The sequence below is a fragment of the Nuphar pumila genome, chromosome 17 (assembly GCF_984573655.1).
Source record: "Nuphar pumila chromosome 17, dmNupPumi1.hap1.1, whole genome shotgun sequence".
NCBI lineage: Eukaryota > Viridiplantae > Streptophyta > Magnoliopsida > Nymphaeales > Nymphaeaceae > Nuphar > Nuphar pumila.
The window spans coordinates 10,364,309-10,508,487 of NC_143265.1; the positions used below are offsets into that span (position 1 = coordinate 10,364,309).

General features: G+C 36.3%; 2 protein-coding genes across 2 annotated transcripts; both read right to left on the minus strand.

The window, feature by feature from the left end:
• Positions 1–11,548: 11,548 nt before the first annotated feature.
• On the minus strand, positions 11,549–69,845 carry LOC149811607 (importin beta-like SAD2). Its single transcript, XM_089992882.1, has 9 exons — positions 69,782–69,845; positions 49,658–49,789; positions 47,674–47,777; positions 47,311–47,490; positions 27,279–27,418; positions 27,052–27,191; positions 26,751–26,902; positions 14,001–14,130; positions 11,549–12,441 (listed from the first exon to the last, which is right to left on the minus strand). Exons 1-9 carry the CDS (start codon positions 69,843–69,845, stop codon positions 12,302–12,304), a joined length of 1,182 nt encoding a protein of 393 aa, XP_089849008.1. The 3' UTR covers positions 11,549–12,301.
• Positions 69,846–84,585: 14,740 nt separating this feature from the next.
• On the minus strand, positions 84,586–88,766 carry LOC149811608 (importin beta-like SAD2 homolog). Its single transcript, XM_089992884.1, has 7 exons — positions 88,433–88,766; positions 87,545–87,680; positions 87,371–87,458; positions 85,634–85,783; positions 85,145–85,307; positions 84,854–85,038; positions 84,586–84,769 (listed from the first exon to the last, which is right to left on the minus strand). The coding sequence occupies exons 1-7, from the start codon at positions 88,520–88,522 to the stop codon at positions 84,586–84,588; spliced, it is 996 nt and encodes a 331-aa protein (XP_089849010.1). The 5' UTR covers positions 88,523–88,766.
• Between the last annotated feature and the right edge of the window lie 55,413 nt (positions 88,767–144,179).

Here is a 144,179-nt window from a genome sequence, read left to right on the forward strand (position 1 = left end):
TTGTAGGGCCTTTTTGGTTGGTATTGCATAGTATTGAGAAGAGAACAAATGGGGGTGATGCCGTGTGGGACCACCCACCGTGATCAACGGGTTGGTAGGGGCCTGGAAAGCTAAATCCGGATCCAGATCCAGATCCAGATCCGACTCACTTAAACAACTAATTGGATGTAACATTTGCACGTATTTGAACTTGGATATACGTTGGATTCAGACTCGGTTCATATTCAAAATACGTGTAATCAAAACACCAAATATGATACAGATCCAAGTATTAATCAAAATACCAAATATGATACCGAATCTGACTGAACGTATTCAGATTCCATTGGATATCCGACCTGAACCTAAACTGTTTACATTTGGACTTGGGTGATGAGAGCCTATACTGGATCCTGATTTGTTTAGGGCATATGCCTTAATTTTATATGTTACTAGCAAATGGCCTGTCCTTCCGAATGGGTCACGTACACGTGAATACCCACATAGAGATCAACTAGGGATGTCAACGGGTCGGGTCGGGTCGGGTCAGCGTCAACCCAGACCCTCCCATATAATTAATGATCGGGTTTGGGTTCTGCCGGGTCATGAAAATGGAATCCCAAACCTGAACCCACATAATATTATATTTTTTATTAAAATACATATAAAATACTCCGGTCCGGTCCCAGCAAAAAAGTCAGGTCTGGTCGGTTACCCGGCAAAAATCATGACCCAAATCCAGCCCGCATATTGCTTGGGTTGGGTTTGGGTCAACCCATATTATTCGGGTCTGCATTTTGCATGCCTATATCCAGAAATTCAGGTTCGGGTTGGGTCGGGTGCCAGATACAAACCCAACCCGTTGCGTTGACAGCGCTAAGATCAACCATGATGATTAAAAACACACATAGGGATGGCAGTGGGGCGGGGCGGGGGACAAGGTCTCCACCCCCGCCCCGCCTCAAGATTTTATCCTCCACCCCCGCCTCCATCCCCGGCGGGGAATGCATTTTATCCCCCATCCCCGTTTCATGTCCTCCATCCCCGGTTCAAACGGGGATGAGGTGGGGCAGGCGGGGATATTGCGGGGAAAAGTGGTCGGGGCGGGGAAAAGTGCACGTCCATCCCCGCTTCCACCCCCGGACGGGGATGGATTTTAACCTTCGTCCCCGCCTCCATCACCGTTTCATACCCTTCATCCCCGGTCCAAACGGGGCGAGGCGGGGCGGGGCCCCGCTTTCCCCCGGTCCACTGCCATCCCTACACACACATCTAACATGACAAGTAAAACTTAATCTCTCTCTCTCTCTCTCTCTCTCTCTCTCTCTCTCTCATTGGTAGCATTCTTAGTCTCTCCCATAAGATCCCATGTAAATAGCCCTCTCTCTCTCATCCCCGTAGAATCCCATGTAAGCAGATTTTTCAATTTCTCTCTCTATTGAAATACATTTTTACTATATAACCAATTTAATAAATGACAATAAAAAATACAACACTCACCTTCTCGTTTTACAAAATGTTCTGTGGCACTGGTACTAATATAAAAACAAAAAATAATAATTTAGTAAATTACATTCAACCCAAATCACGCTCTTTTATAAGTGGCTCTAATATTACCGGACTTTGAGTTGGGATCCGTTTCAGATGTAAAATACTGACAACCAAATCTGAGTCTAATTAATATTATTAATTGCATATTTTTTTCTTCACCAAATTTGACTAAAACAGATTAAGATTCTTCTGGATATCTGGTCCAAAAGTCAACTGTTTGTATCCCTGCAAACCTTCTACTTACTTAAGGGCTTCTCATGCGGTTATTAATTATTTTGACTGGATCCATACCCAGTATAAGTTGGATCTGGACCCAAACAAGCATGATCGTAGTTTATAGGATTTGGTTGGTGGATCTTATTTGGGATCTACCATAGGTCTGACTTCTTGTGTAAATTCAAGGAGAAATGGAAAACGAAAAGAAATATTAACTATTTTGTACCTAGATGCTCCAGAGCTAGACCAGAACCAGATCCGGCATCACAAAGCAATCACATTATCATGCCTAAACTCCCTTGAGGTTGATTGTGGATTGTATTCTGATTGAAACCAGATCAATGAACTGGCCATGAGTAGAACTGATCACATATACCAACAGGGATCCGCTTGTCTGGTAGGAGCAGCTAGTGCACGTAGCCTTGTGTTGAGACGTTGCAAGTTCAAATCCCAATGGTATCGTATAACTGGTAGGGGTCTGCCTAACCCCAGCTTGCCTTTCAAAAAAAAAAAGAACTTACCACATATGGGTTGGATAAGCAATATGTAATTGTATCACTGCAAAAACCACATCTTATCCTGAGTAGAATCTGGACAGATCCTGCATATTAGTGCCCCACACAGCATAAAATAATGTTGTTTTTAGCTGATCGCGTTCCTACCCAGTTTGAATCCATATGCATGTGATCAGGTCAGAACATGATTTGGTCATATCCCTATGACTTCTGCCAGATAAGAAACTAATATATTAGAGCACTTGTATCTCAGTATGGCCAAAAAATTAATGCCACTAAAAAGGTATCCGGGTCAGGCAGCTAGACTGATTTCTATCAGGATCTGGATCTAAATTTCAGGTCCAATGAGCCAACCTAACCACAAGTTTGCAGGCAGGTATACCAAACAGGTTAGGCCTAACCTGCCAAACAAGGTTCTTGTCCACATTCATGCTCGTTTTGGCTTTTGGCCTAGAACCATTCAAAGGACTACATCTGAACTTTGCAAGATCATTCGGACCTAAAAATAGGTTTTACCAACTAGAGGTCCGGAAAGAAGCAGTCAGTGAATGGGTTTTGTAGCCTAATCAAAAGAAAAAAAGCACCTCTTTTTTTTTCTCACTCAACATGCACATTTCTTAATGTGGAATTCCTGATCTTTTGTTCAGAGTACTATGACAGCCAACAAAACCTGCCTAGGAATTCCTGAATTTTTCACAATTTGTATTAGAGGGATTGATAATTTTGAACTTTCTGTAATTGTCCATTAGTTCATCCAAAATCTACAGAATTTCATGTATTTTCAGCATCAAATTGTAGATTTCTCAGTAGCCTCTCTACATAAAGTTATATGAGCCCAAGGTGTGAAGAAAAACCCGCAAATCAGGATAAAATTGGATAAGTTGAAAAAGTTCCCTAGCAGGCGAGGGGGCGGCCGCAGGGTTTTATACCGCGAGGCTGACAACCATAGCTCAGCAGGACTTTCCAGCACAGCAAGTCTCCCATCCCAGAAGTGTTTTCTTGGAGTAGGAATGCCAACAGGTCGGATGTAACCCGAATCTGAATCCGATTAGTTGGATTCAGTAGCAAAATCCAGATCCGATTAGATCGGATTCAGGATTGGTATTGAGTTTTTCATTGAAATCTGACCCGAATCTGATTAAAACTCAAACCCCACTAAGTGTAAATATCGGGTTTTAAGCTAGATGACCTTTTCCGTCCAACTAGGGACCAGTTTGGTTTTATCTTTTTTCATCCGACCCGTTGACATCCCTATCCCGGAGTAATAAATGGAAGAAAAGTTGCCATGGGGTGGTGAGATTTTTCATTGTCCTGTGTTTGACTACAGTCAGAAGAATCCAGTTTATTGAACATAATCTCTGAAGTAAATACACGCTAACAAAATGAAAAGACACAAATATGCATCAAAGTCCATTTCTGTTATCATTTCCATTTTCACAAATTAAGGGTACTATTAGTACCTTAGAAATAGCAAATGCCTAAATTACAGGTTCAGTACATTAAACTAAAATTAAGTATTCTTCCCCTAATCGAGTCGAATCATGTGTTGCATGTGTAGTACAGTCTTTTTATCATCTTGCATTTGACAGCTGCAAGGAGGAATCTATGGTGTTTAATTTCCAACCTAAACAAGAGCTACCAAGAAGAAAATTGACAAAATATGCTTCAAAGTACAACTAGCCCTTGCTTCATCGTCTAGAAAAGCTAGACTAGATCGTTCTGCCAGTCTTTCCTCGGAAAATGTGTCTTTGTCAGATGTGATCTATTTAATAGGATAGCCATTGATGCTGAAGTTCAGAAGCTGGGTATGCTTCTGCCATAAGCATGTATTTGGCGTGAACAGATGCACCCACAGGAGTGCCACATAAGTGCTCGGCTCCAGCACGATCAATCAATGTTAGAAAAATCTATTAGAATCAGATTGAATAGGCTGATTCAGATCATATTTTCCCCTTAACAAAATGGTTCGGGTAGTTTAAAAAATCAGCCAACTTTTGGTCGTCGAGAGCCGATTCTATCCTGAATCCATTCATTTACATGTTAATAATATACTTGGCAAATGAGATCAACACTATAGCCCAACGGCTCATAGTAATGCATGTACAGTAAACCAGCTAGCCAGGTTGGCCTCATCCCATGACTTGATAGCCTGTCTGAAATGCATGTGAAAGCAATTAACAGGCAGATGAATCAGAAGTCTGTCAAGGCAAGGTAGATACATTTGATGATGATTTTGCTAGCATGTGTATTCTATGCAGCCTGTCTGATTTCATTCTTTAGATATTGCTTTACCTTTGCTTGGGAGGATTTTAATCTGTGTTAGAACCCATTCAACTTCCCGAATGTAGTTGTTGCTCCAATGGAAGTATGTTTGGAGGGTGTGGGTCTACTACGCTTGGTACCTCATTTGGAATGAAAGAAATCATCGCAGATTCTGTCAGGTTCCTACGGATCCTAGCATAATTCATGATCAACTGAATTGGAAAATATCTTCTAGAGCTAGACAGAAATGGCTGGAAGAAGCTCGACTGGATTGAAAGGAAGAGAGCGCTGTTTTAGACCTGACGGTTTCTGGGTTGCTCTTGATCTTCTCAGATCCGTTCTTTTTTTTGTTTTGTACTTTCCTTGCTTGCGCTTATTGCTGTAATGTTTCTCGAAGCAGGTTATATGCCCTCCCCCTCCCCCCCGAACAGGGCAGTTAGCTACATCTCATGTTCGGGGGGTCCCAAAGAGCACCACGTATGTAAGCATGTGTGTCTCGTATCCCCATGTTTGTCAGCATTAATTAGTGTTGGAGTTTGATGCGATTGCAAAGACTTAAGTACCCTCTCTTCCATTGATGCCAAAAAAAATGACGATTCTAGAAAATGAGTGGTTGTAAAGACTTAAGTGCCCCGAAGATGATTATTTAAGACCCAGTCTCTGCACTGCAGGATTATCCGAGAAAGAAATCTCTCCTGGAGGAAGTCATGAACATCAACCCTCTCACGCTCTCTCTCCCTTCTCTTTCTGCTTCTGTGCACATCCAACAGAAGATCCTACATTGCTCCATCAAGCACTGACTGACCTGCACATTGATTGTTGTGGAGTCTGATTCAGAGTTTTTACTCTTACAGGAGGAGGGTTGGGGGGCTCCTCCCAACGTGGGTAGCATCATTCAACTAAATGAGTTATAGATCCTGATTCAGAGTTTTTACCCTTACAGGAGAGGGGTCTGGGGGCTCCTCTCAGCGTGGGTAGCATCATTCAACTTGAAGAGTTATGGAGTCTGATTCAGAGTTTTTACCTTTACAGAATGGGGGTATGAGGGTTCCTCCCAGCGTGGGTAGCATCATTCAACTTGATGAGTTGTGGAGCTTGATTTAGAGTTTTTGCCCTTATAGGAGGAGGGTTTGGGGGCTCCTCCCAGCGTGGATAGAATTGTTCAACTTATTCGTTGTGGAGCCTGATTCAGAGTTTTTGCCCTTACAGGAGGGGGGTTTGAGGGCTCCTCCCAGCGTGGGTAGCATTGTTCAACTTGATTCGTTGTGGAGCCTGATTTAGAGTTTTTGCCTTTACAGGAGGGGGGTCCGGGGGCTCCCCCCCCGGCACGGGTCCCAGGTGTCGTGGTGAGAAAGACATATGTTTGTTCCAAGCAAGGTTAGAAGAAATCAATGGAAAATCCAACAAGGAGCATGCCAGAATCAAGATGTGGATGTCAAGCGAGAATGGTATTGTGTAAGTCAAATAACAAAAAATAATAAGGGTCTGGTTTTTAGTTAAAATGGGGAATGAAATGACAATAGAAATTGCTAAAAATTTACAGAAATAAACTAGACTCAATAACAAAGACACCACTTTTTATGGATTTGGAATATGACCTCCGGTTAGGGAGACATAGCTCTGACAAGTTGGTCCTAATTCGGGTAGCGATTTACAGCGATTTGCTTACTGAATAACACTACAAATCGCTATAGTGATTTACAGAAGACACTACAAATCGCTATAGTGAGATCCAACAACACTATAAATCGCTGTGAGGCTCGTTGGAGACCCAAAAACACTATAAATCGCTATAGTGATTTGCGGAAGACACTACAAATCGTTGTTGAAAAGCCGGATAACACTATAAATCGTTGTTAGGCTCGTTGGAGACCCGAAAATACTATAAATCGTTGTAGAAAAGCCCGATAATACTACAAATCGCATCGGGGGAGCCCTCGGGATCCGCACCGGGGGGATCCCCCGGACCCCCCTCCTGTAAGGGCAAAAACTATGAATCAGGCTCCATAACTCATCAAGTTGAACGCTGCTACAGTCAGTGTGCAGGTTAGTCGGTGTTTGATGGAGCAATGTAGGATCGTCTGTTGGATGTGCACAGAAGTAGAGAGAGAAGGTTTTACAGTGTTTTACGGAGAAGGAAGAAGAAGAAGATGACGATGAAAAGTTCAAACAGACATTTTTGATGGCTCAGGTTTGTTTCGTTGGATGACCATCGGATCGTCGGCTCACCATCGTTTCACCGGATCACCATCGGTGAAATAATTAAGATTTGTTTCGTTGTTTAGACTTTGAAGAGTCAACATCATCCTCAACTTTTTGGATGGAGGACATGTTTGTCTTTTTTTTGAATTGTTTGTTTTTTCTTTTTTGAATGAAGGGCATTTTTGTTATTTTCTCAAACCATCGCTTTATGAAAAGAATAGCAAGAAAGGGTACTTAAGTCTTTGCAATCACACCAGACTCCAATGCTAAGTGATGTCAACATACATGGGAATACGAGCCCCATGTGCTTGTATACGTGGTGCTCATTCAGACCCTCGAACACAGATGTGGGATTCAGTGAATCATCGAGGGAGAACACACACCACCCTCCCAATGTTTCTCACTTGTGAGTGATTTCTTATCTCTCTCTCTCTCTGCTACCTTTTGACGTTATTAAAATAATTTTTTTCCAAAAAAAAAAAAACTTTCATCACAAATATCATGCTTTTGTTTTGAAGATCACAAAGACAAAAACCTCATTCCACAGTGCCATGACAAAGCTTCCATTGGTTGCCTTAACCGGATACAATTGTTAAGACGTATAGGTATATGCTTATGAATATATATACACATATATGTGTACATATATGTATATAATATGTATGGTTGTTTTGTAAATGTAATAGGTTACTCTCATTAGAGGCGTTTTTGTCTTTGTAATAATATGTAATAGGTAGTGCCCATTAGAAAAACTTTTTGGTTTCTTTTAATTTTTAATTTTTTATTGTTTTTCTGTTCTAGCTATTTGGCTAGCCCTCTATGGCGGTTGTTTCCTCTATTTAAAGGGATTCTCTCCCTTGTTAATGTTATGCTTCTCCTAAACATATTTGGTGAATAAAAACATTATTTTTTATATTGTTGTGCTTTCTTGTTCTTGCCCATTAGTGGCTACTGTGTATTTTTTGAACCTTTGTGTTTGTCATTAACTGACTTGTGCATTGTCCCTTGGTGGACTAGTACTTATGCACATTTCTTTGACTCTTGTATGTGATTAGGGATGGCAGTGGACCCGGGGACAATGGGCCTCCGCCCCACCTTGCCCCGTTTGGACCAGGGATGAAGGGCATGAAACGGGGATGGAGGCAGGGATGAAGGTTAAAATCTATCCCCGTGCGGGGATGGACGTAAGCTTTTTCCCCATCCCCAATCCTTTAAGGGATGACTATAGACTAAGGGGAAATGGGACCCCGCCTCGCCCCCGTTTGGACCGGGGATGGAGGACATGAAACATGGATGGAGGCGGGGGTGGAGGTTGAAATCCATCCCCGTGCGGGGATGAAGGTTCAAATTTTGAAACGGGGCGGCGGTGGAGACCTTGTCCCCCGCCCCAGTCCACTGCCATCCCTATATGTGCTTGGTGGTCTTATCATTGTATTTATCCTTGTAGAGCCTATAGCCATAGGCTCTTGGAATCGTGTGTTGCTTCTACAAAGATTGTGATTCCGATAAAGAAGGAAATTGCTTCAAGAATTAGTCTTATCCTCCAAAGATGGCTGAAAATGAACTCACGACAATGGTCACCTTCAAACTTAATGATTTAAATTATCTTATATGGGCGGCTGTTATGGAAAACCATCTCAGGGGCAAAAAACTTTGGGGGTACGCGATTGACACTACCTATACAACTAATACTCACAAAAAAAACATGAAAATCAAATTAGAGATCTTAATGACAAGGAAAGAGAGAAAGAATATCACATCAAAGTAGAAGATTGAGAAGCCAAGAATGTTCAAATTCTATTTTGATTCCTAAATAGCATGGAACTAAAGATAGCGGCCAACATTGTAAAGTTCAAAAAAGCTTGTGATCTTTCTCAAAAATATGTTTGTACAAATAGACCTAGCACAATAATATTTTATCCAAGAAAAGATCTGAACCACAACACAAGGAGATAAGAGTGGGACTCTCTCTCCTCTATAAGATGAGTTGGCCTTGCTTGAACCAAAATAGAAAGGTCGAAATGAAACAAAAACAATTGAAGAATGAACAACTTTTCATATTTTCTTTGGGTTAAGACCCCAACTTGAGCAAGTTAAGTCCATTGCCACCTCTATTAATGATGCACTTGCAAAGAGGAGAAAAAGTTCTTGTTGTATCAAGACCCAACACTTTTTAGATGAAAAATAGACCTCATACCCACAATCTAAAAATTGAGATACGAATAATAAGTTTAAAATAAGTTTGGGAACGACCTTAACTTTAGAAACTTGAAAATCATTTGAAATATTTTTAAAAGTTTCAATGCTTTTGATTTCAAAATTGGTTTCACATAGAAATGTAAGAACTATAAAAAGGTTTAGTGAATTAGGATAGAAGAGATTCCAAAGGTGTCATATAAAATGAGACACCAAAATAAAGTATCTAAGAAAATGAACATGTGCATTCAGATGTATAGGGACTGACTCATGTCAGGACTTTCTAATTATGTTGAGTTTATTAACGATTATATTAGATATACTTTGATTTGTTTTCTTAAGTTAAAATCCGAAGTGTTTTCATGTTTTAAAGAATGTCATGAGCTTGTGAAAAATCAATTTCAAACTAATATTGTCACTTTTCAATCCAACTCAAGAGAAGAGTATTTATTCAACAACTTCAAAAATTATTTAAACAAAAACAATATTTTACACCAAAGATTTTATCCCAACACTTCACAACAAAATGGCTTGACAGAAAGAAAATATGATTTTGAGCCAAAGCTACGCTAATCGCAATATCTTTTAAACCAAATGTCTTCATCATCTTTGCAAAATATCTCTCTAATTGAAAAACTTTACCAAACCACTCTTTATTCAAGTAGATCAAGAGGTTTTTTATGTAAATGTTTTGTACTTCATAAAAAGAAGAATAAACTCTCTTAAATCCATCACATGTATGTTCTTTGGTTATGCAGAAAACAAAAAAAGATATGGATGTTACGATTTGCAAAATAACAAATTGTATATTTCAAGAAAAATAAATTTTCTTGAAAAAAATGGTTTTAATATGAACAAGCCTAAGGATGACTCAAAGTACTCTTTTTTATTTGAATTGTTACCAAAGAAAGATAAATGTAATGATGAATTAGAAAATGAGCATGATGAAATTATGCATACTGATGATTCTAGTGACTCTTTAAATGGTGATATGCTGAATCATGATATCCAAACTTATTATATAATAGTTTTTGAGAGTCTTTCGTGCTTGATAAGTATTCACAAAATCAATCATTTGAAGAACCTAGTGTTAAAAAACCCAATCGAACATCTAAGCCTCTTGATAGGTTTGTGTCCTATGAATCTTTTTCATCCAGGTATAGAGTTTGTCTTATGTTCATTCCTTTTATCAACCTTCAACCTACAATGAGGCCAAAGTTATTCCCAAATGAGTAAATGTCATGAACCTAGAGTTGAATAACCTTTAAAAAGTGAAAACTATATTCAATCTTTACCTATAAAAAAAGAGCTTATAAGATGTAAGTGAATTTATAAGGTTAAAATTAAGGAGGATAGATCCTTAGAAAGATCTAATGTTAGGCTAATCACCAAAAGTTACTCACAAGAGTATAAGATTGACTACGAGAAAATCTTTGCACCTATAGCTCACATAACTAGTGTAAAGACTCTAATCGCCTTAGCATCCATTAAAAAATGGCATATCTACCAACTAGATGTTAGGAATGCATTGAGAAAAGTTTTATATAGGCTTTAAGTAAGCTGTTAAAGCTTGTTTATGTTAAATTTGGATTATATTTATTGTTATACTAGCACTGTACTTTTGTCAAAGATACAAGTTCTAACATTGTTATTCTTTTATTATACATACATAAACGATATTATTATCACAAAAAATGACAAAAAAGATGAAATTAAATTAATTTTTAAAAAAATATTTTTAGTCTTATCTCAGGTTTTTGTCAAAGATTAAAATTTTTTTATTGTTTTTCTGTTATGTTTCTCTTAAGCATATTTAGATATTTAGTGAATGAAAACATTATTTTTTGTATTATTGTGCTATCTTGTGCTAACCCATTAGTGGCTATTGTGTGTATTTTTTGAACCTTTGTATTTGTCATTAATAGGCTTGTGTATTGTCCCTTGATGGATTAGTGTTTGGGAACATTTCTTTGATTCTTGTATACCCTTAGCGGTCTTATGACTGTATTCATCCTTGTTTCATTACACCATTGACAGCATTAAAATCAGAATCAGTTCCAACAGCACCACAATCATGTTCCACATATTGAAAATGGAGAGAGGACTGCATCATCACCACAATCAAGTTTTCTTAAACATGTTCGAACAATTTCACATGCACAAACCATCACCAATAGCAGATAGAAAGAGATCAAATTATTGCAACGGTGGTGATGGCACATGATCATCTGATACGGGTATATAAATGAACATGATCAACGGCACTGAGAAGATACTTCAGACCAACACTCTTACTGAATTAATGGCAATCCAAGAGCATGACTAATTCACCATGCACTCACCATGAACAAGCCTACCTAGCAAAATCTCGTCTAACAACAACTCAATTCCAGGCATACTCTTCGAACCAAATCTTGAGCCATCCAAATTCCAGCAGACAACTCTGATGTTTCACTAGAATAAAGATCTCCATAGATGGTGAAAAGAAAAATACAGCTGACTAAAGATTACTGAGAACACCCATATGTGCATGTGATCTCACTTTTTCTTCTATATCACCCCCCCCCCAACACACACACAAAGACAGAGTGAGGTAGGCAAGATGATCTTTTATTAAATCAAATAAGTTCAAATATTATTAGAAGCAATTCTACAAGACCAGCAACAAAAGGAAAAATGAAATGAAAACCCCATTCTTTATGAACCTGAAAAAAAATATAAAAATATAATAGTTACAAAAAGAACTAGCCTCAAATCCTTCGCTCTCATTGCCATGACAAAAGATGATGTAACCCAAACTTCCCTCTTTAGAGAAAAAAAATATAGAATACACTCAGAACGGCTATTTCCAGCCCAATATCATGAACATCTCTTACAACTTAAACCCCCTGATTCTGCAATAATTGAAAGTCAACCAATGGAGAGATTCCACTGGATTAAACCACAATGAATTGGCCTGCTAATAGGTAGAGACAATTTCAGAATGGAACAAAAGGGCTAAAAAAGAGGAAAGAAATGTTAGACCATGTCGACTACATAGAGAATCTGCTCTCCTGCAGCAGAACAGACACTAAATACTGACTGCTCCGCCTGAAAGGGTTTTAAGCCTGTGACAATCACTCCACTGCAATACCGCAACCACCACATGATAGGTCATTGTTTACTCTGCGCCTTTTTTTTTCTTTGACGGTTTAGGGACTAAAAGACTGATATATGATCTATCTGGGTCCTACATCTTCAACCCACTATGATTCGGTGACCACCCTAGCAGTCAAACCAACAGACCTTTGTGAGGTATCCAACTCAACTCTATTTCTCCACCAGAAACAATCCGACTAGCAAGAAGGCAAACAATACAAAAGTTTACAGTTGCAAGCACATCATGACCTGTTTTCTTTCTCCAGTTTCTCCTCTATCTCAGATTTTCTCTGCTCAGCATGCCGAGCAATCCCACTTGCACGTGCCTGGTACTGAAAGTCTAGGGACTGCATCAAACTCTGAAACCTTACTGGATCAGAACCTGACATCACTGATGATATTTAACAGAAGTTACACTACTTTCTGAGCCAGTCACAAAATATCATTAACAAAATGTCAGTGATTGTGTGTGGACGTATGCGCAGGATTGCGTATGTGTGATTGCATGATGCATAGTGCAAAAGACTCCTCCATGTGTTTGCATTTTGTGAGGCCTGAATCCCTAATAGGTGGAGAAAAAATTATATGAAAATTATTATTTTTAACACAAACAAATGACATCACCAGACAACTTTTGACTCAGTCTAGTCCCAACACCAGTCAAAGTGGCTTGACAAGACCAGAAAACAATATTAGGTCGACAATAGTCATTGATTTCCTTATTATATAAAAATTATTATTTTTAACACAAACAAATGACATCACCAGACTACTTTTGACTCAGTCTAGTCCCAACACCAGTCAAAGTGGCTTGACAAGACCAGAAAACAGTATTAGGTCAAGACAATAGACATTGATTTCCCTAACAGCTTTCCTTACCCCCTTTTTTTTAATTTATAACCCAAAGAAACCACATCCGACACGAAGACCTGGTCGTGCTGGCTCAGCCTGCCATACCCATGGTCGTCATGCCAGCAGCGTAAAATTCTGAGGCTAGGACCCCTGCCCCTGGGGCCTATGCTACACATTGGCTTGCGCAGAGGAGCGATGCCCATGAGAATCGAACCTTGACTGCCCGTCTAGCAGCTAAGGCCTCACCCCTTGATATGGCAATTGTGCAACCAGCAAGCCATAACCCCAGTGACTTGGTCAACGAACATCCTTGTGACTTTATTAAAGACCATCATGCAATCAAAAGCACAGCCTCAACAGCAAGAAAATTTTCATTTCCATACAGCATGAATCATAGACTTGGGAGAACATGATTAAGTATTTAAGTTTCCAACGGCATGAATGAAATCAATCATCAAGCACATCAAATTTTATTAAACTCTTAATAACGGTCTACCAAATCACATCAATTCTCCATTCTAGTATGTCTCCAATGACATGAATGAAATCAACCATCAAGCACATCAAGTCTTATTCAACTCTTAATCACGGTTGACCAAATCTTGTGAATTCTCCATTCTAAAATATGTACTTGCAACAACAAAATGCAAAGGTTATTTCCCACCCAAATCAAGTCTTATTCACCTATATCGTTCAAGGTTTATATCGGCAAGGGTACTTCTCGGAGAGATTTTCAAAAGTTGAAAAATCTCGGGAATTTAAAAAAAAAAAGATAAGAAAAAAGTAAGTTTTGCATTATTTTTCTTCCAAAAATACAAAGAAACAAGTTTTAAAGGTTTTAAAAATATAAAAGAAACAAAAAACTAGAAAATGCAAACTTCATATATAAAGAATGAGTTTTTCCCAAAAATATGGTTCGTCTTCTGGAAAATATTGCGAGATATTCTCTTTAATATCGGCTACCTTAAAATATTGGTATTTCTCGCAATATCTTCAAAATATCACCGATATTGGTGACGGTGAATCAAATAGAATGCCACTGAATTTCTAGATAATTGAGATAGCATTTAGGCTTAAGGTGGATTTTACCTTTGACAGTGTCTGAAAAGAAGACAAAGGGGTCAATGTCATCTATTGGCGATTGGAACTCTTCATCATCACTAAAATTATCATCAGAGTCTTCAGCATCTTCATCATCACGTGGGCGTGCACCCTTTGCCTGAAGTTCACAGATAGCAGTAAGAATGATCTAAGTGCAAAATAAAGCACCCATGTAACACAGAGAATACAAAGCACCAAAGGTGCATTCCTACTCTTCAATAAAATAGATGAATACAAGCAAAATAAGGCAAAAGGCAAAATGTTTACATGAGATGCAATTCAGGGAAAGCTAAATTTCTGAATTTACAACATAGCCAAGTTTTTTTTTCAAAAGTCCAGAATCCCTGCACACAAATGGACAAGCTCCTGTCAGATTGTCGATGGCAGCTCCTTGTTGACATGAACCAGCTAATCTCAGCCATGTTTACAACATTTAAGACTTGTATCTTTTGACTGGCAAAAACTCATCTACATCCCAAAGAATAGCACTACACAAGTAAAGACCGGACCGAATAAAATCTGGCCACCTCATAATGCAAATTGCTTACAATCTAAAGAAGATCTATGGAAAAAGAAAACTAGTCATAACCTGGGTTGCAATTGGATTGACATATTGGTGCCATTCCAATAAACAATTTATTTTTTATGATGGCAGAGACTAGAGCAATTTCAACAGATGCCAACAAAATACCTACATGTAAGAAAAGCTAATGCAGTAAAAGTTTTGACCAACAACTTGAGTTTGACACAATAAATTAACTTCCAAAGGAAATGAAATGCTAACTACATTTCCATATAAACCCTCAAGAAATCTAATATAGGCAATGTTCTCCAAGTGCGCTCAACTTCAGCCAAGAAAGATTGTATGCTATTATAAATGTAAGGTAGTATTTGAATTCCTTGGATCTGATTGGATCCGACACAGGGCCAAGCCAAATCCAAGCATTTTGTCACTGAGGCTCTGTTTGGGAGCCGGTGTTGAAGCGGAGATGAGAGGGGTGATGGAAGTGGAGACGAGAATAGGTAATGGGAGTGGAGTTGTCAACTATATCGTCGTGAGGATGTAGTTGAAATGGGAAGATGGGAGGCCATTGTTTATATATATATATATATATATATATATATATATATATATATATATATATATATATATATATATATATATATATATATATATATATATATATATATATATATAATGTTATGTACAGTATTGTAATAGGTAATGTCTTCAAGGGGCATTTTTGTCTTTTTCCTTTTTTGTAATAGGTTTTTCCCACTAGGTACAGTTTTATACTTTTCTTTACTTATTTCTTTTTCTCTTTTTTGTAATAGTGAAGGAGCTCTATGGTCTTTTGGACCATAGAGTCATTGGGAGCTCCAATGGTCATAAATATGATAGTTGGGGAGCTCCGGACGACTCTATTGGAAGCTCCCTTCTCTTTTGTGTAGCCTATTTAAAGGGACTTCTAGTCCCTATTCTTTTATGTTTTTCTTAAGCATTGCTTCTCAATAAACTTAATATTTTTTATATTGTGTTTAGTTTTTTCCACTTTGAAGTCTTTTGTATGCACTTTGTGTTTGTGTAGTGCCTTTGTATTGTCTCTTGGTGGACTTGTAATTGTACTTGTGCACTTTGTATTTTCGCATACTTCATTACATGGTATCAGAGCCATAGTGCTTTTGGATTTGCGGAGAGTGGTCATCAAGTGTTCGCGTATTCGTGGTGCTTGCGGTGACTAGTGGATTCTTGGGAGACCAAGTTAAAGCTCTTGAAGGAGACGATCGTGCCAAAGCCATATGTAACTATCAATCCAAAGTAGAACGTGAGAGTAATCATGCAAAAATTCTTGCATGGTTTATGAACAATGTTAACATCAAAACATGTAACATTGCTAAGTTTAGAAAAGCCAATGGAGCTTGGTCATTTATGAAAGGCATGTACACTCAAAAGAATCTTGTAAGATAATATTTCTTGCAAAAAAAAAATAGAACTACCAAGCAATGGGACATGAGTGTCTGAGACTACTTTAGTGCCTTATCCCCTCTATGGGATGTGTTGACACTTCTTGAACCCAAATGAGTTGCTATCGAAGATGTTGAACTAAGACGAGAGCAAATGGAGAAAGAACATTTTTTTCAACATGAAGACCTACAAGCCTCTAAGGAAAAAAATAACTTTAGTGGTCATAATAATTAGAGTTGAGGTAATTGATGTGATTTTGAAAATAATAATTTTAAACCAAGAACCACGCACCAAATAATAATTTTCAAACCAATTCTTGCACTCGTGTAGAGTGGCAAGTCAGATCGTCACCTCAAGGATCGAGATTAAGGCACACAATTTCACTTAAAAACTCACTTTATTAATACCTCCAAAAGAAAGAAAATTACATTATCTCTGGATTACAATGCAAATAAGAAAATACAAAAGCAAAAGTAAATCCTAATCTAAACTCGAGACCGCGCTTGTGCACAGCCAAGAAACCTCAATTGATATCCACCTTAGCCTGCCCTCCTCCTTGTCCAGTAGCACGCATTAGAAGAACTACCCGTCAAAGCAAAACTATACTACATCTATACTACCAATTAACATTATAACTAAATAACAAAATAAGAGTTAATCAACTAAATTGTTCTAATCTAAACTAGAAATAACATGAAACACAACAATTAACTAAAATAATAAATTATCTAAGTTACCACTAAAATAACTAAGCAAGACAAAAAAAACACTTAGAGAAACTACACTATAATTAATCTAATCTAACTTGATCAACTAAACCCCTCTAGTTTTCTAACAAAAACCAGAGCATAAACTATGCTAAAAACACTTAAATAAACTAGACAAAAATTCAGCAATATCAAGGCATAAACAAGAATGAATGAAAATTACTTAACTACCCTAAACTATGCAAACTAGATAAAAACGGCTAAGACATGGACTCTTCGGGTTGGACAGAGACAGACTATGGACAAGGTCAAAACAAATTAACAAGATGCCAAATTCGGCTGAGACCTAGCTTAAACCTTAAACTTACATGCCCAACTTACCCCTGGACTAAACTAAGTCAAACAACAACAGAAATGACGAAACTACCTCTACCATTATGAAATAAACACTGCATTTTGACAAAAAAACAGTTTTTGAAAAAAAGATGAAGGCACAGCCAAATCGACTCCGAATGAGATGGAACTTTCCAGAATTTAAGTCAACACCTTGACAAAACTAACGAAACTTACTTCAGGTCAAGACTCCATAGAAAACCACATAAAATGACAACTCGAAGTCTGATAAAATTTTGTAGATTTTCTGCAATTCCACTATTATTAACTATACTTTAATTATAATTAACACAATTAAAAATCTAATTAAACACAACTAATTCACACTAAATTAATGCTAAAACAGAAGCTTAACGACTGCTAATCTATTCTAAAACATGAAATAAATAAGGAAAATCAATTATACCACTGAAAACAAGTAAAACTAAATTATCTATACTAACTACAATATTGACAATAACCAAATACTAACAATTAAACGTTACCAACTAAACTACTTAAAGCAACTGAAGACTAATTAATTCAACAATTGAAACAAAGAGTAATGACAATGCAAAGCAATTAAATCAAAAAAAAGTAAACCATCTAAATTAATCTATTTAACTTAAGTTAATTAATATCTAAGAACCCCATGACTAGACTACTTAACTAACTTGAATTATTCAATTAAAGCAATTAACAAGAAAAAAAAAGAGAAAGTAACTATCTAAACCAAATCACGAGGCAAATTAGATTCCGAAAATACATTAGGACCAGGGAATACAGACAAAGGAATGAAGGAGTCCCAAGTGTATTTGGTTACATGGTATGCCCTAAATCACTGATCCGACTGCAGATCGAACTCTGGCATATGGCCCGTCGGGAAGCGCATGTTGACACGAACCTGTCGCTGCGAGAACTGTCTGAGACACCTCTCTGGCTGATAGTCGACACAAAAAAAGGGGCCAAGCAATCTGTAACGCTTGCTACGAGCATAAGTGTAGCAAGGAACTGATTCTCGTCTGCCGAAGTAATCCCAGAGGATCTCTTCCTGATGCAGACTCTCAATCAAGGTTCGATACTAAATAACAGACTTCGGCTTCTTGCTGCTGAATTTGAAGGAACTGGCCTTCGATGGAACATGTCGCAGGAACCACGACGGCAAGGCATACGTGCATCCTTCTACCAAAATAGTCTCTCCAAGGGCGAAACGAGTTAAGCCTTTGTAGAGAAAGGCTAGAGTTGCCATGGACACTGAAAGCTGACGGGTTTGCTTGCTTTCCCATCTTCGAAAGAGTTGGGCGACTCTGACATCAATGAAATTCTGGCCGTCTTGAAAGAATGCTAATCCCACTGTGCATAGGACCATAGCATGCTCGATTCTTTCTTTCGTTGTTCGGGACAAAGTGTCAACTTCCTCGTAGGCTCCATACTTGCGGTAGAGTCCAAACAGATCGATGAACTGGCTTCCGTTGATCTCAGTGAAAGGCCAAGATCTGCTCCCTGTAACCTTGGCTAATGCTTCTCGAACATCTATCCCCTTGACGTTGATCAAGAACTGTTGCTCGACCGGATCGTCTGGCTGACAAGCTGGCTCTGGCAATCCCATGATGTCACTGAACTCATCCATTAGCAGAGTCATCTCTCCCCAGGGAAACCAAAACGTGCAGGTACGTGGATTCCACCGTTCTGCCATAGCTTGAATCAAAGTGTCGTTGATGGTTCGCTTGCCTACTGCTGATGCCGTCTCCAATCCACAATCATCCAAGTGGTCTGGGAACATACACGAGAAGGTGGTGAACCAAGAATAATATCACCGAGGGAAGAAGGAATGAGATTGGATAACCCAATGATCCGCAGTTCCATCCCTTATTTGATAGAAGACGTGATCTCTGAGAAAGATAGCATCGGAGGAATTGGATGCCATTGGAATGATACTGAGGCAAAGAAGAAGAGAATTAGATAGAATGCAGGACTTACGGATAAACTCTTGATGAAAGAAGAGGATAAATCCTAGAAAATTTTGAAAGATCAAGGGAATTTAGAAAAAAGGATTTCCAGGGTTTTTTAAAGAAAAGTTTGACACCAAAGAGAAAATAACGTAGGTAAAGGAAAAATACACACATGGGGTTTTAGAAAATAAAGGAAAATTTTGAATAATACGCCCAGGGTTTTGAAAAAGGTTTGATATATATATAGGAGAATACAAGAAAATATCGTATAATCAAAGCCGCACAAACAAAGATGCGCACACAGCACTCCCTAAAAGACTGACCCTAAATGCAATATTTTGAAATGGCTTGTAGGACCTTAATCCTAACTCTATGGTTCAGATCATCTGATTCCAATCAAGGTATGCCGATATACTCAAGCCAAAGCTCGAAGTACATGCATAGAAATAATTCTTCGGTTCTAAGGTAAAGGCTTCCCAACATCTTTGAGCACCTACCGATATACCTCGGACTATGGCCCTTAGGTACGTGGCAGGGGGGCGCGAACCCAAATAAGTGACCCAGTTGTGAGGCTCTCTCCCGAACTATGGTTTAGTGAGACAGCCCAGCAACGTGAAGACCGGGACAATATAGGTAGGGATGTTTTCAAAAATATGATCAACATGCAAATAAAACTAGAGAGTTCTAATGCAAGTCCTAAAGAGATAAAATTTAAATGAATAGAATCATACACTTGCATACATTATTTGCATTCAATCCCTAAAATTGAGGAGAGTTGTATTTCAGACCTAAGTCTAATGTGAACATGGAATAATCTCCTCAATATGGTCCTACCAAACCATACTTAGATCCTATATGCAATGATGTCACCTTAGGACAGAGTTTAGGCTCCTAAGGATTGCATGGAAATGTAGCTGACATCGAAAGAATAAAAACTTAGATAATATCAAAGCAAAGAAAAAAAGGCATAGATCCGACCCAACGAAGACGGGTTGTAAACACCCCAAATTTTTCAAAATGTTGTAAATATTCCCTTTTTGCCCTTTGCCCCCATTTTCTAGGTGATTGAGTCAATTTTAAAATGCCAGTTTATTTCTCAAATTTTACCGAAATTAAATCATTTTATACATCTGACCCAATTTCAGATCCGGATCCATTGTCAAGATCTCCCCAATCAGAATTTCTTTCAAAAGCCTAACCATCAATTCTGCCCTGCAGAGAGCGTTAGTGACATTCAAGAGAGCACTTACATCCTTACATGGTTCAGACGAGGTCCAGAAAGAAGACCGCACCAGTCCCGCTTATCAGCTCTCTGTCAGCTTCAGTACGAGAAATGGCCTCTTCACAATCTGCTGGAAACGGAAGTCAGCAAGCTAATGACGACATCAACCCACAGATGTACTCGTTGTTCCGAAAAATGCTGAGCAGGGTATTGTCCGAGGAAACAGGGGCCGGTTCAGGAAAAGCCCGCAGTAAGAAAAAGGTTAAAAGCCGAACAACAAAGAATTCTATTTTGAAATTGTGGCACAAAACTTTCTAAAACTTAATTAACTAAATTAGAAAGTAAATATTAAAGAAAAATGGAAACTACCTAAGCACACACTACTTACCAATTAAAAGGCAGGATTTCTAATTTAGCACTTTCCTAAAACTAATTGCACAACCATAGCAAATTAGCAACTAATCTAAGCTACTACAGAAAGAAGTCTTAATTACCTTAATAGAATTAAACTAAGACAAGAAACAATTTTAACTATAAAAAGACAAACACGATTTTTGCAAAGGCTATTTTTAACTCAGGAAAAAAAAAAAGAATAAAAAAGTGACTGATAAAACCGACTCAATAAATAAATAAAAAACGTAAACACGACTCTCTTGAATCCTAAGAAAACACAGAAACAAAAATCACCAAAAATTCGAAGTATTCTGTCCTGGAAAAATCGAAGATCAGCGTCGGGTCGGACCTTGATTCTGCAGAAACTGATTCTACGAAATTAAGACAAAACCCTGATAAAATGTTAATATCTTTCGAACAACTGATCCAATTGATCCCAAATTTGAACTGTAAATTCTAGACATATATCAGACTACTCTCCAAATTTCAGCCCAAAATGAACTCGGGATTGGTGTGGAGAAGCAAAACAATTTACAGTTCTGTTTCAGGCATGTCGCCTGACAGGTTCTGGATAGATCTGGTTCTTGAATCCACCACCGATAATCCGACCAAAGAAACAACTCAAAATGTATTTTTCCTATAAATTAGACAAATTAAACTGCTAGAAAAAATAAAACAAAAATTAATCACAACAGAAAGAAGGCCAAAATGATTTTTGAAAACAGTGCAGAAATCGAATTATACAGAAATCTAATAATGCAGAAATCAACACTCTATTATGAAAGAAAGAAACGAATTTTCCTTTTTTTAAAAACACCTAAACCATATAAAAACGTGATAAAAGATCTAATCCTATATATCTAAACTATGATGCAACAGAATAAATAAATATGCATAACTTTAATTAGACTCAATCTTAATCTACAAGCAATGGGTGAGAAAGCGCACCTCAAGGGTTGCTCGACGAGTTTGGGAAAGAAAAGAGTGATCCAAGGCTTCAAAAATCACGCCACACGTGTTTTAGATCTCCTGCTACACGTGTTACCTTGCTGGATCTGAGGCTGGACCCGAATCAACGAGGAGGGAGATCAATGGAGAAGCATAGAGGGTCGGCGGTTACAAAGGAAGAAGATTCTCAGCCGCCGACTATGGAAGTAGATGGCCTTCGCACACCAAATCCAAACAAGAAGCTCCAGCCACTTCGATCTGCAATAAAAACACAGCAAAGCAAATAAAACTACAGAGAAAACACAAAGAAAAACAAGAAAGAAAAGAAAAGAGAAGAAGAAACGGGAAAGAGAAAGAGAATGGCAATGGAGAGGAAGAAGAAGAAGAAAGGGAGGGAGGCGTGTTTCCCTAGGCCTGGACGGATTTCCAAATGACTAAAATTAGGTTTTATATTACATATTTTATAAAAAATCTAAAACATGCTTAGGTTAGAAACTATTTCGAAAAACTACCTAAATTCTAGAAATTAGCAACTTACCTCTAGCCGTTACTTTTAGAGGGGGTTTTCTAAAAAATTTCACCTTGGATCTTTGGATTTAGGATTTGATTGACTTTAGCTCTAGTCCAAGATGGAGACTTTGGATCGGATCTGGATCCAAACCACCTCAAAAACTAATCCAATTTCTTTGAAATAGCTCTATCTAATTTTAAACCGATTTTGCATGAAATTCGAATTGTAGCTTCTTTGTACTTAAAACAACACAAACATAGTTATTTATCCTATAAAAGCACATATAAATGCATGAATTTATGATAAATATGATATGCATTTCATGCATTATCAGTAATAACTATAGCGGTGGTAAAAAAAATATTTGTCAATATAGTAATGAGTCTGGTCACATTAAACCTGTTCGCCAAAGCTAAAGAACAAGGTGCCTTTCATTGAAGAATCCACACCCAAGAGGGATCAGTCAAGCAAAAGAGGTGAAAACTCGAAAGACACATTCTCTCTTTCTCAACTATCAGAGGCACTTCAACAAATACTCAAATCTAAATCCGATGTTGCTATTGCTTTTTCTTCCTCTACAGGTATGTGTTTTTTTTTCTTGACTCGAGAACTTCTTTTCATATGACCCCTCATGAGAACTCGCTTTTCAACATATGCACCAACTCAAATTTACCCAATGTTTCAACCGTCGATGGGACTTCCTTAAAAATTAAAAGCATTAGGACTTTAAATTCAAAAACTTTTCAAAAATTCTTTGTTCCAAAAATTAGAGTTGTTCCTAAACTTAACTTAAATCTTTTCTTCGATATCTCAAATTTCCGATCATAGATGTAAAATCTCTTTCTCATTAAAAGGTTACACCGTGCAAGTCTTCGGACCGAGAAACAGATTGGGAAAGGCCATAGAAGAAGAGATTTTTACTACATGGATTTTTTGTTTCTTACTTCTAAGTTATTTTGTAATTATGTCCAAGAAAAGGATATTCAAATATGGCATAAAAGACTTGGCCATCCTAGTTTTTCCAAGATATATTTGTTTTCATTTGTGGAGACTTACTGGAATGAAAAGATATTATTTCTAAAGATTGTATCTTTGGGAAGATGAAATCTATACATTTTCCTCTTAGAACTTTTATTTTAAAAAGACCTTTTGAGTTGGTGCACTCAGATGTATGAGGACGCTCTCCGGTCAAATCAATGGGTGGTTACTCTTATTATGTTGTTTTCATTGATGACTTCACAAGATGTGCACAGGTCAACTTCCTTAATTTAAAATCAGATGTTTTTTCTTTCTTTGAAGAATTCCACATGATAGTCAAAAATCAATTTCAAGGTGATATTTCTATTCTTAGATCCGACTTGAATGGAGAATATATATCAAATGAATTTCAAAATTATTTGAAAAAAAAATAGTATTTGTCATCAAAGATCTTTTCCTAAAACTCCTGAACAAAATGGGTTGGCAGAAAGAAAACATAGACATATCATGAAAACCGTTCGAACTTTATTTGTAAAAATGTTCCTAAGAAGTTTTGGGCTGAAGCCGTTTTGACTTCAACATATTTAATAAATAGAATGCCTTCTTCGCAAAATATTTCTTCATTTGAAAATTTGTTCAAAATGTCACCAAATTTCAAAAGATTAAGTATTTTTTGTTGTAAATGCTTTGTACTTTTACACAAAAATGATAAACTACCTCTGATCAGACTACACAAACACAGTATATTGGCAGATCTGATCAGGTTTGCTAATATGCTAAAATCAGCAAAATCTGATCAGATCAAATCTAATCCAATCAATATTTTTTTTCCAGAACATAAAGAGTCATCAAATATCAAGATCGACTAGGGCAATATATATATATATATATATATATATTCTGCATGCAAGGCTACAAAAAAAAATGGTTGACAACATATATCTCACAAGAAAAAATCGATGGCATGCTCATATCAAATCAAGAAAATCAACATCAAAACATAGATATTTCAAGATTTGATACACTAGGGAAATCAAAATCTCAAGAAATACATGAAATTGTCACTTAATACATGTATATATACATATTTTGGAATCAGATTTTCCTTTTCCATCTAAACCTACACACAAAATTAATTTATACGGGATGAAAACTCGTACCTTAATCGTAGAGTAGAAAGATAGGAAAAATCGACGAATGTATGGTGAGAAAACTGGATTTTCTTCTTTTTCTTTCCTTTCTCTCTTCCTTCTCTCTTCTCTTTCCTTTTTTTCTTTTCTTTCTTTTCCCTCTTTTCTTTCTCTCTCTCCCACACGAGTTTGGGTGTCCTCTTTTTTTTCTCACTTTCTCTCTAACTCTCTCCCTCTCTCTCAAGAATCACGATTTCTAGAGAGAGGAGACCAACCGCCTTTTTATATCTTGTGTTTATATTTTATTTTATTTAATAAGTTTTTTAATTAGGACTTATCTAGAGGGTGGTGTCCCCTCTAGGTGGCTTAGCAAGAGTAGAGTTCTACTTCATGTAGAACTCTATATTATCCTCTAATTTATCCTTTTTATTAATTATTTTAAATTATTTATTTCTTATTTAATTATTAATATAATATTCTAAGAATATTTCAAAGGGTGTCGACCCCTCTAGAAGTCTCCCTAGAGTAGAGTTCTACACTAGGTAGAACTCTACCTACCCAATTTAATTTGATTTTAAATTTTTAAATTAGCCATATATAGATTTTGAATCTACATTCGAATTTAAGATCCAAAATCCATATGGATCCTACCCGGACCAGATCCTAGTTAATATGGGTCTTGGATTGGGTTTAGATCCATATTAGCTTGGATCAAACAAAGTGGATCAAGTCTAATCCAATCCATAAAAAGACAAAAATAGAGGCGGGTCATTTTTTGAAAAATGTGATTTTTGGGCCAACCATAACCCGATTTCAGAAAAACAGGACACCAACGTGCTCAGAATTACGAGGCACATCTAACGATATACATATGTGATTTTTGCCTTAGAATTTTGCCTAAATTTAACCTGAATTTCGCTTGATTTTCGCTCGAATTTAAAAGTTAAAAAAACAAACATTTTCTCAAATTATATTTAGCTCAACAAGGTCTTGTCAGTGGGCTCTGGGCCACACCAAGACCCAGCTGACATCACCTGTATTTAAATATATTTTCCATGATTTTTATCAACTTAATTTAAAAATCATAATTTTTGAATTTAAAAATACGTGATATTACACTATGGTCTTTTGGACCAATTTAAAGGGACTTCTAGTCCCTATTCTTTTATGCTATTGCTCCTCAATAAAGTTAATATTTTTATGTTCTCGTGTTAATCTTTTGACTCTTTGAAGTCTTTTGTATGCATTTTGTGTTTGTGTAGTGCCTTAGTGCCTTTGTATAGTCCCTTGGTGGACTTGTAATTGTGCTTCTGCACTTTGTATTTGTATTTCTGCATACTTCATTACAGCCATCACCTCTCCCACATCCACTCTCATCTCCTAAATCTGGGCTCCCAAACAGCTGCGGGGTAGCGGATTCAGTGAATCCCATCTACCAGCTCCCAAGTGAGGCTAAATTATCACCACTTTTTAGGGATCCAGGATTCCCTTCTAATCCTAAACTCATATATCTCTAGCCCACCTACACCCCCTCACCTTCCCCCCCCCCCCCCCAAACGTCTCACAACTCTGACGAGATACAAGAATGTGAAGTAGTCGTATCTAAAATCCAGCCCCAGGGATTTGAGCTGTGAGGCATTCAAACATCCCTTAATAAGCACATGCAAGAAGCACCCAAAAAAAAGGTGTAGCTTTCTTCAGGAAAAAAAAAGAAAAAAACACTGGCACATGTGGATGTTGCAATACCATACAGCAGTAACTCTATTGATATGAAGATATTAAAAGTTTTATTTATTCTAATATGACAATCCAATAATGTGTTTCGGAATATAGAGTAAAATGGAGAAAGAGGTAGCTTCCCATTCTCACGTAATAAAAAGACCCAACTTAGCTTGTCACGGAGAAAAAACAAATAGAGATGAGAAGATTCATAATATTAAGGGTTTCTCTACATCGTAGCCTTATATTTTAATACCTAAATATTTTCCCTTGTCCGTACCTTTTTTTATACAATTTGACCATGATTTTGGCATCCAAACATGGTGCAAAATGGGTGAATGGGATAATACTGAAATAACTCATAATATTGTTAAATAAATATTAGGGTCCACTGATGTGCTCTAAAACAAGGCCAAAGAAAGTGAAAAAGAACAAAAAAAAGAAGAAAAGAACTAATATCCCCCCCCCCCCTACAACATATAAATATGAATAAAGTAAAAAATTTTTGCTAAAATTATCCAACCTATTGGCATTTACCAACAAGGAAAATCTAAGCAACTATTTTCCATGTTATAAAGTAAGATCATGTCACCCGCCACTAAAACTCTGCATTTTTTCCAAGGAATTATTTATGTAACACATCACTGATTGACTCAAACTGTTTCATGCATGAGAGGAATACAGCCAACAAAAAAATATTTTATGTATGATGCAACAACATTTTCTTTTCTAGGAGTGGCCAAACATAACTTTTGCAATCACAACACATGAATGCAATGGCGTGGCACAAAGGGATAGTGACATTGGAGCACAACAATTGTTCTTAAAAGGCTCACAAACCTGAGCAACTAGCTTCTGAAGGTGAAGACTGTCGACAGCATCACCATCCTCAGAATCATCACCCATTTCTCTATCAGATACATCATCTTCTTCATCCTCTTCACTTTGAAAACCATCCATATCATCATCATCCTCTTCCTCTTTTGCAGCCACTGTTACCAATTTAAACAAACCAAAAGACAACATAAGAAAAAGGTAATGATAAGTGCTTTAGAATCAATAATTAAGACAATTACTTCAATAACTACAGGCATCACATGCAGACATCATGAACAGAAATGGCCACTGAACAAAGAAGTACCTGCAACTTGATCCTTGTAAGCAACAAGTAGATCAAGGGTTGCTCTGAACACGCGCCTGAAGGACTCATCAGGTAAATGATCCGGTGGAAGTGCAAGAAGGGATGTTAATCCCAAGCAACAAACCTTCTTATCATGCTCCCTATTATCAAGTAAAGACTTTGAGATTAGTAGAATTTTCTCTTTACAAAGGAAATAACGAAAAGTGAAAGAAAAATTTTAGGTGAACCTCTTAAAATTCACAGGTGTGCCACTTTTTTTAACTTCCTGCAGCATCTGGAACCAGAGACTGAAAACATCAGCGGCAACCCCAAGTTTGTGTAAGATGCTCAGTGTTAAAGCCGCATTATAGTAAAGGGAATTGGCAACCTGAAAATTTGAGCAGTGGTAGATACACCAGTAAATTATTCACCACATGGAGAACCTCACATCTACCAGGAATTAAAATAGACCCCGCTTATATATGAAGAAGATAATATAGAATTCAATCATCCAAAATCTCTAAGACAAGTGTCATGCCATTCAACAAAATCCAGGTTAGGTTCACTAATGAAGCACCATTTTCAATATAGAATTCAATCATCCAAAATCTCAAAGATAAGCATCATGCCAGTCAACAAAATCCAGGTTAGGTTCACTAATGAAGAACCAAAAACATAACATTAGCTGATAAACTGTCACATAGGTGCGGGTGCGGGTGCGGGTGCAGGTGCGGGTGGGGCACTTTAAAAAAACTTTGGTGCAGGGGTGTGGGGAGGGTATATATATAATTTTTAACAGTTTTAAGTTAACATTTCGTGTATGTGTGTACAATTTATATTTATATATATATATATATATATATATATATATATATATAATATATAGATAAAAATGGACTTGATTAGGGTTAACTGAATCTACTTTTGGATAGAAATGGACCTCAGTGTGGTTGACTTCACCTAACACAAAGGAAGTTGTGTCCAAGTGTCGCACCCACTTGAGTGCAAGTGCGACGCGGGTGCGGTGCCCCCATAGAAGAGTCCATGTTACAATGCAAAGCCATGTATTTGCTAAAGCACAATTCCTCCAAAACATACACAAACACATCATGCATAACATATTATATGGCATAATTGAGGAATGTCATATAAAAAGACACTACATCCGGCAAATGAACGTATCTTAAGCCGTTATACATGAATTACTTATTAATTTGGTCTCGTTAAATCCGTAAAAAAAATCATATATGGAGGTATTTTTTGCTTAATCTGAACTTTTACATGTGTTTATACGAGCAAGGTATATATATATATAGAGAGAGAGAGAGCTTAGTTGTCAAAGCGGCGCCTAGGCCGCTTGGGTGGGCTAGCCACAAGGCCACCACCTAGGCTTATGAGTCTAGGCGGTAGGGCCCTGTTTTTCTGCCTAGGCCGCCTACTAGGAAGCACCTAGGCTATCCCCGCCTATGCTGCAGGGACATAGTTGTCTTTTTTTTCTTTTCTTTTTCTCCTTCCTTTCTTTCTTTTACTTCTCTCCCATCCCAAACCCTTTCTTTTTTTCTTTTTTTCTCTCCATTCCTTCTTCTTTTCCTTCATCTTTCTCTTTTCTTTTTTACCTTCTTATTTTTTCCTTTTTCTTCTCCTCCTTTTGCACCTCCACCTTTTTTTCTTCATCTTCCTTTTTCTTCTTCTTTTCCTTCATTTGTCCTCTTTTCTTTTTTCCTTCTTTTTCCCGTATCTTTTTTTCTTTTATGTTCTTCTTCCTCCTCTCGCCCCTCCTCCACTCTCTTCTTCTTTTTCTTTATTCCTTTCCCCCCTTTTTTCTTTTTTCCTTCTTTTTTTATTTTTATATTTACATGTATGCCTGTGTTTTCACATATATGTGTGTGTTGTATATCTCATATATACTATGTCATATAGGTGCGGGTGTGGATGCACTATATATATATATAATTTTTAACACCACCCCTTTACCCCTTCTCGAGGTACGCCATGCTCAAGCCCCGTCCCTCTTTACCCCTTCTCGAGGTACCCATTCTTTTTTTTTTAATTGTGGGGGCGAGGGGCTCGAAGTACCCATTCTTTTTTTTAATGGGAGGGGGGGCCTCGAGGTACCTCATTCTTGAGCCCCATCCTTTTTTTTAATAGAAGTTGACCGAGTCTATTTTGGTCAAAGATAACCCTGGGTGCGGATTGACCACACCGGGTGCCGCACCCACACCGGTGTCGCATCAACGCGGGTGCGGGTGCGGCGGCCTCTTTGGCGAGTCCCTATGACATAGTATATATATAATACAATTTTATGAATTTTACGATATGTTACACTTACACACTTATACTTCATTCTTAGTTAAAATCATATGATTTTTACTAAATTTAACTATTTAAATTGAATATTTCTACTTTTCTTTATGTTTTTTGTCCTTTTAGGGGTCTTACGCCCCGACGCCGCCTAGAGCTTCTGACAACTAGGAGAGAGTTTTAAAAGAAAAAAAAAGTATATAGAGACACAAATTATGCATGGACATACAAAATATATAATTTTAGTGCATGATGCATTGTAATGGAATAGGGAAAGGAGCCCACTTACCAACAAAAATGATAAACTCTTTCCTTGTGCCATTCCTTGTGCCTTCTTAGGTTATGCAGATAATAAAAAAGACTATAGGTGTTTGTCAAATTATCTAAGATATCATATTCCTTGCACTATTTCCTTATCTAATGATATGACTTCCTTATCTATTAATTTGGCTAAGAGAACATTATCCTTTTTTGCAAATATGACTTCAAGCGCGAGCATTGCACCATCTAAGATATCATTATCCTTTTTTGCAGAAAGTATGTCATTATCTAAGATATCAAGCACTATTTCCAAATCTAAACCCAAAGGTGCACAACTAAGAGCTTCATTGCCTCCAATAATCACGCGTACAAATGAGGTTGAAGAGGATACAAATCAATTCAACAGAGCTAGTAAAACTAGTGCAGATATACAAGAGCAATCATCAGTTCCTCAATGCCGGATTGATCATTTTTTTAGCAAGAGACCTAGGCAAGGTATGTTGATCTTGATCATGTGTTTTTTGTTTTTACTTTCTTTTATATATGTATTTTTTATATTTTAAATTAAGGTTTTTTAATATTATAATTTTTTAACATATTCATTATAGAAAATGAAGGAAAAGGCAGAAGGCATGGTCATGGAGAACAAGAAGGACGTGATGATGAAGAAAGTTCTCGATCTATCGCTGACCTGAAGAGGAATAGAAAGATGATAGATTATTGATAATGAAATGAACTCTTGAATTCTTAATTATTCTTTTGATGATATAGTTAGAGTAGTCCAATTTATAAACTTTTGTGTTACTTTTTTTCATGGTCTTGTAATATTTTGTTGGTTTGATATGTACTTTTTATTTTGAAGCTTGCATGATGAAGTGAAGTAGTGAATTATATTAATTTTAAGTTTACACTTTACAGTTTCGAACTTTATAGCTTATAATTTACAGTGTAGAACTTTATAGCTTAAAAATTTAATCATATCTCTATGTAATCTTTGAGTTTATTGATTTCTCATTTTCTACGTTGCAGAGATCACAAGATTTACAACAATCAAGTTATTTGATTCTTTCGTTGAAAAAGGTACGTTTTTTAATCAAATTTATTAGTTTTCTTAATGCATTATTTACTTCTTGCATGCATTTGTTAAATGATTGCAACAGGAATGTGAATTATGATCTTCTCTTGATGTATTATTTTTTAAATGCTAGAAAGTTGCAATATGATGCATTTGTTAGATAATTGCAATTTATATTATTTATTATCATAGATACATGTTTTATTTGTCAATGATGACATAAATTTTATTTTTTGATAAAATAAAAATATATAATTACATTTTCGATTCCCACTCGAATCCTAGATCGCCTCCTTCTTCGCTTCATTGGTCGCTTCCGAGACGCTTCCTGGTTCGCTCCTAAGTTGTCTTGCGCTTCCCGCTTCCTAAAATTTTAGAAGTGTCTCGCTTCTCACTTCTGCTTCCCATATCGCTTCCCGCACCCACTTCCTCGACTGGCAACTCTGCCCACACACCTCACAAGAGGCACAAACACAAGCCACTATGGGCACAAGCACAAGAGGCACTAAGTGCCAAAGAGAGCACACACAAACACTCTTAAAAATTAATATTTTATTAATAAACAAATGCACAAAGAATGCATGCTATTACAAGGGACTTATACAAAATAGAGGAGATCTAGCTGTTAGAGCATCCTAACGGTTGGTTGGCCAATCCGATTGAATGGCAAAAATGCCCTTTGAAGGACATTAAAAATACAAAAATAAAATAAAAATATATATTTTTATCTTACTACAATCTAATATGTATATATATACCAAATACAGATATGCATACATATGCATAGTATATGTACATACATATATATATATGACGTATATATAGATACATATTAACACCCTTCTCCCTCAAACTCCAGAGAGTTTGACAAGAAGAAAGTAGAATCTAGAAGAGAAGGGCCTTGGTGAAGAAGTCATTCAATTGATACTAGGATGTCGCATATGGCAATGAAATGGTCTTCTTCAAAAACTCCTCACGATAGTAGTGACAATCCATCTCTATATGCTTGGTTCTTTAGTGAGATGTATGATTGTCTGCGATATAAATTATGCTTTTGTTATCACAACATAATCTTGAGGGTTATGTTATGTGAACTTCAAAGTCTTCCAACAGTTGCATCAACTACACAAGTTCGGAAGTAGTAGTCGTCATAACCTGATATTCTGCTTCTGTTGAAGATAGAGACACCTTTTGTTGTTTCTTGTATTTCCACGATATCAAGGAGTCACCTAGAAAGACACAAAAACTTGTGGTTGAGCGACAGTCATTTACATCCCCTCCCTAATCAAAATCTGAATAAGCAATTTCTTTTATTAGAGAAAAGGATGATAAAAATAATCCATGATTAATAGTATTCTTACTATATCTAATAATCCTCATTACAACACTCAAATGTACTGTAGTGGGGGGATGCTAGAATCGATTTATATTTTTTATTCAAAGGATTCATAGGACACAAATCTACTTAAGTGCTTTGGATATCCTTGTTGATCTTTTAATGCTAGGTTGTTCCAAGTCCTGGTTTTGGGAATATTTCTCAAAGGCACATAGTGGATGATCATCAACATGACGGGTATAAACTAGCATGTCATTATGAGATTCATCCACAATTTTCATATACATCATTATCTTGAGTATCATCATTATCATGAAAATCCTTATTGTCATTCTCATGCACATTATTATCATGATCATCATCAACATTGGCATCATGCTCATTGACTAGATCAAAAAGAAAAGAATACTCATAATTTTTCTTAGACTTAAGTTTATCAAATCCATTTTTTTTACAAGAAAGGTAATGTTTTTTTAAATATAAAGTTTATCCTTTTTAATATCATAACATTTATAGCAGTTTAGGTTTTCGGCGTATCCCAAAAACACACAAGTAATAGTTTTTGCGAAAAGTTTATTTTTTTTTTGTGAAAACAAAACATTTGCAACAAAAAACTCTTTAACATTTTGAAATCGAGAGAGATTTTAAACAATTTTTCAATGAGTGAAATATTGTTACGAGTAGATAAAGGCAATCTATTGATTAAATAAACCATCGTATGAGCGGCTTCGGACCCAAAAAAAATTAGAAACATTCTTTAAAATAAGCAAAGTCCTTGTAGTTTCAATAACATGTTGATGTTTTCTTTCGACTAAGTCATTTTGTTGTGGGGGGACAAGATTTTTGATGTATGATTCCATGATGGTCAAGGTAGTTCTTAAAATCATTAGATAAAAATTTGTCCTTGGAGTCGGATTGAAAATTTGTTATGTTGGCTTTGAATTGATTTTTAACAAGTTTGTGAAATTTTTTAAAACAAGTAAATATTTCGGATTTGAGTCTAAGAAAGTATATTCAAGTGTCTACTATAATCATCAACAAATATAACATAATATGAAATTCCTCCTTTAGATATTGCAGGTGGTGGTCCCCATACATCAAAATGTACTAATTCAAATGGTTGAAAATATCACGATATTATTAAATGCATATATATAAGGTAAGTCGATAATATCGACAAAAAATTGTGATATCATGATATCTTTCTGATATTTTTTAAAAAGATCTTATTTTCATATATTTTAAGCCCAAATTTTGTATTTTTTGTTTCTTTTGTATTTCAACTTTTCAAACTTATTCCATAAGTTTTTGCAAGAAAAAATGTTAGAAGACCTATTATTTTATTAACTTTCTTATTATTTTTTGTATTTTTTCAACTTTCAAAACTCATGAGTGATGTCCTTGAAATTTTTTCGAGAGAAACCCATTTATTGAAAAAAACCTCCAAGAAAAACGCTCGACAAGAAATTACCTTAAACAATACATGTGATTGTGGTCACAAGGTCAATCTTGTGGCCAACTTTCGCATGATTCAACACAAGAACAATCACAACTTGTACTTTCTCATGTTTCATTAACCTTAGAAAGTGTTGTAATTGTGATTCACAATCATGGGATCTTGAGAAAATCCAAAAATCATAGGCTTCATTTGTTACATTCCCATGTAAAGGAAAGGCTTCTCATGGGAATGGGCACTGATTTCTAAAAAGTACTGTCATCTTAGCCCATGCGAAATTTTTTCATGTGAAAGCTTTCATAAGGGGGAGGTATGAATGGACTTAATATTTATGTATAAAAAGTGGTTGGTGGTGGGAAAAACAAGGGCCCAATTGTGCCAACATGGCACCTTCCTGTTAAAATATGGGTAGTAGTTTTATATATATAGTTGTATGTACATATCACATTTTGGAGGTATTTTGGTCTTTTGCCTACTGTATTAGGTGTCACCCCCTTTTTTTATTTCTTTTTATTTTTTACTTTGTTGTACATTGTTGTATTGTCATGGGCATTTATGTCCTTGACAATACAACAACATTATAGCTGTTGGGAGCTCCCAACGGCTAGTTTTCTAGGCCTAGCCATCAGGGAACCCCTAATAGCTACTTTTTGGAGTATCTCACTCCCTCCTTTGTGTATAAATATGGGTCTTGAGCTCCTTGTAATGCAATGCATTTTGTGTGCATTTTGAAGTGAATAAATATTATTTTTTATATTTGTGTTCTTCTAAGCCCCTAAGGGGCTATTGTGCTTTAGTCCTCTTTCTAGGATTTGTATCGGCCTCTTGTTTGAGGTGTGTGGAGATCTCTTGGTTTCATTACATGATATTAGTGTTATTGCTATTTTGATCGTGGTAAAGCGTGCTCGTGTGGACGTGAGATCGTGGACTCGTGGTGCCCAAAAGAATTTTGCTTGCATTTTCTTCTTCCTCTCTATCTCTCTATCTTTTTCTTTCTCTTCTTGTACCTATGGAGGATGAACGAGAAGTGATAGTCACCAAACCCATGAGACTCAATGACACAAACTATGTGATGTGAGCATCTATAGTGAAACACAAAATTTGGGAAAAGGGTCTATGAGGCTTGATGGATGGATCCGAGAAAGAACTAAAGCTTGTGCCCAACAAGAATGAAAACCGCAAAGAAATTGCACTTCAAGGAGATGAGATGAATAAAACTATTGCCGACTATGAAAAGAGATGGAAGGAGTGGAAGATGGGCCATTCCAAAAGCATGAGATGGCTCATTAATAGTGTTGAAATAAAGAAATGTTCTAGCTTAGAAAAGTTTGAATTTGCTAGTGATGCTTGAAAATATCTCTGAGATATGTATTGTTTAAGAGATGCAGCTCATATATGTAATCTCCAAAAGAAAGAAAAAACCATGACCCAAGGAGATATAAGTATAAAAGAATATTATGATGCTCTTTCTCTCTCCCTTGGGATGAATTGGCTCTCTTCAAACCTAAGTGGCATTGTCCACTTGACATAGAACTCCGAGAAAAGCAAATCAACTCAAAGCATTATCATTTCATAAATGGGCTTAGGCCCGATTTTGAAGGAACAAAATCGGCCCTTCTGCATAGAGGAGGTGTTTCTTCCATAGTAGAAACTTTAGAAGAACTAACTATGGAAGAGAATAGATTGAATAAAATCTTTCCTACCAAAGAATAGGAATCAGTTTTTGCTATGTCAAGACCTAAGAATCATACAAAAGCATATAGGCCTCCTCACTTTGGAAGAGACCAAAATGACTATGGAAGGAGGTCAAGTGATTATGGGAAGAGCTCAAATGACTATGAAAGAAATTCAAGTGACTATGAATGCAAAAGAAGTGATAAGATAATGTCACTTTTACAAAGAACCGAGACACATCAAGCCATTTTGCCCAAAAAGGAGAAATAAAAAGAAAGTGGCCTCATGGGGTCATCAAGCGAAAAGAGTGGCATAGATGAAGGCTCCAAGAACGTCTCCTTTGCGCAACTCATGGAAATCCTACAACCATAAATCAAAGGTCAATCTTCCTCTCTCCACGGTGCAGTCTTCTCTCTCCGGTGCGACCGTATCAACATGCGTAGACCCCGGTAATAACTCTTGGATTCTTGATTCCGATGTCTTTTTTCATATGACTTAAAATGAGTCCATACTATCCAAATGTTTAATCAACTCAAACTATTCTTATGTTTCAACCACCGATGGAACATCTTTAAAATTAAAAGTTTGGGTACTTTGAAAACATTTTCTAAAAATAATCAAAAAATTTATGTCCAAACACTAGAGTTGTCCTGGACCGAGCCTTCGGAACGGGGCATGTGTAGTGCGGAGCTCTATTGAGTGAAAAATGCATCGTGTAGGAACATGCGATATGTGTTGGCCTGATCGATGACGTGCGGTGGTAGCATGGCATGCGATAGGCAACGGTATTTTCGTTAGTGCGACGGTATATGGCGGCAAAGACGTGGAGTGTTATTTGGTTAAGCAGTGCCAGCGGATAAGAGGATGTTGTCTTTCGGGATTTGGTTAAGGACCTCTCGACTTGGATGAGTTCCTCCGCGTAGCGTTTGGAAGCAAGGGGGTGTGTGCGGGTTAAGGCTAATTCCGCCAGGAATCACCTTAGGTAGTTTCAACTGAGTATGGTGACTCGAGGCTAGGCAAGTGAATGCCTAGGGGCCGATGAACGAGTTTGGATGGTGCTCTTCGCTATGGCATACAATCATCAAATGGTCTTCAGACTAGGGCTCGCAAGGCCTATATGTGTGTGTGTGTCAAAGAAGGACCGAAGGCAAAGGAGAAAATTAGGAAAGGAAAACCTAGGGGCTAAGGCAAACCGCAGACATCTCAACCTCCACCTGTTCTTGCTCCCCATCAAAGTGTCGAGGAAACCATTATCAGCTTGCATGTCAAAGCGGTGGAATGTCGATTTTCAAATTTATGGATTTTTAAAATCACCTTTATTTTGTTTTTTATTGATGCCAAAGAGATTGATGTTATTCTTTTTCTCCATTTTATTTACGGCTTGTTTATCTTTGGGGTAATTGTATATTTGTATTTGTATTCCCAATTTTTATAAATTTTGCAAATCTTATGGACTTATGGTTTTGCTAAACAGCCTAAACCTCTATATTGCTCTAATGCCCTCTAAATGTGTATGAGTTGTGCTTATTTGGTGCCTGATTATTTGAGTTGAGAATTGAGAATCTGAGTTCTGAGATGCCTTGTTTATATATACTTATATAGTGGTCCATATTCTAATAAAGTAAAACATAGCCTATTTGGTTTGGTATTTCAATTTTCAGGCTTCTATAGTCAGAGGCTCAGAGCACACTTGGTTTGTTGATTTGATTATTTTCTAAAGAAGCAATACTAAGTTATTCTTCCATTATTCCATAGTTCCATGTGATATTGAAATTTTCATTTATCTTTTATTCTTTTGCCTGATATTGGAGGTGGAATTGATGGCTCTGGTTCCACAACCACAAGGAAATAGAGAGCAGAAACTATACATGGTGTCATATGCATTACCAAAGTGCATATGACAATCAATCAATAAAGCATAAGCTTATTGAAATTGTCAGTTGTCACTATGGGAGTGTTGTTTTCACTTATAACTCATTTTTAGTGATTCTTTAGTTCTAATTTTTTATAGTAGAGATGTTAGAAAATTAGTATTATATTGACTTTTGAGAAGTTTTTAATTGTTTTATTATTAAATAAAATTATTGTAAAACCCGAAAATTTTATAAAATTTTGCAAATTGGGCCTAGATCCAAATTTGCAGATCCAGGACCCATAAAGGGGGGGGGGGGGTAATTAGGATTTATTCATTGAAACCTTGATTTAATGATAATAATGAATAAATAAAATTTTTAAATTTTAAAAATCTAATTTAATTCGAGGATCCACAGTGGATCCATTTGGATCCACAGTGGATCCATTTGGATCCACTTGTGGATCCATATCGATTGGGGTCGGGTTACGGGTCTCGGGTCCGGACCTGAGCCGCGCCCCTGTGTAACAGCCCTTTTAAAGAAAGGGGCAACCCGATAAGGGTTGCCCGATAGGTTTGTTACAGAAAAGGAAAGGGGGGCAGGAGGGGGGTTACGCAAGGCGTAACCAACCCCTCCCATCTCGGCATGGAGAGGGCCGATAAAAGGAGTGGAGAGGGGGGTTTTCCCTCTTCACTCGGGCACTCTCTCCTCCCCCATCTCTCCCCGTCTCTCTCACTCGCTCGGTGCGCACACGCCGGAAGAAAGAAGGTCGCCGACGAGCAACCAGCAGCCATCAGCGACTGCAGCGAGCTCCCTGTCGCGACTGCAGCAAGGTGCAACCCCCAGCCGACCCTTCTCTTGCAGCCACGATAGCCTCCGATCGCCGGAAATCTTCATTAAGGTATGGTTCTTCTTCGAACCTGGGTGAGGAATCGAACAGAGGTTCGATTCCATACGTTGATTTGGGGGTTTTTCTTGATAAACCCTAAATACCCAAATCAAATTGATTTGGGGGTTTTCTTAATATGCCCTACATCTTGAAATAGGAAAACAGTAATCGTATATGAAAACAATAATCGTATATGCTTATGAAAATAAATATATGTGTTGTTTCATATTACAGGCCTCTAGTGCATTGGTAGGAGGCGACAGGCCCAGCCAACCCAGTCGGCTGGGTGCGGTGTTAGCAGGGCCATAGCAGGCCCAGCCGACCCAGTCGGTTGGGTGCTGGCATGTAACTCGTATGATTCAAAAAAAAAATATATGTATGTTGTGTACGTTAAATCCATAGGAGCTGAGTTTATTTTTAATTTGGTTTGAAGGCTTGGATTAAGTTGCTGCATAAAAATTTGGGCATCACGAGCTCTTATGCAAGATTTTGTTAGGGGTGCATTGTGCATGTTGTTCTATGAACATGAGGGAGTTTCAACAGTAGTACATGGTTTATGCATCCTATTGATTAGATCAAAGTGTGTTTTCTGTATTTCACAAGCTTATTCTTTTTCTTATGTTGCGTAGTTTAAGTAACTGTTCCCTAGTGGTGTCCTGGAACAATTGCTTTTTGGCTATTACATTCATTTTAAAGGCTGAATCTACTATTCCAATGAAGTTTGCGTTTGACAGTATGAAGTCGATGTGTTTTAAATAGTTCTTTGTGCTTTTTAAAACTTAGCAGGATTAACTTTATTGTAATAATTTACTTATTATGGTAGACTGTCCTGAAGAAGTCCAACTTAGGTTACCTTCTTGGGTTTTGACACCAGTATATCCTGAACCAGATATCCTTTAGTATAACTGGAACTCTGACCGGGAAAAATACCTGTTAGGTACCCACCTTTCATGGGCTATTCTAGTGCTGAACAGAAAATAAAATCCCTGTTATAAAACTGTATGTGTGTGCGTGGGTTGTTTTGACGCAGAATTGGTGAGGGTAATCAGCTTGAATACGTGTTGGTATACAGGCATTAAGCTAAATATGGTGGTTAAAGTTAGCGTTATCCATAATACTGATTTCATTCATGCATAATAGCTGAAGACATTGCTTATGCTTGAGATTTTTTCTTATGTTCCTACAGCATATGTACATAGCTGGTTTGGTTAATCAGATTTATCATTTAAATTATGAGTGAGTCCCTATGAATGTACCTGTAATCATGGATTCTGAAAAATCAAATTTGCTCATGATAGTCGGTTCTTATGTGTTTTCCCACATGCTTTCCTTTTGGTATAGATCCTCAGCGGTATGCGAACAAAATTTTGATGAAAGCTTATGTTGTGTCAGCATAATCAGTGGATTTGGTTGGACGACCCACTCCAGCTGATCCAGTCGGCTGGGATGGTTGACAGGCTCAGTCGATTGGACTGAATTGACTATTTAGTTAGGAGGATAGGGGCCCGGGATTAGTAAGCCCGACCACCTTCCCTAGCATGTGCAGAAATTTACATTTTTACCCGGTGAATATGTAAAATGTTATATTAGCATCTCATTGTATTGTTTGTGCAATCATGAATGTGATCATAGATTGGTTATTGATATTTTTGTGAGCACGTATGCTTGATGAGAATGTGTAATGTATGTGCATACTGACACACTCAAAAGAGGTGTGCATTGGTGAACACCCATATGTGATGTATGTAACACACACATATTGAAATTGCATATGAATGAATTATGACATGCCTGTGTTTGGGTTTATTATTTCATATGTGCATATGCTTTTGGCACTTTGGCTTAGTGTTATAAATAAAACACTACTTTTGTTTTGTGATGTGATGCATTAATGGCCTGGTTGGACCATCATCGGCCTGGAGAGCCATGGGTTTGGTTTGCTTTCACATAAGTTTTAAATACATCACTTAAACCACATAAGATGGTTTGACACTTTACTACACTGTTCTAGTGGCTTATACGGGCTGGAGTCCCGATTGGGTCCCCGCAAGGGAGGATGCGGGTTTTCACTTTTCTTTTGCATATGGTGTTGCAAACTTAAAAGATAAACTTTAAATAAAAATATAATGAATAAGAACAGTGTAATACACCTTCTGGGATATCTCATCTGGAGTATGAGAATCTTAGTTATCCGGTCTTGGGGAGACTGTGAGGATACAAAAACTCCGTGTGCGTTGTTGCCCCTGAACCCGATATTGAGGTTCTTCTCCTGGCCACGATTTTAGGGAGAACCCGCCACTTTACCCGGGAGTGGTGTGTTAGTCACAGCTGTGAGTTTATGGTACCAAGGAAGTGGCACTTGTGGGCGTGGGGTGTCCCTTGTGTCCCCGATATTAGATGTGGAGGTCTAATGTTCCGATGGATGGTGTTGTTTCCTGATATCGGTCGAGGGCTAAGTTGGAACCCAGTAATAAAATACAAATTGTGTGTTAAGCTATCCTAGGAACCTACTTGACCTCGGGGTTTGTACCCGTTTGGTGTATCCGCGGGCCACGGTAATTAAAAAGAGGAACTTAAAAATGTGTGCATTTAATAGGGCATGCATATGGAAAGATGGAATTTAAATAAAAGATAACTGAAGAAATCATGCATTGCACATAATCATGCATTTTTCTGTTATGCATTAGACCATGCATGTTTGAATCATTCTTGATATCATTTGGTGGTAGCATATGACTCACTTTGTGAAATCATGCTGAAAGGTTTGATTATTTAGTTATTGATCTATGACACTGTTTACTGTTCTTGACTGGTAAGTATATGCAACTGTTGGTAGTAATAGATATTTAAATGTTGCAAATTTTATATCTGCACTCACTCAAATCACTGCATGAAATCTAATCCATGTTCTTTCTCTCACCTAGTTTCTTTAGAAGTAGCTGTGCTCAGAATTTCGGTTCCGACACCCTACTTTGTTGGTTTTTCGCAGGACATGGTGCACAGTGAAGTTGGAGATACATCTGGGGATTGATGAGTTACACTTGGGCTTGTCAGCTTCAGTAGAGGATAGATTGGCTTGTTCTTTTGTCATTCAGTTCTTTTATTTTCTGCAATTGTTACTTTACTTTCAGTTGAAGAAAACCTTGTCTTTGAAATTTTCTTACTCATTAATAAAAGAGTTTTAGTTGGTTTATATGGATGATAATTGCAACTTCGTTTGTGGTGGATGGGCTATCCAATGGAAAGTGGAACTGTGAGGACCCCAGATCTCTGGGAAGGTTTCCGCGACTCTTAGAAAAAAAGAAAAAAAAAATATTCCGCATTTTTAAAAGGGTCTGGATTGGGGTCGTTACAATTATAATGTGACTATATAAATTTATTTGTAGATGATGGTGTGAACACTCCAAATTTTTCAAAAAATACCAAAAAATCCCCTTTTGCCCCTAGCCTCCATTTTCTGAATAAATTTAGTCAATTTCAATCTAAATTCCAGTTATTTCTCGGATTTACTGGAATCCAAATCCATTCTCTATATCTCACTCAATTTACGATCTGGATCTAGTATCAAAATCCGAATCTGAGCCTCGTTATCCAATTTTCAAATTGAAATTACAAAAATACAAAAAATAGTTTTGAATGACTCAGACAGTCCATCTGGTACCCGTTTGGATCCACTGCTCTGTATTTCTCGATTCGAGGTCCAAAACTCGAATATTTTCTCAAAACCCGGATCCAGACTCATTTTCTGAAGAAATTTTCAAAGAATAACCCTGAATTCTCATAAAACCTCTCTTTTGTAAATATTTTCAAATTTTACAAAAAATAGTTTAAAATCCCTTATTTTCCCATAGTTTTAGAGTTTTATGTCAAAAACACAAAAAAAATATAGAAAACATGCAGATAAAAGAACAAAAAATAAATAAAAATAGAAAAGAAAATACAAATGAATAGGTTTTAGAAACCCCTTTCTGAAAGATGTTTTTTGCTAAAAAACTCTTCTGAGAAAACCCTTTGAAAAGGGTCACTCTTTTGAAAATTTTCAAAAAGTTTTTGGACCCGATTTGTAAAATCCCCAACGGTTTTCTCTTATAAAAGAAAATAGTAGGGATCGAGTTCGGGCATCCATTTTCACCCCATCATTGGCTCTTCTCGATCGCCTTTCACCCCACCATCTTCTCCTCTCCCTCGATCGCTCTCCTCCCCTCCTCTTCCCCTTTACCTTCTCCCTAGAATTTCTCCTTTGATCGACCGAAGGGTCTTCAATCCCTGCAAAACCACGGTAAAAGTTCTTTCTTCCCTCTGTAATTTTGATTTCCCCTTTGTTTTTCTTGCTTTAAGCCCCATTAACGCACCTGTTGTAGCATTGGTCTGCTTATGGCATCACCAGCCTACACATTGCAATATCAACGGAGTTTTTACTCCAACATCTCCTCCCTCTTCGCTTTATTTGAGTCTCTTTAGTTTACTTATACTCCAATTAAGCGAATATGCCTTTCATCTGGATTGTTTTTCATATATCTATGCTTTTGGTTATAGCATCTCTTTCTTTTCTTTCATCCTTGATTTTTTTTGTTTGTAATTTCCTTTGATTTCGTTTTCTCGTTTTCATTATCCTTTTTATCTTGATTTCCTGTTCATATTTTGGAATTCTTATTTTCAACCCCCCTTTCTTATTTCGATTTTCTTATTTTCTATGATTATATGTTTATGTTGGGTTCTCGATTTCATCTCGTACATGGCTTTTATATGCTGGCAACCGGTGATGCCCCGATCCCTTTTATAACATTCAGGGTGTGATCGAACTGGTTAACAGGTGAGATCCCAAGGGAGATTAGAAAGTCAAGCAATTTGTTGTCATTGAAGCATAGTAGAAACAGGTTCAGTGGCTCAGTCCCAGGAGAGATTGGACTGCCTTGTTAACCTACAGGGATTCGATCTCTCTGAAGATAACCTTAGTGGTTCTATTCTTGATCAGGTTTTCCCAGCTGAAACGTTGGATAGGACTTAATTTCAACACCAATCAGTTCATTGAAACCATTCCCATATCCATCTCCAACTCCTCAATGGGTGGCATCATTAGATCTGAGCAAAAACATGTTTAATGGCTCTCTTCCTGTAGGTTTGAAATCTCTGAACAGGTTCCCAGGATCGGACGTTTCCAGAAGTCAGCTGAGCAAGTTCATTCCCTGATTCGCTTCTGGTGGAATTAGGACTATCAATAATCCCGAATGTTGGTATCTCAAAGAATAACTTGGCACTCGGTGTCTCCAGAGTTCTCTCATAAACCGGGATTTCTCTAACTTCAGAAGGTGAGATCCCAAAATAAATCCTGTACTTCAAGTGGGTATGTTAAAAAAAAAAATTAATTACTTAGCAGGTAACCCCGGGCTCGGTAGGTTAAAGCTTCGCAACCCATGCAGCATCATCTCCACTTACCTGCCACACACTTGCATTTTCTGCAAATGATACTATTCACTTCCTGCAAATGGAACTGTTCACCCACATCACCACCTGCACTTGAGTATGCATTGCACAGCCTCTGGTCCTCCACATCCACGTCAATGCAGCACCTCCCTGCTACAGCACGCATCTCACTATCACATCACCATTGCACCTCTATACTCTGCACCCTTGCCACTAACTTAGCACCATCCATTCACTGCATTTGTAGCAATAGCTTCAAACACTTCACTTTTATTCAACCTCCAGCCACCTGTGTTACCTTCTATCATCTCTTCACTTCAACACTTTTCCCTGCCCCTTCACAGTTCCTGAAATAGCCAGATCCATTGCTTGCATCTTATCTATTCGCTATCAGCATAGCCTTCCATTTTCACCACCTCATTACTTTCCCATGTAGCTTCTCGTAAAACTTACAGCAATGCTTAGCATTGCTGTAATACTTCACCACAGCAGTGCCAAAGCACTACCGTGGTTTCCAAACACTCACAACAATGCAGGGCATTGCTACAGTTCCTTCAACCCCACTTTGCTGCTCCTGTGTACCAGCCCTCACTCTGTTATGATTTTTTTTCACAGTAGCTCATGGCTGCTGTATTTCACACTTCCACAACCACCCACTGCCTTCCATCTCCTTATTCATATCTCCACCTTGCCACACATGGCTATTTTCCCCACAACTCACACCCACCATTCAGCATATAACACCTTCTAGGCTCCCAGCTGCACCTGTTGCGTCTCAGCACTTGCTTTTTGCATAGTGCTTCACTTCACCTATCACATTTTAACCTCCAGCACATTTCCTGTCACTCCCTTCACAGCCACCACTGCTGTACTCACTCAATTCCTGCATTCACCCTCAGCACATCTATTGCAACACTTTATCCTTGCCCACATTGCTGCATCTCAGTATTTTTTTCTTTCTTTTTTTTTACATCTTTTTCTTTCTTTTCCTGCACATTGCTTGCACAATGTAAATAGATCATGCAGGTTACTCAATCATTATGCATTTAAGCACATTAAACCATCCCTATGTCATCCTTTCCACCAATTTATCAATGTAATTTCTGTAAATTTCTCAAAAGCATACATCTTTGCATTTGCATTGCACAAGCATGATTCTTTGTGCATTTTAGACTTAGAATAAATTTTTAGATATTATTTAGGCAAAGCAAAAAGGCATAAGTTTGATCCTTGCTTCGATTACCCTTGGTAAAGGCGTCAGGAACGGTCGAACCTCGTACCGACGAGCGAATCCCGTCTCTCCATTTTTCCACAAATTTTAAAAAACGGAGGCGAGTAATTTTGAAATATTTTCAAAATTAAGGTCAAGTGAGACCTTTGCAAAAGAGTTCCTCTCTTCTTCTTCTTCTTCTTCTTCTTCTTCTTCTTCTTCTTCTTCTTCTTCTTCTTCTTCTTCTTCTTCTTCTTCTTCTTCTTCTTTTTCTTCTTTTTCTTTCTCTTCTCTCTTCTTTTCTATCTTTTATTTCCCCTTTAAAAAAAGAATAGAGGCTAGAGAGGAAAAGAGAAGGAAAAGAGGAAAAAAAAGAAAAATTTTGCAATGATCACAGATGGGAAAGCCAAATATGATATTTAACTTTTTCAAAATAAAAAATACACAAGATTCAGAAGTCAATGTGGGTGATACATCATCACCAAACTCTGATATCCCAATTTGAGAAAGTCCTAAGAAATCTTGAAAAGTTGGTGTTAATGAAATTTATGTTATCTCATTGGAACATGATCCCGGATTGTGTACCCAGATATAGGATTATGATATTAATCAACAGGACGAAGTTCGATGAGCTTATTTAAACTTGGGCCATACCAACCTCTTCTCTCAAATTACCCAAGATCCGAAAATCATCATTGTTGCTTTCAACGTAAGTGGTTTGAGTTATTTCCTACATGGCACGAATATTCACATGCTAAAGATGCAGCCTTTTATCTACAATGCTTTCTCTTTAGTAAGCCATCTGCACAACATGTGCATTATGTATTCACTGTTGATGAATTCAAGAATTGGAAGAAAGTTAGGGATGGCAAAATTTGTGTTTTTCTCCATCATATAGGGCAAGACCTTAATTCACTTCACAGATTTGCCGAGAAGTCTTGTTAGGATTTAATGAATCAATCTCAACACCTACAGAACGTGTTTGACCATTTCACTTGTGAACAAATTTTAAACAATTGGCTGCAATCAAAAGCCTCAATTGATGTTGTTCGACTACTTACATTTCAAAGTGTTGCTTTTAGAGGTCGGGATGAAAGTGCAGAGTCAACAAATCGAGGAAATTTTCTTGAAATATTGGATTTGGTCGCTTCATATAATAAAAAGCTTGCCGAAGTGATCGCTAAAGCTCTAAAAATGCCTTTTACACATCCCCAAAGATGCAAAAAGAAATTTTGTTTGTGCTTCATCCAATCATTATGAACAGTTGAGAGTTGCTCAAGCTTCTTCAAATACATTTATGATTGAAACTGGAAGAGGGCTTAATCGAATTGGTACTTTACAATGGCCAGTAGATACTCATTAGAGTTCTCACTTAAGATCAGTTTCTACCTTGATTAAATTGTTCAGTCCAATTTATGAAGTTCTTCTTAGAATCATCGATGATGGCACCACTTCTTCCCAACGAGCAGAAGCAAACTTAATTTATCATACAATGATATCTTTTGAATTTGCATTCATTTTGCATCTCATGAAAGAAACTATGCATGTTATTCATCACTTATGTCAAAAATTGCAAGTCAAATCTCAGGACATTTTAAATGCCATGCATCTTGTTTCATCCACTAAAGCAGGTATCCAACAATCTAGAGATTATAAATGGAATGCATTGCTTACCATGTTGAAGTTAATTTGCAAGGAACGCAACATAGATGTCCCGGATATGAATGCTCATTATATTGATCGACGAGGTCGAGCTCACCATCAACAAGCCGATTTTACAATCGAGCATCATTATCGAGTGGATATTTTTTATGCCGTAATAGATTCTCAATTGCAAAAATTAAATTCACGGTTCAGTGAGCATACAATGAAGTTGTTTCTCAGCTCGACTCTTGATCCTTGAGCTACACACGACTCTTTTAGAACCGATGATATCTGTCAGTTGGTGAAGGAGTTTTATTTGCAAGAATTTATGGATTTTGAAAAAGAACAATTGAAATCAGAACTTCACCATTATCAGAGTAATGTAGTTCAAGATTCAGAGTTTCAGAGATTGTCAAATATTTCTTATTTGTGCCAATGGCTGGTTAACATCAACAAATCAAGAAACTATCAACTTGTGTTTCGGGTGGTTGTATTTGTGCTTACTCTTCCTGTTTCTATTGCAACTACAGAATCGGCATTTTCAGCTGTGAATATTATCAAAACTAGGTTTCAAAACAAAATTGAAAATGTGTTTCTAACAAATGCTTTGATGTTATACGTTAAAAGAGAAATTGCAGCTAAATTTAGTACAAATTCAATTATAGAAGATTTTGAGGATATTAAAGAATGTTGGGTTCCATTTAGTTAGTTGATTAAGTTGAAATGTGAAATATTAAGAAACAATTACTTTTTGCCTTTTCTTTTGTTTATATTTTGTACTTTTTATATATTAATTTAATCTTCAAATTTGTATATTTCTTATTCATGCTTTGGCTCCCCTATCTTGATACTATACATTTCTTGTTTATGTTTGGGAACCCCCCACCCGCCCAATAAAAGTTTCTAGGTCCATCCCTGTCAACACCTCAAAACCTTCATTACATGTAGAAACAATGTACATCAGATAGAAGTTAACATGTTATATAGGTTCCTTGTTCTCTACTAATCATCCAGCTGGCATTCAATAATGCAGTTGGTTTTTTTCAGAAGTGATTAGGTATGCTACGATATTCAATTTCTAGGAAGATGACAACAAGAACATTAAGAAAGAGTGCATCAGTGAGACAAGTAAATAAGAAACAAGTGCAAGACCTTACCACTTCTATCAAGAGGCATTTCAAATATGCTTTCTGTGTTCGGTGTAGCCTCTCAATGGTAATCCTAAGATATGGCTCAACCCACTGATCAACCTGACCTTTGCAGTTCTGAAAGACCGCTTCTATAAGCTTAGGAGCATGCGTGATGTGCTGGTCCTCGATATTCTTATCTGACATGATCTAAATGGAAGGTTAGCCAAAGAGTTACCACAAGGGAGAAAGCATAATAGAAAGACAAATTTGGCATGTCTGCAATAGCATATTGACCTAACAAGCATGTAGACTAAAATTAAACAAACAATTTTCTTTTCTGGAACAAATAACAGTAAAGCAGTAGCAAAACTTCCATGTGTAATTTCTTACAGATGAGATCATCTTCCAGAGGCTTTGCTGGTAGTCAGGGTCCTTGCACGTGAGAAAATGCACAGTCCCACGGGAAATGTAATTATCTAATGGAACAAGAATATCTGCATGGAACAACTTTGTGAGGAAAATCTAAATGAGCAAGACCCATACCAACAGCATAGAATCGAGTAGTCAAATACTAGCCAGATGTCCCAAAATTTTTAAGGCATTAATGTTGGTTTATGCTATAAAAGAATCAACATAATTAAGTGCTGAATATGGAAGGAAAAGCAAAAACAAACTTGCCTCACAGACTATGTAGGATGTGAATTATGTTAATCATAAGATTTGGGAATATTAAAACCAAAATAACATATTACACATTAAATCCTAAGTCTCTGAACCATAGTCACAATTATCGGTCTCGGCTATATCTCAGAAAGACAATTTCTCGTGATAAGATAGGTTTATTTGATAAATCTCAGGAAAATCTCGGGAAAAACTCGACAGTTAAAATTTTTAGAAAATATATAAAAATGACAGAAACTAGCCAGAAGATAACATCTAGATAATAAAACACATGTAGTAAAAGAAGAAATAAGTAAAATATATAAAAGAAAGAATTAAGATATAGAAAAGAAGTAAAAAAGTAAAATTAACTGATAATATCGTGATATATACATATATAAAATTATAAGTTTAATATTTTCAAAATATCATGATATTTTATCTTTAATTTTTTTATGAATTTACAGTGATATTATTGATATATTTTCAAAATATCGCCTATATCTGTGACTATGCTCTGTACTAGGCAACAGAAAACAAAATTCTGACTCATTTTTGCCAATTTTTTTACAAAATTTATTTCTGCCAACTATTTGAACCTCTCAGACAACTTGAGAACGAAAGATTTGCCAGGTGAGAAAAATCTTTTAGTTCTATAAATGAAAAGTTTGTACTTTGTATAGTAGTATAAAATACACATATCAAGACAGACCACTTATCAATGGGAGATTGAAGGTCAGTTTCTCACGTCATCTTTTTTTTAGACATTTAATTATAGTTTCTTTTCCAGAAATATTGTTGATTATGAAAAGCATAAATATGGTAGAGTTCTTGAAATTTGATACAGATCATTATCCTCAAAACCTAAGTATCAAAGAATGAGTAATCATTCATTAAATTTTATTTGAATTTTCTTCAGTGCAAAGAGAACCATTTCCTGTTTTAGTTGCTTACTCCATTCATCATGATATTGCTTTGACTGATGCATGCATATATAGCACTTGATCAATTATAGCTTCATTATTCATTGATATTTTGGTTTGCAGTTCTAATTTTTGCAGCACTTTCTATTTTTAGAAGTTTCAAAAAAACTTGAGCCTTTAAAATTTATGATTTATGATTTATGATTTATGATTTATGATTTTCACAGCTTTTCACAACCCTTCATTATAACATTAAACCAAATGGTTTATACCATTTGTGGTAAATCACTTTTATTTTTTGTTGTTAATGATAATTATAATTTATAACTTTTCACGGCACAATACAACTACTTCGTAAAAATTAAACAACATTTAGAATAAAACAAGAACCTCGAAGCACAGGTAATATATGTAGGCTTAAGAAGATGACTAAATAGTGAGGGTCATTGCAACTCAACCAAGGACTCCTAATCGATATTCATCTGTAGATGGGCCTCCTTTGACTACTATTCAAATGCTGTTATATAACCAAAAGCAGCTATGAATTACCAAAGTCACCCCTTTAAATATCTAAATCTCTCAAAATTGTTCAGTTAAAAGTAAAAAAGAAAAAAATCACACAAAAAAAGTTGCCTAACCTAATTAAGATTCAACTCCATATTTTGGAGATAACAAGTAATAAAGTGTTATATTTCAGATCTTAGTGCACATTTACACAAGCTGATCCATATGACAACCCATCATGAAGAACCACTGTCAAACATAAGAAAATAAGTTAGTAGTTTACATACTCTCAAAAAAATCAATAGCCCAATCGTCCAATGCTTCCATCATCAAAGGCCAAAGACTCCATAGCTCCATTGAAATTGTTGGGGAGAAAAATGTCATATATGACACAATCTCCAAAACTTCCTCAAAGATATCTGAAAAAGACAAATGAAGTTCAAAATGCTGAGAGCAACAAAGAAAATCAGCTGGCACATTGCTAAACAATAAGTAAACAAAAATATGCCACTGAGTCAACAAGAAGTATGTAACAATTGACAGCTTTCAAATACTGTCCAAGACTGAAAAAATGATCAGATTTGTCCTTTCCTGAAGTACTGATTTTGTTTTTCCAATTATTGCAATATAAAGCTTCTATATTTATACCCAAGCAGATAAGGAGAAGCATGAGTAGCAAACTAAAGAGAAAGATGCAAGCATCAATGTAAACAGTAGGGGTGACTTGTGTATGTCACCAAGTTGATGGGACGTCACAAGTTTGAAACCCATAAGGAGTATCCCTTGCTACAAGGTCAAAGTTGGGTGTACTCCCCGATGGGCAGGGGGGATCTCAAGGGTTTTACCAACCTAAGGGATGGCGAGGCGTAGTCGATGATGGGGGGTTTCCCTTTAGCCAAGCCCCAAAAAAACGGTGGGGAAAAATGCTTGATCATGCATTGGGATTATATCCTTCAAGTAATTTTTCTCAAGGATCTTTTTTCTCCTTAGAGCTTCCTTCAAGTAATTTTTCTCAAGGATCTTTTTTCTCCTTAGAGCTTCCTTTAAGTAATTCATATGACCCTCATGTTGAGAGGTAATATGTATTTCTCTTTTCTTGTGCTATTCGTCTTCAATTGTATATATCATTATTTATAGAGGTATTTGTGTACTCTTGCTCTAGTTAGTTGTAGAGTCAACCATTTTTTGTCCTTTTGTGTATTAGAGGGGTCAACCCCCATATATTGTTGTATTATCTCATTCTTGAAACTAATGAAGTTTCTCTTTGAATGCCTCTTCTCATCTTCTTCCTAGTGTTACTTCCTTCTTTTTTTATACCACAGAGGCTAGATGATCACCTTCATATTGAAAGGGTGTTAAATATATGTATATATAATAGTATGTATATCATGTCTATATGTATGTATATGTATATGTATATGTATATACATATACATACATGTATATGTTTGTAATAGGTTTTTTTTCTCTAGGGGCATTTTGATATTTTTATATGGTTGTAATAAGCCCTGCCCATTAAGGGCAGATTTGTTATTTTCATTTTTCATTTTATTGTCTTTTATTGTTTGTGTTTGGGCATTATGATCTTTAGACCATATAGCTGTTGGGAGTTCCCAACATCTATATTGGCCCCACTTTGAACCATGGTTGCCAGTCGAGGAAGCGGGAGCGGGAAACGATACGGGAAGCGAGGCACTTTCAAAAATTTAGGATGCGAAAAGCGTGGGACGACTTAGAAGCGAATCACGAACAGTCTCGGAAGCGACTTAAGAAGCAAACCGGAAGCGACCTAGGAAGCGAACCAGAAGCGAGGGGGAAGCGAAAAAAAATAAAAAATAAAAAATAAAATAAAATAAAAGAGGGAAGCGAGGGAGAAGCGTGATTCCCATAAAAGGGGAGCACGCTTCCCAAAAAAAAGGGGATGCTTCCACACACGTTTCAGAAGCGCAACGTTTCGCACTTCCGAAATGCATATCGGGGAAGCGCGCTTCCCCTACTGTAAGGGTGCTTCCGGTAACTCTGCTTTGAACCCTTGTATGTGGTCTATTTAAGGGACATTTTGTCCCTTTTGTGAGAATGCTTCTCTTAAGCACTTCTCAAGTAAATAAAGATTAATTTTTTGTGTGTGCTCTCTTGAGTGATATTTGTGATGTGAGCCCATTGGTGTCTAGTGTTTTGTGACTATTGTCCATTAATGGTTTGTGTTTTGCCCATAGTGGCTTTGTCCTTGTGCTTGCATTAAAGTTTCATTATATGGTATCATAGCCCCTTGGTGATTACACCATTGGGCCTTATTGATGGTGGTGCTCGTGTGATCGTGTTTGTTGGCATGCTTCCACATCTCTTCTTCTCTTATCTCCTTTCCTCGTCATGGTTGAAAGAGACTTAAAGATTAAGCTTTCCTTCAAGTTGAACGGATCAAACTATATGATGTGGGCGGCAGCAATGGAGAATCACCTCAAAAGAAGAAAACTTTGGGGTTATGTATGTGGCACGATTCTCGAGCCACAACTCAAACTCACTAAAAAGGAAGGAGATCAAGAGAAGGCCCTTAATGGAGAAGAAAGAGAAAGAGTCGTTCAAGAATATCAAATAAAAGTGGAAGATTGGAAAAATGAGCATGCCAAGATATTGGCATGGTTCATGAGCAATGTTGAGCTAAAAATTTGCGCCAACCTTGGCAAGTTCAAGAAAGTCAATGCAGCTTGAATTTTTATGAAAGGCATGTACACTCAAAAGGACCTAGTTAGACAAATACTTTTTGCAATAAAAAATAAGGTTCACTAAGCAAGGAGACATACGTGTACGTGATTATTATAGTAATTTATCCCAATTGTGGGATGAGCTTACACTACTTGAACCTCAATGGCAAGGAGTGGCCATTGAGTTGAGATAACTTCAAATCAAGGAGCATTTCTTTCAATTCTTTCACGGTTTTCACCCAAAATTTGAGCATGTTTGGGCTTCTTTACTTCATAGAACTTCTCCTCCTCCTCTAAATGAAGCACTAGCCGAGTTGTGTCAAGAAGAGACTCGTCTCTCTATGACCAAAGAGGATGAGGTACATGTCGTTTGGAGACTTGGAAACAATTAAAGGACATACAAGCCTCCTTATTTTAGGAGGCTAAACTATGGAGGGACTGTTAAGATAGTGTATACATATATACATTATTTATGTCATGTAATTTGTTTTTCGAGTCGAGGGTATTTTGGTCTTTTCCCTTGTAATAAAATAATATTTAGGGACCACATGTAACCCCTTTTCCTTTTCTTTTTTTTTCCCTTTTTTGTCCTTGACTAAAAAGGCCAAGGCGCTTTGGTCTTTTGTTGTGAGCTGTCCAACGGTCATATTTATGATCGTTGGGACCTCCCATGTGGTCTCCCCTAAAAGAGGCCTTTTGTGTATAAATAGGGGTTGACCCTCTCTTATTTTTGGTAAGCTTGTATTAAGCATTTGATCAATAAAAGATTATATTTTACATTCTTGTGTATTTCTCTTTTTGCCTTACTAATCTTTGTATTATCCCGTAGTGGACTTGTGCATGTGGACTTGTATGATTGTGATCTTGTAAGCCTTTAGTGGCTAGTGTTTTTAGTGCTTCCGCATATTTCATTACATGGTATCAGAGCCATAGTATTCTTGGACTTGTGGAAGGTTGCCTTCAAGTGATTGTGTTCGTGACAAAGTCTTTTAAGGGATCGTTCTCTCCTCTTCTCATTTTCACTTTCTTCCTGTCTTGCTTACGCAATGGAGACCAAGATTGATCTCTCCTTCAAGCTCAAAGGAAAGAAATACATGATATGGGCTTCCGCCACGAAAAACAATCTCAAAAGGAAAATGCTTTGGGGTTATATGATAGGCACTATCCCTGAACCTCAACTCAAGCTCACAAAACTAGAATGAGGTCAAGAGAAAGCCTTAGAGGGAGATGATCATGCCAAGGCAATTGAAGATCATCATAAACAAGTGGAAGATTGAAAGAGCAACCATGTGAAAATTCTTGCATGGTTCATGAACAACATCGAACTTAAGGTATGTGCAAACATTGCAAAATTTTGAATTCACTTGGCTTTTTATGAATATACGTATACCCAAAAGGATCTTGCAAGAGCATATTTTTTGTAAGAAAAGGTTAGGACTACGAAGCAAGGTGAAATGAGTATTCAAGATTATTATAATGCTTTCAATCCTCTATGGGATGAACTAGCACTTTTAATGCCTAAGTGGGTTGCTATTGAAGACGTGGAACTTAGGCAAAAACAAATGAAACAAGAGAGATTTTTTCAATTCTTATATGAGCTTTATCCTGAATTTGAACAAGTTAGATCTTCTTCCCTGCATAGATCTACTCCACTTCGTCTAGAAGATGTTATTGCCGAAATCATCCAAGAAGAAATTCATCTTGGTAAGAGTAAAAGTTGTGATGAAGTCTTTGACGATATCTAAACCCGGCAACCATGTCAAGACCTATAAGCCTCCATACTTTGGGAGGCAAAATAATTATAATAATAATAATAATTATAGTGGTGGAAGAAAATTGATTATTTTTCATTATTGTAATGAGTCGGGTCACATTAAACTTGTTTGTCCTAAGTTGAATGGAACCTTCAAGTATAAGGTTGCTTCCGTTGAAGAATCTATTCTTAAGAAGGAATAAGATGGCAAAAGTGGAGCAGATCTTAAAGACACACTTGGTCAAATATCCATGGCACTTCAACAAATTCTTAATGTAACTTCTTCTACATCAAGTGTTAACATCGCCTCCTCATCTTCACCCAGTAGATATTCTTGGATTCTAGATTCAGGAGCATCTTTCTATATGACTCCTCATGACAATGTTTTATTCAATATATGCACAGAAAGAGTATAGGAACAATAGATTCTAAAAAATTTCAAACTTTTCTTGTTCCAAAAGTTAGAGTTGTTCCCAAACTAAATTTAAATCCTTTTTCGGTTTTTCCAATTGCCGACCAAGGATGTAAAATATTTTTTTCATCTAAAGATTGCTTTGTGCAGGATGTTCGGTCCGGAAAACGGATTGGGCAAGGCCATAGAAAGGGAGATCTTCACTTTATGAACTCTTTGTCTCTTCCTTTAAAATCATTTTGTTCATATGTTCAAGATAAGGGTATTGAAACTTGGCATAAAAGACTTGGACATCCAAGTTATTCTAAAATATATTTTTTTCTTTTGGAGACAAATTTTGTAATAAAAAAGATGACTTGTAAAGATTGTATTCTTGGAAAAATGAAATAAACCCATAGAACCTTTGTCTCCACAAGACCTTTTGAATTGGTGCACTCGAATGTATGGGGTCCTTGTTAAAAATAAAATTGTATTCAAATACCCGATGAGGGTGTTTTTGTCTTTTATCATATAGTGCATTCCACTAGGGACCGAAATGTAATTTAACATTGTAATAAATAAATTGTCCAACAACCAAACTATGACTGTTAGGCACAACAGACATATTTATGATTGGTGGGCACAATAGTCAAAATATGATTGTTGGGAGGCAGTCCAACGTCAACAGTCATAATAATGACCGTTGAAAGGCAGTCCAAAGAGCTGGACGGCCTCCCATGTGCTAGAGTGAGGCTCTATTTACTACCTCCCCTTGTTATTCCTCAATGCTTTTAGAAGTATTTGAGGGTTTTCTCTAGAGTTTTTTCCCATCTTATAGGCTTGTATGCCTCTTGTGTTGTTTGATATTTTTATCTCTTTTGAGATTGTATTTGGTCCATTAGTGACCAACCTTAAGTGAGTTTATTAAAGCCCTTTGTTGTCATTGTCTTTGTTTCACTATTGTTCCATTGTACCTTGTTTCATTAGACTTCTCCGGTCATATCAAAAGGTATTTACTCGTATTATGTGACTTTCGAAAGTTTTTTTCTTTTTTAAAGAATTTCACATCAAAGTTAAAAATCAATTTCAAAGTAATATATCTATTCTTAGAACGAATTCGGGTGAGAAATATCTATCCAATGAATTTCAAAACTATCTAAAATAAAATGGGGTTTGCCATCAAAGTTCTTGCCCTAAGACACCACAACAAAATAGGCTAGCAAAAAGAAACCATATGCATATAATTGAAACCGCTAAAACTTATTTCTAAAAATATTCCCAAAAACTTTTGGGACAAAGCCATTTTAACTTTCACTTATTTGATAAATCGAATGTGATCATTCACTTTAAAAAATGTTTCCCCTTATGAAAAACTTCTAAAAATAACACCTGATTTCAATCGTTTACGAATTTTTGGTTGTAAATGTTTTGTGCCTTTGCACAAAAAAGGCAAGTTATCACCAAAATCAATTGAATGTGTTTTCATTGGATATGGTGAAAATAAAAAAAAGATATAGATCCTTTGATTTCCAAAATAACAAACTTAATATTTCCAAATATATGACATTCTTAGAAGATGAAAATGGTTTTAAAGAGTATGATAAAAGAGAGGAAATAGACTATATGTTTTTATATGATCTCTCTCCAAGAGAAGATATACATACTAAATCATTATGAAATTATAAATGATATCAACCATGAATACTCTAATATTGAGACATCACAAGTAGTGATGACATCATTAATACATCTCCTAAAAATATTCAAGTTTATACCCGACATGAACAAAATAAACCTACTAGTGCCTTAGAGAAATTTTCTCAGTATGGTGAACCTATAGAAGAAACTCCTCTTACAAGATCGGGTAGAGAATCTATTCCACCAAATAGGTTTGTCTCTTATGAGACATTATCTCCCAAGTATAGGACTTGCCTAATAGCTTTACATTCATACCATGAGCCTTCACATTATAATGAAGCTAAAAATATTTCTCATTAGATTGAAGCCATGAACATAGAACTAGATGCCCTTAGGAAAGTAAAAACTTGAGAAGTAGTTGAGTTACATTCAAACAAGAAACCTATTGGATGTGGATGGGTCTTTAAAGTTAAAACCAAGAGTGATGGAACTCTAAAGAAATATAAAGCGAGATTAGTAGCTAAAGGATACTCCCAAGAATATGGAATTGACTATGAGGAGACTTTTGCACGCATAACTAATGACTAGTGTTAGGACTCTAATAATTGTTGCATCAACTAAAAATGGCCTACATATCAATTAGATGTTAAAAATGCTTTTAGTTCATATTGATCATCCACGGGATTTGATATTGAAAAATGAAAATCTCTTAAACTCTTAAAAGCTTTGTATGGTCTTAAACAGGCCGCCAAGGCCTAGTATGATAGATTCAGTAATATTATGATTAATTTGGGTTTTCATTCATGCTATAATGACACTGCTCTCTTTGTGAAAAGTGCACCTAGCATAGTTATCATTCTACTTTACGTAGATGATATGATTATAACAGAAAATGACAAAAAGGGAGTTAGTAATGTTAAAAATATTTTAAAAGATAATTTTGATATGTCATACCTAGGATTCTTAAGATATTTTTTAAGAATTTAAGTTGCATACTCTCCCATAGGGTGTATAATTTCTCAAATAAAACTTGTTGCAGATATATGTGCTAAATCTTATATTTGAAAACTCCTAAAATGTTGAATGCTAAATTGAGACTTGAAGATGGGACTCTTCTTGAAGACCCCACACCTTACAAACAGCTAATTGGGTCTCTCACTTATCTGTCAGACCAGGTATAGCTCATGCAATTCACTCTGCTAGTCAGTTTCAACTGTTAGGAAATGACTTTGAATACAATAGGTTCAAGAATGAACCAATAAACATGCACATGAAGTGTGAATACACACACCCACTAAGGGGTAACCGAATGCACATAAAGTGCCAACACACAAACCCACGAAGGGGCAAAAGCCACAAAGGCTAAAAAATAATGATCTTCATTATTGGTGGGAGGTAAAACCCCAAAACCACACCTTGAGAAGGGGGAGGGGAGACCCCTTTATATACAAGAGGAGAAAGGGAAATTGAGGGGGCCATTGGGGCTCCCACTAGGTAGTCGTTGGGGAGCCCCAACGGTCATATTTATGACTGTTGGGCACCCCAACGACTACACAAGTGGTGCCCCTAATGGTCCCATGTGATACATTTAATAAAAGAAAATTAAAGAAATAAAAAATAAGAAAATAAGAAAAGAGAAAATAAACCTAAGAGAAAAATACATGATGAAAAGACCAAAATACCCCTATCAGGTATTTTGGGTACAACATAAAATATATATATATATATATGATACATTATTATCTTTTAACACCCCCCCCCCTCAAACTTTGCGAGGGGGAACGAAAAGTTTGAATACAATAGCAAGAAGTCTCAGTCTTCAAAAGTCTTCAATAAAAGGGTGAAGTTAGCAAATGACTTCTTCCAATTGTTCTTGCCAATGAGCTCCTTTAGAAAAATAGAATTATGATTTCATCTTGCCTTAAAGGTCATGAAACAAACAAAACAGAAAGCTCAAAGTATACAAGAAAGCATTTAAAACAAGTAAGAATCTTCAATTCATAATCATATGATTTACTGTGCATTCAATGATTCACATAAGCTTTGAAAAACAAAATATTAAATGCAAAATTGAGTCATACAATACTTGGATATAAGCAAAAAAGGAAAGAAAAAATTCCAATAAATGCTCAAGAATAATAGTCGTTACAAGCATATGCGACATCATATAATGAAATAAATCAACACTAAGGTAAGTCATTATATGACGATTTTTCAAAGACATATTAGGAAATGCTTAAAAAGAAAGCCTTATAAAGAAAAGGTATAAACCTCACACCAAAACATAGTTTTAGAAATCATATACAAGTCCACTGACAGGACAAAGATATATCTTTTAGTCACAAAAGAGCACATGCACATACGAATTGTGCAATATTATGCATATTGCCCTATGTCACAGGGATTCGGCTAGCAAAGTGTCGCACCCGCGTCGACGCGACTCGACGCGGGTGCGGGTGCGGCACCGGGTGCAGTCAACCCAATCTTGGGTGCGTTGACCGCACCCAGGATCATTTAGGTCCATTTTTTTTGGATTTTTTTTAAGAAAAATTGCCCTATGAAATGGGCTGCGGAATTTTTTTAAAAAAAAAAATCTGCTGACAGTTGTTGCTGCTCCTGCCTTTTCAATCCTGATCCTTCATTTTCGTAAAGGATTTTCTCTCTCAATAATAAATGATAATGATGGTGGTAGCCTTGCTTTTCTCTCTCCATAATAAATGATAATGATGGTGGTATCCTTGCTGATCCTTCTTTTTCGTAAAGGATTTTCTCTCTCCATAATAAATGATAATGATGGTGGTAGCCTTGCTGGCTATTAGTATTCATTGTTCTTCTGACGAGATGGGTGCGCTATCGTGCAACTGTATATAAAATGAAATTTGAAAAAACCCGCGTCGGGGGAACCCCCGGACCCCCTTATATATATATATATATATTACATTTTTTCCCCTGGCGCAGCCCCGCACCCGGGTTTTTTGGAAGTGCCGAATCCCCGCACCCGCACCCGCGCCCGCACCCATGTGACATAGATATTGCCACATGTCAGAAAATATATAATTCAATTAATATCAACATATCTTAATATCCAATTAAGTAGGATAATATCAACATTCTTAACATCCTAAGAATCGAGAATCAATACCATTTGAGTAGAGAACTTCACATATTAAGAGATGAAATTTTTGACAATAAAAACTTAATAAACAAATGCCAATAAGGCAAAAGCAAGAGATTACATAATCTAAAAACATATTCATAATCATTTTTGCCCAAAAAATTCCATTGATCATACAATTTATAAGTAAAGTCCCTTTGAAAACACACATAAATCTTTACAAAAGGTTTTCCACTATAAACAATCCCCTCTTTAGACCTCCAAAAAATCAACAAATCAAGTGTATAAGCGACTAGACAAAGAGCATAAAAACATGTCACTAAAAGGCCAAAGACACAATAAAACACCTCTTGTATACATATAATAATACTTGAAATGAGTGTATCAGCGACTACAACAAGAAAACAAATGCCAACATGGACTAAAATCACACATAAAAGTATGAATAAATGTTTCTTGTCTACATATAATGATACTCAAAATCAAGTATGTCCAGCTAATAGAATAAGAGTACAAAGCCAACCACGAGCTAAAACACACATAAAGGTGTGACAACACATCGCTTGTCTACATAAAGTTGCACTTGAAATGAGTGTATCAACAACTAGAACAAGGACACAAAAGTCAACCATGAGCTAACATCACACACAATGGTGTGAAACAACAAGCCTTGTCTACATAAAATGACACTCAAGACAAGTGTGTTCAGCTACTAGACCAAGAGAACAAAAGCCACTAACGGGCTAAACAAATTACACACAAAAGTGTAAACTGTCAACTCTTGTCTACATATGGTGACACTTAGATAAGGGGCAAGCAAAGGAGAAAACACTTGAGAAAGGAAAGCTTGAAATGAAAAATCAATTAAAGATCATCAAGTTTTCATTATACCTTGAAAGTTGAAACACTATGGTTTCAAACTTTAAACATCCATCAAGTACACATAATTAAGAGCATCTATAAAAAAAATCAATGGCCAAAAACAAAGTGACACACTCATAATTAGATATCACATAACAAGTCATTTAGAGTCAAATTACAAGTTGACGATCTAAAATGACATAACACAAGGTGCCCATAACTCACCTCACCAAACATCTCTAATATAACAATAACAAGGCCAAAAAGGATTGATGCATTATATAATCAACTTCTGATGGACAAAATAAGTGTCATAAAAGGCAAAAAATAATCTTTCAAATACACAATGACATGTAAAGAAATCATCTTGGGATAATTAAGAGAAAAACGAAGCTCTTCACAAAGGAATCACAAGAACCATAATGGTTCATAAATTCTTTGATTGTGATGAGATATGCGGAAACATACAAAGTGCTATAAGCACTTATAATGTCTTCTAGTGATCAAACAAAAGAGTCAATATCCAAAGTCCATTAAGGGATAATGCACTCATAAGCCTTGAGAAAGGCTCTAAAATATAAAAGACTAAAAAAAAACTTTCACAAAATGTGCACGAAGGCACTCACACAACACTTGAACAACTATGTACAAATGCGTAAAAATAGCAAACATGCACTAAGGCATGTGTTTCAATAAAAAGGAGAATGCTTGAGTCTCTTAAGCTTTAATTATGCAATTATATGCTTAACAAGTGCAATTCAATGTAAGACAAAGGAGACCATATTACGGCCAACGTAGGCATCCTTTAAAAGAAGAGATACAATCAAGAGATTTTGAAACCTTATGTGAAAAATACAAACAAACAAGTTTATAAAAATGCATCATTAGAAGAAAATCCAAACTAATGAAATCTTTTATACCAAAATATGCAATAGACACACTATGAAATAAGGCATATCAAGATTCTATATAGTGTGGGAAGTTCTTTTAAAAGATCTTTCTTAATGAACAAAATGGTTCATACAACATATTTATCACAAAAAATTTCAAATTTTTAAATAAACCAAAAACATTGAAAGACCCTTATAATCCTTCTTTTCACAAGAATCACGAAATTCTCACAAATAGTTATCATCAACAAGAACCACTTAGGATTCATACAAAAGTGAACAACAAAGATTTAGATGTGAAAAATTCACATACAAGAATTATATCAATTTTTCACAAAAAATGCACTAAAACCCATAAACAAGAGAGGACCTCAAAACAAATTAGGTTTCACATGAGAGTCAAGAGCATTAAGCAAAGACTAATAATTTAGCAAGAAAACATATAATTTTAGAAGTTATCTTATAAGTCAATCACAAAACACCTATGCAAAAATCATCAATCTTACATAATTGCAGACAATTTTGAAAAACATCACTCTATAGAAGATTCTTCAAAAATTACTATTATATGTGATGGGAAATCGATAGATGTGTAGAGAAGAATGTGAATTATCACAATTCTTCATAAACTAAGAGTTTCAACCCAATTTTCTTTAAGAGCTTTCTACACATGCTTTTAAACAAAATATATGTGATTGATGACTTCAACGTATGAAAGTTATTTTATAAGAATTTTAAATTCGAAAAGTGTTAAAAGATTTTATGCTTTCAAACACTCTTTAAAGAGTATTAAAAGATTTTATCACAACCACATACAAGGCTTTTAAATCATATGCAAGACATGAAATAGAACCTCCTAAAGCCATACACATGAGTAAGATCAAATTATGCTTTGAGAGATAAACGACCCATTAAAGTATGTCTAGAGCAACCATATATCTAGAAAATAACAAGTTCCCAATAAAATGTGATATACGAAAACAATAAGGGTACAAATGAAGACCCAAATCACACAATCACTCAACATGCAACATAATGATAACGGAAACATATGCATATAAATGATCAATCAAATAGCTTTATGATTCATGCTACTTTTAAGAAACAAAATAATACATACCGAATGACTTCAAAAAAAAAGAGAAGAGAAACAATGAACACTTCACCATTGTTTGAAGTTTCTTTGAGCGACACGCTTTCCGATGCACCAAAAGACAACCCGATCACGACCTTGCTCTGATACCATGTTAGGAAATGACTTTGAATACAATAGGTTCAAGAATGAACCAATAAACATGCACATGAAGTGTGAATAGACACACCCACTAAGGGGTAACCGAATGCACATAAAGTGTCAACACACAAACTCACGAAGGGGCAAAGCCACAAAGGCTAAAAAATAATGATCTTTATTATTGGTGGGAGGTAAAACCCCAAAACCACACCTTGAGAAGGGGGGGAGACCCCTTTATATACAAGAGGAGAAAGGGAAATTGAGGGGTCATTGGGGCTCCCACTAGGTAGTCGTTGGGGAGCCCCAATGGTCATATTTATGACTGTTGGGCACCCCAACGACTACACAAGTGGGGCCCCTAATGGTCCCATGTGATACATTTAATAAAAGAAAATTAAAAAAATAAAAAATAAGAATAGGAAAAGAGAAAATAAACCTAAGAGAAAAATACATGATGAAAAGACCAAAATACCCCTATCAGGTATTTTGGGTACAACATAAAAAATATACATATATATATATACACATGTATATATATATATGATACGAATTTCTTTTTTGGTTCATATCGCTGACCCCAATTGTTTTGGGATGAAGGCGTAGTTGTTGTTTGTTTGTTGTTGTATACATGATTATCTTTTAACATCAACATGCTCCCACAACGGTACACATGAGTCTTGTATTAAGGATTGTCAAATATATCAAGAATACCATAACCAAAGGGCTCTTTCAATCCTCATCCTCATCTTATATTGATTGAAGAGGAAATCCCAATAATAGAATCCCAACTACTGGGTTTTGTGTCTTTCTAGAACATTCTCTGATTGCATGGAGATGCTATGACAACTATGTGAACACCCCAAATTTTTCAAAGACTTGCAAAATCACCCTTTTTGCCCCTAACTCCATCTTCTGAGAAATCAAAGCAAATTCTTCAGACTTTCTGGATTAAAAACCATATTGATCCATTCAAAATCGTTTTCAGGTTCAAATCTGATGCTTTAAATCCATATTTCCTCAAAAACCCGGATCCTAACTTATTTCTGAAAAAAATTTCTCAAAATGGATTTAAAATTCTCAGAAAAATTCTCTTTTGTAAATATTTTTGCAAAAACACCAAAAAAAATAGTTTTAACCTTTGTTTTCTTGCAAATCTTAGGATTTTATTCTAAAAATACAAAATAATAGAAAAATAACACAAAAAACCAAAAATTTGGAAAATTTTTGAGAAAAACAAATGATTTTTTAGCCTTTTTGAAAAACAATTTTTACTAAAAACCTCGGGAACCCCCTGTTTTGTAAAAATTTGAAAATCAAAGGGAGGGGGTCTTTTGCAAAAAACTTTTTAGGGTTTCTTCATAAGGAAAAGAGAAAAGGGAGCCGCCGGGATCACCTTCACTCTCGCCTCTCTATTTCTCTCTCCTTCATCGCCCATCACACCTCCATCCTTCCATCACCGAGCTCCCCTTTTCATTTCCACCCTCCATCACCAACAAACCTCCATTCTCGACCCTTCTTCTCATCACTACATAAACAACCGCAAATCCCCTTTCCATTTCACCCGTTTTCACCCTACCACGGCACCTTCTCCTCTCAATCGATCGTCTTCACCTCTCTCCTTCCCTGTACGTAGTTTCTTCCTTCACTACCCGTTTTCGCCCCAGCATCCTTCTATTCTTCATGCATTGGAATCCATTTTCTACCCCTCCATTTCTCTTCTTTGCAATCCATTCTTCCCTGGGCCTTCTTCATCAATAGAAGGAAGTCGACCTCATCACAAAAGTGCATCAAGATAAAGGATCGATTCCAACTGCAATATCAGAATACATCTCCATTGAAGGTCGACTTCCTCCTCCTAGACCCCTGCAGCTTCTCGGTGAGCACCCATTTCTTTCCCTTTATTTGTTTATTTTTTTTATTTTATTTCCATTAAAGCACCAGAGTGGCGTCGATTTGCCTACAGCAAAGTCGATTCACCATTGTGCAATATTAAAGGGAACAACTCTGTCCCGACAATTTTTTTTTTTTTTGCTCATTCGTCTGTTTGGGCCATACCCTTTGGCTTGCATTCTTTTTATCTTAACCTTATAATTGTGTGGTGATTTTCCTTTTGTTTTTATGTCACTGATAATTTTCAATTCTATTTGGCTAACCTACATATATTTTGATTACTTCCTTCACTATTCTGCATTTTGCTTCATATCGATGCTAGCATGACAGTCCTGACAATTTTGTATAACCCATGGTCTTTCAAGTTGTCTTCTGCGAATTTTGTGAACACCATTATATGCTTTCACGCCCATTATACTATCTCCTGCACTCCTCTCAGAGATCTATCTGTGGTTTTCATAAATCATCCATATCTCGAATCGGCTCAAGGAGGACAATTGCTGTAAGAAAAAGAAAAAAAAAGAAAGGGATTACATGTTCCAATAGGAACCACTCTTAGTTAGAATCTTTTGGGAATAACAGAAATTCTATTAATCATCAAATTCATAATCGATGATTTCTGAAAGAGAAATGTCTAAGTCATTTCTGGACTTATAAAGTCGCTCTAAAGCTTTATCAACAGTTATTATTGATGCCCTTGTTTTCCTACGTCTGAAGAAAAACAGCAATGCTATTATGGAAATCCTCATATTTCTTTAATATACCTCATTTGAGGTCCAAAAGGTGGGCAAATTCCTTCCTGTTGTACTGCGGTATTAATCATAACAAGGACTGCTTGGGTACCTGCGTATGAGTTCCCCTTCCACTCCACCAGGTAAGATTTCGTATCTGATTATAATTTCCTTTTTGATGCCAGTAGCATGCAATCCCAGTTTGTATACTTTATGAAAATTTTTGTTCCTAGGTTACCTTGAAATATTAAGTGCTATGTTCAGAATTGCAGTATAGATTTGGTATTAATTGACTGAGTAAAATACTTCTGTTTATTAGTTTTGTTGTTCAAATGCCCATCATATTTATCATTTGGGATATTTTTTTAACCTATGCACTGACCATAACAGATGTTTTGCCCTTCTGCATCTTAAGAATTTCCCTAATTTCCCACTTCCCATCATCTGCAGATTTTGTGCTCGGAGGTGTTCATCAGCTTAACCATAAACTCCTAAGAGGGAAGGATATTTAATAAAATCACCCATGATGAAGATATCACTCTGTCTCCAGGACTTGGGTTCCAATAATTCCTCTGATGTAGTGCTTACCGAACCCATGTGCTATCCGAATGGCTATAGATCACCCCTTTGAGTGAATCAAACCTGGGGAAACGTCACCTCTGTAAACCGAGGGTTCATTGGGTCTGTTGCTATCTGTATAAAACCTTTTGTTACCAAAGTTAAATGGAGACGAATAACCTGGTCTGGATCGGTCTCATTGCTAATTAGAGATCGAGATAGGATCTCTATCATACTGTTTGTCAACAGTAATATCATTTCTTGCCTGGATTTGGGTGAACTAGCATTTATTGGAAAGAAAAGAGCGTACGATTCTGATGCCAGACGTGTCTTTATTATCAGATGTATTTTGATTAAAAGAAGATTTCAATACATTTGATGAGTTGGGGATGTTATTTAGATTGATATTTCTTTTTTTTTGGGTCTAACATACCCCTTTTTCTTGTTTAGTGTTCTCACAGACTCATCTGTGTGTGTTGATCCAACATTTTTTCTATCCCTCATGGTCTTTTTCTGCAATCCAGAATGGTACAAGCTCTGTGACACAGGTATTCATGTTCACCTTCGTTAGGCACGGAAGGCCAACTATATTGTGTAGTGCTTCAGAAATGACTGATAAGTATTTCGTGACCCATGAATTCTCTTTCTCATTATATAGACTAACCATTTCAGCATTATTAATTCTGCTATATTGTTGTATTTTATATGTATTAGTATGACCATCCCCTGTCCATCCATGGTATTCATGTAGTGCCAAGCCATTATCTATTTCAGTTGCCTACTCACTGTAGCGTTCCATTTACGATACTACATTCTCCCCTTTTCTGAATATTCAACTAAGTATATCTTCATTCTTCTTTTCTGTGGTATGTTTCGTCTGTAAGCCCTTATTGATGCATTGGATCTAAGCTAACATTTCATTTGTATCATGTTTTATTCCTTGATGATTTTGGTTTCATTAGGACTCATTTCGTTTCATTAATTGTATTTATCGCAAAACCTAGGGGCTAATCTAAATTTTGGCCAACATCCAATAGACTTGCTAGATCCTACCATTACAATTCTATAGGTTCCACCTGAACATTTAAACCATTAGAATAACAGTGAGAAAACAGGTTGCCATTTTATCCTGTCATAGCAAGAAGCTCTGATGATTTCTGTGCAGGAAATCTCAAAGACCCCTATCACCTCCCTTGGTTATTTAAATATCATCTGAAACATTGAAGCATCGGTTCACAACTGGAAACCCAAATTTCTTTTTCCTCCCTCTCTTTTGTTGAACTTTTCCATTTCCTTTCATCAAGCATCATCATTTTTTTTTCCACAGAAAATTACTGTCTCTGTACATTGTCTGGAATTGTCATCTTGGGAGGCCAATTTTGGCCAATCCATACGGTCTCAAGGGCCAAAATACTGGCCCTCAGTTACCTGAACATAAAGGTAAGAGTGAATAGGAATTCGCCATCGGAAATCATAAAAAAAAAAATTCTGAATACGTTAGTCCTGTTACAGGTGCACAACTTTGATTTGAGAATAAACTCCCATGTTTGTATAGTGATTAACTCCCGAACATTCAAAGTAGGATATATACCCCAGTTTTGCCTTAGTGTTCTTTGTGTGATATTCTAGCCGTTTGCTGTGTAACCACCGCAACACCTGCTACATATTTTGCTAAGCAAGGCTCCACCCACTTGCTGTCTTCAACCCTTACAACCGCAGGTCTACCCTGCTGCAAGTCATATCCTATATATTGCTACAGCCATATGTCCCAATATTTTCATCCTCCTGTTGATAATGAATGTATTCCCATGCCATATTTATGACGCTCTTCAGCACACACACCATCTCACTGCATGCTTTCATTATGGACCATGTTTATGCCCACCCTGTATATTAGTCATAATGTAAATTTTTCCTGCAGCATTTACTTGCACTTAAAAACCTTCTTTAGTTTGCTGTTACCACAGCATTGTCATGTGTATCTTATCTTTTACCAATGTGCAATACCTTAATGATTAGTCTTGATAACTTTTAGCTTAGTACATTGACATGTTTGTTTCCCTCAATATAATGTATCAAATATATATCTCTGTGTAGATTTGCTCATTAGTATAATCGTTGCACATATATTTTCGCTTTTTGATATCATCACATCACAATCTTTTGAAATGACTTCTTTTCCATGTTCATATCCTGCTTGGTATTAACTTTTTTTTTCTTGGAAATACGTGAGGTTATCCTCCTTCTGAGATTAGAAGCCTTATAATTGCAATTGATGTAATAACTAGATGCTAAGTGAGGATTTACATTTCCTGTCTTAGATAGAATGAATGGGCATTGTAAAAGTCATAAGTTGCTCGTTTTCATGTTCTTCCCCTTTGTTTTCCAAAATCTCACAATGGTGAAATACGAATGGCACGTGCACCATTTCGTAAAAGGTAAATTAATCTTAAGTTGATGATCCACATCAATGGCCATAGTCAGGGTGTGGACAAAACTTAACATTTTTATCTTTTACAAAATAACACTGGATCCACTTTCAAAATTCATCATATTTTCCTCAAATATTTTCTTCTTTTATCAGAATTTAACTTAAAATTAACTTAAAATATATACCAATGGTCATAGTCAGGGTATATTGAGAGTTAATTTCATTTTAAATTCTATAAAAGCACCAAATGTGTTTCATTCTTCTCTTGAATTTAAATATAGATTATTATATAATACATTCAATGACCATAGTCAAGAATGTATTATATCTTCAATCTTGTTTTAATTCATCTAAAGAATGAAATAGCTTTTCAAAATCCAACTTCAAAATTCTTCAAATTCATTCATCATTTAGGATAGAATTGCATCATATTTTCAAAATTCCAAGTGATTCTTCTTCTTCATTTCTCAAGATCAAATCTTATTCAAATCCAATTTTATCTCATTTCGAGATTCAAAAATCCAATTTCAAAGTCTAATTTGACTTTGAAACTCCAAAATCACTTTATATTCAAACTTCAAAATTCCAACTCAATTCAAAATCCAATTTCAAAGTTCAATTTAACTTTGAAGTTTCTGATTCATCTTCTGATTCAAAATAAAGTTTTCTTCAAGTTTTAAAATCAAAGTTGAGATTGACTCTGAATCTCAAAATCCAAACATTCCTAAGTTCAATCTGGGTTTCTAAAACCCAGATCCATCTTTAAAGGTCCTATTTGGACTTTTTCATAACCCAAATCCAAAGTTAAATCCTAGTCTCAACTTGGATCCAGATTTCCAAGTATCAAACTCAATTCCCCTTTTTGGATCTCAGATTACAGATCCAAATTCCATTTAGGATCCAGACCCTCATTCCACTTTGGATCTCGAATTACAAATCTAAATTCCACTTAGGATCTAGATCCCCATTCTACTTTGGATCTCAGACTTCAGATCCGAATTCTATCTTAGGATCCAGAGTCCATCTCTACATTCGATCTTAGACTTTAGATCCAAATCCATCTTAGGATCCAGGACCCAATTCTTCATTGGATCTCAAATTCAGATCTAAATCCATCTTAGGATCCAGAACCCAATTCGACATTGGATCTTAGATTTCAGATCCAAATCCATCTTAGGATCCAGAGTCCAACCCTATCTTGGATCTCAGATTTCAGATCCAAATACCATCTTGGATTCCAAATTTTGAATCCAATTCCATTCAAGATTTCAAACCCAAATTCCACTTTGATTCCAATTCTTAGAAGCCAATTCCATTTCATTCCAGATTTCAAATCAAGTTCCCATTTCAGATCCTAAATTCAAAATTCAACTTTGAACTCTATTCAGAATCCAGATCTTGGATTCGGATTTCATCTTGAAATTTCAACTTTTAAATCAAATTCCATTTCTTAATGTTATTCAGATTTCCCAATTCCATCTTTTCTTCTGATTCAATTCCATGTCTATTTTCATTCAAAGTCCATTTATGACTTTGAAAAATTCATTTCATCTCTTTTTATCTCAAAACTTCAAAATCACTTTCCAAAATCCAGATTTATTTTCCCGAGCTCTTCATTATTCTAAAACTTAGAACTTTAATCTTAAGTTCTAAGTTAGAAAATATTTCTTCACTTTATCAGATTCACTTGGAAATTCTTCAAAACATTTTCAAAAAGAGCATACATCTTTGCATATTGCACAAGCATGATTCATTGTGCATTTAGACTTAGGATAAATACTTAGATAAATTCTTTGCAAAACAAAAGGCATAAAGTTCGACCCTTGGTTCGATTACCCCTGGTAAAGGCGCCAGGAACGGTCGAACCTCGTACCGACGAGCGGATCCCGTCTCCCAGTTTTCCCGCAAATATTTCAAAAACGAAGGCGAGTTATTTCAAAATATTTTTCAAAATCAAGGTCAAGTGAAACCCGCAAAGTAATTTCTCTTCTCTCTTCTTTTTCTCTTCTCTCTTTCTTTTCCTATCTTTTATCTTTCTCCCTTCAAAAAAGAGGAAAATAAGAGGTTGGAAAGGAAGAGAGAGAATATTACGAGAGGAAAAATTTTGCGATGATCACAAACTATAACTATGGAACTTGTACAGTTAAAAAATCTTCTCAGAGATATGGGTGTCGACGTGTCCAAACCTTCGAAGATGTGTTGCAATAATAAAAGTACAATTCACATTGTCAGCAACCACACCTTCCATGAGCGCACCAAGCACATCGAGATCAATTGCCATTATGTTCGTGATGAATTCTTGAGAGAAACTATTGAGTTACCTTTTATCACTTCAGAATTCCAACTTGCGGACTTCTTTACTAAAACTCTTGTTGCTCCACATTTTTTGTTCCTTCCCAACAAACTTTCGATGTTTACACCGTAAGTTTGAGGGGTGTGTTATATATATACACTATTTATGTCATGTAATTTGTTTTTCAAGTCAGGGGTATTTTGGCCTTTTTTCCTTGTAATAAAATAATATTTAGGGACTGCAAGTAGCCCCTTTTTTCTTTTCTTATTTTTTATTTTTCCTTTTTTGTCCTTGACCAAAAAGGCCAAGGCGCTTTGGTCTTTGACCAAAGAGTTGTTGGGAGCTGCCCAACGGTCATATTTACGACTGTTAGGAGCTTTGAACAGCTCTTTGGAGCTCCCATGAGGTCTCCCCTAAAAGGGGCCTTTTGTGTATAAAAAGGGGTCGACCCCCTTTTATTTTTGGTAGACTTATATTAAGCATTTGATCCATAAAGTCTTATACTTTACATTCTTGTCTATTTCTCCTTTTGCCTTATTGGTCTTTGTATTGTCCCATAGTGGACTTAAGCACGTGCACTTGTATGATTGTGATCTTGTAAGCCCGTAGTGGCTATTGTTTTAGTGCTTCTGCATATTTCATTACAGGGACAAGAAAAATCATTTGTCACTTTTTTAATGAGTTTGAACATATCAAACCCGATTGTCCTAACCTCAAAAGAAAAATGGCCACCATTGAAGAAAAACCAATCAAAACAAGTGAAGATTCAAAGAAAAGTAGAGATCTCAAAGACTTATCCATTGCCTGAAATGAAATGGGGATCTTCGAAACACGAGCTTTGATTAACAAGAGCAAGTGTCAAGAATGACACTAAAGCATAACCCTTAAAAAGGGTATAATTGAAAACAAAATAAAAATAAAAATGTATTCTTTATTGATATGAAAAACCAATTGCTTAAGAAGCATTGGAGTAAAATACAAGAGGGGCTGCACCCCTTTATATACACAGCTGAAAGAGGACTCAATAGAGTTGTTGGGCACAGTCCAACAGCTCTATTTAGAGCTGTTGGAATGTGTCAGTCCAACAGCTCTATTAAGAGCTGTTGGACTGTGTCAGTCCAACAGCTCTATTGCTAGTCAAGTCTGGACAGGACTTGACTAGCAACAGTCATTCTAGTTCAAACTGAACTAGATGACATAAAGACAAAAAATAAAAATAAAGGAAAAAAAATACAGAAAAGAAAGAAATTAAAAATGTATTTATATCTATATATAATAATATAATATTATTATATATACATATATGTACAGTTTTACATTTTAACACTCCCCCTCAAACTTACGGTACAATGAGCGAAAGTTTGTCTAAGAGAAAGTGAAATCGGGGAGCAGCGAGAGGCTTTGTAAAGAGGTCTGCTAACTGATATTCTGAAGTGACATATGGCAGATCAATTATCCCGTGTAGATATTCCTCTCTGACGTAGTGACAATCCATTTCGATGTGTTTAGTGCGTTCGTGGAATGTTCTGTTACTGGCAATGTAGATCGCACTTTTGTTGTCACAATACATTTGTGAAGCCTTTGTTGCTTCAACTCCCATGTCAGCAAGCAGTCGTCGGAGCCAAACTACTTCCATGGTCGTGGTTGTCATGGCTCTGTATTCAGCTTCGGTGGATGAGAGAGATACCTTCTGCTTCTTTTTACACCTCCACGAGATTAATGATTCCCCTAAAAAGACACAAAAGCCAGTGGTTGAGTGTCTGTTATTGGGATCACCTCCCCAATCAGCATCAGTATATGCAATTAAATCAAGAGAAGAGGAGGAAGATAAGAAAAGTCCTCGTGAAAGAGAGGACTTGATGTATCTGATAATACGCATGACTGCTCCCATATGAACAGAAGTAGGAGCATGTTGAAATTGACTTGCTGTATGAACAGCATGTGCTATATCTGGTCTGGTAATGGATAGATAGGAAAGTGCCCCGACAAGCTGTCTGTAAGGAGTAGGGTCTGCAAGAAGTTCTCCATCATCAATCTTCATTTTAACATTAACAACTTCTGGAGTGTCAACTTTCTTATCATCAGTAATACCAGACCTGAAAACAATATCAAAAGCAAATTTAGTCTGAGATAATAAATATCCTCTAGGAGAATAAGCAACTTCAATGCCTAAAAAATATCTCAACAAGCCCAAATCAGTCATTTCAAAATGAGATTTAAGAAGTGTTTTGATTGTTTCAACTCCCTGTTTATCGCTTCCGGTGATGATCATATCATCCACATAGAGAAGAAGCCCAATGATCCCTGCATCAGAATTCTTAATAAACAAAGCAGTGTCAGTTAAACAGAATTGAAAACCAATATCAATCATAACACGACTAAACCTATCATACCAAGCTTTTGGTGCTTGTTTAAGTCCATAAAGAGCTTTTTCTAAGCGAAGGACTTTACCCTTAGGAATACTTAGACCAGGAGGGGGTTCCATATATACTTCTTCAACTAGCTTTCCATTTAAAAAAGCATTTTTGACATCCATTTGAAAAATAGACCATTTTTTTATAGAAGCTAAGGCAATTAAGGTTCGGACAGTAGTCATACGAGCCACCGGAGCAAAGGTTTCTTCATAATCAATCCCATATTCTTGGGCATAACCTTTGGCTACTAAACGGGCTTTATATCTTTCAAGAGTACCATCACTCTTGGTTTTAATTTTATAAACCCATCGACATCCTATAGTTTTCTTCCCTGGAGGAAGATCTTGAATATTCCATGTAGAAGCCTTTTCAAGTGCATCTAATTCAACTTTCATGGCTTCTATCCATTTGATATCATTTTTTGCTTGAAAATATGTGGATGGTTCTTCATATGAGTGAATTAATGCAATAACTGCCCTATATGTGGGTGAGAAAGACTCGTATGATACAAACTTTTCTGGAGGCCTCGAGATTCGGGATGATTGTCTAGTTGGAATGTTAGAATATTTCTCAAGTGCACATGGAGTATTAGACTCTTGTCGCCTGGAATATTGAATACTAGTATCTCTATGAACTTCTTCATTTTCAACATTAAGATCAATAATTCTTGGATCATCATCAAAGTTACAATCAAGGTCATATTCATCAGATGTTGATGTTAGATCTAGCAAAAAGGAGTACTCAGTGACGTCTTTTAATTTTCTAAAATCAAAGAAGCTCTCCTTTTCAAGAAAGGAAACATTTCTAGACACATATAGTTTATTATTTTTGAAATCAAAACATCTATAACCTTTCTGGTTTTCAGCATATCCTAAAAAGGCACAGGGAATCGCACGAGGGGAAAGTTTATCATTTTTGTCAGTAAATATGAAACATTTGCACCCAAATATTCTTAATCTAGAGTAGTCTGGAGAAATGTTCATAAGTTTTTCAATGGGAGTGATATTTTGTAACGAAGAAGATGGCATCCTATTAATGAGATAGGTGGCAGTTAAGGCAGCTTCTGCCCAAAAGTCTTTAGGGACTTGATTTGCTATTAATAAAGTTCTAGTGGTTTCTATAATATGGCGATGTTTTCGTTCTGCCAGTCCATTTTGTTGAGGTGTATAAGGACAAGATCTTTGATGTGTGATGCCATGCAATTTAAGATACAACAACAACTACGCCTTCATCCCAAAACAATTGGGGTCAGCGATATGAACCAAAAAAGAAATTCATTTTGGGTCTTCCACATGAATCCTTTTCCTCCAATCATTTCTATCCAACGCCATGTCCTCGGTGAGGTTCAAAGCATTCATATCCTTTCCTATCATCTCCATCCAAGTCTTCCTAGGCCTACCCCGACCTCTTTTAACTAATATATTTTCCCATTTCTCCAACCTTCTAACTGGAGCATCATTAGGCCTTCGCCGAATATGTCCAAACCACCGTAAACGATTCTCTCGCATCTTATTTTCAATGGGTGCAACACCTACCTTCTTACGTATCTCTTCGTTCCGAATCTTATCTTTTATTGTATTTCCACACATCCATCTAAGCATCCGCATCTCAGCTACACTCATTTTTTGAATATGATGTCTCTTGGCAGCCCAACATTCCGTACCATATAGTAAAGCGGGTCTAATAGTCGTCCTATAAAACTTTCCCTTCAACCGCAATGGCATTCTACGATCGCACAGCACTCCAGTAGCACTTTTCCATTTCATCCACCCAACCTTTATCCTATGATTTACATCTCCATCAATTTCTCCATACTTTTGAATGATGGATCCCAAATATTTGAAATAATCATTCACCGGTATATCTTGCTCACCAAGCTTCACTACACTCCCATCACTACTTCGTTGCTTACTAAACCGACATTCCATATATTCAGTCTTACTCTTACTCAACTTAAAACCTCTAGCTTCCAATGTCTGTCTCCATAATTCTAACTTAGCATTAACCCCAGCTCTAGACTCATCAATCAAAACAATATCATCAGCAAACAACATACACCACGGTACATTTTCTTGAATTGATCTCGTAAGCTCATCCATCACTATCGCAAATAGGAAAGGGCTTAAAGCAGATCCTTGATGTAACCCAACCGTTATCGGAAAATTGGTTGTCACCCCTCCACAAGTGCGGACATTGGTTACTACTCCTTCATACATATCTCTAATTATACTAATGTACTTGAGAGAAACACCTTTCTTCGTCATTGTCCACCAGAGAACGTCCCTAGGTACTCTATCGTATGCCTTCTCTAAATCAATAAAAACCATATGCAAATCTTTGTTCCTCTCTCTATATCTTTCAATAAGTTGTCTAAGAAGATGTATAGCTTCCATAGTTGATCTTCCAGGCATAAAACCAAATTGATTCTCCGATATCATGACAACCTTCCTCAACCTAGACTCAATCACCCTCTCCCAAAGTTTCATAGTATGACTCATGAGTTTTATACCACGATAGTTTGTGCAATCTAAGATAATTTTGAAAATCTGTGGATAAAAACTCTCCCCCTGAATCTGTGCGAAAAATAGTAATATCATTTTGAAATTTGTTTTTAACCATATTATGAAAAGTTTGAAAGTATGAAAATACTTCAGACTTATGTTTGAGAAAGTACATCCACGTATGTCGGGAGAAATCATCGACAAAAATATCATAGTAAACAAATCCTCCTTTAGAAATTACTGGTGCAGGACCCCAAACATCCGAGTGTATTAATTCAAGTGGTCTTGAAGAGAAAAAGGTTCTGTTCTGAAATGGTAATCTTTTCATTTTGCCGAGAATACAATCTTTACAATCAAATGATTCAGAGTTACAAAATTTCCCTAGATTTGGAAAATGTTGGATTTTGGCTATATGTGGGTGACCAAGTCTCTTATGCCACAGTTCCAACTCTATTTTTTGAATATTATAACAAAAAGCTTTCTTCGGCATTTCCAAAAAATCCATGTAATAGAGTCCTCCTTCTCTATGGCCTTCCCCAATCAGCTTGCCTGACTGGCGATCCTGTACCCAACAACCATGAGAAGAAAAAGAAATATTACACCCATAATCAGAAATTTGAGATACAGATAAAAGATTTAAATTTAATTTGGGAACATGTCTAATTTCTGGAATAAAAAAATTTTTTGTTTTATAAATTTTTTCAAAATCTCCTATTCCTTCTATTTCAAGAGAAGTCCCATCAGCAGTAAAGACCTTTGACACACTTGTTTTATTTTTAACACATTTGGATAGACTTTGATTATTTGGGGTCATATGAAAAGATGCACCGGAGTCAAGAAGCCAAGAAATTTTACCTAAATCAGAAAAAGATGAGGCTGCTGCGCCGGTTGAAGCTTCAGATGAGGAAGAGGCACCTTTGATGAGAGGCTGAAGGATCTCCATTAGTTGGGCCAGGGAAACTGGTGCATCCTGATCTTTAGGCTCCGATCCAGCAATTGCAGCTCTTTTTTCTCTCAGCTCCCTAAGTTTGGGACATTGTGGCCTGTAGTGTCCCGGTTCATGACAGTGATGACAAATAACTTTCTTCTTATCATAGTCACCATTTTGTCGGTTAAAGTGAGGAGGCCTATATGATCGAACATGATTCCCTGGTCTAGACACGGCTAAAACGGAATCATCTTCAATTTTTAAAGAACCTTTCCGGAGACGATTTTCTTCCATTGTTAACTCTTCAATAGTTTCAACAATAGAAGGAATTTTTCCCCGGTGAAGTAGGGCCGATTTAGTGGTTTCAAATTCCGGCCTTAATCCAGTGATAAACTGGTAAAAATGTTCAACATCGAGTTGTTTCTGACGAAGCTCGATGTCTTCGGCACAATGCCACTTTGGTTCTAAAAGGGAAAGTTCTTCCCAAAGTTCGGACAACCCATTGTAATATTCACGAATAGTTTTGTCTCCTTGTGTCATCATTCGAACTTTTTCTTGGAGGTTGCACACGTGTGCAATATCTTTAAGGGAATACATATTCTTAAGGTATTCCCATGCCTTATCGGCATGATCAAATTTGGCAAGACTTGAGCATTTTTTAATGTCAACGCTATTGATAAGCCATGACATTATCTTCGCATGAGATATTCTCCATTCTTTCCATTTCTTCTCGTATGAGGCAATAGCCTTGATTTTCTCTTCTTCCGATAGAGGGACGTCTTTATCTCCCTCCTTTTTAGTAAGAGATAGCTTAGGTTCCGAATCGGAACCATCCACAATCCCCCATAAGCCTTTTCCCCATATATGGTGCTTCATGATTGAAGCCCATGTTACATAGTTCATATCGCTTAGTTTCATAGGCATGATGGTGACTTTATCATTGTCATCCATCGATTACAAGGAGAGAAAGAATAGGGATAGAAGAGAAACAAGAAGGAAAATGAGAAAAAAAAAAAAAAAAACAATACAACAAGATGTGAAATCTTCTCCAATGAAGTGATAAAACACTTCTCTTCAAGTGGCGAACACTTTTGCAAACGGGCACGGAAACCGAGGCAGCTTTTCCTCAAGATTTAGTACTTCCGCGGCTCTGATACCATGAAATGAAATGGGGATCTTCGAAACACGAGCTTTGATTAACAAGAGCAAGTGTCAAGAATGACACTAAAGCATAACCCTTAAAAAGGGTATAATTGAAAACAAAATAAAAATAAAAATGTATTCTTTATTGATATGAAAAACCAATTGCTTAAGAAGCATTGGAGTAAAATACAAGAGGGGCTGCACCCCTTTATATACACAGCTGAAAGAGGACTCAATAGAGCTGTTGGGCACAGTCCAACAGCTCTATTTAGAGCTGTTGGAATGTGTCAGTCCAACAGCTCTATTAAGAGTTGTTGGACTGTGTCAGTCCAACAGCTCTATTGCTAGTCAAGTCTGGACAGGACTTGACTAGCAACAGTCATTCTAGTTCAAACTGAACTAGATGACATAAAGACAAAAAATAAAAATAAAGGAAAAAAAAATACAGAAAAGAAAGAAATTAAAAATGTATTTATATCTATATATAATAATATAATATTATTATATATACATATATGTACAGTTTTTACATTTTAACATTGCCCAATTAAAGGAAGCTCTCTAACATTTTTTGAAATCCAACTCCTCTACTTAATCCATGTTCGGTGTCATAGTCTCATCCCCAACTCCTCCTGGTATGTCTTTGTAAAACTAGCATTTTTCCTTCATTTTATTTGAATTTTTATGAGAAATTATTTATTTGGAGCCTGGGATCCACGCTTCAGATCCAGGATCCATATATAAATAAAATCGTATATCGATATATATTGTAATATGTGTAAAAAAAATAGTGTAGGGATCCATAGTTGGATCCATTTGGATCCAACCTGTGGATCCGCATTTCAAGCATGACCCGAACCCAACACAAGGTTGGAACCCGAGTCGCGGGTCGCGAGTTTCGGACCCGGACCCAGGTCGCGACCAGTGTTGCGATAAAAAAATACTCGTGGTTAGGGTTCTGAAGGAACCCCAACGCAAGTCTGGCAAAGGGGAGGGGTGCGGGCTGTCGGGGAAAAGCATATCCCCTCCTTCCTTGTTGGAAGGAGGGGAGGGGCTCGACTCTCTTCAAAAGGGGGGGGGAGGGTCTCGCCCCTCTTCCTACCTCGGTACCTCCCTCTTCCCTCTGCCTCTCATCTCACTCTCGTTTTCGTGCGCGACTGCAGGACCACCACTGTCGGCGACCTTCTCGCAACAACAGCAGGCCCAACCGCTGATTAAGGTAGGACCTCTATAACTTTTCCTGTAGCTATACTGTGCTCGGGTGTGTGCACGTGGGGGACCAAAAATCCCCAAATAGGGGACGGGGTTCAGCGTCCTGGAAAAAGGGGGTTCTGTGGGACAATCTCCCATATCAAGCTGCGAGCTCTAGAAGATGGATAGAAGCAATGAATGAAGAAATGGAGGCCATACATGAATGTTGGACATGGAAGATTGTACCTAGACCACTAAACAGAAATGTTGTTGGGTCAAAATGGGTGTACAAGATAAAGTATAAACCAGACGAGAGCATCGAAAGGTACAAGGATAGACTTGTAGCCAAAGGATTCACACAAGAAGAAGGCCAAGACTTTGATGAAACTTTCAGTCATGTAGTTAAAATGGGGACCATTCGCATTGTGTTGAGTCTAGCCATTAAACATGGATGGAAATTGAGCCAGCTGGATGTAAAAAATGCATTTCTGCACGAGGATTTAAAAGAGGAGGTCTACATGGAACAACCCACTGGATATGCAGAACGATACGCCAAAAAATATGTATGCAAGTTAAAGAGAGCACTCTATGGTTTGAAACAAGCTTCTCGTTCCTAGTTCGACAGTTTTTCTCTAGAAATACAACGGCATGGCTTCTCTCGGTCCTTTCTAGATCACTCATTATTTATTCACAATGAACAAGGAGTCACTACTCTTCTATTAATATATATAGATGACATCATCATCACAGGGAACTGTAAAAGTCACATTGAGCAGGTGAAGAAGTTATTAAATAAGAGATTTAAGATGAAAGATTTGGAAGAGTTGCGATATTTTCTTGGGGTAGAAGTTGATAAAAGAAATGATACACTCACCCTTACTCAACACAAATACACGTTGGACATTCTCAGCAGAGCAGGCATGACAGATTGTAAGCCGTTAACAACTCCAAGTGTCATTCATCAGAAACTGAGTTCAAAGGAAGGGGATATATACGGAGATCCCACTAAATATGGCAGCTTAGTTGGCATGTTGCAATACCTGACTTTTACTAGACCTGACATAGTATATTCGGTTAATCAGGTATCCCAGTTTATGCATGAACCTCGTATGTCACATATGGAGGCAGTCAAACGTATACTTCGTTACCTGAAGGGTACAGTTGGTGATGGGCTGGTATACAAGAAAAGAGACTTAGATCCAGGCGGGGGCCATGAGATCGTCACTTATGCTGATGCTGATTGAGCAGGTGATCCAGACGAACGACGATCAGTATCCGGTTATTGCAGCTTCATTGGGCCAAACTTGGTATCATGGAGCCGTAGAAAACAAAAGGCGGTTGCTAGATCAAGCACTGAGGCTGAATACAGATCGATGGCCACGGCCGAGGCTACATGGATAAGACATCTCCTGACAGAAATGAGAGAACCGATTGCTCGATCACTATTGTTGTGTGACAATAAAGTGCCATCAACATGTCCTTCAATCCCATCCACCATAGTCGAGCAAAGCACATTGAAATAGATGAACATTTTATTAGAAAAAAGGTTGAAGACAAAGAGATTGAGCCCATGTATGTGCCAACTGAAGAAGAAGTTGTTGACATCCTCACTAAAGGGTTGACAAAGGATAGATTTTGGTTTCTGAAAAACAAGTTGTTCATGGTTCAGCACCATGCACAACTTGAGGGAGGCTGAAAAGAAGTCATCATTATGTATATGTCTGACCTGATCCATTTATATAATGGATCGGTTCCAGATCCAATCAGTGTATAATGTAAATTAGCATGCTATTAAGGGGTATTTTTGTACCCTAGTTTTATACACTTAATATTTAATAGAATGAAAGGTGCAGCCACAATCGACTCTCTCTCTCTCTCTCTCTCTCTCTCTCTCTCTCTCTCTCTCTCTCTCTCTCTCTCTCTCTCGATGACAGGCCTATACAGAAGAACAAGGGCTCCCTTTTAACACTATTGTCCACACTACAGAGGAATTAACTATGGAGGAAAACAGAATCAAGAAATATACTCCAAAGGCGGAAGATGATTATGTTATTGTTGTATCCAGACCAAGGAATCATGTACGATCATATAGACCACCCCATTTTAACCGCCAAGGTAGTGATTATAACAAGAAAAATGTTATCTGCCATCATTGTCGTGAACCGGGACACTGCAGGCCTCAGTGTCCTAAGCTTAAGGAGCTTAGAGAAAAGAGAGTTGCGATTGCAGGATCGAAGCCCATAGATCAATATGCACGAGTCTCTATGGCCCAGTTAATGGATATTCTCCAACCTCTCATCAAAGGAGCTTCCTCCTCATTAGAAGCTTCGACTAGGGCATGGGGCAGTTGCTTCATCTTTTTCCGATCCAGGTAACGTCCCTTGGCTTATTGACTCTGATGCTTCATTTCATATAACCCTAAATGATAAAAGTTTATCTGAATGTGTTAAAAATAAAACAATGTGTCAAAAGTTTTTACAGTCGATGGAACTTCTCTTAAAATAGAAGGAATAGGAAATTTTGAAAAAATCCATAAAACTGAAAAAAAATTGTTTCATAAGTAAGATTTATTCTCAAACTAAATTTAAATCTATTATCCGTTTTTCAAATATCTGACCATGGTTATAATATTTATTTTTCTTCTAATGGTTGTTGGGTACAGGATCGCCAGTCAGGAAATCTGATTGGGGAAGGCCATAGAGAAGGAGGACATTATTACATGAATTTTTTTAAAATGCCAAAGAAAACTTTTTGTTATAACATTCAGAAAAATGAGTTGGAGTTGTGGCACAAAAGACTCGGCCATCCTCGTATAGCCAAAATCCAACATTTTCCAAATCTAGGAAAATTTTGTAATTCTGAAACGTTTACTTGTAAAGATTGTATTCTTGGCAAAATAAAAAAGGTTACCATTTCATAATATAACTTTTGTCTCTTCAAGACCACTTGAATTACTTCACTCGGATGTTTGGGGTCTTGCACCAATAATTTCTAAAAGAGGATTTGCTTATTATGTTATCTTTGTCGATGATTATTTCAGACATACATGGATTTACTTTCTAAAACATAAGTCTGAAGTATTTTCATACTTTCAAATATTTCATAATATGGTTAAAAACAAGTTTCAAAATGAAATTTTCATCTTTCGCACAGATTCAGGGAGAGAATTTTTGTCCACAGATTTTAAAAATTACTTTAACTTGCATGGCATCACAGATCAAAGGTCTTGTACATATACACCCCAACAAAATGGGCTGGCAGAACGAAAACATCGTCATATTATGAAAACCACTAAGACTCTATTAATAGCAAATCAAGCCCCAAAATATTTTTGAACAAAATATAACACCAATCGAAAAATGCATGAACATTTCTCCATATTACTCTAGACTGAGAGTATTTGGATGCAAATGTTTCATATTTAAGGACAAAAATAATAAACTTCCTCTCTGTGTGATTCCTTGTGCCTTTTTAGGATATGCCGAAAATCAAAAAGGATATAGGTGTTTTGACTTCAAAAATAATAAGTTATATGTATCAAGAAATGTTTCTTTTCTAGAAAAAGAGAGCTTCTTTGATTTTGAAAAACCAAAGGAAGTCAAAGAGTACTCTTTTTTGTTAGATCTAACATCAAAATCTGATGAATATGATCATGACTATAACTTTGATGATGATCAAGGTATTATTGACCTTGATCACAATGTTGACAATGAAGAAGTTCATAGAGATACTAGTATACAATATTCAAGACGACGAGATCCTAATCTTCCATGTGCACTTAAAAGATATTCTGAAATTCCAACCAGAAGATCATCCTGAGTCTCAAGGCCTCCAGGAAAATTTGTGTCATACGAATCTTTCTCCCCCAATATAGGACAGTTATTGCATTAATTCACTCATATGAAGAACCATCTTTATACTATCAAGCAAAGAATGATGTCAAATGGGTAGAAGCCATGAAAACCATGGTTGTCAGTCGAGGAAGCGAGAGCAGGAAGCGGGAGCGGGAAGCGAGGCACTTTCAAAAATTTAGGAAGCGGGAAGCATGGGACTACTTAGAAGCGAGTCACGAACAGTCTCGAAAGCGACCTAGGAAGCGGACCGAAAGCGACCTAGGAAGCGAACGGGAAGAGACCTAGGAAGCAAGCCGGAAGTGAAAAAAGAAGAATAAATAAATAAAAAATAAAATGGAAAAAGGAGGAAGCGAGGGGGAAGTGAGGGAGAAGCATGGGGGAAGCGAGGGGGAAGAGTGCTTCCCATAAATGGGAAGCTAACGTGCTTCCCATAAAAGGGAAGTGTGCTTCCCAAAAAAAGGGGAACGCTTCTCCACGCATTTCGGAAGCGTGACGTTTCGCGCTTTCAAAGCGCATATCGGAAAAGCGCACTTCCCCTACTATAGGGGCGCTTCCGGTAACTCTGATGAAAACTGAGTTAGATGCACTTGAAAAGGCTTCTACATGGTCTATTCAAGACCTTCCACTTGGGAAGAAACCTATAGGATGTCGATGGATTTACAAGGTTAAAACTAAGAGGGATGGTACTCTTGAAAGATATAAAGCTCGTCTTGTGGCCAAAGGTTATGCCCAAGAATATGACATTGACTACGAAGAAACCTTTGCCCCTATTGCTCGTATGACAACAGTCAGAACCTTAATTGCCTTAGCTTCCATCAAGAAATGGTTCATATTTCAGACGGACGTCAAAAATGCATTTCTAAATGGAAACCTAATTGAAGAAGTGTATATGAAAGCCCCTCTCGGTCTCAATATTCCTAAAGGCAAAGTCCTTCGCTTGGAAAACCCTCTTTATGGCCTTAAGCAAGCACCCAAAGCGTGGTATGACAGGTTTAGTCATGTTATGATTGATATTGGTTTTCACTTCTACTTGACTGACACTGCTTTGTTTATTAAGAGTTCTGATGCAAAGATCAATGTGCTTCTTCTATACGTGGATGATATGATCATCACTGAAAGCGATAAACAGAGAATTGAAAACATCAAAAACATTCTTAAATCTCATTTTAAAATGACTGATTTAGGTTTATTAAGATATTTCTTAGGTATTGAAGTTACTTACTCTCCTAGTGGTTATCTATTATCTCAAACTAAATTTGTTTCTGGTATTGTTTTCATGTCTGACATTAACGATGATAAGTAGATACTCCAGAAGTTGTCAATGTAAAAATGAAGATCGATGATAGAGAACTCCTTGAAGACCCTACTTCTTACAGACATCTAGTTAGAGTTCTTTCCTATCTATCTATTACCAAACCAAACATAGCACATGTTGTGCACACAGCAAGTCAGTTTCAGCATGCTCTCACATCTATTCATATAAGAACAGTTTTGCGTATCATCAGATACCTCAAGACCTCTCTTTCGAGAGGGCGCTTTTTGTCTTCTACTTTCTCACTTGATTTAATTGCATACACTGATGTTGATTGAAGAGGTGATCACAACAACCGACACTCAACCACTGGTTTTTGTGTCTTTTTAGGTGAATCTTTGAAATCGTGGAAATGCAAAAAGCAGCAGGTCTCTCTCTCGACCAGAGAAGCCGAATATCGTGTCATGACAACTTCGGTCATGGAAGTAGTTTGGCTCGAACGCTTGCTACATGATATAGGAGCAGAAGCAACACAAGCTTCACATATGTGTTGCGACAATAAAAGTGTGATCTATATTGCAAGCAACAGAACATTTCATAAACGCACTAAGCACATTGAAATGAATTGTCACTACGTAAGAGAGGAATATCTACATGGGACAATTGATCTGCCATATGTTACCTTAGAATATCAGTTAGCAAACTTCTTTACAAAGCCTTTTGCTACTCCCAGATTTCACTTCTTTTTAGACAAACTTTCGCTCATTGTACCATAAGTTTGAGGGGGAGTGTTAAAATGTAAAATCTATATATAATAATAATATTCATATTATTATTATATATATTTATGTAATTTTATTTTTATTTTTCTATATTTTTTTGCTATTTTCTTTTTAGCTTTTTGAGAGTCTAGTTCTAATAGAACTAGACTTACATTATTAGTTAAGTTCCACTTGGAACTTAACTAATAATGTAACTGTTGGACTAGTCCAACGGTTACAAGGAGAGCTCCTTAAGAGCTCTCCTCTCCCACTTGTATATAAAGGGGTGCATCCCCTCTTGTGTTTTATTCCAATGCTTCTTAAGCATTTGGTGTTTCATATCAATAAAGAATATTTTTTATTTCTTCTTTTGTTTCCCATTATACCCTTTTTAAGGGTTATGCTTTAGTGTCTTTTTAGACACCTTCTCGTGCGGATCTAAGTTCGTGTTTGGAAGATCCTCATTTCATTTCAGATTTATCCTTTTTTGCTTCAAATTCACAATGATAAAAACCACATAAATATGCATGCAAAAGAGGATACAAGGCAGAATCAGCCTTATTAAAAGGAGAAAATGGAAATCTTTTGAAGATGATGTAAGCATAATCTAGTATAGCATACAGTGTGAAGGGCACTTATCAGAAGGTAAATTACAAACATAAAAAACCATAGTTTGAATAGATATCACACTAACCTGCAGCTAAGATACTGAAGAATAAGATTGGTAACTCTGTCAGGCAAATATCCACCTTGATGTATAACATTCAATAACTTTAAATGGCATTCCAGGATTTTTCCAGCATAATGCTTTTGAAACATCTGAGCAAAGGCCTTGTTCTCTGGTTTGAAAAGCTTCAGATCACCAAATCTGTGCAGTAAAACTACAAATTGAAAATTTCTAGATGGTAGAAGGGTCTTTTGATCTCCAGAAGTAAATAAAGCCATAAGATACCTAGTGTACAAGCGATTCATAATGTGAACTGTCCACTTTTTTACTTTCCACCATCCCCATGACTTTCTTTTCTCTGGATCAGTGGGTTGGCCCTCCAATGGAACAGGCCTTTCCAAAATGTTCAAAAATAGAACCATCCATGCGTCGAATATGTTGGGATCAAGCAACTGCTTAGGAATCTCCAACTGCAAAGTTACAGTCATGAGAATAATGGAAATAATCAACAACAAAAAAACAAATGAGTAAAGAACAACTCATGTCTCTATATGACCGACAGCATATGATGCGTACATATATTGAAGACCAAAATATTTTGCAGATAAGTTTGAGCAGGTCTGATACTTCCAGAGGAGGGTTGACAATTTGAACAAGTCTGGTAAATATATTCAACAGAGCAGGAAATGTCTCTTCAACAATAAGAGGCACTGGTATCCGCTCTTCATCCGTCTTAAACCTATAAATAAAAAGCATGGGCACCAGAATACAGCAGTAATAAGTACACAAACTCTGAAGATATTATGCCAATACAGAATTCCACAAGCAACAAAAAATTATTGAAAACCCAATTTCAATCAGTTACAGATGTACACTACATTGAAATTTTGCAAAATCATAACTCAGTAAAGTATATTGAAACAACACATTGTTCGAAATCGTCCTGAAAGAAACAAGAAAATCTACCTTCCACATATATCCCCTCCCTATCGTGTGAACAACTTATGGCTCATATTTCCAATTTATCATCTATAGAACAATGCATTGGAGCACCACAGAACTTACTCATATTTCCTGGAGAGAAATCTAAGCACATATAAGGCTCCATAAACTTGTTGAGATTGTAAGTTGTGTTTCACCCAAGGGAGGAGGGTAGGCCATTGTTCAGGATAATCAGCATGAATAATGGTTTTAATGCACTCTCCAAGCTGCGTTCTGCAAAATGGCATGAGGACATAAGCAAAGTTTATCTTTAATTTCAGCAATCGTCATTTCCGAGGGATGATCTTACTATATATCACCAACAACATTTGTACCTTACAAAATTAAAGTGAATTCAGAATAGGTATAGTCAGAAATGGAAAAAAATGAAGCACAATTATGATTGATAAAGGAATAAAACAAAATTGCAGAAAATAACTAGAATGTAAATTTGATTCACAAAGAAACTATAAAAAAAGGTAAGATCTAAAGTGAAAATTTTGACATTCTTCAATTCCGAACTCCACCACGTGGTAAGGTAGCAATAATAATATTTTAGTTTCCACATAATTCTATTCTCTAGTCAGCAGATGAAACGAGCTAAGAGATATGCATCCAGATAGAACTCAATTGGCTGAATGATGTGCGTGGAGAAACTTTTGACTAGGCATTTAAAAGCAAACTTTTCTTTCTACAAATTGCAGAAGGAACAAGATATCAAGCTCATAGAAGCATCCCATAGGCATTCACTTACCCAGAAACAAATAAGCATGCCCTAGCATATCAAAACCGTTATAGGAAGAGGAATAGGTTCACATGATATCATAATCCAGTTAAAGAGCTGTTAACAGTCATATGATACGCTAGTTATGCATAATACGGTAATACTGGACAAAAAGATGGTAAACAGCACTAATCAAGTTAACTAGTCATCAACTTCAATCTTTCAGTTTATACTTTTATGACCAGCCAGAAACGCTTGGGGGGGGGGGGGGGCGCTGGCACTAGCCAGACACTGTATATGGTGCATAAAACTCCAAGAGGGAGGACATTTCAGAGAAACTTCTAAGATCTCTATTTTTTTTCAGTGTGCCGAAAGAGGGAACTAGCCTACAAAAATTGAAAAAAAAAAACAAATATAACCAAGCACTTTCCAACAGTTGCTTCAACGTACTTTTAGTTTCTACTGTGTATGCATAAAGCTGCATAGGTTGTGATTTGATGCCTTCCAGCATAGGCTAACGAGTTCATAACAATTAAAGGCTGCCAATGCCATGGTAACTCGTAACTTTCTGTAAGGGTAAGTACAATGTTTGACATATGCGACCAGTTAGTCAAGCCTAAGATTTTCGAAAAAAAAAGTTAAGATGTTTATAAACAGAATCATAAAACAGAGGGCATCAATTAGCATTTACATAATTATATGGCTGACAAGGTAACAACTAAGTCCCCATAAGAGTCGGCAAATCTCTGAAAGCAATGTAAAGGGAATCATCTACACCCCACTGCCATGCCTGCTACTCCGTGGATCCAACTATGGATGACATCTTCACAGGAAAAGTTCCACATAACCTCAATAAAAAAGCAAATAGCCCAAGAGTAAAGCCCCATATGTCAACCAAGTTGACTTTAAAAGGAAAACAATGAACACATGACGATAACTTAGCATATGAGCAAAAAAACTTAATCACTGGATACATATATATATATATGCACAAAGAAACACTAAAAAAATCCAAACAAAGAAAGTCTGCACAGGGTCACCATTAAGCATCAGAAGCCATCACACAAATTTCATTCAGGTAAGGTCAAGTTGGTTACCTAATCAAGGCAGGAACTGGTGCAACGAATGCAGGCAGGTTCTCTTTCACAGTGTTTTTATCAGCTGACGATAGTTTCTGCTGATTACCTACAAAACTGAAAACAGTGAATACAAGCTTATCGGGGAACAAGTAAAAAATTGGAAAGAGAACCAACGTGAAAGAAAAAACAAACCAGGCTCCTGAGGCATCCAATTTTTAGCTATAAAGTTCTTGAAATGAATACTGGCAACTTGGCGTACAGATAAATCACAATTTGCATCCACAATGATCTGTAATAGTCGGACCAAATGCTGTGGTGTATACTGAAACTGCATTCAACATCCCCAAAAGAAAGTAAGAAGTTACATTTTCCAAAAGAAGTACAATGTAAATGCGCCAGAGTACCCACATGCAGACGTACGTGTGTGTAGTGCATAGTCATAAAAGTAGCTAAGGATTTTCATTTCAGCAAATGTTTTCTTTTATTTGAAACCCACAAGCAACAGAAAACATCACCAGAAGAAATTTCGTGAAACCAACAATAAAGAGAAATAATAAAAGGAGAGAAACTGACAGAAATTCAGATTCAGCAACTAGAATAAAACTCCTATGAAGCAGCATCGCCACTAAATGAATTAGAGCGCAAATCCCAATCGTTAATACAAGAGATAAAGTGTGTGTGTGTGTGAGAGAGAGAGAGAGAGAACAACAATCTAGAAGCAAAACACGTAATTCTGACATGTAGAACTCACAAGCATCACACTCCCAACAGTTAGAAATATCCAAACATACACCAAAAGTTGCATTATGAATCCTGAATGGCAACAAGGCAACAAGAATTGGAATACCAAACATGAAAAAGATCAAGGCGATCACGATCAATCCAAACACCAATTCAAATCATCATAAAAATTGACAACCACGTTAATTTGATCAGAATAACGAAAATTCAATCCCGAATTCCAGTTGTCACACAAGAAAAAATTCATAAAGAAACCAAACGATAAAAAACTAAAACTCGAATTTGTGACAAGCAAATTCTGATCAACCACACAGAGGGAAAAGAACACTCTTTACTCACCTGATTAAGGCTCTCCTCAGCAGCTACTCGCTCTTGGGGATTCGGGCTAAGCGCCCCTTGAAGAATGAAGACGAGACTGGGGAGATCCATAAAAAGAACTCTAACCCCAACTTTAATTAGCAGAGAAAACTACACCCCAGAATCAGAAACAAGCTCAAGAAAACTAAAACCGATGAAGAAACAAGGAAGAAGAATAAAGCAAAAAAGATGATTGAAGATCAACTTAAACAATGAATAGAGAGAAAGAGAAAGATTCAGGGTGGGGATAAAAGACCTTTGATGAAAAGGGTCGGCAAAGGCAAGAAGAAAAGCAAAGCAGAAAAAAAGGAAGCGGGAGAAGAAGGGTTGTAAAGAGAGAGTTTGTAGAAGGGTTGTAGAGAGAGAGAGAGAGTGTTTGTATTAAACCCTAGGGCTATGGGTTTACCGCCCTCGGTGGACGCAGACGCTCACTCTCTCTCTAGCTCTCTGTCAAATCAAATCAGACATACTAGATTTTCCCACGAAAGAAAAACCTTGACTACGAGAAATTCCGAAAGTGCCCTTCAGTCCTTTCTTTTGCCCCCTCCAAAAAGACTGTTTTACGCTATGTCAACGGACGGGTAGGTTGTAATCCGACATCTGTCCCGAATACGAATCTGATTAGTTTGATTCGGTAATCAAATTCGGATCTGATTAATAATCGGATCCGAACTACTTATCCAGTTTTGCATTTGAATCCCAGTCTGGATCCTATTGAAATCCAAATCCGATTATGTGTAGATATCAGATTTTAATCTACTTGGATTTGGTTTCAGTTTTATTTGATCCCATCCAACTCCAAATCTGATTAGGTTGGACTCTCTAATGCTTAGATCTGACCCAAGTCTGACTCGTTTAATCCCTAGTGGGAGGTTATCAATGGGTTGGGTATCCGACCAATTGAAATGCACTCAACCCACCCAAGTACCAAACTGGTTGGCCAGGAAAGTGGAATTTTAAACCTGACCTACATAATTTAGAGGGCATTTAGTATGTTTTTTAACATAAAAAATTTGTAAGAAAATACTGATGTCAGTGGTCAGATTTCTAGATAAAAAAATATCTCAGACCCGACCCACATGTTACTTGAATCGGGTTCAGATCGACCCTAAATATTTTCCATACACATGCCCGGATATTCGGGTTTGGATTGTGCCCTTGGATGGTCGTATAGCTTGCAAGTGTGTCCTTTTTGACAAGGGTGAGGACATTGTCTGCATGATTGAGAGGTTAGCTAAGTCCAGCTAGACATCCTCCACTTAGTGCTTGTCTGCCTCCCAAAATATTTGGCAATTTATTATCAGAATCTAAACTTTCCTTAAGAGTAAACAGGAACGGAATTGCCAAATTGAACTTCAAGTTGGTTCAAGAACTGCAAGAGATTTATGTGGAATTTGAAGCTTTGTTTTGATGCATAGCATCTACATTTCACAAAAAAAAATGGGAAATTTTTTTGGAAGTAGAATTCTTAAGTTTTGAAGAATATGGATTCCAATTTACATTTATTGTGGGGATAGCATTGGCTGCCATCGTGGGTAAGGAACCCCTTGTTAGAACTCATAGAAGGGGGGTTGTTTTGACCAAATCTGGCCCGTAGATATGTTCAACATAATTAAAATAGTTTTTAAAATTTTGGTACATTGAAAAACATAATCCAAAGGTGAGTTTCTACTAAACTTAATACATAGATAACAAATAAAACTGAAAAAATGAAAATATTACATTTTTCACTAGGGTGTTCCTTACTAGGAGGGTAGCAAACATTACCCCTACATTTTTATAGTTCACAGTACAAAATTCTGGATTCCATATATGTCTTTAAGGGTGTGTTTGGATACTTTGGAAGAGAATTTTGATGAAAAAGTGAATTCTCAATCTCTAGATTTCCAGCGTTTGGATAACTCGAACGTGCTCATTCATTTTTTTGAGATTTTTTTTTTTAGCATGGAATTGATGTAAGAGTTCTTATTCTTGGGGATTAAGGTTGCCAAAAAAAAGATATACTAGCATAAACGTATCATATTTAGTTAATTTGGATCTAGACATTATTAAGATTCGACTTGATTCAATCTAATTAGATTTGAATTAGTAGTCAAAAGAAAAGATATATAATAGCAAATCTGGATCCTATATATATATATATTTATTTATTTATTTATTTATTTATTTATTTATTGGTTGTGGTGAGAATGGATTGGGTCAAATCTGATGTGTTTGATCCAAGTAGATATTATGTGTATGGATCCCAAACACAAAATTCAAATGTTGGATTCAAATTGAAACTTAATCTTATTTTTATTGGATCTATGCTTGGTTTCAAAACAAATCTGATCCATTGACATCTTTATATGTAAAAAGCTTATTTTTTTATCATTTCTATGGATTCATGTTGATGTTTTTATTTCAGATCCATCTTCTATCGATCTCATTGGATACCATCGAGATCCATGTTTGGATATGGCTTTATGCCATACATTTTAGAGTTGGATTTGGATCCTACTTGTTAGATCTGTGTCCTACCCATTTTTACCGAGAGCGAGATAAGAGAAGTGGCCAGCTAGCATTACGATACCTCAAACCTGAGTGAAGTTGGTCTTGAACGATCGGCTCTGATTTGGCTGTGATGGTGGTAGGAGAAGACTCTCAGGCAGCCAGATATGAGTTCAGACCAGTGAAGTGGCTAGAAAGGTCACCGAAAACCTGGAAATGCACCAGATAGTTTGGAACAGCTAGGCGATGGTGAATTTGTGCTCAGATTCAGCTAGAGCTGACAATCTTGTGGTCCGATTGACGGAGAGATGATCGGATTGCTTCTAGGTGACCGGATTTTGCTCAATAGCTGTCGGTAGTGCTCTAGTTAGGTGATCGGCTGAAAGATCGTTGAGATGGAAGGTTGATCGTCTGAGTGAAGGGAAAATGTAACGAGTGAGGTCAAAGTGCGTGAGGAGAGATTGAACGAGTGAGAGAGAGGAGGAGGCAGTTGAAGATGAGGAGGAGGAGCGGAAGAAAGGGATGAACAAAGAGCAAGAGAAGAAGGGTCGATCGGAAGGATGGGAGAATGAGAGAGGAAGGAGGGAATGGTGATGGGAGGGAATTAGAGTTTTCACCTAAGAAGGTAGGAACTCAAAACAGTGAATTCTTAAAGTTTAGAATTCCCTTTCTTAAAAAATGTATGCATCCAAACAAAAGAACTCTACCTTTTAAGAAATGTAAATTCTCATTCTGCAGAATTCACATGAATCCAAATGCACCCTAAATTCCTCGAGCCAAACCATAGTCACAAATCTTGGTTTTGGTATTTTCTCGTAAAGGGTTTTGAAGAATTTGTTTTTTCTTGAAAAGATATCGATACGTATAAATTTTAAGAGTATTCAATAAAAATACTAAAACTCTAAAGATTCCATTAGTGCAATAATATCGCAATTAAAATTATTATATTTTCAAATTGTTGCTGATATTTGTTACTATGAACCAACCATGTCATTAGTAAAGTGACTCCAAGTTGCTCTCTTTTCCCTTGAAGAACTCTGTTGAGTGATTGCCCCTTACCTTGCATAAAGTTTTTCCCAGTTAGCTGTGAAACCAAATAGGAATGTTCCAAGCTTGCCTTGAAAATGTCTAAAAAAAACAGATACAAAACTAAATCAATAAAAGCACTTCTTAGGGCATCCCTGAGCCAGACTAGTAATTATCACAACAACTGATACATTTAATGAACGGTGCATTCTGCATCCTACTGCTCTTCAGTCCTACCAAGAACTGAACCTCACCTTAACCCATCAATAATAATAAATGCAGCCCTTTACACGCACCTGCACACATACATGTACTCACACAATTGACATCAGGTGCAATGTGATTGCACACTTTAAGTGTGCTGCACCTTGGGCTGTCAAGCAGTTGGATTTATATGGGGTAGCCAATCTGACCTGAACCCAAATTCTCAGGAATGAGCATGACAACACTGACCCTAATAATATTGGGGTTGACCCGAACCCGACCCAAGCAATATGCCGGTCAGGTTTGGCTCATGATTTTTGCCAGGTATCCGACCTAACCTGACATTTTTGTTGGGCACTGTGAACACCCCAAAGTTTTCAAAATTTTGTAAAAATTTTCCCTTTACCCTTGAGCCCCATTTTTCTGAGTAATTTGAGTCAATTTTCATCAAAATTCCAGTTATTTCTCGGATTCACTGGAATCAGAATCCATTTTAATATCTGACTCAATTTCGAATCCGGACCCAGTGTTAAAATCCAAATATGAGCCTCGTTATTCATTTTTCAAAGTTTAAATTACAAAAATACCAAGGATAATTTTTGAAATGCTAAGACAGTCCATTCGGTGTCCATTTGGATCCACCGTGTCATATTTCTCGATTCGAGATTCAAAACTCGAACATCTCCTTAAATTCTGAATCCAAACTCGTTGTATGAGAAAATTTCAAAAGCTTTTCTCAAAAAAACTCTTCTTTTTGTAAATATTTCTCAAAAATACAAAAATAGTTTTTAAACCCCTCATTTCCCCTAGTTTTAGAATTTTATTTCAAAAATACCCAAAAAATATATATAAAAATGAAAAAAATAGCAAAAAAATAAAAATAGAAAAGAAAAATACAAAAAATAGCTTAGAAAACCCCTTTTGGAAGTTATTCTTTTAGAGAAAATCACCCTTTTGAAAATACTTCTTTTCAAGAAACCTTATTCTGAAAATTTTTGAAAATTGAAAGGACCAAAGTCAAAGAAGGCCTAACGGCCTTCTGTTATAAAACAGAAGTCGCAGGCCTCCTTTTCCCCATCCATCTTCACCCCATCTCCTTGACGATCATTCTTTGCTTCCCTTTTATTTTCTCAATATCCCCTCTCTTCCTTCCTTGAGACTTCCCTTTCAGGCGGCTGAAAGTCGAATGCCCCTGTAACTTCAGGTAAGTAATCATCGTCTTCCCCTTTTCTTTCTTTTCTTTTTTTTTTTTGATCTTCCATGAATCTTTTCTTCATTTAATCGCCTTTTGTTTTTATTTCATTCTTCGTTCTAAATGCACAAATGGTGGGATCGACCTGCATGTAGCAGTGTCGACCCACCTGCTGCTATATCAACTGGAAGGTCTCCTTCCAACATAATTCTTCATTTTTTTATTATTTTCTCTTTTGCAGTATTGCTTATATTACATTTCAATCGTATCCCATTTTCATTTCAGTCCCTCTTCTTTTTTCTTTTTTCTTGTTATTTCCTTCTTCTTCTTCTTTTTTAGTTTACAGCATAAATGATGGAATCGTCCTGCACATAGCAGGATCGACTTGCTTATTGCTATATTAATGGAATGTTTATTCCGATATTATCTTAGATATCCATGTTTTTCCCATTTTATTATGGTTACACGCTTCACACTTGTTTTCTTGCTTTGATAGTGTTAGATTGCATCTCGTTCATAATGTCTGGTTCAATCGCAATATACTATATTACCAATTACACTTTCGTTTTTTATTTGTTAATTGCATTTTATCATCATGAGTCCAACCCATGATTTGTTTTATTGTTGATTTCCTCTTCTTAATTTTCTTGTTTTCATCTGATCTATGATCCCATTCTGGACAATTGTTTTGTATTTTGATGGCTCTTCTGTTTTGATTTTCTGTTTTCCTTCTCTTTATCTGATTTCATACCTTAATAGTATTGGATTGTGTTCTATCCATCAATGCTTATTGTGTTTTATTTACTTTATCTACATTTTCTCCATTACAATCAACCCCTCCTGCCTCTTGTTCACCTTCGCGTAGGCAGAAGCCTGTGATTCATCCCATCCACTATGCACGTCATATGTTGCACAACACTACCTCAATACCCAGATGTTGCGCATCTGCATTCACATCTCCAGCCACATTTATGCATCCATATACCACCATATGTGGATGCTTGTAGCTTTAGATTTGAATGCCTCTCATTAGGTTTCAAATTCAGGTGGATTTATTGTAACTGATTCACCACAAACGGATTCAGTGAACGATATGGTCCAAAATCTGAAGTTCCAATATATTAACCACAGTTGTCTATATACTTGTATTTTGTGCATCGTGTTTATATGAAAACTCAGATGCTTGACTTCTCTCAGACTAACTTCTAACTTCTAAATTGGTCGTCCTGGATCATTTTTGTCTGTAAAAGAGCTTACAGGAATGACAAGCATGATTAGGGTATCACTAAGACCACAAGTTTGATTATTGAGTCATCATGTGGTATTTATACATCAGAGCATAGAAGGACAAGAGACATTCTTAACTGTCTATAGAGTGTATGGTTCTGTGACAGCTGCTTACCCATGATCCGATCGTTTTATCTCTCTTATGATGGGTGCTGACGCTCCTGTCAATTCAGAGATATTCAGAAAACAAAAGTGAAATCAATTGGTAAGTCCATTTGTTGTTTCATGTTTTCCTCATTCTTAAATTCATTCAGTAACAAATCCATTTTGGTATCACCTGTATGTTCATTTACAATCAGTCACAGCAGTGACTGTTTTGCAATGACTAGCTTACAGAAATCGATTTGTCATATACAAATCGACTCACTACTGCCACATATATATATATATATATATAGTTTATCAGTTAGTTGTTGATAGGAATTACCCTGGTGATGCTATTTCGATATGCTGCCACGGGAATGAATGGGTTAATAATGCTGGGATCCATGTGCTAATATTGTCAAAAAATCTATTTGTTAATATTGCGATAACATCTCACTACACTACAAGAGTGCATACCTCCATTCATAACACACCATCAGTTCATCTACATATCACCTGCACTTTCTCCATTCATACATTGTTGTAGCATCCCAGTACATAACACTTTTCTTGCACATTTTACTATGTTTACCATCCCACACCTTACCTTACATTCTCCATTCCACATCATTATTCCCTGCATCTCCACCTCATAGTTCAGGATGCAGAGTATGACAGGAACTTCATTATAATCATGTAAGGCTTCATTTTAGCTTCATTTATTATATATAATCCATTCCCCCTAGGATTTACATCTTCCATTTCATCATTTGCTAAGTATCTTCATCATCATCACTGCATATTTATACATTCTTGGCATTCACCATCTCTACATATACACCTTCATTCATTATATCTTCTCGCTTCACCTGTATTTTCTTCTTGTACCCACTACCCTCTTTCTTTGTATCATCCTCAGTAGCATTTTCATGTTAGTATTTTTTATTTTTTTTACTACAGTCCACTGTTATCTCAGTAGCTATGTAATGTCGGCTATTCCAGGTCTTTTCAGCATTTACATCTTTCTAAACTTGAGGCTGCCTGTGGGAAAGGTTCACAAAAACCTAACACCAAGGTTTTAAGAAAGTGGTGATTTGCTGATAGAATTTTTTCTTTCATGAGATTTTAGCCTTTTAGTCACTTTGAAATTAAGGCCTACCCTGCAACTTGTGATGGTTATTATCTGCGTCTTGATCTATTAATCAGATACGTTTCCCAGGTTTATGGCTGATCTGTTCCAATTCTTAAGTAAGCAGTCTTCATCATAAGTCCAACCTTTACCTGCTCATCTTTAAGAGGAAACCCGATCTATGCTCCAATGTTGTACAAAGACTTAGATGTATATCCCTTCAATTTTATTCACCTACATTGTCCAGTTAGATATTGGTACATCATATAGCATAGGCATTCGTTTTCACTTAAGCATTACCTATTGCATATACATACTATATATGTATATTTGATTCATGGATGGATTTTCTTTAATATATATATATATATATATATATATATATATATATATATATATATATAACTTCATATATACTTTCCCATGTAGATCCTCATACACATATGCATTCTCTTATGCATCTCAAATATTGTGGATGCATTCTCACATACATTTAAAAATATACACTTAGACATATACATTCTCCTACATATTTGTGGTATATGTGTATTCTTCATTCAGTGTAAGTCTAATATTTGGGCACATTCATCTCTTAGTTAGCATAAATGTAACCATGCACATCATGAGTATTCCCTCTATACTTTGCATCTTTCTCCATGCTAATGCAATCTCTTTTTTTTAGGAAAATGTGGAAAGCATTGATTCTTCTTCTTAGACTAGGAACTTTTCAAATTCAATCCAAGGATGTAATAATTAGACATTAATGAGAATTTTATCTTTTCCTGTACTAGATTATAATGTATGAGCATGCATATCTTCTAGAATTGCTTATTTTCATATCATTTTATCTTTTCTTTCAAGAATTCACGAATGAGGACACGAATGGCACACGCACTATTCTAATAAAATTTGATTAAATCCTAAGTTGACATTTTGCACCAATGAACATAGTCAAGGTGTGAACAAAACTTATGGTTTTCATCTTTTATGGAATAACACTAGATCCGCACTGATCTCTTTTTAAAAAATCATCATATTTTTCTAAATACCTTCATTCTTTATCAGAGTTTAATTTAAAATCAACTCAAAATATATATCAATGGCCATAGTCAGGATATATTGAGAGTTAATTTCATTTTAAACTCTATAAAGGCACAAAAATGTATTTTATTTTTCATGTGAATTTAAATATAGATTATTATACAATACATTCAATGACCATAGTCAGGAATATATTATATCTTCAATCTTATTTTAATTCACTTAAAGAATAAAATATGCTTTTCAAATCCAATTTCAAATTCTTTAAACTCATTCATCATTTATGATAGAATTGCATCATATTTTCAAAATTCTTCTTCAAAATCCAATTAATTTTGAGATAATTTTTCAAACATCTCCTTCACTTCTCAAATCAATCTTCAACTCTTGTAAATTCGAATTCTATTCTCAGATTTTAACTTCAACTTCAAAGTCCAATTTGACTTTGAAATTTCAAATTCATTTTTATATTCAGAATTCAATTTCCAAATCAAATCAAATTTCAAAGTTCAATTCAACTTTGGAATTCCAAATTCATTTTCGGGTTTCAATTTCAAATTTAATTTTAACATCTCGGGTCAAATTTCAAAGTTCAAATTAACTTTGAAAATTCTAAGATTCATCTTTTGATTTCAAATTCAAAACTTTAAAATCAAGTTTATTCTTTATCTTGAAAGTGCTATCTAAAAAATTGAGTCTTGATCCTTAATTCAAAATCAAGGTTTTGAGATTGATTATGAATCTCAAAATTTTGATTTTCTCTAAAGTTTGAAACCCACCTTTTTTAATTCAAATTTCAGATTTTCAAAATCCAATTCTCCCTTGAATTCTGGATTTAGAACCCAATTCCACCTCAGATTTAGATTTTCAAAAATCCAATTCCATTCAGAATTCGAGACTTCGGATCCAATTCAATTCAGGATTCCAGATTTCGAATTCAACTCTATTTTGGATTTCAGACTTCGAATCCAATTCCATTTAGGATTCCAGAATTCAGATTCAATTTCATCTTGGATTTCAGACTTCAGATCCATTTCCATTTAGGATTCCAGATCTCGGATTCAACTTCATCTTGGATTCCAGACTTCGGATCCAAAATTTCATTTAGGATTTCAGATTCCGAATTCAGTTCCATCTTGGATGCCAGATTTCAGATCAAAAATTCATTTCAGATTTCAGATCAAATTCTATTCAAAATTTACGATCCAATTCCATTTCCAATTCTCATTTTCAAAACTAATCTATTTCTCAAAATCTGAATTCAAGATTTAATTCCTGTTTTAGGACTTGAATCCAAATTTTTCTTTTAATCGATTCTTGAAAATCAATCCAAAATTCAAAGTCCATTACGACTTTGAAGATTCATTCTTATTTCAAAATTCCAATTCTAAATTCTTTTTTTCTTCATCTAAAGAAATTGTGATCATTCCAAGACTTGAAATTTCAAGTCTCTCCTTCCAGATTTATTTCAGATTCCAAGTTAGATTCGAAATCTAACTTTTTCAAACCAACTTCAAATTTTTGAACCATTTCTTCACTCCATTATCAAATTTATTTCAGAATCACTTGAAAAATCTTAATTTTTCTAAACTATTTTCTCAAAAGCATACATCCTTGCATTTGCATTACACAAGCATGATTCTTTGTGCATTTAGACTTAGAATAAATTCTTAGATGATATTCTAGCAAAGCAAAAGACATAAATTCGATCCTTGGTTCGATTACCCCTGGTAAAGGCGTCAGGAACGGTCGAACCTCGTACCGACGAGCGAATCTCGTCTCTTCATTTTCTCACAAATTTTCAAAACAGAGGTGAGTAATTTTAAAACATTTTTTTTCAAAATTTTGGTCAGATGATACATTGCAAAAGAGTTCCTCTCTCTTCTTTCTTTTCTCTTTTCTCTTATTTTCTCTCTTCTTATTTCCCCTTCAAAAAGGGAATATAGGATAGAAAGGCGAAGAGAAAGGAAAAGAGTAACAGGAGGAAAATGTATTCTATATATTTTTTATAAAAAGAAATTTCTAAAATTATATGGGTTCAGGTTTAGGATTTCATTTTTGTGACCCAACAAAACCCGAACCTGACGAGTTGTTATTTGGACGGGTTCAGGTAAAAACCCTAATGGGGCCTTCCATTAGGACTTTAGGTTGGCAAGTTTCGAGCTCCACAAGGACGTGCATGTTGGTCAGCACAAACTCACTGGTAACATAGAACCAACTCTAAGATTATATAGCACAACCAAACATGTAGAAAGCTATGATTTCTACCTTTATTTGAAAATTGGAATATCTCGAATACGTATTATATCATACAATTGTCGAGTTTTTTTTTTCTTTTTGATGATGAGGAACCTTGGCCGAGAAGCGGGTCACTTAATGCAGTTGTCGAGAATTTTGTATACCGCACAAACGTTTAAACTCATCAATGGCATGTACGACGCCAAAATATTTTTTATCATAGGGTTTTCAAACAAAACCTTCTTTTTCTTTTTTGTTATGCGAAGAAACCCGAGTCGTGAGACTCGTCACATTGGAAAGACCAAGTGACATAAAATCCTGACAGTGCCCCCACTTGATAAGGCTGGTAAATGAGCTGAATGAACCAAATAGAAGGTGTCCAAGCTTGGCTCGTTACTTATGTCAAGCTGAGCTGAGCTTGAGTTCATGAAAAGCCCAAGCTAAACGAGCCAAGCACAAACAAGCTCATGTACAAAAAATATATTATGTGTGTTTTCAAAAACTAAAAACAATAGAAGTTAGATCCTAAACCTACTGAAGCTCAAACTAGCTCATTTACAAAATAAATAATTATTTCAAACTTGTAAACAATAGGATTTGAACTCCAAACTTATTGCTTGCAGGCCAAACACTTCACCTAGATTTATATAAGGGTTTATATCTACTACTTTGAAGATCTTAGCCGTTGGATTTAAACGTGCCTTGAAATGCGTTTCACATGCCATCAGCAACGGCAATCCTTGGCCAACCTACAGCAAAAAGGCGCCAAGTAGGTGTCAACAGGTCTGGTTTGGTTCGGACCCAGGTAGAACCACCAATTTTTCCGTATGGTATTGGGTCCGAACTCGTATCTAATCGGGTCCTCTGAAAGAAAAACCTCACCTAGACCCTATAAGAACTACATGAACCAGACCTGATAAAACAGTAGTTTTATCATTTTTACATCAAAAAATTGCATGTCTTAATCTGAACTCGGGTTGGGCCCGAGTCTAATATAAAATTTCACAAACTATACCCGGATCCATGTATTCATCTGACCTTCGAGTCCGGACCTGAGTCTTAATCGAGTCTTATTATTTATCACCCTACCCGGACCTTACAGGGTTTGGTCCGGGTAAACCAGACCCATTGACGCCCCTAGCGCCAAGGTACCAAAATTAAAAAAAAAAAAATAAGAAAACCCTCAAGGGTTGTCTTTTCCACAAAGTCATTGGGTTGCAGACCCTTTTCGTTTGACCAAGTCGACCCTGCATCTCTCTGTCTCTCTCTCTCTAAATAATGAGATTGCAGCTTTGAAAAGCCAACAGCAAGGTTTGTGTTTTTTTTGTTGGATAGGAGAGCAAATCCTGTCAAACGCTGGGTGAGATTAGCAGCGTTTACAACCACAAAGTGGGACCTACGGAAGGGTGGGGTTTGTGGTTGTAAACGCTGGGTGATTTCACAGGATCTGCTCTCTTTTAATACATCTTTTTCTCTTTTTTTGAGAGGAAGAGAGGGTCGTAGGGATCCGGAACTGTTTTGTTGTCCTTTTTTTGTTTTTAAGAAAGAGGACAGTGAGGAAGGAAAAGGAGGTAAGAAAGGAAGGGTTTGTTGTGTGTGTGTATTTTTTTGTATACTTCTTATTCTGAGAGGGGATGTGGGGATCATTGATTTTGTAATTGAGCTTGTGTTTTGGGTTTGTATTAAGATTGGTTTTAGATATGAAGGCCAAAACGCTTAAAGCCTACCCATGGTTAAGGTGGTTGATAAGGCATTCACTAAACAGGGTAAGTTCTCCTATCGTTGAGTTTCACAGTTCTTAGTGCATGCATAGTCTGGAATTGGACTATTCAAACACTATAGCAATACTACCCACTCTGTGTGGAACAATCACAGTTTGAATTTATTCAATTTAAAGAAATACTGCCCCTGGAATTTTCAGACTTGCCTGGCCTGATTTAAATTTTCATATCCAGTGAAATCCAATCCACGAACAAATTTGATATATGAACAAACATGGTAAAGGTTGTAATGCTAAAGAAATCATTACCACAGGGCATAAAGGGAGAGGTCATAAGCGTTCATATCCTAAAATCGATTTTTGACAGAATGAAAAAGACATACATGGTAGAGTCGTAATCATATAATACAACCCTAATCAAAATACATGCATTTGACTCATGGAGATGATGAGAACAAAAAAATAAGGTTAAGTTTTTCACAACTTGACTGCTGTTATTTTATTATTTTAAACTCTTTCGTCATTTCACGAAAAAAGGCAGCAGGTGGCATAGTGTCACCATTCTGTTCTTCGTGATTTGTGGGTAATGGCCCTTCCTGGAGCACTCTCATCCCACAAAAGGACCAGATCTCATAGGGGTGAAACGCGTAAGAATCAGTTTGAATCTAGGTATAACTGAATCAGCCCAAATAAAGTCTAGTATTACCAGGAATCAGACTTTGCAAACACCATACAAACCATGATGTGATCCTATGGCTCATATTACAGTTTTGGATTTAGATAGATTCTTGGTTTCATATTTTTGTCAGATTCAGGCTGCAGAACCCGTGTTAGAGAAAGGGAACCACTAGATTGATATCCATACATAAAGATTTCATCCTAACCGTTCCCAAAGATACCATGTAGATGGTTTTAACGACAAACTGATACTTAGCACCTCCATACGAAGAAGGAAAATGATTTTTCTGCTCTCAAAAACAACTTTTCTCAGAAGGCCTGTGTCCATCTGAAAAACACCTAAACCTGGATCCAACTTCCTATCATATCCAAAAATTGGACTTAGGTTGGATCCTGATCGTTGGTCCGCATTTTAAGTAGATGGGTTCCATAAAATTGGATGGGAAGAGACATGTCATGAACCCAGTTTCAACTTGTGTAACCGGCTGGAGATGGCACCCAGAACATCTGTCATTTTTTATGCTCAACTCTGAAGCCAAGCCTACTGACCAAGTATACTAGATTGGCTGCCAAAAGTAAAACTGCCCCCTTAAAAACGTTTTAGCTCCAACTCTTCTGATCCTTTTTTTAACATTCAATTTTGTTTTTCAGGGAGGCTGGCTGGGCTGTCGTGTCCTCAACTCAGAGTTTTATCTCGCAGGGGGGGCATGGCCATTAAATGACCCAGTTCTCGGTGAGGTTTTCCTTTGTCACTGAAATAAAAAACATTCAATTTTGTCTTTCAACAGAACTATGAACTTCCCAATATTTTCTGCATAACTATACATTGAATATCGCAGTTCTTTGGAGATAAGCTTTTCATAAGTGTGCCATATAATGCGGTGTTGTAGGGATTCCTGCACAGAAGACAAACACAAGTTGCAAAACCATTACAACATTGTTACTTGAATTTTCTGAAGGATCGACTTTCATCTCCAATTACATGCATCCTCGTCCATGTCCAAAATTCTCACTTAAACAGAAACCTCGAAATGATAGTAATAATGGTATTGGATGTCACATAGATACTGGTACAGGCACATGGCACGACACTGGTGTGGCTGAAACAAGCAATGTTTTTCAAAAATATATATATATATATATATATATATATATATATATATATATATATATATATATATATATGAGAACCTCCCGAAAAACCTTCTAAACCTCTCAATGAATCTGGACCGTTCGAACGATCGGAGGGTCCAGATGAGCCCTATTTAAATAGCACAAAACGAGCTGCCCCACCCTTTCCCATCTCTCTCCTATCCCTCTCCCTCCCGCGATTTCCACTGCTCACTCCGACGACCCCAGACCCCCTCAGTCTTCGCAGCTCACTCCGGAGATCCCCGACCCCTTCCTCTTCGCTGCTAACTCTGGCGTCGGCGACTTCCGCTTCCCCTCCTTCGCTGCTCACTCTGGCGACCTCCGACCCCCTCTCTCTTTGCTGCTCACGCCTGCGACCCCCGCAGGTTCTTCTCTTCTGTCTGTGTTCTCCTTTCTGATTTTTTTTTTGCAATCCCTGTTTTCCCTTCATTTTCCCTTTTTTCCTTTTGTCAAGGAGGGAGGACAGCACAACTTTTCTCACTGTACCTCGCGCTTCCCGTCCATCTCTCGCCGGCGTCGACAGCAGACGATAGCATCCCCTTCTCTCGACAAAATCCGGCGATTGAAGAGCCTCCATAGGTAAGGTTTTCGATTTCTTTGTTTTTTCTGTTTTTTTAGATTTCTCAGTTTTTTTTTTTGTCTAACCCCCCCCCCACCCATCTTTTGTTTTTTTTTTTTGTTCAACAGAAGATAGCAGCCCCACCCTGTATTTTTTTTGCTCTTTTTTTTGGTGTTCATTATTGGGTCTTTTTCCTGTTTTTTTTTCGATTTTTCTCATTTTTTTTGTTTTTAAACTATTTATTTTTTCTAATTTATGTTATGGGGGCTATTTTAGGACAACGCATTGATAGAAAGCCCTACATGATTTACTACGCAAGTAGAACTTTGTCTGATGCTCAGATGAATTATACTACGACAGAGAATGAGCTACTTGTTGTAGTGTTCGCATTGGACAAGTTTATGTCCTATTTGCTCGATTCGAAGGTGGTTGTCTATTCTGATCATGTTGTATTGAAGTATCTTTTGAATAAGAAAGACACCAAACCGAGACTGATTCGTTGGGTTATGCTACTACAGGAGTTTGATCTCAAGATTCAAGATAAGAAGGGAAGCGATAATGTAGTAGCAGACCATCTTTCTAAACTGATCGTGGAGACCACGTAGGATCAGAGGCCGATCAGTGATTCTTTCCCCGACGAGCAGATCATGTTAGTTAGAACATCGCAGTTACCCTGGTTTGCAGACATTGTGAACTATCTGGTTTCGAGACAGATACCTGAGCATTGGAACAAGAATGAGCGCGAGAGATTCCTTTCTCAGTTTAGACACTATTATTGGGATGAACCAGAGTTGTTCAGATATTGCGCAGACCAGATCATTAGGAGATGTGTGCAGGAGGAGGAGTACGAGTCCATTTTGAGTTTTTCCCATTCATTAGCCTGTGAAGGGCATTTTAGCAGTAGGAAGACGACTGTAAAGGTTTTGCAGTCGGGATTTTATTGGCCCACACTCCACAGGGATGCTCATGAGTTTTGTAGGCGTTGCGTTAGATGTCAGCAGATTGGGAACATGTCCAAGAGGGACATGATGCCCTTGCTCCCGATCTTGATAGTCGAGATTTTTGATGTTTGGGGCATTGATTTCATGGGACCATTTCCGCCTTCATTCGGAAATCTATACATTCTTGTCGCGGTTGATTATGTGTCCAAGTGGGTCGAGGCTGTAGCAACCAAGACCAATGATCATAGAGTGGTGCTTAAGTTCATTAAGCACAACATTTTCAGTCATTTTGGTGTGCCACGTGCGATGATTAGCGATGGTGACAAACATTTTAGAAATGTACAGATAGCTTCTCTGCTGAGAAGATATTCTGTCAATCATAGATTCACCACTCCGTATCATCCGCAGACCAGTGGACAGGTAGATGTGTCGAATAAGGAGATTAAGCGAATTTTAGAGAAGACAGTTCGCCCGGACCGCAAGAATTGGTCCCAACGCTTAAATGATGCACTTTGGGCATATAGGTCTGCATTTAAGACTCCCATTGGCATGTCCCTGTATCGCCTTGTATTCGAAAAAGCATGACATCTTCCTGTCGAGCTGGAGCATAGAGCGTATTGGGTTATCAAGAAATTGAATTTTGACCTCGCCCAGGCTGGCAAAGCGAGAGCACTGCAACTCTCAGAATTAGAGGAACTCAGGAATGCTGCTTATGAGAATGCCAAGTTATATAAAGCTCGCACTAAAGCATTTCATGATAAGCACATTGTCAGAAAAGTGTTTGAGCCAGAGCAGAAAGTGTGGCTATACAATTCTCGTTTGCATTTATTCCCAAGGAAGTTGAGATCGAGATGGTCAGGACCGTACATCGTGAAAGAAGTGTTTCCACATGGAGCAGTTACATTATTCGATCATATGACTCAAGGTACATTCAAGGTTAATGGGCAAAGACTGAAGCCCTTCATTTCAGATTCTTTGCAGAATGATGAGTGTGAGATAGTGCATCTCACAAAGGCATGAGGATTCGACCAGAGGGATGTATCATATGTACACTAGTTTGTTTTTCATTTCAGTATTTTTCTTTATTCAGTATTTCATTTCATATGTGCTGACATTTGTTTTGATGTATGCAGGATGTATCTAACACTTAGCGTATCAATTACCAGGTACAGAGAAGAGCTTTCAAAGAATTCATTTATTAGATGAAAAAGTCAAAAGGCAATTAAACTTCAGAAGCTCGAGCCGATCAGGTTGTATCTATCCTTTCTCCAATATTCATTTTATGGTCTTTTAGTGTGCATTCGCATTGCATGTTTGCATATTTTGTATGCCACTAGGGACAGTGTCATTCAAGCATGGGGGGGTGGTTTAGCTGCACACTATTTTTTTTTATGTCTGGTAGCTAAAGTAGGCATTTGAGAACAAGTTTGTAGCATATATGATTGTTTTTTGCATAATCTAACAATTTAGAAATTTTTAAGCCCCATGATTTTTTTTTTCTGAACGGATTTAAATAGAGTAGTTATTTATGAGAAAATTCAAAGAAAATATAGTATTTGATTGTTAGAAAATTTTGAATCACTTTAGTATAAGTATGCACAGTATGTTTTGTGAAAGAAATAAGCAATGGAAAGATGTTTTAGAAAAATGAGTTAAAAGAATAGAGCCACGTTTAGTTGTTGATGTCATCGTGAATCCTAGTAGTGGAACTCATACATGAGATGAAGTGTTTGGGTCTCTTGACGAAAAGGATAACGAAGGAGATCATCCTCTTGTCTAGTTGATATCTGTGGCCTTTGTAGTTCGAGTAAGTAGAATCTGAATGGTGTTTTACACCTGGTGCCCCAAAGCCAGCTGGTTTGGGAGCCACCGGTTCGAAAGCTTGTTACATGGACTGCATAGAAAGCCTAAGAGATAGAGACATTACACATGACGAGAGGAAGACTATACGTAAAATATTAGAATAGAAGGTCTAGTGACTCGAGCAATTAAGTCTGAGGGATACTTTGTATCTAGTGCCCTAAGGTCGGCTGGCCTGTGAGTCACTGACCCAAAGCTCGCTACACGGGTCACGAAAGCTGGATATTCGAAATAGTGCTCATGTGAGAAGAATGCTCAAGAGAGAAAAAATTGAAAAAAGGGTGAAAAATTGAAAATCCAAAGAAAGAAAAAGAATGTGCTGAATAAGAAAAATTTCATTGCTTAGGAATATGTGTGCATTACTGTGCAGAAAATATACAAGTGAGGAAAAATGAGTAAAACATGATAGTACTTGACTTTCTGAGAAAAATCTTGGATACCTACAATTTTAGAAAAGTGAAGGAATTTTTTTTTTTACTGTGGTGGCATGAGATTTCTGAATTTGTTTTGAGAATGTCCATTACATGAAATATTTGTTCCAACTGTTTTCTTAATTGCCTAATATTTTTGAAAAATCATTCCTGCAGTTCATTGATGTTTGTGGGTAGCATCTCTGCAAACCCTCACGAGACCTTACTCGTCCACTGATGTAAGCCAGGGGTTTAAAGTACTTGTTGCATATGCTAAATGCAACTGTGATTCCTACGAAAGTGAGTTAGTTTTATGCATTCATGTTTAGCATTTCTTGTCTCTGTTGCATAACATAGTTAGGGTTTGTTAAGGGACTAACAAACATTCAAGCATGAGGGTATTTGATGATGCATGAAATGCACATCATGTTAACAAGTTTTTCATGCATTTTGTAACGAGTTTAAGGTTTTAAACCCATGTTTAGATTAAGGGGTTGTGGTTCGAATTTCAGAGAAATCGGAGTTAAACCGAGAGAGTAATGGCTATTTCAGTATTTGGGCACGGATTTCGAGGTAGATCGGATCATTATCCGACCCAATTAGGCTATTTGGACCTTGGATCAACCTTTAGAAAGCCCATAATCCAACCCACACACATATCCATATCCAATTCAAAAAGTTTTACAGAAAACCCCTCAGAAAGTGGCGCATAGGAATAAAATTTTTTATAACCTTTTTTTGAAATTCCAAAAAGTATAAATATACTTTTTCTCTCAGCCCTAGACGTCTTTGGCATTGGGATTGGCGCCTCTTGCTGTGATTCTAACTCCAGCCCTTCTCCTACCTATCGTTTCATCACATCCTCCATTGAAGATCGGATTATGCTTGGAAATCAAGCATATTTCTTTCTCCTGTTTCATCTCTATTCCTATCTTTAGCATCCTTGCTGCATTTTCTCACCATTTTCTGTATTTTTGCAGGTGTAGCAGAGGTGGAGACTGCTAATCTTGATTGGTAGTGCGAAACACCCCATCAAGATGAGCCAACACTACCTCCATCCGGTTTTCTGAGCCCTCTGATTGCGAATCAGCATCCGTTCCATCCTCGGTGGATCTCCAACGTGTTGCAGCTGTGGAAATACAGTTCGTGGTGATATTCCAACATTCTCGAACGGTTCGGGACGTCAAACCAAGGCCATTGTTCGCTCTCTTTTTCCCCACAATCGTCGGATCGCCCTAGAGGTAGATCTTCTTCTCCCTTTTCTTCTAGCTAAAGCCCAATTCATGTGCGTGGTTTTCTTTTATTATTTCTGTGTGTTCTCTTTAATTTTTTTATTGTTTCAACCTTAGAGTAACATTCGTGCATAGGCCAGCACGGTAGATTTAATTTTTGTTTTATTGTTCTTGAATTCGATGATTGATTTTTTTTGTTTTTATGCAAAATGTGTAAATCGGTTAGAGGTTCTTCTAGCCGATTTGTTTGTTTTGGTTTCCAGCGTGTTCTACAGTGCCTTTTTACAGAAAAATTGTTTTAAAAAGTTTCATTTTGAATTATTTTAGTCGTTGGAATTAAATCAAAGGGCGTGCGTAAGTGAAGACTAAAGAATCGGCTAGATCCATTCTAGTCGATCTTGGTTCATTTTTAGTTTTAGCCTTTGATCGTTTTTTGCAGAAAAACGGGTTTAGCAGACCTCATTTACATTATATTCAAGTTGAGTTTGCTGAAGATCCATGTTGGTTTGAGTCTATGTTGCCGTGTGATTTGTTTTTCAAACCCTCTTTGAATAAGAAGTTCCTTTTTGTTAAGTGCGTGTGTTTAGATCGAGTAATTCGTGTGGTTTGCTGTGTGTGTTGCAGTTTAACAGCTTCATAAAATTGTGTTAGTTAATCTTGTTATTTTAGGATCTTTTTGAATATTGCTTTTAGGTTTTTGTGTTGTAGGTGTTTTGTGTATATTGAGAAAAGTATAAAAACCGAGTTTGCTTGTTTTCTTGATTGTAGTGTGTCCAACCAGTTGTAGGAAAGTTTCAATTAAATTCCAGTTGTTATAGTAGTTTACTTTGTTGATTAGTATTTAGTTAAAGTTGATTTTTATCTTGGGGTAATTGTAGTGTTAAGTATCTTCAATCCGTGGTGTTTTATGTTATTAGTGTAGTTAGAATGTTGTTCATGTTCCATGCAAATGTTTATTTTCAGCATCGTGTTTAGTTAATGTGAATGTCACTAGTATAGTTAGATTAATTAAGATCATTAGCATAGTATTCTTTATGTAGTTTTGAAATTTTATGTTATTTAAGTGATAAGTTGATTTTTACTTAGGAGTCTTCTTCCCCAAGGAGGGACGACAGCCATTAGAGCTCAATTCGAGCTCTAGGCTGCTTTTGGTAGCTTGTTAGCATTTTGGTAAGTTTTAGAATTTAGTAAGTACTTCAAGGTGTCTAGGTGCATTGTATTAGAGTTTGCTTAGTGTTAGATGTTTTAGAGTAAAATTTTAGTAAGTGTATTAGGTTAGGTAATCAAATTTAATTAGCTATAGTTATTAGTTGTAAGTTTTAGTACGTTTTTGGTTGTGTTAGGAAAGCTAATTTGAATTAGAAGAGTAATTGCTCCAAAAAGAAAAATGTTTTGAGAAAAATTAATTGCTCCAAATTCGTTGGATCCTCTTTAGGCAAGTTTGAAATTGGTTTCAAGGAAGGAAAGGCAAGATAGTATCAATAATTTTTAGGAAAGTTGAATTAAAGTTCAAATCTTTTCTAAAAAGGAGATCACGTTTTTTATAAAGGTATTTATATCTTTTCAATCATTTTTGGAAAGCCAAATTCGTTGAGACTATCTTGAATTGGATATTTTCAAATTGCCTACTTGTTTAAATTAGCCTTGAAAGATTTTCAAGAAGGTAACTGCTCCTAGCTGGACGGTTTTACTTTTCTTACCTTTTTGAATTTGCAATTCAAGGCAAGCATTCAGGGTGGGACGATTTTTGGAGTTGGCAAAATTCCCAACTTCTCTTTGAGCATTTATTCTTTCTTAATTCTCTAACTGTCCATAATTATTGATTTAGATTTAGGCTTATTTAATTTTGTTAATTATATTAACCTTAGTTAGGAATTAGGTTCTTAATTAACCAAGTGTTAATTAGGTCTTATATTAGGCGTGTAATTAGGGGAGGCATTAGTGTTAGTGGTAATTAAGTATTAATCTCTAAGTGGCTAAATTAGCTAATGTCTAAGAAAGTCAACCTAACCCAGTCAATCTAGTTAACCTAGTTAGGCGTGTCGTGTCCATAGCCTAAGTCGAGTCCACCTAGTGAACCCAGTCACTCTAGCCAAGTGTGGCGTGGGCATAGTTATATCTTAAACCCTCCACTCTTTGGTATTTAGTGATTTAGTACATTTATTTTTAAGTTAGATTAACTTCAGTATAAGTTAGTGTAGGTTTTCATTTAATCGATCTAGTAGATTTTACATTGCTTGTTTAAGGTGTGTATGATAATTTTTTTTTTTTTTATGTTAGTGATTCAATTAGTTTAGTTGCAGTAGTTTGTATTAATTGCATTCATTCATTCATATAGTTAAGTGCATGTTTAAGTACATTAGTTGCATTTGCATTATTAGTGCATTTATTTTTAGTCATAAAGTGCATATCATATTTCATTTATATTTCATTTAGTGTCGTTGCATTTAACATCAGCATACAATATGTCATTTAGTGTTATTCCATGTGCAAAAATTATGAGTTTTCAAAATATTATTTTCTATTCACTTTATTGGTGGGTTAACTGTCTGCAGACCAAATTTCAGCTCAATCCGAGTTGGTTTGGTTTGAATTTGAAGAGTTTTGTGAAAACCACTTTTTCTGGTTTTTAAATTTCGGGACTTGCGATATTCTGATTTTTCCTAGTTTTGAAACGCTTATATCTGGAGTTCCAGATATCATTTTCCATTTTGTAAAAACTGTCAGATTCTTTAATTTGTTAGTTACAGAAAAGAACAAATTTCGGGAAAATCAGACCTCGTTTGCTCTGTCAAACAGTGGTTTTCCAAAGAGCTGTTAGAAGTCTATTTTACACTAGATAGGGGCATCTTGGTAATTTCATTCTTTTCAGCATTTTTGTACTGTTTTCAATATTTTCTGCATATTAGGTGTTGCATCTTCATGATATAGCATTGTTAGCCTTAGGTTAATTAATTTTTGAATTAGTTTAATATTTTAATTAATTGCTTTAGTGTAATTAGAAATTATTTTGCTAATTGCTTGAAAATTAGGTTTATTTGCATTTTTAACTTGCATTATTAGAATAAATTACTAACTCTTCATTTTCCTTTGTTTTTAGGTTGAAAAGCATAATCATTTTCCAGGGTTATTGTCCAAGTGTGAAGAGTGGATAATTGGCGAAAAGACAGAAATACCCTTGGCGTGGAACAGAAGACTTATTTGCTTTTTCATTTCATTTTAGTGTTAAAATTGTAGTTGTATTAACTTTGTAATTGTAGATTGAGATTTGTGATTAATAAATTAAACTTTTGAGAGATATTCTGAGTAATTCAAGTTCCCTGAGGATTCGACCCGCACTTACCACTTCGTGCAAAGTCGGTTTTTATATCTTTGGTTGACGATTTTCCAAAGCTTTTATTGAAAATTATTGTTTTAAAAATACCACTTCCAAAAGATCAACCAAGACTCGCCTGTCGGTACGAGGTTCAACCGTTCCTGGCGCCTTTACCAGGGGTAATTGAACCAAGGATAAAAAATGTGCTTAGCTTTGCTCAACTTATCTAAATCGATGTTCTAATTTCTAAATGCACAAAGAATCAGTCATGTGCTATGGATTTTTGAAAATGCAAATTTGAAAACATGATGTTTGCTTCAAAGATTTGGAAAATACTTGGATATTTTTTGAAAAGATAACACTTTGAAAATCGTGAATCATGGTGAGAAAATATTTCTGAAGAAATGCAAGTGCATTGTGAAAATCGATTTCTAAAGAATTTCAAATAACTTTGGAAAAAAACTTGATTTCCCTGAATTAGAACTTGGAAATTGAAAATGTTAAGACTTGGAAAATCGTGAATTGAGCTTGGGAAATACTTGAAAGCTCAGAGTTTTTGAGAAAATCAATTTCTGAATGAGACTTAGAAAATTTTGAGAAAATTGATTTCTCTGAATTGGAATTGGAATTTGAATTAAGAAAATGATGCAATTTGAATGAATGGATATGGATTTGAAAGATATTTCTTTAAAGAATTGAGAAAAACTTTTTGTATTTTTTTTTAAATGCAATGCATTTTTGAAGTTAGCCTAAGAGTGTAGGTTGCTTGTGGCTAATACGAAGATCACAAATCTGGGTCTTATTTGTATTCTGAATATGGCTATAAATACGAATTTCATCGAGTTTGTCAACTCTATGAGAGCTTGCGCACGTGACATTCATGTAGATCACAGTGAATTTATAAAGAATATGCACATGAATCATACATCAGATATTGAAATTTGCAGAATTAAACTATATGCAATGCAGTCCTATTCTAAGCAGAAATTGAAATTCTTATTCGAAAGTTTATATTGAATTTACATCACTAATTGAATTTAAATAAATAAAATTAAAGGAAAGTAAAGTCTTTAATATCCCTACAAAACTAGAAACTTGTTAGTGAAGATATGTCGACTTTTCTAAACTTATCCAGTAATATATGAAAATTACTGGATTTTGCTAGATATAAGCCTTTTTTCATGATTCTCTAAGATAAACATAATGAAATAGGAAAATGAGATTTGAAAATTCAAAATTAGGATCTAAATAACCAAAATACTTCTGATAGCAAGACTATGGCCTTGAAATCAAGGTTTTTCAGAAAGACATTTTGTAAAAATGAGAAAATCCAAGTTAGGATTTTTAAAAATGAGGTCAAATGACCAAAATGCCCCCGATAGCAAGATTATGGCCTTGAAATCAGGGTTTTAAGAAGATATTTTTGAAAAAACTTTGGGTTTAGGGTTTAAATAAAATCAAATAACAATCAAATCGACCATGAAGTGTCCTAACATGATTCTAAACATGAACAAACCCTAAAAACATGAACTTATACATAAAAAACTAAAAATATCACAAAAAAGATGATTTTGGGAGTGTTTTGGGATCCTACGGGCACCCAATTTTGCAATTTAATCCATTCAAGCATTAAATAACATCTAAAATTCATAAAAATTGGACATGCACTTATTATCACCGTAAAATTAGATTGAAATCAGAAAAATGTATTTTTGACATTATTCCAATTTAAAAATTATATTAAAACCCTAAAATATGTTATTTTTTCCCGCGGGCATATACCAGTCATGGTGTCAGACACGAATCAATGGTCAATTCACCATGGAAATTTATGAAATTTTAATGAGACAAAATAGACAGAAAAGCAAAGAATCTCCTTTATACAGATTGGAAAAATCATCTCTGGTTGGAGAGATATTGTTCTGACAATCTGTACTTTAATTTAACGAATATAAAATTGATTAAAGCAAGCACTTCTGGTTGCAAATACAAGGAAAAATAGCAGATTACATCAAAATATCTGATATTTTAGTAGTAAATAATAGACATATAAATAATGAACTTCTCTTTTTATAAATCATGAATCGGATCTACGGTTAAGGATCTAAGATCAACACAAGTTGAATTAGGGTTTTAACAAATCATAACGAGTTTTAAAAAGTTGATTTAATTCTCTGACAAAGGAAAATAAACAAAAAGTGATAAAAAATTATGAAATTTTTACAGTAAATATCTGACATTAACATGAAGCCACTGTAATTTACGGATCTTGAATTAGATATCGGATGAAAGAAATATCACATCTATAAGTTATACTTGAATTTGAACAACGATTTTAATCAACAAAAATCCCGATTCAACTTTATATTTTTGTGACAAAGTTTCTGAATCTCAAAACTTCTGATTTTTTTACAGGGACTCACTGATATATTCATGGATCACATATAAAAAAATCAATAATTTATATCAAAGATTTAAGTGCGAAATAACATGCTTTTTACAGATCTAGAATTAAAACATATGAAAATATAAGAGAACACTAAAGAAACATGATTTAATAATGGAAAACAATAAAAATTACCTAAAAAAAAACTTTATTTTAATGTTGAAACATATGCAATGAACATTAATATGATAAAAAAATAAATAAAACACAGCGAATCCATGGCTGAATTACTTTTACCTTTGAAAACATGGATTTAATCCATTTAACGGATAAATCTCATGTTTCATTTGTTAAGAACATGAAAAACGATAATGTAAACGATTCTAATGGATTGAAATCTCAAAATACAGCACTAAACAAGGTTTGATCATCTTCTTGGACCAAACTTGAGGTTCTTGGAAGAGAATCCATGGTTAAAACCATGGAAGAGAAGGTGCCAATGGTTAAATCCATGTTAAAACATGGAAAAATATTAAATAAAGTAAAAAAAAATTATGAAAACCTTACCTTGAGGTTGCCGCTGCAATGGAGAAGATGAAGTGCGTGAGAGAGGAGAGAGAAGCTCCAAGAAAATCAAAGGGAAAGCATAGGGGGTCGACCCCCTTATGGGCTCTTTATATAGAGTTTTTTTTTAGGTTTAATTTAAGAGTCATAAAAAAATAAACTTTCTTAATTGGATCTCTTAGGGGTTGGGGATTTTTCCTAATTGGTTTTGACTTTTAAACTTTCCTAATTAGGCCCTAATTAACCTAAGACTCCTAATCCTATTAAAATAACTCCGAATGTGGTGCCACCCTCTGTGGGCCCACATCAGTTTTTTAAAATTCCAATTTAAAGCTGAAAAACAATAGTTAAAACAAACAAAGTTAAAATCGATTTTCAAAATGGATTTTGACTCTTCTAAATCCCTAAACTAACTAGGACACCGACTAACCCTAGTCGAACCCTGACTTCGTCAAATGTGGCGCCACCCCGAGTGGGCCTCGTTTGATTTTTCAGAAACGATTTTAAAACCTGAAAATGAAAGGTTTTTCAAAAGAGATTCAAAAGTAAAATTAGATTTTGAAAGTTTTGAAATGACACAGAGTTCTGACAAGGTCAGACCTTCTTCAGATATGGCGCCAATTGAGTGGGCCCCACATCGAAGTTTTGAAAAACTTGAAACCAAGACTCAGAATGACTTTGAAAAGTGGTTAAAATCAACAATTGAAATTAAAAGTTTAGAAGATAGAGTTCTAAGTGAACTGGACTTTGGGACAGAGTCCTGAACCTTTAGGACTCTGAGATTTTAGATTTTAAAAGCCAAATGAAGTAGTTTTTTAAAAGATTTTATCAGAACTGGTGAAAACAAGTTAAAAAAATGCAGTTAGGGTTAGAGTCCTAACTCAACAGAAACTCTAAAATAGAGTTCTGAATCTACTGAGATTCTACAAAATGACTTAATTTTTGAAAAAACAAATGGAAATAACTGAAAATGGAAGTAAAAACAGACTCCTGACTGGATTAGGACTATGGGATAGAGCCTTGATCGAACTGAAACTCTAGATTTTTTTTATTTTCTGAAAAACAGCTGAAAGAACTTGTAAAAACAGTGAAAATAATGACAAGTAATGAAATCAAAACAGAGTTCTGATCCAACTGAGACTTTTGGATAGAGTCCTAATTGAACTAAGACTCTCAGAATTTTGGATTTTCTGAGAAAATGAATAAGAGGATTTTGGAAAACAAGTGAAAAGAAGATATAATTGAAGTTCGGTTTAGAGTCCTGGTCTGATTAGGACTCTGAAAAAGAGTCCTAATTCGACTGGAACTCTGAAATTTTACTGAGACAAAATAGTCAGAAAACAAAGAATCTCCTTTATACAGATTAGAAAAATCATCTCTGGTTGGAGAGATATTGTTCTGACAATCTGTACTTTAATTTAACGAATATAAAATTGATTAAAGCAAGCATTTCTGGTTGCAAATACAAGGAAAAATAGAAGATTACATCAAAATATCTGATATTTTAGTAGTAAATAATAGACATATAAATAATGAACTTCTCTTTTTATAAATCATGAATCGGATCTACGGTTAAGGATCTAAGATCAACACAAGTTGAATTAGGGTTTTAACAAATCATAACGAGTTTTAAAAAGTTGATTTAATTCTCTGACAAAGGAAAATAAACAAAAAGTGATAAAAAATTATGAAATTTTTACAGTAAATATCTGACATTAACATGAAGCCACTGTAATTTACGGATCTTGAATTAGATATCGGATGAAAGAAATATCACATCTATAAGTTATACTTGAATTTGAACAACGATTTTAATCAACAAAAATCCCGATTCAACTTTATATTTTTGTGACAAAGTTTCTGAATCTCAAAACTTCTGATTTTTTTACAGGGACTCACTGATATATTCATGGATCACATATAAAAAAATCAATAATTTATATCAAAGATTTAAGTGCGAAATAACATGCTTTTTACAGATCTAGAATTAAAACATATGAAAATATAAGAGAACACTAAAGAAACATGATTTAATAATGGAAAACAATAAAAATTACCTAAAAAAAAAACTTTATTTTAATGTTGAAACATATGCAATGAACATTAATATGATAAAAAAATAAATAAAACACAGCGAATCCATGGCTGAATTACTTTTACCTTTGAAAACATGGATTTAATCCATTTAACGGATAAATCTCATGTTTCATTTGTTAAGAACATGAAAAACGATAATGTAAACGATTCTAATGGATTGAAATCTCAAAATACAGCACTAAACAAGGTTTGATCATCTTCTTGGACCAAACTTGAGGTTCTTGGAAGAGAATCCATGGTTAAAACCATGGAAGAGAAGGTGCCAATGGTTAAATCCATGTTAAAACATGGAAAAATATTAAATAAAGTAAAAAAAAATTATGAAAACCTTACCTTGAGGTTGCCGCTGCAATGGAGAAGATGAAGTGCGTGAGAGAGGAGAGAGAAGCTCCAAGAAAATCAAAGGGAAAGCATAGGGGGTCGACCCCCTTATGGGCTCTTTATATAGAGTTTTTTTTAGGTTTAATTTAAGAGTCCTAAAAAAATAAACTTTCTTAATTGGATCTCTTAGGGGTTGGGGATTTTTTCTAATTGGTTTTGACTTCTAAACTTTCCTAATTAGGCAATAATTAACCTAAGACTCCTAATCCTATTAAAATAACTTCGAATGTGGCGCCACCCTCTGTGGGCCCACATCAGTTTTTTTAAAATTCCAATTTAAAGCTGAAAAACAATAGTTAAAACAAACAAAGTTAAAATGGATTTTCAAAATGGTTTTTGACTCTTCTAAATCCCTAAACTAACTAGGACAGCGACTAACCCTAGTCTAACCCTCACTTCTTAAAATGTGGCGCTACCCCGAGTGGGGCCCGTTTGATTTTTCAGAAACGATTTTAAAACTTGAAAATGAAAGGTTTTTCAAAAGAGATTCAAAAGAGATTCAAAAGTGAAATTAGATTTTGAAAGTTTTGAAATGACAGAGTTCTGACAGGGTCAGACCTCCTCCATATATGGCATCAACTGAGTGGGCCTCACATCGAAGTTTTGAAAAACTTGAAACAAAGACTGAGAATGACTTTGAAAAGTGGTTAAAATGAAGAGTTGAAATTCAAAGTTTTGAAGATAGAGTTCTAAGCAAACTGGACATTTAGACAGAGTCCTGAACAATTAGGACTCTGAGATTTTAGATTTTAAAAGCCAAATGAAGTAGTTTTTTGAAAGATTTTATAACTGGTGAAAACAAGTTAAAAAAATGCAGTCAGGGTTAGAGTTCTAACTGAACCGAAACTCTAAAATAGAGTTCTGAATCAACTGAGATTCTACAAAATGACCTAATTTTTGGAAAACAAATAAAAATAACTTAAAATGGAAGTAAAAACAGACTTTTGAACAGACTCCTAACTGGAATAGGACTTTGGGACAGACTCCTGATCGGACTGAAACTCTAGATTTTTTTTTGTATTTTCTGAAAAATTAGCTGAAAGAACTTGTGAAAACAGTGAAATTAATGACAAGTATTGAAATCAAAACAGAGTTCTGATCCAACTAGGACGAACATAGTTTTAATTGAACTAGGACTCTCAGAATTTTGGATTTTTTGAGAAAACAAATAAGAGGATTTTGGAAAACAAGTTAAAACAAGATAGAATTGAAGTTCGGTTCAGAGTCCTGATCCGATTAAGACTCTGAAGAGGAGTCCTAATTCGACTAGAACTCTAAATTTTTTTAATTTTCTAAGAAGTAAATGGTGAGATTTAAACAAAGCTTTTGAAAACCAGTGAAAATAAAGTGAGAAAACAAACTTTAGATAAAGTCCTGATTCGATCAGGACTCTGGGATAAAATCCCAGAATTTTGAAATTCCATGATAACGGTATAACAATTTTGATTCCTGAAGAGATAAATTGAAGGATTTTTGGAAAGATTCTCTCAAAATTGAAACCAGGGTCAGAGTCTTGATTCAACTAGGACTCTCTGAATGAAGTCCTGGTTCAACTAAAACTCTGAGTTTTTGACTTCTCTTTGAAAGATTTTAAATTTTTTAATTAAAAACATGTAGGAATAACGATGAAATATAGAGTCCTGATTCGATTAGGACTCCGAGAAAGAGTCCTAATCTGATTAGAACTCTAGAATTTTGGCTAAAATGGAAGATTTTGAAAGTCAGATAAGAAGGTTTTGAAAACAAGTGAAGAACAAGAGTAACAGACGAAATCGGGATAGAGTCCTGACTTAATTAGGACTCTAAGAAAGAGTCCTAATTTGATTGGGACTCTCGAATTTTGGCCTAAAACAAAGGATTTTGATAAGCTTTCTAAAAAACTAGTAAAATGGGTAGTAAAAAATAGAGTTTTTGTCTGACTATGACTCTATAAAAAGAGTCACGATCCAACTAGGATTCTGGAAAAAGAGTCTTGATTGGACTGGGATTCTGAAATTTTGGACAAAATGATGAGAATGGGTAAGGATATGACTATATCTGGTTTAAAATCAGAATGGAGTTTTAAAAAGGTTCGAAAAGATAAAAATGCATAATTCTGATCAGACTAGAACTCTAAATTTTTTGAGATCTTTTATAAATAAAGGAATCTAGAAGCGACACCACCTAACTGGGTCTCATCTGAGAATTGAAATGAATTAAAATTGAGTTTAAAATGAATCTAGATTGTTTTCTAAGAAAAATACTCCAAAATATAAGATCTTGGAGGTTGACAAATGGTAGAATGTCGATTCAAAACCCAGGTTTTGAAATTGACTTTGAAATAAAAGTTTTAAAAGCGCGAATCTGGATTTAATATTTTGAAAACAGGAGTTCTGGATCTCGATAATTAGATGCAATGACATGAAATGGTATGCAATGCAATGAAATGACATGTCAAATGCATGCAGTGAGATATGAAATGTAAACATTGGATGAGGGTGAAAATTTGGAGTGTTACAGATGCCCCTCTTTGCTACTAAGCTGGTTGGAAGCTGAGCTTAGTGGCAAAGAAAAACACACCAAATTTGGACTAAAAAATGCCTCAGTTAGGAGAATCTGACCGGGTATGACAGAATTGGCTCCGACGGAAATGATATGCATGGAGAATGAAGAAGAATGTTCACCTCATCGAAACGAGGCTTAGGCTTGGCCCTTAACCTAGATGGGACGAAACATACCTCAGGGAAGAATGAGGTTCTGGCCCTTAAATGGAATCCTCAAATGAAGAAGCCATGATGGGACCTTCAAATTTTGCACAATAAATCCAAAAGAAGTTTGCAAAAGGAAGAAAGGGGGTTCCCTAAAGCTTGAAAAGGGACTGAACTTGGACATCTCATTACTAAGACTGAATGACTTTTAAAACAAATGACCTTTTGCAGAAAATTCAGGTTTAACCCTTAACCTGAACGAGAACTGTCCATGGTGGGATAGTGGGGAGCACAGGGAAGTGTGTGAATCTGAGAGCCCTGGCGCTCAGATCAAAACAAGAAGGGAAGGATTTTGGACAACTCCCATCATCTAATCCTAAAAGCGATAAAAACAACGTCTGGATGCATAAAAAAAAAATATATATCAAGCTCTTACTTCCTGTCAGGATAACTTGAAAAGATTGCCAATAAGATAAAAAATTGTGATTGATTAAAAAATGATTATATAAAAAATTTATTACCTCCAACTAGACTTAACTTTGTAGAATTAAGATTCGAATTCAAATTGCTTGCAATTGACTTTCTCTTAAGAAGGCTATCAATTTCCTTGATAAGAACAGAAAAGAAAGAATTATCATTGTGAAAGCAATTGGTGAAAGAATTTTGATAAAAAAATTTCACAAAATTAAAGAAGATCTTTGGCAGATTTGACAGTTTGATATCCTGGGATTCTTTTCTCAGAATAGTCTTTCTGTACTTTTTTTTTTCTTTTGACAAAATTGGACCTTTTTGGGCTTCTAGGGAATTTATTACATCATCCTTCATTTTGGAGATGTCCTAGCATTTTCTTTTTTTTGGGAAATGTATGTCACAAACTCTTTCATCTTGGAGATGTTTCGATCCTTCTTTGCTTCACGGATTATATTGACGATATTGGCTCATTGGTTGGTGGTCTCTTGATGATAACTGAAATTAAATGTCTTTTAGGGTTTGTCGGGAGGCTCATCGCTTTCGCCTTCAACTTGGCGGTGATATGAACTTTTTTTGGAAGGATCCATCACAAACTCTTTCATCTTGGAGATGATCCAAATCTTCTTTGGCCCCAGGGGTCTAACTCGCATAATTTGTCTTCAACTTGACGACAATTGAGAGATCCCTTTTGCAGATGTTTGATTGCAGCTTAAGTGATTGAGATGATATGAAAATTGAGTGGATTTTTCTGTATCACCCAGGATATTTTGACTGCCTCATTTTTACAAGAATGGCCTTTAAAGATGTGTCATAGTTGCGATCGATATCAATCACTTACGACTTTGTGACAACATTGCATTTTCTTTGCTGGCCATATCGAGGATTTATTTTTCATCCCTTTGGTTGGTAGATAGAATGAATTTGGATTTGGAATCCTTCTTCGCAAAAGCTTTGCTCTTTTGGAAGTAATATTGAAGGTAATTTTGAGGTAATTCTTTGTGCAATAAAATGTTTTTGGAATAAACAACTATTTTTCATGACAAATTGGCAAAATATTCTTGGAACCCTTGGTGAAATAAATCGCTTGAGGTTTAAATGACACATCCGTTGCTAGATTCTCCTGTCATTTCTCCAAAGGAGAGACTCAGGCTTGACCCTTACCAGAACGGGTAACAAAAGATACTCTTCTCTTCCCTAAAGAGGAGGTGTTTGCAAAATGAACTTTTGAAGAGAAACAAAGTTTTTGTCAAAACTCCTTATTTCTAGACTTCTCTTATGGAAAGGGGGTGGCTAACGAAGGTTGGAAGGATATCATAGAGGAGCGAGTCCATCACACTCTCTCTGAAGAAAGGGTCCTCGATGACGGGGTGGCCTAACAAAAGATATTTAGGGTTGCAAGGAGAACGAGCTTCCGTCGAAACTCTCCCTGGAAAAAGGGTTTCTTGTATAACAATAAAGATTGTTTTGCAAACTATTCGTAAAACACGAGTCCCTTCAAACTCTTTCTAGAAAAAGAGGTTCAATAAACTAACAATAAAAACATGCGAAATGAACGAGCTCCCTCGAACTCTCCCTGCAAAAAGGGGCCATTGCAAGAGAAAATGATTGATAATTGATTTTGAGCTAGTTGGCGGACGAACTCGACATAAAGGTCGAATCTTGAAAGATTATGATTGCCGGATACGACCCAAAGGTTGGACAAATATGATTAACTTTGATAGAATTCGATAACCCAAAGATTTGCTTGATAACACAAATAACCAGAGGTCTGACAAAATTGGTGACCTGAAGGTCAGATTGATAAACTGGAGTGACCCAAGGGTCTGACAAAGATTGTTTGGTTCGCAGATCTGGAGATTAACATTGAGCCTGAACCCCAATGTGAGTCTAGTGTTTGGGTTGCGACCAGTATGAAGACTGGATTTTGACAAAGTACCAGTACGAGCACTGAATTTCAAGAGATCACCAGTATGAGCACTAGATTTTAGAAGATTACCAGTATAAGCACTGGATTTTAAAAGATTACTTGTACGAGCACTAGGTTTTTGAAAGATCACCAGCACTGGGTTTTAAAAGATTACCAGTATGAGCATTGAATTCTAAAAGATTACCAGTACGAGCACCGGATTTTAAAAGATTACCAGTACAAGCACCAGATTTTAAAGGATTACCAACACGAGCAGTGGATTTTTGAAAGATTACCAGTATGAGCACTAGATTCTAAAAGATTACCAGTACGAGCACTAGATTTTAAAAGATTACCAGTACGAGCACCAGATTTTAAAGGATTACCAATACGAGCACTGGATTTTTGAAAGATCGCCAGCACTGGGTTTGAAAAGATTACAAGTATGAGCACTGGGTTTTTGAAAGATTGCCAGTACGAGCACTGGGTTTTAAAGGTTTACCAGTACGAGCACTGAATTTTTAAAAGATTACCAATACAAATTTGTGATTTGGTAAAACAACCAAAGCGAGGTTGAATTTCATAAAATGACCAATTTGAAAATTGAATTTAACCGGACCGGTGTAAAACTAGGTTCAGTCGAAAGCTTCGAATCAGAATTCAAATCTTCAAGGAAAGACTAGATGGATTAGATTTTGAGAGAGAATTCGGATTAAAACTCGGCTCTTCTAGTGCAGCTGCTAAATTTGCAAGAAAGTTTGAATAGAAGTTCAAACCTTTAAAGAAAAACTAAGTGAATTGGATTTGGAAAAAAATTCACGTCGAAACTCTGATTTTTCTAGACCAATTTCGAATTGGATTTGAAAGAAGGTTTGAATCGGAATTCGGATCTTCTAGGCCAATTCTAGAATCTGGAGGAGAGAAAATTCGATAAGTGTAAAGATGACATTTGGGACTAGTTCAACTAGTACGAGCACCAGATTTTTAAAAGAGTACCAGTATGAGCATTGGATTTTAAAAGACTACCAGTATGAGCATTGGATTTTTAAAAGATTACTAGTACGAGCAATGACTTTTAAAAGATTATCAGTTGATTGTGATGGGAGATTTTCGATCTTCACCCTCATGATGGCTTGGACGACTGTCGAATTCTCTGGATTTGTCCCTTATCCCGAATGAAATTTGGTGCAAATGCAGAATGGATGTAAGCAAATGCAAACACACACGAATGAATGTGAATATATGCGAATGAATGTAAATAAATGCGAATAAGCGAATGATGAAAGTTTTTGTTTGATCTCGCCCGCATACAGGGTATTTTGAATAAAAGATGAATTTTATAACAAAAATGCCCCAGTGTAGTTTGGGGGAAAGAAATGTTCTTGTAAAAGAATAATTGATCATTTACTGGAAGGAAATTTATTAAGGGATACAAAAGGAAGAATAAAAGTTTTCTAAGTATAAAATTTCTTTAAATGTCGGGCATTGATAGGATCGGGTAATTCAACTCTATCTGCGTTAATCAGACGATATGAATTACGTGGTAACGCTTCTTTGACCAAGTATGACCCTTCTAAGTTTGGTGACCACTTGCCGCGTGGACGATGCTTGAGGTGAGCTGTTGATCTGAGGACCAAATCATTGACTCAGAATCTTCTTTCGATGACCGTCTTGACATATTGCCTTGCTATCCTTTGACGATAAGACTGAGCATGCTATGCTGGTTTGAGTCTTTTCTGATCGAGTAGATCAAGCTGTACCAATATCTACAAATTTAAGAGCAGGTTTCTAAACATGAAGAGACAATACCACCTCAGTTCCATAAACAAGTTCTGAAGGAGTTGCGTTGGTCGGGGTTCGAACGATGGTTCGATACGCTCAGAGTGCATCATGGATTTTCTGGTGCCAGTCACGACCTGTCTCAACGGTTCTTTCCAAGATGCGGATCAAACTTTTATTTGTAGCTTCTGCCTGACCGTTCCTTTGAGGATAATAAGAGCTGAAAAATGATGATGAATTCTGAATTTCAAACAAAAGATCTTCATTCTCTCATTCTTTAAATGATTACCATTATCTGAAATAATATCATGCAGTATGCCGAAATGACAACGAATAATCTTATGAATGAACGAGACCACATGGCGACCTTTCATTGTACGCAAAATGACGACTTCGATCCACTTGGTGAAATACTCTATTGCGATAAGGAAATATTTATGACCATTGGAAGCGGAAGGGGTAATGGGACCTACGACATCGAAGGCCCACATAAAGAATGGCCATGGAGAGACGACAAATTACAAATATGTTGCTGGCGTATGAATAAAAGGTGCATGCATCTGGCATTGTACGCATTTCTTCACAAAACGATAACAGTCTTGCTGCATGGTCTTTCAATAATATCCTGCCTGAATGATTTGTTTTACAAGAGTTTGATAACCGATGTGGCAACCACAAATATGTTTGTGCGCTTCTCGAATGACTTCCTTGGCTTCTTCTTTGTCTAGGCACCTGGAATACTCAAAACTGAACCCACGACGATAAAGAACATCGACGAGACTAAAATAATGGGCAGACATGCGTTGAATTGCTTTCTATTTCTTCTTTGACAATTCTGATAGAAGATTACCAGTTTCAATGAAATTTTTGATATCTTGATACCAAGGTTTCTTCTTTTGTTCCGTCTGGTTGACTTGAATTACAGGAATGAAGACAGGTTGGTTAAGTCTGTCAATTTTAAAAGAATGGCAGGATTCTCCGCTTCTAAAAGACATAATGGAGCCTAGGCTGGCCAGACCGTCAGCTATTTGATTAAACTCTCTTTTGATATGAAAAAGTTGAAATTCAACAAAATTGTCGATGAGGGCTAGAACGATCTTTTGATAAGGAAGCAACTTCTGGTCTTTTATCTGTCATTCGACTTTGACTTGGCTGACGACGAGCAATGAATCATCGAAGGTGTGCATCCTCTTAACATTGAAGTCTTGCAAAATTCTCAGACCTTGTATTAAAGCTTCATACTCGGCCATATTATGAGTGCACTGAAAATCGAGTTTGAGAGAGAAATGAATCATCTCCTTCTCTGGCGTGATTTGCAAAATTTTGACTCATATGCCAGATATGTTTTTGGACCCATCAAAGAATAGATTCCAAACTGGAGATTGCTGGGTATTATGGATGCGCTCATGAAGGAAATCATCTTCGGCTTTCATTTCTTCTGACATAGGAAAATTGGCTAGCTGGTCGGCGAATTAATTGCATACACCCCTGAAGGCTACGCAATTCATGGCAAGACTGCATATGAATTGCCTTTTTTGAGTAAGTGATTGAAAGACTCACATTTCATGGCAAGACTAGATATGAATCGCTGAATTGATTACATACGCCCCTGAAGGCTACGCAATTATTTGAGAGTAGTGAGGGGTGTCATGTCAATGATCGCCTTTGCCTTAGCAAGGTCTACTTCTATCCCTTTTTGTTGATCAAGAAGCCTAACAATTTGCCTGACTTAACTCTGAAAACACATTTCTCAGGGTTGAGTCTTGGCTTGTAAAGGACGAGCCGCTTGAAGACTTGATTGAGAGCATTAATATGATCTTCTTCTTCCTTGGATTTGACCAGGATATCATCAATGTATGCATCCATGGTCTTGTGCATCTGATCATGGAAGATGGCAGTCATTGCGCGCTGATAGGTTGCTCTCGCATTCTTAAGTGCAAATGGCATAATCGTTTAACAGAAAGTACCCCATGGCATGGTGAAGGATGTTTTGGATTGGTCATAAGCGGCCAATTTGATTTGATTATATCTGGAATATCCATCCATAAAGGAAAACATGGCATGACCTGTTGTGCTATCGATCAGAAGGTCGATGTTTGGGAGTGGATAGTCATCCTTTGGAGTAGCTTTGTTGAGATCACAGAAGTCGATACAGATTCAAACTTTCCCATTCTTCTTGGGAACTGCTATGATATTTGCCAACCAATTTGGATAGTCTATTCCTCAAGTCCTTCCTTAACCTGTTGCTCGATTCGAGGATCCATCTTTCTCAACTTCTGCTTAACCGGTTTTGCATCAGGTTTCAGAACGAGGCGATGTTTCACCAATTTAGGATCTAAACCAGGCATATCCTCGTAAGTCCATGCGAACACTTCTTGGTATTGTTTGAGAAAATCGATGAGTCTTTCCTTCTCATATGTGCTCAGACCAGTGCCAATTTTACGAATCTTCGGACTACTCTTTGAACCAATATTGATGTCTTCAGTTGGGTCCTAAACTAGGGTCGATGGCTCATCTTGTTTATGAATGGCTGTAAACTCTGGCAATTCTCGAAGAGATTAATCAAATTCTACAGCTTCTTCTGGCTGCTTTGTGACTTTACTGTCCCCAGTTCTTGCCTTAACCTGATAGATCTTCACGGACTTTGACACGATTGATGGATTGACGACTAGTCTTCTTATTGACCATGAAGACTTTATGAAATTTTGAAAAGGAGTAGCATTTTAGAAAAAGTTGGTTTGTCATGAAACAAATTACGTGAAGCAGAAAAGATAAATGACAACAAATTTCGAAAACAAATTATAGAGGAGGAAAGAAAGGATGGCATCCCAATAGATAAGAAAAATTGATAACTTTATTGAAATGATGACATAAGGAGATGAAATGAAATGGGACATCGTCCCTACAAAATGCAAGAATCAAAGAATCGAAGTAGAAAAAGAATGATAACAATGCTCTTAATGGGTCCTCTTGATGAAGACAATATCCTTATGAGATCGGTTGCCCATGAATCTCAACCCTGCTCTGTACGGGTGATGATCAGGGATTACTGGTTCTAGTCGGCCACCTCCATTCTTGCCTAGGCTTTTGAAAGGCTGATAGCCGTGTTTAAGTAGAAGATCAAATCCTTTCTTGATTTTTATGAATTCTGGGAATAAAGGATGATCTCTGAAAGCGCTATAATCAAGAAGACCTCCGATTTTGAAAAAATATGGTCTCTGCTATCGGACCATTGTTGCGGTATGCTTCAACTCTGGTGTTGCCTCTAGTTTCAATATCTCGAGGCTCTCCCTGATGCTAGGAATGTCAGCAGTATAGGTCGGTCGGGGAATCATAGGCTGAGGCAGCCTCTCTTCGGGGTCTTCCCTCAGAACAGTAGTAATCATGTTGCCCTTAGACCACTTAATGCACTGGTGTAGGGTGGATGGCACTGCATTGGCATTGTGAATCCAAGTTCGCCCCAATAGAAGACTATACATTGGCGGTACATTGACAACGTGGAAAAGCACTGTGTGAATAGAGTAGTTGATAAATATTTTCAGAAAAATCTTGCATTTTGTTGTCTGACCATGATTATCAAATCCGTAAATGGTGATCGGATCTGGTGCATATTCTTCTTCTTTTATACCCAAAGTCTTGGCAGTCATTTCAAGGCAAATGTTGAGGTTGTTGCCTCCATCCACTAGCACGTGGAGTACATTCATCCCCCTGGTTCGAACAACAATGTACAGAGCATTGTTATGAAATGCATGGGGCTTGGGTAGATCTTCATCAGAAAATGTTATGGGAGCATTGGTCATGGCCTGATTAACGATCTGGGCCATGTCTTCAGGGGTGGTGCCTAACTTAACCTTGATTTTTCGCAGTAGATCATCCAGGACTTGCTAATGCTTAGGAGATGCACGCGCCAATTCAATGATCGGGATATTTGAGAGAGCAGTAATCGGTCTTTGCGTTGTATCGACCTTCTCCTCTGATGCTTTGTCTTTTTCAGATACTGGTTTAATAAAGCTTTTGAGGAACCACGACATTCTTTTGGCCACTTCAGAAGATATCCCAGCAGACTCTCTTGAGTCTTTCAGCTTGCTGAAAGCTGAAACGAGGTTCATCTTCCGAGTATTGGACTGGGCCTTATGTAATACTAACACCTGATGTTGAATATCAATATCACTCTTAGGGCATGGCTGGATGTGATCTTGTGTCTGAAATGGGTGATCATATATCACTACGGTTGAATGCTGAAGGAATGGCTGATTTAAAATTCCCATTTTCTCATCTTCGACACCTTCTACCAGCAGATTTTTATCAATATAATCTTGTATGATGTTTTTGAGAACGAAACAGTTCTCAGTATCATGTCCCACTATTCGGTGGAACTTGCAGAATCTGTCTTTCATTTTACCCATAACCACTGGTGGATCAGCTGCCCTTGGAAGCTTATTCATGTCATTGTCGTGCATATATTCTAGCATTGTTTTGAGGGGTTGATCTAGGGGAGTAAACTTGCGATTATAACTCCATCCTTCACGCTTCAGCTTTTCTTGAGGTCTCGATCCTTGTTCAAGAATCTGTTATGGTTGTCTGCCATACTGAAAAATCGATTTGTCTTTCTGATCATTTTTGATGGGGTTTTGACCCCCTGATCCATAACTGTGGTCTTTTGCATTCCCCTTTTGATGGTTTTTAGCGTTGTTGGCAGAGTAGGTAAAATGGGTTTTCTTTTTGGATTTTTGTTGATTGTTGCCCTTGGTGAAGGTGAAACCCCCATAGGATCCATTTTTTATACTCAACTCGAGTCATTCGGCTTGTTCTGTTAGCTCAATAAAAGTTTTTGATGGCGATGTGGAAATCAATCCCCTTAGGGGTTGTGAAAAGTTGCTTAAAATAAAAGACAATGCATGTCCTTCCGATATTGGATCTCACATTTTATTACAGGTTGACCTCCACTGGTGGATAAAATCTTTGGCTTTCTCATTTTCTTTCTGTTTCAGACTGCAGAGGTGGCTGAGAGTCGGGAGTGCCTCAACATTGAATAAGAAACGTTCGATGAACAAATTGATACCACTTTGATGCGATACCTTCCAAACTATGGGGGAAACAAAGAAACAAGGCTCGATTGTTCCTTCTGAACTTGGAACACTCTGCAAAAAAGAGGGCGAAATGCGCTTTTGGATCGCCAGAGCCATCAAATTTGATAAATTTCTTGAGGAGGTTGTCTAGATCATCATCCCCATCCAGTCTATCATAAAAATCTTCACTCGTAAAGACCCTTTTGCCTTTGTCACGGGTCTGCAGATCTTTAACCATCTTAACCACGTCTTTGAGTTGTGGCTGCGTAGGATCATCGACGGATTGATTCCTGGATCTGTAAGTTGATCCCTGTCCTTGAGTCGACTTTCTAAGTTCCTGTTGTGTTTTACATTCCTCATCGGTACCACCCACTGACTCTGCTTCATCGAAAGTTTTCTCACAGTGATTTTGTCTCTTTGAAATTTTTACATTCTTTTTTACTGTTCGGCCCCTGCCCTTCTTCTTATTACGACTCTTTCCTGAACTGGTCTTCATTTCTTCAGTCAACATTTTCTTCATTATCCTCTGAAAAAATAGATACATCTGAGGGTCAATGTCATTGTTGCCCTGTTGGCTTCTGTTTCCAGCAGATCATAGAGAGGTCATTTCTTGTTCTGAGACTGAAGAGCAATTGATATGCTGAACTGGTGCGGTTTTTCTGCCGAAACTTGTCTGAACCATGTAAGGATGCAAGTGCTCTCTGCAGAGCAAAACTAAGGGTTAGCTGCAGAAAATGATTTTGAATAGGAAACATTTGTTGGATATCTGATAGACAATTTGAAAGATGTCCCATTACTAGAGACTTAGTCGTCGTTGGAGTTATAACAATTGCGCTACTATTCTTTGCAAAATAAACAACTAAAAATGCGCCTTGTTACCTAGGCGAGGTCGTCAAACCAAGATAGAATGAAAATGGATTATTAAAGAAAACATGATTTAATAATAAACTTGACAGAGAGGAGGGGGACAAACAAATTTTCACTACTCTTAATAATCATTGGACACTAGAGGACCTGGGAAAGAGTAAGATTGACAAAGGAATCCCAACTATATCTGGCAGAATGGTATGCTCCAGACCACTGTGCTGATGCGAGATCGAACTCTGGCATGATCCCTGAAAGTAGACGAGCTTCAACATGTTTCTACCTCTGAGAAAATTGTCTGACACAGCGCTCTGGATGGTAATATGTGCAGAAGAATGGGTCAAGTAGCCTGAATTGCTTGCTGTATGCATAAGTATATCTGGGAGGTGATTCCTGACGATCAAAGTAGTCCCACGTGACCTCTTCCTCTTGGAGATTGTCGATCAAGAATCAGTATCGTGCAACTGGAAGAAGCTTCTCAGCATTATATCTGAATGAATTGGCTTTGGTTGGCACATGCCGGAGGAACCAGGACTGCAGGGCATAGGTGCACCCCTCGACAAAAATCGATTATCCGAGTGTGAAATGGGTCAATCCTCGATACAGAAAAGCGAGTGCAACCATGGCTATAGAGAGGCGGCTGGTCTATCGACTTCCCCACCTTCGCAGGAGCTGAACTATCTTGATATCCATGTAATTTTGTCCCTCTAGAAAGAAAGTCAATCCCACAGTGCATAGAACCATCACATGTTGGATTCTTTCTCGAGCTGTTCGATATAAGGAACTGACTTCTACAATTTCTTCATACTGTCTGTAGATTTTGAGCAGATTCACATATTCATTTTCATTTTCTTCGATCAGTGGTCAATACTTACGTCCTATCATGTGGGCTAAAGCGTCTCGGGGATTCAGACCCTTGCCATTGATTAAGAATTGTTTCTCCAATGGATCTTCTGGATGACCGGCTGGCTCGGGCAATCCCATAATTTCTGAAAACTCGTCTATCAACAAAGTCATTTCTCCCCATGGGAACCATAAAGTACAAGTGTGTGGATTCTACCGCTCTGCTAGTGCATGGATTAAATTGTCGTTGACTGTCTGTTTTCCCACCGCATATGTCATTTCTAACCCACAATCGCTCAGATGGTCCGAAAACATACGAGAGAAGTTCTTGAGCCATGAATAATACCACCGAAGAATGAATGATCCGGTGCTAAGAGGTTGATGTTCGGGAAGACCATATTGCACCTCGTAGGAGATGTGACCCTCAGAAAAGACTGAATCAAGTTGACCGGATGCCATCAGACTGAAAAACATGGAAATTGGGATAAGACTTGGGAAAATATAAGATTTTTAAAAAGATGCAGGCATGATAAAAATGAAGCTTAAAATTCAAGATCCAAAAGAATGAAAGGATAGGAAATCACCTGGTGTTTTGAAGGAAATAGAGGAGAATTTAGAAAATCGTCCAAGCTTTAGAGAAAATACAAGGAAGGGTTTCATAAATTGAAAAATGAAGTATTTGAAAAAACATCTAATATTTTGGAAAAATATACCAAAAAAGAGAGAGAATGACTATAATATATTCAATCATATCCTACGCAAACAATTATGCACATACAACATTCCCTAAGAAGCTGACTCTAAATGCATCAATTTTGAAAGAGCTTGTAGGACCCTAATCCAGACTCTAGGTTCAGATCAGTTGTGTCCAATCATGCTATGCCGATATACCTGAGCTGAAGCCCGATGTACGTGGCATAAGATCAATTTCTCTGGTTCTAGGTTCATGTTTTCCAACATCCTTGAGCGTCTGCTGATATACGTTGGACTATGGCCCTTGGTATGTGGCAGGGGGCGTTAGCCCAAATAAGTGGCCGAGTTGTGAGGCTTTGTTCTGAACTGTGATTTTGGAAGAAACTCAGCAACGTGAAGACTCGGTAGAGATAGGTGGGGTGGTTTTTGAAAATATGAGCACATGCAAGCAAACACAGGGCTCTAAAACCTAATGAGATAGTTATTTTGAATTTTTTTAAGAAGCAAACATTGTTTTCATACAAATCCTAGATTAAGAAGTGTTGTATTTCATACCTAAGTCTATGTGAGAATGAATAATTCTCCTCAATATGGTCCTACCAAACCATGCCTAGTCTATATGCAACCCATGTCAGTTGGGTTCAAGTCTAGGCTACTAGGTTCACATGATATCAGAAAGTAAAAGTTGACATTCCATGAAACATGATTTTGACAATTTGAACTAAGTCAAGCACACAATTGATTAGGCGAAGACAGGTCCCATCTCGGTCGCCAAACCTTTTATCATCGCAAAATTTTACTTTTGCAAGTCAAGCTGACATTTGAAAGAGATTTTAAAAATAACTCGCCTCTGTTTTTCAAATACGGAAAAATTCTGTTGAATGAGACTCGCCTGTCGATACGAGGTTCAACCGTTCCTGGCACCTTTACAAGGGGTAATTGAACCAAGATTTGGATTGGCAACAAGCTTCCTCATCGTTTTGGGAGGCATTCTCAAAGACCTCGGAAAAAAGAGATTTTAGAAAAAATTGCCTGCCATAAAAGACATATTGCTAGAGAGATAACAAAGAAATAACAATAAATTGCAAAGAAAGATGGCACAAAGATAAGGAGAAAATTGATATTCTATTGGTGATTGAATATTTACAAGAAGATGACCGACTAAGGGGAAGGAAACTGGGATTGTATTGTTGTTATCATCACAAAGTTTTACTTTTGCAAGTCAAACTGACCTTTGAAAGAGATTTTAAAAATAACTCACCTCCGTTTTTAAAATGCAGGAAAATTTCGTAGAATGGGACTCGCCTGTCGGTACGAGGTTCAACCGTTCCTGGCGCCTTTACCAGGGGTAATTGAACCAAGGATCAAAAGTGTGCTTAGCTTTTCTCAACTTATCTAAACCGATGTTCTAATTTCTAAATGCACAAAGAATCAGGCATGTGATATGGATTTTTGAAAATGCAAATTTGAAAACATGATGTTTGCTTCAAAGATTTGAAAAATACTTGAATATTCTTGGAAAAGATAACACTTTGAAAATCGTGAATCATGGTGAGAAAATATTTCTGAAGAAATGCAAGTACTTTGTAAAAATCAATTTCTAAAGAATTTTAAATAACTTTAGAAAAAAAACTTGATTTCCTTGAAGTAGAACATCGAAATTGAAAATGTAAGACTTGGAAAATCGTGAATTGAGCTTGGGAAACACTTGAAATACCACTTGAAAGCTCAGAGTTTTTGAGAAAATCAATTTCTGAATGAGACTTAGAAAATTTTGAGAAAATCAATTTCTCTGAATTGGAATTGGAATTTGAATTAAGAAAATGATGCAAATTGAATGAATGGATATGGATTTGAAAGATATTTCTTTAAGGAATTGAGAAAAACTTTTTGTATTTTTTTTTTAAATGCAATGCATTTTTGAAGTTAGCCGAAGAGTGTAGGTTGCATGTGGCTAATATGAAGATCACAAATCTGGGTCTTATTTGTATTTTGACTATGGCTAAAAATACGAATTCCACCGAGTTTGTCAACTCCTTAAGAGCTTGTGTGCGTGCCATTTGTGTAGACCATAGTGGATTTGTAAAGAATATGCACATGAATCATACATCAGATATTGAAATTTGCAGAATTAAACTATATGCAATGCAGTCCTATTCTAAGCAGAAATTGAAATTCTTATTCCAAAGTTTATATTTAATTTACATCACTAATTGAATTTAAATAAAGAAAATTAAAGGAAAGTCTTCAATATCCCTGCAAAACTAGAAACTTGTTAGTGGAGATATGTCGACTTTTCTAGACTTATCCAGTAATATATGAAAATTACTGGATTTTGCTAGATATAAGCTTTTTTCTATGATTCTCTGAGATAAACATAATGAAATAGGAAAATGAGATTTGAAAATTCAAAATTGGGATCTAAATAACCAAAATACTCCTGATAGCAAGACTATGGCCTTGAAATCAAGGTTTTTCAGAAAGACATTTTGTAAAAATGAGGTTTTGGAATTCAAATGAAAATAAATCAAACATGAGGTGATCTGGTATGATTAAAAATAAGAAAATCCAAGTTAGGATTTTTGAAAATGAGGTCAAACGACCAAAATGCCCCCGATAGCAAGATTATGGCCTTAAAATCAGGGTTTTAAGAAAATATTTTTGTAAAAACTTTGCGTTTAGGGTTTAAATAAAATCAAATAACAATCAAATCGACCATGAAGTGTCCTAACATGATTCTAAACATGAACAAACCCTAAAAACATGAACTTATACATAAAAAACTAAAAATATCACAAAAAAGATGATTTTGGCAGTGTTTTGGGATCCTACGGGCACCCAATTTTGCAATTTAATCCATTCAAGCATTAAATAAGATCTAAAATTCATAAAAATTGGACATGCACTTATTATCACCTTAAAATTAGATTGAAATCAGAAAAATGTATTTTTGACATTATTCCAATTTAAAAATTATATTAAAACCCTAAAATATGTTATTTTTTCCCGCGGGCATATACCAGTCATGGTGTTAGACACGAATCAATGGTCAATTCACCATGGAAATTTATGAAATTTTACTGAGACAAAATAGACAGAAAAACAAAGAATCTCCTTTATACAGATTGGAAAAATCATCTCTGGTTGGAGAGATATTGTTCTGACAATCTGTACTTTAATTTAACGAATATAAAATTGATTAAAGCAAGCACTTCTGGTTGCAAATACAAGGAAAAATAGCAGATTGCATAAAAAATTCTGATATTTTAGTAGTAAATAATAAACATATAAATAATGAACTTCTCTTTTTGTAGATCATGAATCGGATCTACGATTAAGGATCTAAGATCAACACAAGTTGAATTAGGGTTTTAACAAATCATAACGAGTTTTAAAAAGTTGATCTAATTCTCTGACAAAGTTAAATAACCAAACAGTGATAAAAAATTATGAAAATTTTACAGTAAATATCTGACATTAACATGAAGCCACTGCAATTTACGGATCTTAAATTAGATATCGGATGAAAGAAATATCACATCTATAAGTTATACTTGAATTTGAGCAACGATTTAAATCAACAAAAATCCTGATTCGACTTTATATTTTTCTGACAAAGTTTCTGAATCCCAAAACTTCTGTTTTTTTTACAGGGACTCACTGATGTATTCGTGGATCACATATAAAAAAATCAGCAATTTATATCAAAGATTTAAGTGCGAAATACCATGCTTTTTACAGATCTAGAATTAAAACATATGAAAATATAAGAGAACGCTAAAGAAACATGATTTAATAATGGAAAACAATAAAAATTACTTTAAAAAAAACTTTATTTTAATGTTGAAACATATGCAATGAACATTAATATGATAAAAAAATAAATAAAACACAGCGAATCCATGGCTGAATTACTTTTACCTTTGAAAACATGGATTTAATCCATTTAACGGATAAATCTCATGTTTCATTTGTTAAGAACATGAAAAACGATAATGTAAATGATTCTAATGGATTGAAATCTAAAAATACAGCACTAAACAAGGTTTGATCATCTTCTTAGACCAAACTTGAGGTTCTTGGAAGAGAATCCATGGTTAAAACCATGGAAGAGAAGGTGCCAATGGTTAAATCCATGTTAAAACATGGAAAAATATTAAATAAAGTAAAAAAAAATTATGAAAACCTTACCTTGAGGTTGCAGCTGCAATGGAGAAGATGAAGTGCTGGAGAGATGAGAGAGAAGCTCCAAGAAAATCAAAGGGAAAGCATAGGGGGTCGACCCCCTTATGGGCTCTTTATATAGAGTTTTTTTTTAGGTTTAATTTAAGAGTCATAAAAAAACAAACTTTCTTAATTGGATCTCTTAGGGCTTGGGGATTTTTCCTAATTGGTTTTGACTTTTAAACTTTCCTAATTAGGCCCTAATTAACCTAAGACTCCTAATCCTATTAAAATAACTCCGAATGTGGTGCCACACTCTGTGGGCCCACATCAGTTTTTTAAAATTCCAATTTAAAGCTGAAAAACAATAGTTAAAACAAACAAAGTTAAAATCGATTTTCAAAATGGATTTTGACTCTTCTAAATCCCTAAACTAACTAGGACACCAACTAACCCTAGTCCAACCCTGACTTCGTCAAATGTGGCACCACCCCGAGTGGGCCTCGTTTGATTTTTCAGAAACGATTTTAAAACCTGAAAATGAAAGGTTTTTCAAAAGAGATTCAAAAGTAAAATTAGATTTTGAAAGTTTTGAAATGACACAGAGTTCTGACAAGGTCAGACCTTCTTCAGATATGGCGCCAATTGAGTGGGCCCCACATCGAAGTTTTGAAAAACTTGAAACCAAGACTCAGAATGACTTTGAAAAGTGGTTAAAATCAACAGTTGAAATTAAAAGTTTAGAAGATAGAGTTCTAAGTGAACTGGACTTTGGGACAGAGTCCTAAACCTTTAGGACTCTGAGATTTTAGATTTTAAAAGCCAAATGAAGTAGTTTTTAAAAGATTTTATCAGAACTGGTGAAAACAAGTTAAAAAAATGCAGTTAGGATTAGAGTCCTAACTCAACAGAAACTCTAAAATAGAGTTCTGAATCAACTGAGATTCTACAAAATGACTTAATTTTTGAAAAAACAAATGGAAATAACTGAAAATGAAAGTAAAAACAGACTCCTGACTGGATTAGGACTATGGGACAAAGCCTTGATCGGACTGAAACTCTAGATTTTTTTTTTATTTTCTGAAAAACAGCTGAAAGAACTTGTAAAAACAGTGAAAATAATGACAAGTAATGAAATCAAAACAGAGTTCTGATCCAACTGAGACTTTTGGATAGAGTCCTAATTGTACTAGGACTCTCAGAATTTTGGATTTTCTGAGAAAATGAATAAGAGGATTTTGGAAAACAAGTGAAAAGAAGATAGAATTGAAGTTCGATTTAGAGTCCTTATCTGATTAGGACTCTGAAAAAGAGTCCTAATTCGACTGGAACTCTGAATTTTTTTGGTTTTTTAAGAGGTAAATGGTGAAATTTAAACAAAGCTTTTGAAAACCAGTGAAAATGAAGTGTGAAAACAAACTTTGGATAGAGTCATGATTCGATCAGGACTCTGAGATAGAGTCCTGATTTGATCAGGACTTTGGATAAAATCCCAGAATTTTGAAATTCCATGATAAAGGTATAACAATTTTGATTCTTGAAGAGATAAATAGAAGAATTTTGGAAAGATTCTCTCAAAATTGAAATCAGGGTCAGAGTCCTGATTCAACTAGAACTCTCTAAATGAAGTCCTGGTTCCACTAAAACTTTGAGTTTTTTACTTCTCTTTGAAAGATTTTAAAAAAATTGATTTAAAATAGGTAAGAATAACGATGAAAGATAGAGTCCTGATTCAATTAGGACTCCGAGAAAGAGTCCTAATCCGATTAGAACTCTAGAATTTTGGCTAAAATGGAAGATTTTGAAAGTCAGATAAGAAGGTTTTGAAAACAAGTGAAGAACAAGAGTAACAGACGAAATTCGGATAGAGTCCTGACTCAATTAGAACTCTAAGAAAGAGTCATTTTTTTACTCAGACTCTATAATTTTGGCAAAAAACAAAGGATTTTGATAAGCTTTCCCAAAAATAGGTAAAAAGGGTAGTAAAAAATAGGGTTTTGGTGTAACTAGGACTCTGAAAAAAGAGTCCTGATCCAACTAGAATTCTGAAAAAAGAGTCCTGATTGGACTGGGTTTCTGAAATTTTGGACAAAAATGATGAGAATGGGCAAGGGATATGACTACATTTGGTTTAAAATCAGAATAGAGTTTTGAAAAGGTTCAAAAAGATGAAAATACAGAGTCCTGATCCAACTAGAATTCTAAAAAAATTAGATTTTTTTATAAATAAAAGAATCCAGAAGCGACACCACCTAACTGGGTCTCATCTGAGAATTAAAATTGATTAAAATTGAGCTTAAAATGAATCTAGATTATTTTTCTGAGAAAAATACTTCAAAATATAAGATCTTGGAGGTTGACAAATGGTAGAATGTCGATTCACAACCTAGGTTTTGAAATTGTCTTTGAAAGAAAAGTTTTAAAAGCTCTAATCTGGATTCAATATTTTGAAAATAGGAGTTCTGGATCTCGATAATGAAATGCAATGACATGTAATGCAATGCAATGAAATGAAATGACATGTCAAATGCATGCAGTGACATATGAAATGTAAACATTCGATGAGGGTGAACATTTGAGGTGTTTACAATTGTCCTTACAAGAAAAGATGCAAAAAGAAGAAGGCGAGGAAACATTGGCATTGTTGCTCTTAATTTGCCTTCTTGATGAAAGCGGTTCCTTTCTGCGATTCTTCGCCTGTGTATCCCAGTTTTGTTCTCTCTGAATGGTGGACAGGGATGACGGGTTCTAGCATGCCGTCATCATTCTTGCCGACATAATTCTTGTTGAAATCTCTGAAAGGTTGGTAGCCATGCTTCATCAGGTGATCAAATCCTTTCTTTACTTTGAAAAATAGAGAAAATAAAGGATGATCTTTGAAGGAGGTGCAATTCAGACGCCCTCCAGGCTTGAAGAAATGTGGTTCTTGCCATTGGACCATTGTTGTAACATTCTCAGTAGACTAGGCTTCTTCTAGCTTCAGCAATTCTATCTTTCACTGAGGATAACTTCATTGTTTTCCTTAATGCTAGAGATATCTGCTGTAAAGGTAGTCAGAGAATCATGGGCTGCGGCACCCTCTCTTCTGGATCTTCCCTCAAAACTGTGGTGATCATGCCACCTTTTGACCACTTAATGCATTGGTGCAGTGTTGATGGAACGACATTTGCATTGTGAATCCATGTTCGTCCCATTAAGAGATTGTACGTGGGTGGCACATTGACGACATGAAATAACACATTGTGCACTAAATAGTTGATAAAAATTTTGAGCAAGATCTTCCCCTTTGTTGTCTGCCCGTGGATGTCAAAACCATAAATTGTGATAGGGTCTGGCAGGTATTCTTCTTCCTTCAGACCCAAAGCTTTGGCGGTTATTTTTGAACAAATGTTAAGGTTGCTGCCTCCATCGACAAGTACGTGGGGGACGGTCATTCCTATGGTTCTCACTATGATGTACAAGGCATTATTGTGAAAACAATGAGGTTTTGGTAGATCTTCATCACAAATTTTATGGGCGCATCGGTCATGGCCTGGTTGACAATCTGGGCCATGTCTTGAGGAGTTGTGCCCAGTTTGACTTTGATCTTTTTTAGCAAATCGTCCAGGACTTGTTGGTGCTCGAAGGAGGCATGTGCCAATGCGAGGATGAAAATGTTTGATAGGGCAGTAATCGATCCCTAAACCAGATTGGCATTTTCATCAGATACTTTGCCTTTTTCCTGAGCAGCCTCGATAAACCGTTTTGGAAACCCGGGGTTTTTTTTAGCAACTTCGATGGATGCCTTTGCAGGTTTACTGGATGAGTTTAGCTTGCTGAGGACTGAAAAGATGTCCACCTTCTTGGCGCTGAACTGGATTTGATGCAACACTAGGATTTGATGCTAAGTATAGATGTCCTCATTAGAGCATGGTTGAATATGATCCTGGGGGAAAATAGCCATTCTAAAATGACTGCCACTGAGTGGTTGGGGAAGGGTTTGGACAGAATGTCAGGTTGGTTTTCTTTCTCATCCTCTACAAGCAAACTTTTATCGATACAATCTTGGATAATGTTCTTGAAAACAAAGCAGTTTTTTGTATCATGTCCCAGCGTTCGATGGAATTTACAAAAAAAGTTCTTTCAACTCTCCCATGATCATAGGAGGATCGGCAACTTTCGGAAGTCTGATCATTCCCTTAGCAAGCACGTATTCTAGGATATTTTCACGAGATTGGTCCAAAGGAGTAAATTCTCATTCATAACTCTAGCTGTCATGTTTCAGTTTTCCTTGCAGTTTTGCCTCTGGCTGGGAAGACTGTTGCTTAAAGAATTTCCCCTTTTGAGTTGCATGGTTGTTTTCTTTAGACTTAGAATTTTTGAGCTTTTGTTGTAGTTTTTCTTAACCCTTTTATTGTTGTTGCCATTGTTGTCACTGGAGGCACCGACGGAGAAAGTGAAGTGAGCTTTCTTCTTTGAATCAGGATTATTTTTTACAAGGGTGATTCCCTCGTAAACCCCATTCTTCATTCCCATTTCGAGTCATTCGACTCACTCTGTTAACTCGATGAATGATTTGGATGGAGATGTGGAGATAAGGCTCCTTAGAGGCTAAGAGAAATTGTTGAGAATGTTCTAAAGTGCATGTTCCTATGAAATGTGAGTCTTCATCTTGTTACAAGTGTTCCTCCACCTGCAAATAAATTCTCGAGCCTTTTCACTTTCTTTCTATTTCAGATTACAAAGACGGTTGAGAGTAGGTAGGGCCTCAGTATTGAACAAGAAATGTTCAATAAATAAATTGACCACTTTATCAAACTCTCGTAGTTTGATGGGGTTGATGTGCTCTGCATACCATTTCGCTGCAATACCCTCTAGACTGCGAGTAAAACAGATGAATAAGGCCCTGTTGTCCCTCTTGAATTGATTGCATTCTACGAAGAATATAGCTAGATGAGCCTTGAAGTTGCGAGTTCCATCGAATTTGATAAACTTTCAAGGAAGATCCTCTAGATTGCTATCCCCTTCGAGGCCATCATAAAAATCCTCGCTTGTGTAGACCTTCTTGCCTTTGTCTCGAGCCTGCAGATCTCTGACCATGCAGGTTATTTTCATGAGTTGCATTTGAATCATATCTTCCACTGTGATTTGAAATTTGGGTTTGTTCACCGATTCAGGCTCTTCATCAACTTTCTTAGACCGATACATGAGATTTTAAAAAAATGCATGGTGTTTTTCCTCTGAATTTGTCGAATATATGTCTTCGGGAGTGCTGTCATGTTGAACTTTCTTCTTGCTAATTTTGACATGCTTTCTTTTGACTCTGTTCTTGAAAGATACTTTCCATGGACCTGACCTTGCTTGTTATGATATCATTTTTGCCATTATTTTCTAAAACAGATTGTACATGGCTGGATCAATATCATCTTCCACTTCCTGGCCATGTCCTCTGGATGATGTGGAGAAGTTCATCTCTTCTGCACTGCTGTCACTATGTTGCGATAGAACAGTTTTCTTCCCAGTCTTTGTCCGAACCATGTCACAACGCCAATGTCTCCTGCAGAATAAAGGGATGGCTAGTCCATAGAAGGTGATTGAGGATAAAGAACTGTGGGTTTTTAGTTGATAATTCTGAAAGATTATCCCATTATCAGGGATTGGATCATCAATGTGCCTTGTTACCTAGGCAAGGTCATCAACTATAATAAAGACAATTGAAGAAGAATGGAGAAGTACAAAGATTGATTTGACATTTAGAAAGACTATCTCATTATCAGGGATGAGTTCGTCACAAGAGATGTGACTATTGCGTTGTTTTACTAAGGAGTAAACAATTGAAATAAGTTTTGTTTATTCAATCAACATTATCAACTTTTGAAAAAACATTGAGAGAATGCTAAAAGCAAAGTAATTTCATTGATGCCAAATCAAAGACAAAGAGATGGTGGATAGAGAGTTTGCCACCACTCTTGATAATTAGAAGATACATTGGGTCCAAGGAATATGAAAAGAGTAACAAAAGACTCTCAAGTGTATTTGGCCACGTGGTATGCTCCAGACCACTGGTCCGACCACAAATCAAATTTTGGCATAATACCCATCGAAAAATGAGTGTTGACATGAGTCTGCTACTGTGAGAACTGTCTGATGCACCTTTCAGGCTGGTAATCAACACAGAAGAATGAACCAAGTAATCTGTAGTGCTTGCTATGTGCATAAGTATAACAAGGAAGTACTTCCCGTCAGTTGAAGAAGTTCCAAATGATTTCCTCTTGATGCAGACTCTCGATCAAGGCTCAATACTAAGAAGTAGACTGCGGTGCTTTACCGTTGAATCTGAATGAACTAGCTTTTGATGGCGCATGTCACAGGAACCATGACTGTAGGGCAAAAATACATCCTTCTACCAAGATAGTTTCATCAAGGGCGAAACGAGTCAAACCACGATAGAGGAAAGCTAGGGCGGCTATAAAAATTGAGACACGATGGGTCTGCTGACTCCCCCATCTTTGTAGGAGTTGGATAACTCAGATATCAACAAAATTTTGGCCATCTTGAAAGAAAGCTAACCCCACTGTGCATAGGACCATGCCACATTGAATTCTCTCATTGGTTGCTCTCGATAGGGTGTCAACTTATTTGTATGTCCCATACTGACGATAAAGCTTGAACAGACCAACAAATTGATTCCCATCTACTTCGATGAGTGGCCAAGATCTACATCTAGTTGCTTTGGCTAAAGCATCACAAACATCTAACCCTTTGACATTAATCAGAAACTGCTGCTCTATAGGATCTTCAGGCTGACCAACTGGTTCTGGTAATCCCATAATATCGTTGAACTTGTCCATGAGCAAAGTCATTTCTCCTCATGGAAACCAGAATGTGCAGGTACGAGGATTCCATCGTTCTGCCAATGCTTGAATAAGATTTCAGTTGATGGTTTGCTTGCCAACTGCCGATGCTAGCTCTAATCCGCAGTTGTCTAAGTGGTCTGGAAACATACGCGAGAAGTTGGTGAACCAAGAATAATACCAACGAGGGAAGAATAGATAGGTGTGAATGACCCAACGATCTGGAAATCCCCGCCTTATCTTATGTGAGATATGGTCTTTGGGAAAGAAGGTATCCAATGAATCGAACGCCATTTAAGAAATACTAAAGAAGAAAATAATAAGGATCAAAACGATAAAATGCAAGACTTTGAAGAAATAGAAGGTAGGATTAATAAAAAATCGAGATCAAGAAAGGAAGGGTAAGGTATACACCTGTAATTTTGGAAAACAAAGGATAATTTAAAAAAAATCTAGGGTTTTTATAAAAAAATGCTTTAAAAAAGTGAAAACAAAGGAAATGTACACCCGGGTTTTAAAAGTAGCGGGGAAAATTTGAAAGAAATACCCAGGTTTTGAGAAGAATTTATTCTGAAAAATGTAAGAAAATATAAGAAATATGCAAACATTACATAATCAAAGTTGTACAAACAATGATGCACAAAGAGTATCTCCTAAAAGCTGACTCTAAATGCATAAATTTTGAAATGGTTGTAGGACCTTGATTCTAACTTTAAGGCTTAGATCATCTGAATCCAATCAAGATATGTCGATATACTCAAGCCGAAGCTTGAAGTACGTGGCATAGAAATTATCTCTAGTTCTAAGGTAATGGTTTTCCAACCTCCTTGAGTGCTTGCCGATATACTTTGGACTAGGGCTCTTAGTACGTGGCAGGGGGTTGTTAGCCTAAATAAGTGATTGAGTTGTGAGGCTTTTTCTCGAATTACGGTTCTTGGAGAAAGCCCAGCAACGTGAAGAATAAAACAATATATGTAGGGGATGTTTTTAGAAATATGATCAACATGCAAGAAACCATGTGTCTCTAATGCAAAAAGTCCTAAAGAGATAAAATTTTGAAAATCATAAAGAAGCACAAACACACATACATTGTTTGCATTCAATCTCTAGATTAAGGAGGGTTGTATTAGACCTAAGTCTAAGTGAGCATGAATAAATCTCCTCAATTTAGTCCTACCAAACCATATTTAAGCCAATATGCATTACGTCAGTTGGGTCAGAGTCTAGGCTCTTAAGTTTTGCATGAAAATGAAGCCGACATTTGTAGAATAGTAACTTAGACAATTTTAAGCAAGGCAAAGGCATAAATTTGACCGAACAAAGACAAGTCCCATCACGGTCGCCAAAACTGTGATCGGTGCAAAAATTTTCCTTTTTCCCTTTTTAGGGAAAAGAGAAGAACTCTTGCAAGGTCCACTTGACCTTTTAAAAAGATTTTGAAAATTTACTCGCCTCTATTTTTAAAAAATACAGAAAAATAGAGGGACGAGATTCGCTCATCGATAAGAGGTTCAACCGTTCTTGGCGCCTTTATCAGGGGTAATTGAACCAATGATCAAATTTATGCCTTTTGCTTTGTTTAAATTTATCTAAAAAATTATTATAAGTCCTAAATGCACATTGAGTCAGGCTTGTGCTATGAATTTGAACTTTGAAAATATATATGCTTTTGGAAATGCTTCAAAATTTTGGATTTTTTCAAGTGATTTTGAACTAGATTTGAAAATATCCTTTAAGAAGTAACTTTTAAGTTTAGAAATCGATTTTGCATTGAGAAATTGGAATTTGAAATGAAATTGAATTGAAATTTTGAAATAAAAGATTTTTAAATTGAATCCAAAGTTAAGTTTTGAAATTTGAAAATCTGAATTGAAATACAAAATCAAATTTGGAGAATGATTTTTGAATTGAGAATTGAATTCAGAAATCAAACTTGGAATTGACTTCTGAAATGGAAATCAGAGTTCAAAATTGAACTTGTTTTCGAAATGGAATTCGAAGTTGAATTTTGAATTAAAAATGACAAAATAGAATTGAAGATTTTGAAATTGAATCCAAAGTCAATTTTAAAAATTTGAAATATGAGTTGATTAAAACTGAAAAATCGAATTTGGAATTAATTTTTCAATTTGGAATTGAATTCAAAATCCATATTTGAAATTTGAATATTGTATTTGGAATTTAAAATTGAAATTTAAAAATCAGAATTAGATTTAAAATTGGAAATTGAACTTTAATTTGAAATTAAAGAATTTGAAGTCCGAAAATGTGATTGAATTTGAAATTTAAACAAAAGAAACTGAAATTGAAGTTTTGGAAATGAAATTGGAAATTAGATTTGGAAATTCAAAAATGAGATTCAAAGTTTAAGTTGAAATAAAACTAAAGAATTGGAAATGAAATTCAGAATTGAGAATTGAAATTTTAGAATTG

Excerpts from the sequence above, each read along its gene's own strand:
- LOC149811608 (XM_089992884.1), bottom strand. The coding sequence starts at position 88,522 with ATGGATCTCCCCAGTCTCGTCTTCATTCTTCAAGGGGCGCTTAGCCCG. Across the intron at positions 85,308-85,633 it reads TTTCTCTCCAGGAAATATGA|GTTTAAGACGGATGAAGAGC; the intron begins GTAAGTTCTGTG and ends TTTTATTTATAG. Across the intron at positions 84,770-84,853 it reads ATGAATCGCTTGTACACTAG|ATTTGGTGATCTGAAGCTTT; the intron begins GTATCTTATGGC and ends TTTACTGCACAG.
- LOC149811607 (XM_089992882.1), bottom strand. The coding sequence starts at position 69,845 with ATGGCAATTGATCTCGATGTGCTTGGTGCGCTCATGGAAGGTGTGGTT. Across the intron at positions 27,192-27,278 it reads ACACCTGTGAATTTTAAGAG|GGAGCATGATAAGAAGGTTT; the intron begins GTTCACCTAAAA and ends ACTTGATAATAG. Across the intron at positions 14,131-26,750 it reads TTCAGAAGCTAGTTGCTCAG|GCAAAGGGTGCACGCCCACG; the intron begins GTTTGTGAGCCT and ends TGTGAACTTCAG.